The sequence below is a fragment of the Mya arenaria genome, chromosome 4 (assembly GCF_026914265.1).
Source record: "Mya arenaria isolate MELC-2E11 chromosome 4, ASM2691426v1".
In the NCBI taxonomy this organism is placed as follows: domain Eukaryota; kingdom Metazoa; phylum Mollusca; class Bivalvia; order Myida; family Myidae; genus Mya; species Mya arenaria.
This window is the reverse complement of record NC_069125.1, coordinates 82,052,830-82,197,008: the sequence shown is the minus strand read 5'-3', so window position 1 is coordinate 82,197,008 and position 144,179 is coordinate 82,052,830. Positions and strand designations below refer to the sequence as shown.

Sequence of the window (144,179 nt, the reverse complement as noted above, 5' to 3'; positions counted from 1 at the left end):
CGAGCCAAAGAACTATAGAGAAATAACTCTCATTGGTATTTTTCGAACTTTAATTCTCAAATATTTCTTAAAAGACTGATGTGGAGCAGTTTGAATAAAAATATTTAAAATCAATTTCAAAACGGCAAGTCTACGATTTATTGATATTTTACATTCAATTATGATTGTGATCGAAATAATAAGACAAAGAATAATTGACATATATGGAATGCAGATATTAATGAATCGAACAGTCTAGAAACATATCGCTGGTGTAAAAATGAACTCAAGCATGAAAATATCTAGACAGTATGCACATAAATAAATATAGAACGGTCGTTACAACATTTCCTCACATGACCTTTAAATCGAAACAGGAAGGCATCATCTCTTTCCAAGAAAATATAGAATATGTAGCTTTTGTAATATGAATGCAATCGAGATGAATATCATTTTGTATGTCAAAAACATCATAATCTACGAAATCATTTCTGTAAACCATATTTTTGCTTTTGGACAACAAAACAAAATGTATTACCCTTTTCCTCAGACAGCGGAAAAAACTATGCCAAGTTAGCATCTTTGTAACGATCGAGAACATTATCAAGTTAAGAATTTGATACTATGATGTATAGTATATTTCTCTATTGATAGAAAAAATCAGAACAGAAAGTTTATTTTTGACTTAAACATAAAAAGCTCATCGTCATTTTATATGAATACAAAACAGAAATATAGAAAGCACCTATAAACAATCAAACTATATATAGTTTCATGTATAACACGTTTTAACTGATTTTTTTATCATTGACAGAATTTTTAGAAATTACTCAGAAATCGAAAGAATAAAAGAGTAAAAGAATATATCAACCAAGTTACACACAATTCAGTGTGCATGATGGTTGAAATGATATCACGATGATTTGTTTCATATGTTTTTGCATTTTGTCTTTGAACGTTTTATCATTGAACAGAACAGAACATTTATTGTTAACTTTAACATTTACAGTTTACCGTTGTTACAATAACATAACACATGGCATGGCAATAGTTGATAAATGCGAGAGTGTATTAGACATATATACATATATAAACTATCAATGATTTCAACATGTTAAAAGTTAAGCATTATCATTCAAAGCAGTATATCGTAGCTTAAAAGTATGTTTGCAATACAAAGCTAGTTTTCGTATAGACATGCAGCATTTTCCGAGTTTAGTAATTGAATGAATTTAAACATGCTTGGTCTTGCATAGTAAAATTTAGTTATGTATTTTTTCCTATTGTCATTACATTTCGGACAAATCAAAACAAAGTGATATTCATCTTCGATATCATTATGAACACATAAAACACATTTACGTTGATTTCTTTCAATATTAACATTTCTGCCTCTTTCAGCATTTAACACTATTGAACTTAATGAGTTTATATCATTTTTCCAATGTCCAATAAATGAGTCGATTAATCTTCTTCTAAAAAAGGAATAAAATAATCAATATTAATCGACTCCGGATATAACCATACTTTGAATCCTGCATTTTGTAATACAGTGCGTACATTAGAACACCAATTGTTTGAATTTGCGTTATTTTCCGCATCGTATCGAAGGCTTTACAATGTATTGTATAAAATGCAATTGTCTGTTTTAAATTGATATAGTTTAAGAACATATTTTACAATTCGTACAGGTCTAGTAACATACAGAGGGTGCCGTTCTAGTTCACCATATATTGCTACTGGTGCTTATTTTTACACTATTTAATGCTGAATAAATGTTATGTAAAAAAAAGGAACACAGGACAATTGAAAGAAAGATCAATACCCAGAAGTTATTCACACGAGTTTCGGGCCGGGGATCATTTGTCACTAAAAGAAGGTTTGAAATAGGTCTTGAGACATTACAATGATATTAAATAACACATACTTGTTTTGTAGCGTTCATTAAATGAATGCCTCATTGTAATGTTTTATGATTAAATCAAATGTTTAATACCTACATTAACGGAAACCTTATCAATTTTCAGAATCAAAAACAAAAACGTGTGCAGAAATGACATTAACATCGTTTAAGGGTTTTATTTTAAATTATGTATATATTTATAAAAATACCATATGCCCTAAGTATGTAAAATATAACATCAAATTCACTTTAGCAATTGCAAAAAAAATCATACTAATAACTTGCTTATAATTCCTCTTCAAACGTATACGCAAATGCATTTGTAGTATGTGGTTGTGTATTTGTTTATCAGATAAGACCATTAATCCCCGTGGGTGTTTACAGAGGCCACGCGTCCAGTACATTTTTCGATACTGGGTGCTTATCTCTGTAGCGGATTCGCATCGTTGATTGGTCGGTCTTGTTAGTTCGACTCCGCCTACCGTCTTGTGATGGGTATTTTAAGTCAGCTTGGTTTAGGCGTTTATTACTCAAATCCCTCGCATTGTTTATATTTAAAGACGTTATAATGACACAAATTAATGGCTAGGTTCGTTAAAATCAAATAATGGAAGGTTTGCAGTTTTTTCAAGTCTGAGAGTGTTTTGATGTTTTCGTTAATAAAAAATGACTCTTATTGTTTTCTGACCGGAAACGTTTAGAAGTATAATTCAAATTATTAATTGAAAAACGCACTGCAATGCATATGATTAAAACGAACAACATACAATCAGTCTTATTTTCCATTTTTACATGTTTATCTGTTGCTGTTTTATCACAAACGGTGTATCTCCAACCTATATGTATCAGGTGCCTTTATATACGGAAATATTGCTTCTGTTTTCTTATTTCATTTTATTTATTTCTGTAATATTCAAGATTCATGTGTTAAATGATATATATCAAACATTCTAACTTTCATTGCAAACATCCTGCACAATGATTTGTGTGTAACGTGGTTGATGTTTTTCATTTTCTTTTCATTTTTGAGAAATATCTAAAAAAATCAGTTGTTGATACAAAAATCATTCAAAACGATGTCTAATGTAAATATATAAGTTTTGATTGCTTGTGTTGTGTGGCGGGGGTGTGCGCGCGTTTGTGCGTTCGTGCGTGATTGTGTGTGTGTGCGAGCGCGCGTGCGTGCTTGTTCTTGTGTGCGTGCGTACGTGCATGCGTGCGTGTTTTTTTATATTTTTGTTTTATATTTGTGTAATGTGACGATGACCCGTTATGCTTAATTCACAAAAATATGTTCTGTTCATAAGTGTTCCAACAGCCAAAACATCTAGCTCTAAGACAGAAAATCACACAAACTTTCAAAACGTTTGACTGTCTCGTTTGTTGTTGTTTTTTTTAAACTTTACACCGGCACCAAAGTACTATTGATGTAAACTGAATCTTATAGTCTGTATTCATTAAATCTTTATTTTGCATGTACTTTAAAGGTACTTTTGTTATAATCTGTTCTTCATAATCTTGTACTTCTTTCGCCATGGCTGTTTTCAAACTCTATTGTTTTAATATTTGTATATAATTTAAATTATATTGATTTGCATATTAAATTTACCTGATATTTGTTTTCAGAAAAACATTCACATCAAAGAAATCATAAATTGAAGAAAAATATAGACAAACTGCGGAAAACTGGAATTACTGTTAGCTGTCACACTAGGCATTATATAAAGTTGTAAGAATTCATCATTAAATATGTGATACGTGCATTTGGTTTAAACACTCAGTATTTAGTTCAAAATAACATTTTAATGATCTACACATTTGTAGCATATACAATATAAAATGTTTGTCGGAGATAGTGATACATGGAAGCATTTGATCTGATCATTTTAGAGTATGTTTTCGAGAAATGATGATGAATGGTTCGAGCTTAACAAATACCAGGTTTAGTGTTGGAAACAAAACTAGAAGTTGAATTTCTGAAAGTGAAAAGTATTAAAGTTCACTGTAATTCTTTTAAAATATCAGTGTTTGCAGGATCAATACGTTTTGATGATTGACAATGCAGTTTTCTGATATCCATCGATTATGAATGAACAGTTCCAATGTTCACAGACTTTTCATTAGCACAATACTTGACTTGCTCGTACTGCTGTTCTTGTTTATTTAATGTGTCGATTGAAATCGTATTTCAGATATTCAAGATATGTGCACAACAACCTTATCTCAGTATTAAAATACGTAATAAGATTTACAACTATTTTTCACTTAATCCATCTTCTTTTAAATTTATTGTTAGTGTTGTCTTAAAACAACTTCATTTTAATGTGATTTAAATTTCTCGTTTAACCAAAAAATATATTGGTTTAGTCTTCGATATTTCTATAATTACTCATTTTTGAAAACTAAGTTTATAATCATGATACTTATAAGATCATCAGCAGTATCATTAAAGACCATGTTATTTTATTTAAATGTCCATCACAGACCACCGCTAAGAAAAACTTTTGGAAAATTGGAGATCAGGTGTAAATGCGAAGAACTGGATATGTTAGAATTGAATGGGTATAGTGTTCATACAAAAATGCTAGAATTTTAATTTAAGCAATTAAAATTCGCGCATAAAATATGTTTACGATTCTAAGAACGCTCGCGAAAAAGTATGTTACTATGCGTTCTGGATAAGCATTTTTTAAAAAAAACAAAACTCTTAATTTCGGGATAATATCAGAATCAGAACTTAAGAATTATATATCTTCTATAGCGAAAAAGCCCCGAAAAGCGAAAAGGGTTTGAATAGTGTTGAATACATGTATAAGAACAAATTTGACATAAATATCTCATTGATAAAAACGTGCACGATGATTAACAAATCGCCCACTGTATTAGTTTAATAGAATGAGACTTTTTAGTGTCTAAATGTTGGTTTGAATTCTGGTTGTTATTTATATATTGATGGATTAAGTGTAAAACTTGTTGTTCTAGTTCAATTGTAGATAAAAATAACGTGTACATATTTACATCTTAATTACTAGTATTACGTTGGTCACATGCAAGATATACACAGTTTGCAAGTTAATTTAGCGTACATACTTGATAACAATTCATTAAATATTTAAATTCATGTAAAATTGTAATGTTGGCCAAGAACAAAAATATCTTGGTAAACATGAAGATCTCAGATATCTATTATATGGACACACTAGTAGAACATGATATTCTGTTTTGACAGTACATATATATTTTACGTTGTACCCAGTCTTTCTGCTCTATCGATGCCTCTCTTACTACCTTAATCAAGTTTATGTTAAGAACACCTGAATCGTGAAAATGCTATTCTATGTTTGATTATATGAATATAGTTAAGATTGGGTTTACAACACTTATTTTCATAAGTACATACGTTTCTAGCTTTTTACTATTATTAACATCTTGAAACCAACAAAGTACCATTGATCATAAACCCGTTGGATTAACATCTCCAATTCAACTTTCGTAACATTTTAATTATGTTACATGTATGTATGTCCAAACTCATCTAATGTGCGTTTTTATGGTAATGTCAGTAGAGGTATCAATCTGATTGTGTTTTGATCAGGCGTCTTCAGATAAAATTATTGCGCTGAAGTTTTCTCCAAATGGAATAATTAATACAACTGTCAAATGGTGGGCAATCTTGAGAGGGCTCGGTTCAAACCAAGCTATTCGCACGTATTCCTACTAATTTAGCATAAAGATTAGTTGTTTATGTTTTCTGTGGATGGGTTTATATAATTTTATTGAGTAAATACATTTCAAAAATAATCAAATTATTTTATATTATCAAATTTGTCATATTGTGAACTGTACGATATGCACACGGTAATAATTACTCTTGAGGAGATAACGTAGCAAACAACAAACGAGGTTAACAAGTCTTTCTTTAACGTATAAATATACACATACAATACGCAAAACCGCTTGGCTCAATATTCGCGAGGCTCGAAGTATTATGGCCAGTCCCTGATATATCGAGCCAACGGGTTTCGATTGTATAGATAATTGAAAACGTCTTATTTGGTACGCGTCAAAGATATTTAACTTGAAGTACCATGTAATTCATATTTGTTTGTTACAATAAACGATGCCTTATTTTACAGTCTTAAGTAAAGAATTAATAAGGTGTGATGTCAAAGAAATTAAAAAAGCAAAAATCAATTTCCGTCCGAACAAAAACGCGTGTAGCCACTTGATCAGAACGTTGGTTAAAAAAACACACTCAAATATACTTATCAAATAACAACTGGGGTAATAAAACATGTTACATAAAAAAAACGTTAGCAGTAATATATTATTATTATTATTAAACGCGCATTGACTATTAGCGAGAAGAAGAAATGACCTTCTGGTGAAAATTTTCAATGTCTCCCAAAGGTCGCAACGATGTTACCCAAAGGTTGTATTTGTCAAAATACTTTTGAAATTATTTACAAGCATTTTTTGAGTATATCCTTAATGTTGTTCTACATTTGTTAATGAAAATGTCATGCCAACGGTCTTCGACTGTATAGATAATTAAAAACGTCTTATTTGGTACGCGGCTAAAAAATAATTCGAAGTTCATGTAAACCACACTATAAATTTGGACATAGGAAATGTTCCCAATGTGTATTTATGTGGTACTAAAAATACAAGAAAAGATCGTTATAGTGGATGTATCTCCATTTCTTTTAAGGATAGGGTTTAAGATAATATTACGATCACTGAAAGGTAAAACTAAACAGGAAATCGAAATATATAGCACTGATTATATACTTGCATTAAATTGCGATTAAACGGCCACATGGCGGATGAAATTGGCTTCTTAAGTTTGCATAATAATATAGACAACGAGCAATTCGAACACATGTTGACAAATGTTCCTAACATAATAAGTAAAGATAAATGTTTAGACAACCACGGAAAACATAACTAGTAAGGATAGTAAAATAAGCGACTTTACTTGCCATAATACTAACGGAAATAACCCGGTAGATTATTTTATCATTAACTATCGATATTTCTGTCTTTTGAGAAACTTTGAAATACTTCCTTCCACACAATTCTATGACCACTCGGCAATAACAATATGTTTATAAGGTATTTGTTTACAAACAGGAATTCAATTACTTGAGCAATTGGATATCCGCAGTAAACACATTGCGTGGGAGAACGTAATCCATTCTTAAATTTACTACAGTCGCACAGTAACGATTAACCGCGTTGTGTGACAATATTTATAATACAAACATATTGACTCATTTAATTTAATTACTGAAATATTGCAAATTGTGCTAAAACACAATGAATAAAGATAGAAATCCGGTAAATGATTGTAATAATAATAATTATTATTATAACATTGAATGAGGGTATAGAATTGCTAGCATGGCAATAAAACAACAAAACAGTTTGGGAAAAATTGAAAACTCAGTACAAGAAAAGTATACCCAGCTCAGAAGGCTTATCTATAGATGAGTTGTATAAGCATTTTAAAAACCTTTTGGTGTTGCGAATAATGAAAAAGAATTAAATGTGCCTTTTAAGGCATATGAGTCGCTAGATGGGATACTATCGGAATCAGAACTTAAGACTTATATATCTTCTATAGCGAAAAAGCCTCGGCAACAATATTTTAATGGCGTTTTTTAAGAATTCATTTGCAATGAGTTCCGCCAAATTTGCTCTAATTGTAAAACATAATGTTAAATAACACAGAATACCCGGAGTCATTGAAAGAGGGTAATAATAGCACCAATATATAACTGAACGCGTGGTGACGCGAGTAATATATAAAAAATATAGAGGCATAGCGTTAAGCAATATATTAGATAAGGTGTAAAAATTGCTACCCAAACTTAAGTACAATCGGAAGTGACAAAATGATAAATATGATAGGTTTTCATGTCGGCAGATCGGCCACTGATGCCAATGAATTAATATTCGATTACAGTCGAAACTCGGTGTCTCGGTATCGCAAGGTTCGATATCCTCGTTGGCTCGAACAAGATTTAAAGTTTTTGTTTTTTCAATATGTTCATATAAAATTCGATCGGTTAGCTTGGTATTTTGAGGTTAACTATTTCTCAACGCTTGATGTCATATTGCCGTCTTTAGTAAAGATTTAGCCTTTTGATTTGTTTGTTTCACTCGATGTCAATTTTCGCACCTTGATTTGTTTGCTTTGCTAAGGACTGTATATATACTTTTAATTTTTTTTAATTCGCTTGATTGGTATTATAATCATTATCAGATTCAAATGGTTTAACAGTTTGACAAACATGCTTTCACTTTAATTGGCACGAATACAGACGACAAAAGTATGTCAAAGTCAAGTTTCAGTTTTATTATCATAAACATAAAAAATGTCATTGCTATTATTCATAATATAATTTAAAGACGGTGAACAAGTCATTTCTATACACACACAAATGTACCTATTAATAACGAGAAAACTATGTTGTTAAATATTTAAAAAGCGAACTAAAATAATCTTATTTATCCCTAACTTCCCCATTTACACAATAATAATTTATGTCTGTAAATAACATACCTGACGAAATTATATGCATATGATTAAAACGAACAACATACAATCAGTCCTTTTTTCCATTTTTACATGTTTATCTGTTGCTGTTTTATCACAAACGGTGTATCTCCAACCTATATGTATCAGGTGCCTTTATATACTGACATATTGCTTCTGTTTTCTTATTTCATTTTATTTATTTCTGTAATATTCAAGATTCATCTGTTAAATGATATATATCAAACATTCTAACTTTCATAGCAACCATCCTGCACACTGATTTGTGTGTAACGTGGTTGATGTTTTTCATTTTCTTTCCATTTTTGAGAAATTTCTAAAAAAACCGGTGGTGATACAAAAATCATTCAAAACGATGTCTAATGTAAATATATAAGTTTTGAGTGCTTGTGTTGTGTGGCGGGGTGTGCGCGCGTTCGTGCGTGAGTGCGTGTGTGTGCGAGCGCGGGTGCGTGCTTGTTATTGTGTGCGTGCGTACGTGCATGCGTGCGTGTTTTTTTATATTTTTGTTTTATATTTGTGTAATGTGACGATGACCCGTTATGCTTAAGTCACAAAAATATGTTCTGTTCATAACTGTTCCAACAGCCAAAACATCTAGCTCTAAGACAGTAAATCACACAAACTTTCAAAACGTTTGATTGTGTCGTTTTTTGTTGTTTTTTTTTCAAAATTTTACATCGGCACCAAAGTACTATTGATGTAAATTGAATCTTATAGTCTGTATTCATTAAATCTTTATTTTGCATGTACTTTTGTTATAATCTGTTCTGCATAATCTTGTTCTTCTTTCGCCATGGCTGTTTTCAAACTCTATTGTTTTAATATTTGTATATAATTTAAATTATATTGATTTGCATATTAAATTTACGTGATATTTGTTTTCAGAAAAACATTCACATGAAAGAAATCATAAATTGAAGAAAAATAGAGACAAACTGCGGAAAACTGGAATTACTGTTAGCTGTCACACTAGGCATTATATAAAGTTGTAAGAATTCATCATTAAATATGTGATACGTGCATTTGGTTTAAACACTCAGTATTTATTTCAAAATAACATTTTAATGATCTACACATTTGTAGCATATACAATATAAAATGTTTGTCGGAGATAGTGATACATGGAAGCATTTGATCTGATCATTTTAGAGTATGTTTTCGAGAAATGATGATGAATGGTTCGAGCTTAACAAATACCAGGTTTAGTGTTGGAAACAAAACTAGAAGTTGAATTTCTGAAAGTGAAAAGTATTAAAGTTCACTGTAATTCTTTTAAAATATCAGTGTTTGCAGGATCAATACGTTTTGATGATTGACAATGCAGTTTTCTGATATCCATCGATTATGAATGAACAGTTTCAATGTTCACAGACTTTTCATTAGCACAATACTTGACTTGCTCGTACTGCTGTTCTTGTTTATTTAATATGTCGATTGAAATCGTATTTCAGACAGTCAAGATATGTGCTCAACAACCTTATCTCAGTATTAAAATACGTAATAAGATTTACAACTATTTTTCACTTAATCCATCTTCTTTTAAATTTATTGTTAGTGTTGTCTTAAAACAACTTCATTTTAATGTGATTTGAATTTCTAGTTTAACCAAAAAATATATTGGTTTAGTCTTCGATATTTCTATAATTACTCATTTTTGAAAACTAAGTTTATAATCATGATACTTGTAAGATCATCAGCAGTATCTTTAAAGACCATGTTATTTTATTTAAATGTCCATCACAGACCACCGCTAAGAAAAACTTTTGGAAAATTGGAGATCAGGTGTAAATGCGAAGAACTGGATATGTTAGAATTGAATGGGTATAGTGTTCATACAAAAATGCTAGAATTTTAATTTAAGCAATTAAAATTTGCGCATAAAATATGTTTACGATTCTAAGAACGCTCGCGAAAAAGTATGTTACTATGCGTTCTGGATAAGCATTTTTTTAAAAAAAAAATAAACTCTTAATTTCGGGATAATATCAGAATCAGAACATAAGAATTATATATCTTCTATAGCGAAAAAGCCCCGAAAAGCGAAAAGGGTTTGAATAGTGTTGAATACATGTATAAGAACAAATTTGACATAAATATCTCATTGATAAAAACGTGCACGATGATTAACAAATCGCCCACTGTATTAGTTTAATAGAATGAGACTTTTTAGTGTCTAAATGTTGGTTTGAATTCTGGTTTTTATTTATATATTGATGGATTATCTTTTTAAAGTGTAAAACTTGTTGTTCTAGTTCATTTGTAGATAACAATAACGTGTACATATTTACATCTTAATTACTAGTATTACGTTGGTCACATGCAAGATATACACAGTTTGCAAGTTAATTTAGCGTACATACTTGATAACAATTCATTAAATATTTAAATTCATGTAAAATTGTAAAAATATCTTGGTAAACATGAAGATTTCAGATATCTATTATATGGACACACTAGTAGAACATGATATTCTGTTTCGACAGTACATATATATTTTACGTTGTACACAGTCTTTCTGCTCTATCGATGCCTCTCCTACTACCTTAATCAAGTTTATGTTAAGAACACCTGAATCGTGAAAATGCTATTCTATGTTTGATTATATGAATATAGTTAAGATTGGGTTTACAACACCTATTTTCATAAGTACATACGTTTCTAGCTTTTTACTATTATTAACATCTTGAAACCAACAAAGTACCATTGATCATAAACCCGTTGGATTAACATCTCCAATTCAACTTTCGTAACATTTTAATTATGTTACATGTATGTATGTCCAAACTCATCTAATGTGCGTTTTTATGGTAATGTCAGTAGAGGTATCAATCTGATTGTGTTTTGATCAGGCGTCTTCAGATAAAATTATTGCGCTGAAGTTTTCTCCAAATGGAATAATTAATACAACTGTCAAATGGTGGGCAATCTTGAGAGGGCTCGGTTCAAACCAAGCTATTCGCACGTATTCCTACTAATTTAGCATCAAGATTAGTTGTTTATGTTTTCTATGGATGGGATTATATAATTTTATTGAGTAAATACATTTCAAAAATAATCAAATCATTTTATATTATCAAATTTGTCATATTGTGAACTGTACGATATGCACACGGTAATAATTACTCTTGAGGAGATAACGTAGCAAACAACAAACGAGGTTAACAAGTCTTTCTTTAACGTATAAATATACACATACAATACGCAAAACCGCTTGGCTCAATATTCGCGAGGCTCGAAGTATTATGGCCAGTCCCTGATATATCGAGCCAACGGGTTTCGATTGTATAGATAATTGAAAACGTCTTATTTGGTACGCGTCAAAGATATTTAACTTAAAGTACCATGTAATTCATATTTGTTTGTTACAATAAACGATGCCTTATTTTACAGTCTTAAGTAAAGAATTAATAAGGTGTGATGTCTAGGAAATGAAAAAAGCTAAAATCAATTTCCGTCCGAATAAAAACGCGTGTAGCCACTTAATCAGAACGTTGGTTAAAAAAACCTCAAATATACTGATCAAATAACAACTGGGGTAATAAAACATGTTACATAAAAAAACGTTAGCAGTAATATATTATTATTATTATTAAACGCGCATTGACTATTAGCGAGAAGAAGAAATGACCTTCTGGTGAAAATTTTCAATATCTCCCAAAGGTCGCAAAGATGTTACCCAAAGGTTGCATTTGTCAAAATACTTTTGAAATTATTTACAAGCATTTTTGAGTATATCCTTAATGTTGTTCTACATTTGTTAATGAAAATGTCATGCCAACGGTCTTCGACTGTATAGATAATTAAAAACGTCTTATTTGGTACGCGGCTAAAAAAATAATTCGAAGTTCATGTAAACCACACTATAAATTTGGACATAGGAAATGTTCCCATTGAGTATTTATGTGGTACTAAAAATACAAGAAAAGATCGTTATAGTGGATGTATCTCCATTTCTTTTAAGGATAGGGTTTAAGATAATATTACGATCACTGAAAGGTAAAACTAAACAGGAAATCGAAATATATAGCACTGATTATATACTTGCATTAAATTGCGATTTAAACGGCCACATGGCGGATGAAATTGGCTTCTTAAGTTTTCATAATAATATAGACAACGAGCAATTCGAACACATGTTGACAAATGTTCCTAACATAATAAGTAAAGATAAATGTTTAGATAGCAACGGAAAAAGTAACTAGTAAGGATAGTAAAATAAGCAACTTTACTTGCCATAATACTAACGGAAATAACCCGGTAGATTATTTTGTCATTAACTATCGATATTTCTGTCTTTTGAGCAACTTTGAAATACTTCCTTCCACACAATTCTATGACCACTCGGCAATAACAATATGTTTATAAGGTATTTGTTTACAAACAGGAATTCAATTATTTGAGCAATTGGATATCCGCAGTATACACATTGCGTGGGAGAACGTAATCCATTCTTAAATTTACTACAGTCGCACAGTAACGATTAACCGCGTTGTGTGACAATATTTAAAATACAAGCATTGATCATTCAGTTAATTTATTTACTGAAATATTGCAAATTGTGCTAAAACACAATGAATAAAGATAGAAATACGGTAAATGATTGTAATAATAATAATAATAATAATAATAATAATAATAATAATAACATAGAATGAGGGTGTAGAATTGCTAACATGGCAATAAAACAACAAAACAGTTTGGAAAAAATTGAAAACTCAGTGCAAGAAAAGTATACCCAGCTCAGAAGGCTTATCTATAGATGAGTTGTATAAGCATTTTAAAAACCTTTTGGTGCTGCGAATAATAAAAAAGAATTTTCAATATGCCTTTTAAGGCGTATGAGTCGCTAGATGGGATAATATTGGAATCAGAACTTAAGAATTATATATCTTCTATAGCGAAAAAGCCCCGGCAACAATATTTTAATGGCGTTTTTTAAGAATTCATTTGCAATGAGTTCCGCTAAATTTGCTCAAATTGTAAAACATAATGTTAAATAACACAGAATACCCGGAGTCATTGAGAGAGGGTAATAATAACACCAATATATAACTGAACGCGTGGTTACGCGAGTATATATTAAAATAATAGCGGCATAGCGTTAAGCAATATATTAGATAAGGTGTAAAAATTGCGACCCAAACTTAAGTGCAATCGGAAGTGACAAAATGATGAATATGATAGGTATTCATGTCGGCAGATCGGCCACTGATGCCAATTAATAAATATTCGATTACAGTCGAAACTCGGTGTCTCGGTATCGCAAGGTTTGATAACCTTGTTGGCTCGAACAAGATTTAAAGCTTTTGTTTGTTCAATATGTTCATATAAAATTCGATCGATTAGTTGGTATTTTGAGGTTAAATATTTCTCAACGCTCAATGTCATTTTGCGGTCTCTAGTAAACATTTAACATTTTGATTTGTTTGTATTACTCGATGTCAGTTTTCACACCTTGATTTATTTGCTTAGCTAAGCCGAGGCGCTGATCGATTATATTTGCTTGATTGGTATTATAATCATTATCAGATTCAAATGGTTTAACAGTTTGAGAAAACATGCTTTTACTTTAATTTCGGTCTTTAGCTGGCACGAATACAGACGTTCAAAGTATGTCAGAGTCAAGTTTTAGTTTTATTAGCATAAACATAAAAATGCCATTGGTATTATACATAATACAATTTAAAGACGGTGAACATGTAATTTATATACAAACACAAATGTCAGATTTATGATGTATCATTATGTTTTTATAATAATATAGACAACAAGCAGTTCGAACACATGTTGACAAATGTTCCTAACATAATAAGTAAAGATAAATGTTTAGACAACCACGGAAAAAAATACTAGTAAGGATAGTAAAATAAGCGACTTTACTTGCCATACTATTAACGGAAATAAACCGGTAGATTATTTTATTATTAACTATCGATATTTCTCTCTTTTGAGCAACTTTAAAATACTTCCTTCCACACAATTCTATGACCATTCGGTAATAACAATATGTTTATAAGGTATTTGTTTACAAACAGGAGTTCAATTACTTGATCAATTGGATATCCGCAGTAAACACATTGCCTGGGAGAACGTAATCCATTCTTAAATTTACTACAGTCGCACAGTAACGATTAACCGCGTTGTGTGACAATATTTATAATACAAACATATTGACTCATTTAATTTAATTACTGAAATATTGCAAATTGTGCTAAAACACAATGAATAAAGATAGAAATCCGGTAAATGATTGTAATAATAATTATTATTATTATAACATAGAATGGGGGTATAGAATTGCTAGCATGGCAATAAAACAACAAAACAGTTTGGGAAAAATTGAAAACTCAGTACAAGAAAAGTATACCCAGCTCAGAAGGCTTATCTATAGATGAGTTGTATAAGCATTTTAAAAACCTTTTGGTGTTGCGAATAATGAAAAAGAATTAAATGTGCCTTTTAAGGCATATGAGTCGCTAGATGGGATACTATCGGAATCAGAACTTAAGACTTATATATCTTCTATAGCGAAAAAGCCCCGGCAACAATATTTTAATGGCGTTTTTTAAGAATTCATTTGCAATGAGTTCCGCCAAATTTGCTCTAATTGTAAAACATAATGTTAAATAACACAGAATACCCGGAGTCATTGAGAGAGGGTAATAATAACACCAATATATAACTGAACGCGTGGTGACGCGAGTAAATATAAAAAAAAATATAGAGGCATAGCGTTAAGCAATATATTAGATAAGGTGTAAAAATTGCTACCCAAACTTAAGTACAATCGGAAGTGACAAAATGATAAATATGATAGGTTTTCATGTCGGCAGATCGGCCACTGATGCCAATATATTTTTATTCGATTACAGTCGAAACTCGGTGTCTCGGTATCGCAAGGTTCGATATCCTCGTTGGCTCGAACAAGATTTAAAGTTTTTGTTTTTTCAATATGTTCATATAAAATTCGATCGGTTAGCTTGGTATTTTGAGGTTAACTATTTCTCAACGCTTGATGTCATATTGCCGTCTTTAGTAAAGATTTAGCCTTTTGTTTTGTTTGTTTCACTCGATGTCAATTTTCACACCTTGATTTGTTTGCTTTGCTAAGCACTGTATATATACTTTTAATTTTTTTAATTCGCTTGATTGGTATTATAATCATTATCAGATTCAAATGGTTTAACAGTTTGAGCAAACATGCTTTCACTTTAATTGGCACGAATACAGACCACAAAAGTATGTCAAAGTCAAGTTTCAGTTTTATTATCATAAACATAAGAATGTCATTGCTATTATTCATAATATAATTTAAAGACGGTGAACAAGTCATTTCTATACACACACAAATGTACCTATTAATAATGAGAAAACTATATTGTTAAATATTTAAAAAGCGAACTAGAATAATCTTATTTATCCCTAACTTCCCCATTTACACAATAATAATTTATGTCTGTAAATAACATGCCTGACGAAATTATATGCATATGATTAAAACGAACAACATACAATCAGTCTTATTTTCCATTTTACATGTTTATCTGTTGCTGTTTTATCACAAACGGTGTATCTCCAACCTATATGTATCAGGTGCCTTTATATACGGAAATATTGCTTCTGTTTTCTTATTTCATTTTATTTATTTCTGTAATATTCAAGATTCATGTGTTAAATGATATATATCAAACATTCTAACTTTCATAGCAACCATCCTGCACACTGATTTGTGTGTAACGTGGTTGATGTTTTTCATTTTCTTTCCATTTTTGAGAAATTTATAAAAAATCAGTTGTTGATACAAAAATCATTCAAAACGATGTCTAATGTAAATATATAAGTTTTGATTGCTTGTGTTGTGTGGCGGGGGTGTGCGCGCGTTTGTGCGTTCGTGCGTGAGTGCGTGTGTGTGCGAGCGCGGGTGGGTGCTTGTTCTTGTGTGCGTGCGTACGTGCATGCGTGCGTGTTTTTTTTATATTTTTGTTTTATATTTGTGTAATGTGACGATGACCCGTTATGCTTAAGTCACAAAAATATGTTCTGTTCATAACTGTTCCAACAGCCAAAACATCTAGCTCTAAGACAGTAAATCACACAAACTTTCAAAACGTTTGACTGTGTCGTTTTTTGTTGTTTTTTTTCAAAATTTTACATCGGCACCAAAGTACTATTGATGTAAATTGAATCTTATAGTCTGTATTCATTAAATCTTTATTTTGCATGTACTTTTGTTATAATCTGTTCTGCATAATCTTGTTCTTCTTTCGCCATGGCTGTTTTCAAACTCTATTGTTTTAATATTTGTATATAATTTAAATTATATTGATTTGCATATTAAATTTACGTGATATTTGTTTTCAGAAAAACATTCACATCAAAGAAATCATAAATTGAAGAAAAATAGAGACAAACTGCGGAAAACTGGAATTACTGTTAGCTGTCACACTAGGCATTATATAAAGTTGTAAGAATTCATCATTAAATATGTGATACGTGCATTTGGTTTAAACACTCAGTATTTATTTCAAAATAACATTATAATGATCTACACATTGGTAGCATATACAATATAAAATGTTTGTCGGAGATAGTGATACATGGAAGCATTTGATCTGATCATTTTAGAGTATGTTTTCGAGAAATGATGATGAATGGTTCGAGCTTAACAAATACCAGGTTTAGTGTTGGAAACAAAACTAGAAGTTGAATTTCTGAAAGTGAAAAGTATTAAAGTTCACTGTAATTCTTTTAAAATATCAGTGTTTGCAGGATCAATACGTTTTGATGATTGACAATGCAGTTTTCTGATATCCATCGATTATGAATGAACAGTTCCAATGTTCACAGACTTTTCATTAGCACAATACTTGCCTTGCTCGTACTGCTGTTCTTGTTTATTTAATGTGTCGATTGAAATCGTATTTCAGATATACTCGTACATGTTTTGTTCAAGACTGAAATGTCCCTTTTATGATCCCAAACTTTTGACAACTAGTTGGCTGAGGTCTTCTGGTCTTCTATTCAGGGATAAAATGTCGCTATTATGTTCCTACTCGGGCGAGAAATGGTATGGTGCGGTTTAAGACATATGCCATCTGGGGTATCAACCAGTTGATGGAGGTCATTTTGTGTTCAGCTGAGGCTGATGTCTATATGATTTTTTATAATGTCTAAAATATATATAAACCAATCTGATCTTTTGGTAACATTGTTGCAAGCTTTGAAAGACATGAAATGATGTTACCAGATGGTCAAATCTTCTGCTTTCCGAAAGTAAGTTTTGTGTTTAAAAAGAATATAGTTTTGCATACGAGTTTTTACAATTAATGTTATCGCATTTCTTTCTTTTTTTTGTATTTTATTGTTTTGTTGTTGTAAATCCATGGTTCTAATGTTGTGTAAACGCATTTTTATATAACTGCACATAAAGGTATATCTGATTTTTAACTTCCTAGACATGACATGAATATTTAACCTCTGCCTAAAAGCATTGTTTAGGTCTCAGAAAATATGTGGTCAGTAACAGTAGTACGTGCCATGCTATACTAAACCAAAGAAGTTATGTTGAAATGTTTTATGCAGAAATTTGTGTGCAGCTCGTATATCGTTTTTAGTGCTTACTAGTGCAACGAAATGTAGGCAAAAGTAACTATGTCCAGTTCGGTTCAGGGCGTGTATGTCACTCTTTTGTGCCTTCAAGTGTGGCAGCCAATAGACAGAGATTGCTTTATGTTAAGTTCAGCTCCGATATGTCCCTGTTTTGTTTGTCCTAGGGAAATAACAAGTTGGCAAATGTCACTGTGTGTTTAATTCAAACCAATAATGTCCCTTAAATATCCCTTCTATGGCAAGAGCGATAACCAGTAGCAGGAGGTCACTCTTGTTCCGCTTAGCCCTTTTAGGTGATTATTAGTGCAAGAACCACAAGCAGGTCATAATGAACATTTCACGTCTATGATGTTTCTATAATTTGCCTTATAGACTAGAAATAGTCCGTCCCTATTATTTGCGTTCTATTGAAAAACAGTAGGGGCGATCACTATCATGTCTATTCGGTCGCTATTTTGCGTCTACGAAGACGAAAACCGGTTGGCGAAAGTCTCAGCTTTTTGCTTTCTTTAATCGAAGTATTTTCCTATTTTGCGCCAGTTAGTGCAACAACCAGTAGGCGGAGGTCACTTATTTTAGTCAGGACTAGTATGTCGTTTTCTTTCGCCTACTATGGCGACAAGCAGTAGGCGCAGTTCACTATATGATTACAGTATGTCTAGTTTGTCCCTACAATGCAGCTGTTAGGATTACAACTAGTTGGCGGAGGTCACCATGTGTTCCGATATGGCCCAGTAAGTCCCTATTATGTTCCGACAAGGTAGATAATAGTAGGCGATGTCAATAGGCTGGTATCACTCTGGTTTTGGCTCATACTTAGTATGTCGCTATCATGAGCCTACCAGGGCCAAAATCAATAGCAAATGGATATCATGTGTTTAATAGGAAAAAAAACCAGTACGTTGAGGTCATAACTTGTTCACTTCATGACTGTTATATCCTTATATGTGTTATATGTGTTAACTTGGACGACAGCCAGTAGGTTCATGACAATGCCAATTTATGTTCATTTAAGGACTAACCATTCACTAGCATGTGTTTATCAGGGCGACAACCAGTAGCCGGAGGTCAATACAATTTAGTTCATGTACGGTAGGTCTTATTATGTGCTTACTATGATGACAACCAGTTGACAGATGTCAATATATGTTACCGTTTGAATCAATTATGTGCATAATAGTGCGACGAGGAATGGCGGACGTCACAATAAACCCATTTTGAAACAAATTTGTCTCTATCAGGTGTCTGCCCATCAACCAGTACCTGGATGTCAATGTATGTCCGGCCTTAGACCAGTTCGTTCATATTAATTCTTATTGCATTTAACGCTAGCATGTGCGTAACAGGGTGATGCCAAGTAGGCGGAGGTCAATAAACAATCAGTTCACGCATTTCATGTTCATATTTTGTGCGTACTAGGATGACAATTTGTATGCGGATGGCACTATATGAACAGCTGAATTTGCTCTGTTTTGTTCCTTTTATGAACCCACTAGGGCATAAAGTCATGGTGGATGTCACATTATGTTCTATTCAGGACAAGTACGTCTCATGCGTCTACTAGGGCATCGGCCAGTGGGTGCTAGTACTATTTTGTGAATACGCGGACCACAATTAGTAGGTGGAGGTCACTATTTTGTAAGTTCAGGCAACAGTAAAAGGAAACTAGAGTGTCGACCCCCCCCCATCAACTTTCAACATGGTATATGTGAAATTGCCATGTGTAGAGCAGTAGAGCAACCGTGACCTTTCTAGAAAAAGATTGTAAATCGTCTACGGAATATTTAAACAAATCCGACCTTTGGGTGACATGGTTGCAACCTTTGGGAAACTTGTACTTGTTATCAGATGGTTAAATAGCATGTTGCCCAAAAGGTATTGTGTTTAATAAAACATAATTTGGCATATGGTTCATTACATTTTGTGTAATCCAATGTATATAAATTATAATATAATATATTTTATGTAGATGCAATGTTCTGATGAGATGTTGACACACTTATGGTATTAAAGGATGGAGAAGATAATCATTTTTTACTGCCTAAAAATTAAATGAATATTAACCTCAACCTTATAGGTTAGTAAAAGTAGTATTTGCCATGCTAGAATATATATCAAATAATTAATGGTAATTAAAATTTTATCATAAGTTATGGTGCTACAAGAAATACATATTTATTTGGATAATTTGGAACGATTCCAAACGTATCACTCTTTTTTGAGGCGTATTGTAATAATTATTAAGATTTCTTTTTTGCTCATATAGGCATACTTTACAAGTCGGTGGCAAGATATCACTGTTTTTGCAGAATGTGGTATCAACTTGCTGAGATCTTCAGACATATAATGCTAGTTTCCAACTGACGCGTTTCTTTTGACCCAAATCGCATAGCAGTTAGATTTTTACACTTTTTCATAATCATTGACTTGTTTCCTCCTCGCCAGTATACTCCAAAGTTTTAATAACTTTATGACAATATATTTCCAATATTTTTATTTTCCACATGTACTATATATCCCCATTATCCTCATATTCTTGTATTTTTTCCAAACACAGTTCTTAAAGCTCGAATGATATAGATCGCCTACAACACTTAATGTTTAGTGGATGTTTACTATGTCCGTTTTATGAGAATTCTTTGCAGCCAGTCATGGCGTATATCCATTTATGTTCAGTTCAGTTCTGATTTGTACTAGCATGTCTCGGGTTTGTTTCTACTAGGGCAATAATCGGTAAGCCGTTGTCAATATACTCATTTATACACCGTTAATCCTAAGTCGGGATAAGGATTAACGGTATGTCGAACAAACAATTTATAGACAAAACAGCATGCTCGATTTATTAGTGACATAAAACATAAAATCGTGAAAATGTGCAACACCTTAACACCGTTATGAATGTTAGTTGAGTGAAAGTTCAGTATATAATTATGTCGAAACAGTGTTTAATTAATAACAAATAACTTGTGATTATGCTTGTTTTATTTGAAATTTATGTAAATCAAAATTAAAGCTCATGCATGCATTCATAATGTAAATCAAGTCCCAGTAAACAGAGTAACAGTTTGTCCCCATATTTTGACTACTTTGCCACGTTGTCATGGCAAAGTACATTAAATGATCTGTTCGGGACATTATTTTTTTTCTATTAGGTGTATATTATGGCATCAACCAGAAACCGGAGTGACTTAATGCACAACTTAGGACTTAATTTGACCTGTTAGGTGCCAACTTGGACCACAAACTGTAGAATGAGGTCACATTCTTGTTACATAACATTATAAATAATATCGACTGTACGCTTTAGGCTGTCGTGTATTGTTATGCACGGATATTTTTATCACTATTTAGTAAACATTCTAACAAAAAAAATGAATAAATTGCATGTTTGAAATTGAAGTAGTTGCCCTTTCCCCGCGTTGAACCTGACACTTGCGACATTTATTCCTCATAACATATGAAGAGCAACAGTGACCTTTCAAGAAAATGACTTTATATAGTGTCCGAAATGTTTAACACAATCCGACCTTTGGGTAACATCGCAACAACCTTTGGGAGACATGAAATTATTTTACCAGATGACAAAATTTTCTTTTGCCCGAAACTTTCTGTGTTTGAAAAGAATACAGTTCTGCATACGGGTTTTTATATTTACTGTTATCGCATTTGTTATTATTAAAGGACATAGAAGTAAATTGCCTACCCATGACATGGATATTTTACCTCTGCCTAAAAGTAAAGTGTTGTTTAGGATCAGAAAATGTATTGTCAGTAACAGTAGAATGTACCATGCTATAAATACCAATGAAGTTATGTTCATTAAACCTTTACCATCCGTTATAATGCTATTATATTTACATAATTAAGTGTATAACTAGAAGCGAATACAAATATCTCACTCGTCATTGAAGCGCAGTATTTATTTAAGAATACTAAAATTTATCGCTGAAATAAGCAAAACATATTAGTCGGTTGCATAATATCACGTTCATCGCAGAATCCCATCTCCGAGGGGATCTATCACAGGATAGAAAATAGAAAAATCAGGACAATACGAACATAGTATAACCTTATAACAACATTTAGAGTTTGAAGTTACCGGGCTTCTGCATTTAATGTATATTAATACCGTGAGATTACACAATGTAACATAATAACCCTGTTAATATTGCTACTTTTTGTCCAAGGATTAAAAAGTTATTTGATATTGATGATCGGTGAAAAGCGGATTTCATGAAACAACGTGTTTCTTTATGGTATAATCAGTTTATAAACATAGATTTTGTGACGTCACGACATCTTAGTGATATGCGATTTCTGTTCATTAATGCAGTTTGAACGATCGGAGGCGCAAATACAAACATACATACAGCATAAATGAACAACAATTTAAATCATTCTTTACACAACATTAAAACCGAAATAACGTTAATATCTTTTGTTTCAAGAAACAATCTTAAATATAAATGTGATTGAAGGCATCTCATGCCTGGTTAAAAAGGTATCTTCTGGAGTGACAACAAGAAGGAGGAGTCCACTATGTGAGGCTTAGGTCCGATTTGACCCTTATATGTGCTTATTTTGACGACAACCAGTCGGCAAATGTCACCTGATGCTCCTTACATGACTTATTTATCGTTTAAGTATGTATAACTGAGCGAACAAATGTAGGATGAAGTCAATATAGTTTCAGTTCATGTCTGGTATTTTCATATTGTGTGCTTACTAAGGTACAATTGAGTACCAGTGTAGCCCCCTTATGCCTACTAGCCCGCCATGGCATGCCAATAGACACTATATGTTTAATTCAGAACAAGCATGTCTATATCATGGTTCTTAATACCATAATGCGGATGTCACTTGATGTTCAGGACTAGTGTGTCCCTATTATGGGTACTTGTACCACAAACAGTTGGATAAGGTCACTCTGTTGTCACTTTAGATACAATCGAGTTACCGAGTTAGGCTATTATGTATTAGTATACAATGTGAATTCTATAAATGAATAATGAACATTCTAATTAGAAAGGAATACATTACATGTACAAAGTCACCCTTTTCTTCTCCCCCCACCCCAACAAGCACTTTGAGCATGACATACGCGACATTTTTGGTCAGTAATATGTGAAGAACAACAATAATCTTTCTAGAAAATGCTTTAAAAAAGTGTCCGAAATGGTTTGGCAATCCGACTTTTGGGTTACATCGTTGCAACATTTTGAAGACAAAAAAGTATGTCCAGACGGTTTAATCGGTTGTAATCCAAACGGTATTATATTTAATAATTATTTGTTTTTCCAAATGTTTGTTTTTGAATTTCATGTTATTCAATTTATTATTTTTGTAGATCCAGTGTTCTGATGAGTGTAAACGCAGTTTTGATATAAAAGGACATAGATGTATATTTACTTTTTAGTTGCATATAAATGATATAAACCTTTTTACCTGGGCGTTAAAGACAAGTATTCTTTAGGGTTTAGAAAAGTTATGGTCAATAAGAGTAGTATGTGCCACGCTAGAATATGGCATAAATGAATTATTTTCAGTAAAATGTTATTATCAATAATGGTGCCACAACGCATACTTATGTTTATAATTTTAAACGTTTCTAAATGTCTCTCTCGTCTTTTAAGCGCGCTGTAGACTTAAGATTAATGTTTCCGCCTTACAGGCAAAACATACCAGTCAGTTGCCTAATATCACGGTCATCGCCGAATCTCATATTTGGCGGGTTCGTCTGAGAGTTCAATAGTGATTTGATAATACCGATGATCGTAGAACAGCGGATTTGAAAAAAAATACTGTTGCTTTTGAATGGTCTAATTAATACAGATAGTTTTTAAGCAACAATTTCTTAGTGATAATGTATGTACCTTTTTTCTGTCGGTTTATGCAGTTTGAACGATCGGGGCGCGCGCCTACATACGAGCCTACATACCGTATGAACGCACAGTAATAGTTCTTTTTCCTTAAAGTGACACTCTCATTCAAAATCAATCCATACACATGTATAACAAAGATGAATATTGAGAGAATAATATTTAACAACTCACTAATTAATGCATTTACGAAAAATATTAATGACTGTTAACAGGATTGTAATCGTATATCGAAAGGCTTGAAACGCATACATATTGAATGACTGGTACCTCAGCGTTTGTGTTATGTTAAATAATGATATTGAAAAGATCGCTGAGTGGGTAAAAGTTTGTAAGTGCTTTCACCCGAACTGTATCTTAACCAAGTATAAAGCCATAAAGCCCTTAGAGCATAAACACAGATGTGTTCGTCAAATGTCTAGGACACACTTACAGGTTGAATATCAAAATGAACACTGTTGATAATACTGATTTAGACTGAGGCTAGTCCCGGATGAACAATGCATTCTATGAGTTTCAACAAAACGTGAGTACATTCATCCATCCTGACCGACCATTGTCCTGGCTGTATTTTGATAATTCATAATAAGATTTTCAAAACGGCTTTGCCATGAAGGTTCATCATTATGAGGCGACGTGGTGCACACATCAGCCAGGCCTTAAGGAAACACTCAGAGGTCAACAGTTAAATAGTACTGTTGATACATTCATTAACTAAGTACATAATAAATTAAGAGGTTCGATATTTTGGCTTTTCAAAGTTGATCGTAACCAAATGATATATTATTATAAACATAAAGGTTTTCGTCTAGGACTGGAACTTTCCTCTGATGTGCCTATTAGGGCGACAACCAGTGGACGGAAGCAGTAAATGTTCAGCTCGGACTGGAATTTCCCTCTCATGTGCCTATTAGGACAATAACCAGTAGGCGCAGATAGCTATAAATTCAGCTAAGGACTAGCAATTCTAGCTGATACGTTTACTAGGGCGACAAATTATGCATCATCCTTATCGGTTCACTTCGTGCATATTATGTCCCTAATATGTATTTATTAGGGCATCAACCAGAAACCGGGGTCACTTTGTGCACAATTCAGGACTTGTTTTGACCTGTTATAAGCCTACTCGGACCACAAACTGTAGGGTGAAGTCACATTCTTGTAACTTCATATAACATTACACAATGCAAATTGCATGTTTGAACCTGACACATGCGACATTTATTACCCGTAACATATGTCGACCAAGAAAATGATTTAATATAGTGTCTGAAACGTTTAACACAATCCGACCTTTGGGTAACATCGCAACAACCTTTGGGAGACATGAAATTATTTTACCAGATGACAAAATTTTCTTTTGCCCGAAATTTACTGTGTTTGAAAAGAATACAGTTCTGCATACGGGTTTTTATATTTACTGTTATCGCATTTGTTATTATTAAAGGTCATAGAAGTAAATTGCCTTTTTAATTGCCTACGCATTACATAAATATTTTACCTCTGCCTAAAAGTAAAGTTTTGTTCAGGATCAGAAAATTTTACCGAAAAGTCACTGTGTTAAAAAAAGAATATAGTTTTGCATATGGGTTTTTACATTTAATGTTATCGCATTTGTTTGTTTTTTTTTGCTTTTTATTTACTTTTGGTTGTTTTTGTTTTTGTTCATTATTCCTCTGAGGTGTAAACACATTTTAATATAAAAGGACATAGAAGTAAATTGCCTTTTTTATTGCCTACGCATGACATTTATATTTTATCTCTACTTAACAGTAAAGTTTAGGGATCAGAAAATATATTGTCAGTAAGAGTAGTATGTGTTAGAATATGGCATATATACATTATTTTCAGTAAAATGTTATCATCAGTAATGGTGCTATAACATATATATGTATATGATTATAATTTTAAACGTTTCTAAACGACTCTTTCATCTTTTAAGCACGCTGTAGATTTTAGATTACTGTTTTCGCTTAATAGGCAAAACATACCAGTCAGTTGCATACTATCACGGTCATCGCAGAATCTCATATTTGGCGGGATTTGTCCGAGGGTTCAATAGTGATTCGATAATTATTATTTACCATCCGTTATAATGCTATTATATTTAATAGTTGATGGTGAGACCGATATGTAAAATCATACTCATCCTTTCATGTAAAAACGAAATCAGAAAAGAAAAAGAAAAGTTTTGTCACCACAACGTGGATAATACATCATCAAAATAATTGTAATAGTAAGTGTTTGTTTACCGGGCTCGGTAGGGTTAAAAGTTGATTAATATATCGTTCTTTATGCCATGCATAAGTCTATAAAGTCCTTTTCGTTTTATTCCATAATTTCAAACAGTAAAATATATGTGAAACACTGAATATTCTATAAGTTGTTCGATTTAGAAAAAATGGCATCTAGTACACTATATGAATTTATTATAGACTTAAGGACAATATACCTGCCAATGAATGAAACGGTTGTGTCTTAAAAACAGAATCCTTCACGTTCTTACGTCAAGTTATGCGAAATCAAAGATTGATGTAAATACATAAAAGTTGATGATATGCTTGTCACAAGATTTTCAGGACATTCGTACTTAAAGACCTATGAAAATTTATATGTCCCAAAAGTGCATTTTTTTAAAATTTTCAATCGATAATCTCTGCTCAGTGTAAATTATAAATAAAATTCAAACAAATGTGAATATTCCGTAAAATTATGTTAGTGTTATTGTTCTGTTCTTCCCTCTATTGTTTTTGCAGGAAAAATGGCCTTTGTAAGCTTCATGTAAATAACGATATGATCTTAAGCGATCCTTCCTGAAGAATAAAAATCAATGTATATTGTATGTCGCTTAAACGTTTTTCATATGAATTCTCTTTCCCATGTAAATTTAATAAGGATTTTGTTTAAACCTTGATAATTATAAAACAAACGTTTTTATTTCCGACTCAGTTATTTATTCAACGTATTGATTCAGATATATCATTTGTGTATAATTGAGGTAAAAGTCATGTTAAGAAACACGAATAAACCTTACATAAACACAACTGTGCATTTACTGCTAGGATGTGTTTGCAAAGTGTTTGTTATGATTGTGTTAATTTGTCTTTAAAACATGCAGTAAATGCCTTTTAATAATATAACAGTGATACACCTCTTCGTCAGTCAAAATTAAACAAAATATTATGTCAAATAGTCAATAGGTTTTCTAAACTTGTGATAAATCTTTTTCCGTTATCGGGATTTCAATAAAAAACATAATCGAATCAATTTCAATTTAAGCCTCATTATCCCGTTTAGAATTCCGCTTCTGTGACCTCATTCCTTTTGGGGTTTTTATACTTCAACGGTTGTCTTGACTTCTATCGTGTAACCATCACCTGGGTTTAAGTGAAAACATCAACCCCCACTTTATAACAATATAATTCCACAGATAGTAAAAAGAGTTGAAACTAAACTAGGTGTCGTGCTACCAATGAACACATCCTCTGGGAGAGACATCGTAAAACGAATGAGTATGTCTGAAATACTGAAGTTCGATTTGTAATTGAAATACTTTTTATAAATTGATGGGAAAACTACTTTTAAATGAATTAAAATGTTCCTAGATTCATTTTGATACATATTTAAACGAATCTTTGAATCTCAAACGTAATGTTCAAAATATCTTATATTTGTTATACATCGTCTACCCCACATTTACATGTGTTATGCCAAAGTAAAAAAAATACAACAACACTGTTTTAAAACGGTTTGCTGTTAAATACGCCACGGTTTAATTTTTCGGACTCTACTTAATTAATATCTGGAGCCGTATAATAATCAAGTATGTAAACCCCTTTTAAGGGGCGTAGGTTAGAAATGGGAAAGAGGGGCAACCTAACTCCTTTATCAACCACAAAGAGATCGACACATGGAAGAAGTTGTTCAACCGCATACACGATGGAATCAAGAAAACAACGGCAATATCAATTTGCTATTCAATCTAGGGAAGGTTCGTGTGTCGCTTTGTTTATATGGGCTATAGATACGCGGAAAGATGATGTGTAGACAGTCTTGGGCTCGCGCCGGGTTGTTGTACCTTCTTATCGTTTATTGTGCATTTTCTCACATGCTGTTACCGCTTTTTTACAGTATCAAATATTCAATTATAATTGTCAAGTGCACCTTTAATTTTTTTTGGAGAGATTAACTGCACTACATTCATTAAAACAAATCATTTTTCTAAGTGTAATTTTAATGTATGGTTCCTGGTGGTTGTTTCTCAAGTGAAATAATACGTTACTGATTTGTTTTGCAGTCATTATTTTCTTAGAAAAAGCCTCATATAATTAATTCGAATGGTTTAACAATCAAACAGATACGAGTGAAACTTAATTATAATGAATATGTACATATTTTCATAGCATTTCAGCTTTTTAAATTAAAAACATAATAAGTTAACATTGTATTATATTTCACTCTTATTTCAGTTCTGAAATGATTTTGAAAAACGCACGTGCACTACGTGTGTCCCTTGTACTTTAAGGAATGCCATAACGGTAGATATTAGCAAAGAGTAGTTTCTATTTGTTATTGAAAGTACAGGAACAGTTGGTTTGTAACAACACGTCTGTTTAAGTTAAGAAGAAAACGTATGAAATCGCAGACGACATTACACCAGAGACATATATATATTTATATATAATCCAATCGCCAATTCTTCCTCCAAGTATGGGGTCGTCGATGTCTGCGCCTCGATCAGACAATTCGTTTTTGCATTGGCATAACAGGATTAAAGCATCATACACAACAATTTCAACTTTTCGTATTAAACTATTACTTAAATGAGTCATTCATGCTGCAATGTGCATATAGTCATAATAACTTGTATTTTTTATACCCATTTCATCATTATTGATGTTCTTCCAGCACACGAAAATGAAAAAGGCTAGCTGCTAACTACGCTTTTGGATACAGGGGACACGTTTTTGACATACATAATCCCGCCGGATGATGTATTCCGACAACCATATCATTGCTCACCGGTATCGGCATATATAGGGATAAAATACCGAAATACAAGGTTACTAGCTTGTCAACGTTTTCCGGGTGGTTCCGTGGTCTTGTGTCACACTAGTCAATCGAGGGACAGCAGTTTCGATTCCCAACCGCAACACTAATACACTAATCATCTTCCGGGATTGACGTTAATCGGGGTCCCGTGTGACAGTGCTATACTTTGCGGCACGTCAAAGAATTGGATTGGCTCAAACCAGGGCTGTATTGTGTCTGTGCACCATTCTCGAAATATTTTAAATAACTAACACTCTTACCAGAGCACTCGTCGAATGGGCAAGGCCCGAGTGTGAGTGTAAAGAAGCTTACACACCAACGGGTGGTTGAAGCAATTCAGCAACCCCGTCATAATTGCAAACAATGCTGCTTTTTACAAGAGTACAATGATGAAAACGGCAATAGAGTATGTCATTGGACAAGCAACATGTATGTGGTTTAATAATAATGACATAGATTATGTTGTTATTGTTTATTAAGGTTCATAAACATTCGTCCTAGTGTGAGGGTAAGATCACAACCTAGCCCGACTTTGAATTAAAATTAACTTCAAATATTATCATGAACACAGCAAACAAAATGCAAGGAATAATAATTTGACAATATATTGAAAGGATTGATGAGATGGCTACATAAATCATGGTTACCGAACTGGCATCTTAACGTTGTCAGTAGGACTAAAGTATTTTAACGTTGTCAGTAGGACTAAAGTATTAGGTTAACCGATATTTACCGCTTTAATCCGAACAGGGTCTGCCGCGAGACATTCAGACCTCTCTACCGACTGAGTTAAGTAGTTAAGTTACATTATATATTATTGAACCTTTTGCCGACATATACAGTACAACCTTTGGGGTACTTAACCCAAAGGTTGTACTTTTTCATGAACATCCGGCGCTTAACCTTTAGGCGACAGTCAAAAATTGTATATTCTCGATGGCTAGTATTTTTGAAAAAAAGCATCATTAATAATGCTTTACTACATTTATTTATGCATATTTTATGAAGGAAAATGCAAAGGATATATTTGTATAGGATATATAGCATTTAATGATAATGTCTTCCAAAGGTTGTTCAAATTGGCAAAATATCCCAAAGGTTGAATTTGTATATATATATATATATATATATATATATATATATATATATATATATATATATATATATATATATATATATATATATATTAATGTTCAAGTGTTGCATTTTTCATGCAGTTGGAGGCATGTACAATGTTAATAAATAGCATGTGCTGTGACAGGGTTTCACGAAATATTAAAAAAACTATACACATTCTAAACACTATCGACAACTTGTATTCCATGAATAAATTCTTTGCGTCACAAAAAGAAAAAGAAGCTGTATAAATTCCCCTCAATAATACAAATATACATTATTGCAGGTCAATCTCCGAGGAGCTCCAGGAGGCTCAACTACTGTTCTTCATTTCCCAGACAGAGAAGGTGCAACTACAGAAACAGCTCATAAAGGAAGAGATAGAAACTTCAAAAACCAAACGTCTGCTGATGAAAAAGCTCATCACATCCATAGATAATAAAGACAAAGACGAAATTGGAATGTTTCAGTTCCTCGTTGATGAAAAAGGTATTTATTAACACCAATTACAGCATTCAAATTATCCGTTCTCAGTCATGATAAGTAAACTAATGTAAAGACGTTTCCAGCAACATCACATGGCAAACTTAAAAAAAAAGTGTCCCACGTGTATATTAAAAGTAAACTTGAGCAAGGTGATCCCTGATCAAGAAGCCAGTCTCCCTGCCTGTATATGGTATTTGTGCGTCTGCCCCATCGTCATTTTCATCATCAGGCACATCTGGTTCTTGCACCATGATGGCTATATTGTGGAGAACAGCACACGCCACAATCACTTCTGATGCCTTGGCTGGTGTCTTTCTTAACTAAAACATTTCACAATGGTCATAGCTTTTTCGGCATTGACGTTTGGCATACATGTACCCCTCACCTTAATTTCATATTTAGACCGCTTTTGTCATGTCTAAAACGTTAATTTCTGAATAAATGTAACTTTATAAAAAATATACAATAGCACATTGCTTTGTTTACAGGTCACACAGAGTATCAGATGTTCATGTAAGGTGTCATCAAGTATCTTGAACACTCATACCTGCCAAAAGTACACAGTCTGCATTAAATAATATCATACCTTGTGTGTACAAAAACGTTTAATACCTTCAAATACAACATGTTTTATACTTCTTAAAACATCTTAAACACTAATTGTTATTGTGGTATTCAGTTAAGAGAAACAAAGGCCATTCGATCGTGACCTTTAAAAACACATTTGTAATCTAAATCAGATACAATCTCCTAAACTGTGCTGAAATCAGTAAACATAACATTTTTGTCATGGTCATAACTTTTAGTGATGTAAACGTTGTACGTTATTGCTTATTATAATAAGTTGATACTGGTATAAAATCTGGTCGAAATTCTTGATTATGTAGCTACATTGAATTGTATTTTACTTTAACATACCCGCTGTCTCCCATAATAATCCCATCTTCCAAACCCCTGTGGTTTCTCTCCATGTGGCATCCAAGTGTGGATGTTCGGAATATAAAGCTATCGTGAGCTGATCCATGCCACTGCGCATTGATAAATGTGAATTTTCACATTTTTAAAGGATAAAAACATGTAAAGGGGAGATAACATGACTGGTTATAAAGTTGTGAATGTTAACCGTTTCATTTTAAGGCGTTATAGCTAAAGTTTGTTGACCTTGACATTGAAAGGAAAGATTTTGCCTTGGTAAGTTCTTGTCAAATCTATATTATCAAAGAATTTCAAAGCACTTACTAATGGCAGTAACCAGCATTGTACTGAAGCAGTAATTTTATGTCTTAATAACAAATACCAAACGAAATGTGGCTGGATTTTGCTTAATTGAGTTCTTCAGCAACACCAGCAGTACAGTGATGGGTAAGTTTCAGTTTATTTCATGTTATATATAGAGCTGTATAATATTTACAGTATAATATTTTTTAAATATACTACCTTTTGCATCGCAAACTGCCATCACATTTATGGACGGGAATCCTTTTCTGTTGATAAAACCTCTCTCTTGGTCTGGTGAAGGCTTGATCAAACGGACGAGGCTACCATCAACACACCCTATAACACCTGGAAATCCAGCTATGTTGCTAAACTCAGACTTCACTCGTCTCATGGTAGCTTCATCAACTGGCCACTTAATGTACTGCTTATAACGCTTCACTATCTCTTTGGTAACCTTATCCACAACTCTACAAACAGTACTTTTATGTCTCCCATGTGTGTCCCCAACAACCTGCATAAATGAACCTGAAGCGTAGTACCTCAGCGCTATACAGACTTGTTCCTCGACTGACAGGCTACAACTTCTGTCTGTTTCCCTAGCTAGGTCCTCTCTCAGCAAATCGGCCAAATACACTATTCCTATTCTTCCAAACCTGAACCTTCTTCTCAATTCTTCATCATTTAGGCTTTCATTTAAGTTTATTACTCTAAATTCTCTATTTTTCCGTGGTATATTTACTAAACAGCCAATTACGGCAGCCAATTTAGTTTTCGTTAACTGATTCGTTAAAATGTAAAGTACCATTTGAGGTACTTTAAATTTTTCGTTAACTTAACGACTGATTTAACGGTTTCGTTATCGTTAAAATTTCCAACAACCGAAATTTAGCGAAATGAATTAAACGAAGGTATTTAACGAAAATTTAGCGATTTTTAGTCATTTTAACGATAAATTTCATCGTTATGTATTTAACGAATGTTTCAACAACCGGGCCACTATGTGTTAAACTCATGACTAGTATGGTCCCTGTCATGTGCTTACTAGTACTAGGTCGACAACTAGTAGACGGTGGCCTTCAAAGGTTCAGCTCAGTTTATATGCAAAAAGTTACAGAAACAAGCTCAGTAGCAAAAAGTTTAAACATAAACCCAGTTTGGTGGCACTCGGCAAACGCACGCCAAAGACATAGAAAACAAACAGACAAGAAACATAGAAGAACAGCACACAACTCCACAAACAGCACAGTGCATACATACTTTATATATATATAAAAATAAGTATGTTTATCAAGAATTGTTAGGTACCGCCTTGGAACGGTCAGTACAATATAAATTAATTGGGGGTTTAAACCAGTTTATGTGTAAATCATTAGGTCTATCTACCCAACTACCTGCTGGAAACATTTTAATTTACGAATTTTCTTTAAAACATCACCATAAACATCGGGATGAGCAATACTATTAGCAATCAGCGATTTAAGACTACTATTGTACTTTGATATGAGATTATAATGACCATTGACAAATTTTGAGAAAGTTTTTCTTAATTTATAATAACTGAAACACTGTTTTAGAAGTTTTTCCGTCATAAGTTTACTGCGAGAGCTGAAATTATTAACATCTGTACATATTCTAGCAAATCTTATCAACAGTGCAATAAAAACACCATATGATGGTGAACTAGGAACATCACCATCTAAAGAAGGGTAATTAATTATTTTAAAATTAAAATCATCACGTTTATCATAAAGATTGATACTCAATATATCTTCCTTTTCTTCGAGTTGCAGATCAATTGTCAATTGTTCTACGTTGTTTTAATGTTTCCATTAATTCTCTTGCCATGTGATCTTGTCTTACGCTTTCTATCTTTAAATAATGAAGAAAATAGCAATATTAATGCATTTTGAAATATTACCTACATTAAATATATTATCATTAAGTCCAAGCGGATATGGAGTTTGCAAGCGTTTAATCCAGTCAAATTCTGCGATGCATCTTGCTTTAAATTTATAAGAATTACTTTTCTTATTTGGAATATTAGATGTTCTACCGGATGACTGGTTAACTTTTCTAAACGATGTCTTGTAAAATGTTGATATAGAAAATTTAAGAAGTTATTATTCTTTTAGATTTTATACACATGTTAACGTAATCGGGCTTTCAATGGCCTCCTTGTCATGCCTACATACTGTATTCCACAAGTATCTACATTTCAAGTTAAAACATATATAATATCAGATGATTTTCAAGAGACGTTTTCCTTTATACCTATATTCTTTTTAAACAAAAAACTTACTTTCGGACAACAGAAGATTTGACCTTCTGGTAACATAACAGAGAAATTGATCTTGCAAAGTACTCCTAATAACGACCTATTAAATATGTTTCATCGGTGACTCTTCTGTAACATGAAACTAGGTGGTATCCATTAAATATCAAAGAAAGAACTTGAAAAACATGAAATTTGATTTTTCAATAAAATCGTTAAATATCCCAATATTCGATAGTATTGGTACATTTATGCAAACACATTTACCCTTAACCCAACCCTACTCCTAACCCAGCACACATTTGGTTACATTTTGATTTCACGCCCAGAGTATATTCTAAAACGTGATAAGCATGAAAGTGCTAGTTCGAATTAAACGAATCGCGAATACTTGATAAAATTGTTGTTGTTTTTGTAGTTATATCTAGATTACAATCACATATGATTGTATATAATTAACGTCAATGATAAATCATTAAACGTATAAATGGCTGTTACCCTAACCCTAACCCATCTGGACTGCATGAAAATACAATCAACGATAAACATATTGCAATTGGTAGCCTTGATTAAATTCTACACTGTTGGATCAAACTACCTAAAAATACCTAATTTTATCCAATCTAAGACTGAATAAAGAAAACGTTATTGCATTTATAAATAATAAATGACAGATATTCTTTCTAATAGACCTTGATCAAGACCTTGATCAGTGCCTGTTCTATCGAATTTCAGCTTTGTTCATTAAACTTACTAAATACGCATAAACTCTTAGTCTTTTGTCTTTGGAATCTTTTTGTAATATGTTAACACATTTTAGACGCGTCACTAAAGATATTTGTAGTCGACTCTTTAGATGTCACATTATATTTTCCTAAAACACGAGCAGAAACCCATTTTCTATGATTTCGCTACAATTGTTGTGATTATTTAAATAGATTTATATATAAGTTTCCTCAAGTTAATGCATAGCATGCTTTGATAAGATTTACCTTTACGTTTCTTTCTTTATTTAAAATTGTTGGGATACAAGTGAGGTTTGTGAACGTAAACTGGTTTAAACCCCCAGTAAATTTACATTTTACTGACCGTTCCAAGGCGGTACCTAACACTCCTTGATAAACATACCTAGGTTTTGTATATATAGTATGTATGCACTGTACTGTTTGTCGAGTTTTGTGCTATTCTTCCATGTTTCTTGTTTGTGAATTTTTGTGTTTGAGTTCTATGTCTTTGGCGTTTACCGAGTGCCATTAAACCGGGTTTATCTTTAAACGTTTTGCTACTGAACTTGTTTCTGCAGTTTTTTACAACAGTATTGGTTTTGATTAATGGTTTAAAGTGTTTGTGATAAGCATTTCGTCAAAAATTGTTCATATTCCACTGTAAACGTTTTCTCATATTACACTCAATCTATCTATACATTATTATTTTTTTCAAAAATAGGAACCAGTTAGTGTAAAGAAATATGCAATTTGATATCACTTGAAATTTAATACCATGTATACACGGGTCTTTGGATGATAGGAAATTTTAAATAAAAAAAATATTTTGAAAAGAATGTCTAAGGATATCTGGAGATCTCAAGGTAATACATGTGTTGCATGTTCCTTTGATAAAGGCAGTAAATGTTAACTCTGCGTTCAAGTGATGTTATTGGTTTTAACTCTTAAATATAATATTCACTTAATTTATAATTCAGTTTTAATATTGAATAAACATGCACACACTGTATATTTTTTTAGTATTTTATATACGTTAGTAAAGTATTGTCGAATTTTCCTTTTTTGTTCTAATGAACAAGTTATCTCTTTGCCAAACAAAACATATTTGTAATATTACTGTTGATAAAACTGATTTATCAATGCAATATATAATCGGATTCAAAAAAACGTGAAACTTCCTAAACCATGCCTGTACTCCCCTATAAAATTGAAAATGATATTGCATACATATATGTTATCACTATATGTTTAGCAAACTTATATCGTAGTTGTACAGAGAGTTAAAGCTGGCTGTGTTTATAATCTTACATAAGATTGGATCAAAACTTGCAAAATCACTTGACAAGAATGATTTACATTTCGAAGAAATACAACATATAATGTTCAATAGTCAATTTTAAGACAAATATTATCAATACAATGTTTTTCTAAAACAAAATATCATGTTTATCAGCTGAACCCATTTTCCGTGATCAGCGATTAGCAGATTAATATTAACATAAAACATTCACAACTATGTCAACTTTCATATTGTACATCTCATTGACTAGGAATAGTATCATTTCTACTACTTATCTTTTCAACAACTGTTTTCATATCTTTGTTTCTGTCATTGTTTCCAAAGTCATGCTTTAGTCTTACAAAATAATAATCCCATATATATGTCAATGGCATTTTAGTATGAACATTTTGTTTGTTTATCGTACTTTTTTTGTTCATTTCATGTTTAACATTTCATACCAATATTTCTGTGTTTTCGTATATACATTATCTTTTAAACAAGAACGTCAACAAGTTAGCAGAGCTACTGTGCAAGAAGTACCATGTGCGTATCACAACGATATTTCAGCATACACACGCAACTTAGTTAAATGTTAGCTAAAAATGACACTCTTATTAAAAACTTTACAAACACATGTTTAACAAACATCAATTTTGACTGATAAACCTTGAACTACTTACTAGATAATGCATTTATGGAAAATAATTATTACTGCTAACAAAATATTAAACGTGTATTAAAGAAGGAAGCGCACAAAAATATTAAATGATTGGTGAATGCCAAAATATTTACTGTGATCTTCTAAAGTCTCATAAGTTAGAAATACCGTGTTTAATGCTCATTTATTTCAAATTAAACTCGATATCCTTCATGAGAACCATTGTTTTCGACATTTGTTCATCCTTTTTGGAATATTTAAACAATATTTTTAATTATGGTAAAGCTTATCTCGGAGTAATCGTGCATCTTTAATAAGCGGTATGAAAACAAACATTTCACCGATATTCGTGATTGTAATTATATATTTTTATTTGAACTTTGCATTTGTTGTCTATTAGTTTTATAACTCAGGCAGTGGGTGCGTAAACTATTACATAAGAAAAGTTGATAGTTATCTGAAAATCACCGTCCAATAAAGCCACTTATTTACAGGGAAGGTTTTTACTAGCTTTTTTAATTTTGAAATGGTTGAAAGATATAATATGATATGCTAAAATTTGTTTAAAAGTTTTTTTCAGACCTCCAACTTACGAGGTAGAATATGTTTGTAAAAAAGTGCTTAACCGTATTTTTCTTTCAAAACTAGTTGTTTTCAAGAAATGAAACTGTCTCAAATATGAGAAAAATGAAATTTGTTATCGTAAATTAAACTTTTCTTGATAGCGCATTATATTTTTTATTGTACAAAAATGACGAGGAAAGATAAAACACCTTCAATTTTGTTGTACTTTTATGGTACCAATACAAACAACCGAGTGCGTTTGATGGATGTGATGTGTGTAAAAATCGGTATGTTTTTCGAGAATTAAACCTGATGCTTATTATCCAATTTTATTGCAAAAAGAGATGAATATTTGCGAAACAAAATGTTTTATAACCTATTGTAAGCGTTATATGAGTGATTAACAAGACTGTTTAAATATGTTAAGACTTATTTAGTGAGTGTAATTAAATTTATCTGTTTTTTGTAACGAATGTAATTTTTGTTCAGCTTTAGTTTAGTCAATTAATGCAATTGCTTATTAACTTAGGGCCACAACTAAGTAGCTCGTCACCACAACCTGGTAAATTTAGAAACTTAGTAACTTGAGGCCACAGGGTAGTAATCTGTGGCCGAAACATAGTAAATTGAGACTAAAACTTAGCAAATTGTGGCCACAACTTAGTAACTTCAGGCCACAACTTAGTGAATTGTGGCCACCACAAAAAAGGATCCACGACTTAGTAACGTGTGGCCACGACTTTGTTTAGCCAATCAAAACAGGTGTTTAATCTTTGTCGCTATATGGCTATAACGCAGTAATTACTCCTGATACTAAAACGCTATTTGTACTAAGCAATATTTAACAATATGGACGAAGACAGGGAAAGTCTTATATCAGATTACTTTCAGGAAGGCCTTTCTTATGCTAATATTTTAACTGTTTTGAGGAGAAGTCATATAAATCAAATATGTTTACAGCCTTTGCACAGAATACTGAACTCGTTGACGTTAAGACGAAGAGAGTACAGTGACGCTCGTTCTGTTTATGACTTTTTTGACAACGTGATCGAGCTTTCTGGACGTAATCATGGTTACAGAATTATGCGTCAATGGTGTTTGTCGAATGAATTTTGGTTTGATTTAAACGTTAGGTTCTGTAGCTTTTCGTATACATATTGAGTTTATCATCCATGTCGAAAACCATGACTCGGCACCATGGCAGTGGTTCATCCTCTTTATTTTTCCTTTAGCTTCTATTATGACTAAATAAGTTCGGTTTGTACAGGTCAAATATAATGAGAATCCTTAATACCTTACTATTACCGGTAAAAGCCATAAAGAGTCAAAAATGACACAACTGTTTTGAATGGCTTAACTAACTTGCGGCCAAAAGTTACTTAGTTGAAGCCACAATTTATTTAGTTGTGGCCACAATTTACTTAGTTGTGGCCACAACTGACAAAGTTGTAGCCTCAAGTTACTAAGTTGTTGCTTCAATGTTTATAAAGTGTTGCGGATGTCACCTCTGTGTCACCGTAATTATCATTTCCGTTGTTTTGTTTGACAGGTTTGCGAGCGATTGTTTCTATAAGCAGTGCAATTGCTATCAGCTATTATATATATTTAAACCATGTCATGGAATTCAGCGATCGGGTCAAGAAGGAAAATGGAGAGGAACATGTGGTGTTGAATAGAACAAATGTAACACATATAATTCTTTGGTGGAATCAGCCAATATGGGTTGCACCCTTTGAAAAGAAATGTGGTAACTGTATTACTTCAACGAACAGAGGCGATTTCAATAAAAGCTCTGCAGTGGTGTTTTCCTTAGCGGATGGTAACATGGGTACTAAACCACCAATAGAAAACATTAAGAGAAACCAAAATCAAATATGGGTAGCTTTTTCATTAGAGACAAATGTGCAAAACTCGTGGATCAGAGATTACAAAAATAAACATTGGAAATATGTGTTCAATTGGACATGGAACTATAGACCTTCTGCTGATATATTTATGCCGTATGGAAGGGTATCAGAAAGATTAAAGCCATTGTCAAAGAACTACTCCATGATATTTCAACGTAAGAACAAATTTGCAGCATGGGCCGTCAGTCACTGTAATGCACACAGTTTAAGAGACAAATTTGTGAAAAAAATGAATATGTGTTTGCAAAAACAAAGTATCGACATATTTGGAAAATGTGGACCTTTAAGGATTTCAAAGAGTAGACTCCCTACTTTATTAAACAATGATTATAAGTTTTATTTAGCGTTTGAAAATGCTTTTTGTGATGATTATGTTACAGAAAAGATATTTGCCAACTATAACAATGACATTATTATTGTGGTTCGCGGAAAAGCAAACTATACTAATATATTTCCAAAAGGCTCGTTCATCAACACAAAGGACTTCAGAACCATAAGCGATTTAGTTAGATTTTTGAATGAAGTGTCGGAAAATGAAACCTTGTATTCGAATTATTTAATACAGAAAGACAAATTTCAAGCATGGGGCAAACTAAAGGAGCAATATAAGCAGTCAATATGTGATATTTGCCGAAACTTGAATGATCCCTATCTTAAAAAGAAGACAATTTTTGACGCAGAAGAGGAACTTGGACAGTGCATCAAACCAAATGATATTTAGTATAACCGAGTATTTCATTCTGATCGAACAGACCACACTCCACTCAAATGCCCTTCTTCTTGATTTCACCATGAACATGTCAAACATTTCAATACACACAATTTTTATTTTGATCTTCTTTTTGTCATAAAACAATGCGGTATTGTACAATATGTGTGTTAGTTTATGTCTACACACAAGTTAAGTTATGTTCTCGAAGACGATGTGAAGAAACTATATAATATAGTAGTTGCTACTTTTTTCTTATTTTTGAATATTGTTTTAGTTGCTACTTTTTTATTATTTTTGAATATTTTTTTAGCTCCAATATTTACATAAAAAACAACAGGAACAAATACAGAGGTCGTAAGTTTAAACAAAAAAACCGTTTAATGGCACAGCGTAAATGCATAAGACATAGACTACAAAAACATTTAAAAACCAAATACATGAATCACAAGCACAAAAATCATCAAACAAAATCAAGGATATATGCACAAACTGTTCTCGTTTAGACATTCATCAGACCGAGTGGTATACATTTTAAACTACTTACTTGTTTTTTTGTGTTAAATATATGATTGTTTTTGATAAGACAAATAAAAAAATATCGTGATATTTGGCTACTTAATATTTTTCCATCATATTCGACATGCAAATGAGACCTTTTTGTGTGGACATCCAGTTCTGTGGTTTGACGCACCGTAGTTTCAAACATACTTCACACGTGTAAAATCTGGCCTTAATACAGATACATTAACATCTAAATTTATAATATTATATTAATTTTGTCTGAGTTTTTTGGATGTTTCCTTTTTCATTAAAGACCTTTTATGTTTTATTAGCAATTGTGTTTTCCGAAGTATGCGTGTCCATTTAACTTACGACACACGTGGATAGTTTTGACGTAAATACGAAATATGTACATATTTTGTGACAGTTGACAAATGTTCATTTTCGAGCTTCAATCAATTACATTCTTGATAAAACAAAACAAAAATAGTAGTTTTACACACCTTGTGTTTTTTTTATTAAACGTCCTAAATGGGTGTAAGTTTCTGGTTTTCAAGCAGATACGAAAAGTATTAAAAAAAAGTGTTTGTCCTTTTCTCACTTTTTATAAAAATTGGATTAGTCTTCGAACAGGTGTGCCTTTTAAACATTATATACACTTGTTAATTTTGATTGTGATTAAGATGCTAAAGATGTTTTATATTGGGATATGTTTTAAATGATTAAGACGCTTTCCCCACACATTTTAACCTCGAATTCTGACCTTTTTTCGACGTTTTTACACTTTATGTATTTATTCAAAACACAATTTATTATTGGTCTCAAAATATACGAAACATATATAATTCAAGTCAAATCATTACCTGCTTTAAATACATTTACTGTTTCATCACCGGAAACATTGTTTTCTCACAAATGGTGAGCCAATTTAACTTTATACACATATTGCTGTGAGTCTGGCTGAATAAGGCCGTAAGTTGTACTGTTGGAAATTGGTTACACCACGGTGATCTTGCAAGAACAGCACCACGCATGGTTCTAGGACGTCTTTGGCATCCCGCTGGGCCGTCAGATTTCGTTGCACTACTTTGGTGAATGCAATACAAAAAACAGTATAAATCGCGACAATATTTGAAAATATTATTAATTTAAGTACTCATTCATCATTCGCAAACAGTTTCTGCAAATGATTGAATTGTGCCCTGGAAACAAATTTAATTCATCCTCAACATCAGTGATAACGATAAAGTAAGCATGTATCAACAATATTGTTTGAAAATCTGACCCCATTTGCTATCGATAATCGAATCGAATCGAATCGGACTAAGTATTTTTATTTACTATCGGACAATAATCGAAAGTTCATAAAATCAGTAAGGAATTTATTCTTTATACATAATATCATCACAATCATTTAAATGGTTAACCTGGAATCAATACGATGCTATAGTCATGCTTTTTGCAACAGTAAGTAACTATCCATAATCATTTTCTGTCTTAATAAACGTAACGAAAAAAAAAACACAGCACAAACTCAATAATTGAACATCAATTGCAAAATGATGCACACCGCAACAAGTAAGTTATCTTAGCCTTTTATCCATGTAAAAGCATATTGAATATTTTTGCACCAGCTTAACATTCAATAACCTGTCATATTGAACATTTCATTTGAATATCTTAATTTTATAAAACTTTCACAAAAAAAGCTTAGTTACTTACAAACAATACCAATAAAGGTTTCAAAAACAGAATGCTTCTTGCCGGTGTCCCCGATTATTGCAGGTAAGACCGGATCCACTTCACCATAGAGACAGGTTACTAGAGGTTGTATGAATTATATAATCAATTAAAAACACCAAAGGATTGTACAAAAATAAATTGAAAAGGTACGAGGAAAAAGGGTATTTTAAAACATCCGAAACGGATTAAAACATGTCATAACATTGCATAGTTTTCGTAACATTGGTTAAATAAGTTTGTTGAGCAAGTATAACCTATGGTGCGGCATCATTTGGTAATAAAATAACGAGGTTTTTTTTGCAGCATTAAATATACACGCACTCATGCATATGCATACACATACGTTCGAGTGATGTTCGTATAATCGATGTGCCCTTTTCTAGATAATGTTTTCAAAAAATGGATTTCAAATATATTGATACAAATATGTTATTTTAGTCCTTCGATTTTTTATAAGGCTATTTGTGTTGTATTTTTATAAAGAAATATGTAATAATGAATTATCTATGTCGTAAGTGAAACTGCGGATGAAAAATAATAATATCATCAAGGATTGGCATGGTATACTTACTGCATCGACTAGAGCTGTATTTTTTATATGAATCATACCTCCAAATCTTGAATATTACAATGTTTCGGAAGTCAACGTCTAAATTACGACTATCCTCACACAGATTAAGCATTAAACAGGTAGATGGAATAGATCACTAGCAAAACCCTTAAACGAACGTATACATACCATTTGTATACTATTTGAATTATCATTTTATTTAAAGTACACATTGTATACTGAACCCTGAGTAAGATATTTACCTTAGTATTCTAGACAATGTCCCAATATTAATAAATATGTTGAACTCTTTCATATCGAAAATGAAGCTATTTTGAAAAATGTAAATGTGCATATTTTTAAAGCATTTGAATTAAGAAACATTACGTTATACTCCATGTAATTTGTTTTGTTTGTTGTGATTGTCATCTATTGTTTGTAAACAATTACAAAGTAACTGAATCAAGTGCACCTATGAAGACAAAGATAGTTATTAACTTTTGGGGTACCTCTCTATGTATATGTAGATGGTTCTATGACTTTCTTGAAAATAAATGTTCTGTGATGTTCTGTTTTGTTCTGTTGATCATAACATTCTTAGTATAAATTTTCAATTGATTCAATACCTGAATTACAGAATGAAAATAAGCTACAATCGAAAAGATTGAACTTAAAAAGCTGTTTGTTTGTTGATATTATTCTTAAAGAAATGTGTAGTCCTTAATGTAGTATCTATTGTAGATGTGTATATATAACAGTCTATTCTGTTCCATTTAAAATGTTCATCCAGTTTTCAGTCAAACTTAATGATGTTCCAACAGAAATATAAGTATCGGCAACCAAAACGTTTCTGATATCCTACATAAATCGAAACAAACATTTATCAACCATTGAACTGACCTGTCCACTCAAATCGTTTTCCCTTCCTCGTTCTCCGTATATTTTCAATATTTTCGCTTCCTCTACTGTACCAATTGTTGGCCTCATATCCCCAACTTTATTCTTCACATTTCATTCTATTAATATTCGATTAAACAAAACAACATTAAAAGCAGATTTACGGAATAATAGCTTTCAAGCTTTCTCCTCTATTATGTATATTTTTAGTGTTTTGTGCATATATCATGTCTTCATTTCATGTTATGTTATCCTTGCAAATAACTAATGATATATACTCAAGATGTAAACACAATCTGAATGAAATGTTTGAAAATTAATTTACCAAAATTATGAACTCTGTGTGAATTCAATAGGCAACACTCATCTTTTTGTAATACCCTTTGTAGTAAAACATAAGACAGCTGTTTTCATAATACATACTTTTTTATGAATATGTTGAAACTTATGGTTTCTAACGATGACTGCATCGTATCTTTGAAAAGTATTTGCATTAGGTGCTCTTAAATGTTTCCCTCCGTCTGCAGATAGAGTTGGGATCTCTAATCATTGAAGAACTTGGGGTTAACCTTTTCGTTTATTATTATTATTATTTGTTTTATTGATAAGTTTCCTCAAGTTAATGCATACGATAAGATTTGTCTTTTGCGTTTTATCTTTATTAAGAATTGTTGGGATAAGAGTAATGTTTGTGCACATATTTCTGTAGCTTTTTGCATATATATTGTACGAGTTTAAACAGAACTGACACTTCTTGTTATTTCTAAACATGCTATGTTAATTATCTGTTGTATTATTTTTAAAACATATTATTTAGTGACATATTCAATTCCAATTATCGATAATGTTCCTATTATAAATGATAATTTAGAATCATCAAACGAATAAACAATAATGCTATGGATATATTTGATGTCAATTTATTTCAAACATTTTGTTACAGATCCTACTAAATGGTAAAATTATTTTTAAATCTACAAGACAAGACAAGATGTAAGTTTGACTATCAATCTAATTTAATTAGACCAGAACTTTTGTCTTTGCTTTGGGTTAGAGGACATAGTTTTGAGTTCACTTTGAAATATCGTTCGGGTTAATTGACTCGTAGAGGCCAAAGAGCAGACGATCTAGTTGTGGAACTCATTTATGGCAATATTTCTTACAGGTTACCAACCATCATAGAATGTAAGGACATTCCAAACAACATAAATGATATACCGATCCAAAAGAAGCAGCTAACATTTCGCACACGCCATGCATTGCATCCAGCAATCCCGAGCTAGACCATTTTGCTGATATATCTTTGTTGATATGCAGAGATCTGTTGGAGGTAAATCATGTTCTTGACGAAAGGCTTTCGCCTTAACAATATTCTTATGCTCAGGCCTTGAATTTCGCCTCCATCTTTGATCATCCACAAAAGCCAGATCAGATTCCTGGGACTTTTATAGTTAGACAAAATTCCATGGTTTGTCTTTGAATGACGTCCTCATGACAGGATCCGATCTTAGAAATAGTTTGTTAGGTATCTTTTTGCGTTTCAGGAAAAAGGCTTAAGTAGTCAGAGGTCACATCGAGGGGATTTATTACTGTTTCACGAGTGATGAGAGTGAATATTCAAAGTAATTTTCCTATAAGGTTAATAGTCCTGTAAATGAGATGATTGAGATGATTGAATACAGGATATGGTTCCATGTGTTTGGCAATATGCCATCACCATCAGTAGGTCCCATGATGTTAAAAGTTTTGTCTCTGGCCATCTTATGTAGATGACAGACTGATGCCATTACCTACTCAAGCTGATGCCTTGGACCTTTTGTTCAGAACTAGAGATGACCCGATTAAAAATGGCAATCTCCGTCTTCACAAGATAGCTTCTAACAACGCAGAGGTCATGAATAAAATTCCCGTTGATGACTTAGCAGAGAACCAAAAAGCAGGTTGACATTCTAATATATCAATCCAATCAACTCATTGAGTAATTCGCCCAACTGGCTGCTGCATTAATTCTCTTACCATGTGATCTTTTCTTACGGTTTCTATCTTTAAATAATAAAAACATATCAATACCAATACATTTTAATATATATATTACCTACATTAAATATGTTATCATTGAGTCCAAGCGGATATGGTGTTTGCAAACGGTTAATCCAGTCAAGTGCTGCGATGCATGTTGCTTTGAATTTATAGGAATTACTTTTTTATCTGTAAATAATATATGTTCTACTAGATAAATGGTTAATTTTTCCAAACTATGTCTGGTCTTATAAAACAAGTCAATGGTTTATTTTTAAAAAAATTTTATAAACATGTTCTCGTTATCGGGCTTTGAAAGGTCTCCCTGTGTAAACCATTTTAATCGAACAATGTAAAAACGTTTTTGTTTTTTTTATGTCTAGGTTAAGACCTGAAATTAAAACGTGTGTTTAAGTTAAACTTAAGTTAAGTTACTGCGTTTGTTTCTGTATTTGTTCTATAAAAATCTGATACATAGTTTATTAACCTTTACATTACGAGTTATAAATATACGTAGGTCTTAATCGAAGAGGAAACACATCGATAAACATTAAAAATAAGATTTATAATAAAAAAAACTACAAACACAAGCTCAGTAGCCAAAAGTTTAAACATAAATTCCGTTTAATGGCACAGGGTAATCGCCAAAGACATGGAACACAAAAACAAAAACTCACAAACAAGAATCATGGAACAACAGCACAAAACACCACAATAAACACAGTGTCAATGTCGATATAAGTCGACACATGTCACAAATTCGGATATTTGCCTCATCTAGGTCTCTGCAAATGCTCGCACTGGTTTAATAACTTAAATTAGCAATCAAATTTTATAAAGCTCTTATATGTCGATTATCGATTAGTGATAAAGGATATAAGCTATGCAGTCACTTCATTTGGCACACATAGTATGTAAAACCGCAAAATATTGCAGGACGAAACGTATGAATTCTTTACAAGAATGTCACAAAATAGAATGACTTAAGTTACCCGGTGTGTACAAAGTGTGTTTGGCATACCATAGTGAATGTAAAAAAAACATTATCAAAATTGAAGAATAAAAAACATAAGAATATAATATAGTGAGAAATGCGTTGAAACTTTACAAATGCTAAAGACATAGGATAGTTTATTGGTAAATGCGATGTCCAACGTGATTTATTATTCAGTAAACTTATTAGGTACAAATAATCTGACAACTAACAAATAGTTTTTTTAAAATGTGTGAAGTAAATTAATTGGAGACACAATTTATACAATTGGAAACACTGGTATAAATCATTAAACTCGTTAAAAAAAAACTACGCATATTGAAAATGTTGAAAAATTTGTAAAGGTCAAAAAATATTTCTAGGCAAAAATGTAAGCTCTTTTAAAATATCACAAATCAAATAATGTCAGAAAGTAGCATATTGTTCGAATCAAAGTTAATATCCGACGAGATGAATAAGCACGTTTTGCTTGAAAAACCAGAATTTTACTAATTTATTACCTCAATGAAAAAAATGAAAACAATCACACGCAGTATATATATATATATATATATATATATATATATATATATATATATATATATATACAAATTCAACCTTTGGGACATTTTGCCTATTTGAACAACCTTTGGAAGACATTATCATTACATGCTATATATCCTATAATAATATATCCTTTGCATATTCCTTCATAAAATATGCATAATTAAATGTAGTAAAGCATAATTAATGATGTTTTTTTCCCAAAATACTAGCCATCGAGAATATACAATTTTTGACTGTCGCCTAAAGGTAAAGCGCCGGATGTTCATGAAAAAGTACAACCTTTGGGAGAAGTACCCCAAATGTTGTACTGTATATGTCGCCGAAAGGTTCAATATTATATATAATGTAATTTGACTACTAAACTCAGCCGGTAGAGTGGTCTGAATGTTTCGCGGCAGACCCCGTTCGAATGTTTTAGTCCTACTGACAACGTTAAGATGCCAGTTCGGTAACCATGATTTATGTAGCCATCTCCTCAATCCTTTCATTATATTGTCAAATTATTATTTCTTGCATTTTATTTGCTGTGTTCATAACAATATATGAAGCTAATTTTAATTTAAAGTCGGGCTAGGTTGTGATCTTACTCTCACACTAAGACGAAGATTGATGAATCTTAATAAACAATACAACACAATATATGCCATTATTAATAAACCACATACATGTTGTTTGTCCAATGACATGCTCTATTGCCGTTTTCATCATTGCATTACTCTTGTAAAAAAGCAGCATTGTTTGCACTTACGACTGGGTTGCTGAATTGCTTCAACCACCAGTTGGTGTGTAAGCTTCTTTAAACTCGCACTCGGGCCTTGCCCATTCGACGAGTGCTCTGGTAAGAGTGTTAGTTATCTAAAATAATTCAAGAATGGTGCACAGACAGAATAAAACCTTGGTTTGAGCCAATCCAATTCTTTGACGTGCCGCAAAATATAGAACTGTCACACGGGACCCCGATTAACGTCCATCCCGGAAGATGATTAGTATATAAGTGTTGCGGTTGGGAATAGAAACTGCTGTCCCTGGATTGACTAGTGTGACACAAGACCACGGTACCACCCGGAAAACGTTGACAATCTATTAACCGTGTATTTCGGTATTTTCTTCCTATATATGGCGATACCGATGAGCAATGCGATGGTTGTCGGAATAAATCCTCCGGCGGGATTATGTATGCCAAAAACGTGCCCTGGTATCCAAACGCGTAGTTAGCAGCTAACCTATTTCATTTTCGTGAGCTGGAAGAACATCAATACTTATGAAACGGGTATAAAAATTACAAGTTATTATGACTATATGCAAAATGCAGCATGAATGACTCATTTAATAATAGTTTAATACAAAAAGTTGAAATTGTTGTGTATGATGTCCACATCCTGTTATGCCAATGCCAAAACAATTGTCTGATTGAGGGTCAGACATCGACGGCCCTATACTTGGAGGAAGAATTGACGATTGGATTTTAAATATGTCTCTGGTGTAATGTTGTCTGCGATTGCATACGTTTTCTTCTCAGACTTAAACAGACGTGTCGTTGCAAACCCACTGTTCCTATATTTTAAACAACAAATAGAAACCACTCTTTGCTAATATCTACCGTTATGGCATTCCTTAAAACACCTAGTGCACGTGCGTTTTTCAAAATCATTTCAGAACTGAAAAAAGAGTGAAATCTATATACATTGTTAATTTATTATGTTTTCAATTTGAAAAAAAAACTGAAATGCTATGAATATATGTAAGTTTCACTTGTATATGTTTGATTGTTAAACCAATCGAAATAATTATGTGAGGCTTTTTTACCAAGAAAATAATGACTGCAAAACAAATCAGTAACGTATTATTTCACTTGAGAAACAACCACCAGAAACCATACAGTAAAATTACACTAAGAAAAATGATTTGTTTTAATGAATGTAGTGCAGTTAATCTCTAAAAAAATATTTAAAGGTGCACTTGACAATTATTCTTAAATATTTGATACGGTATAAAAGCGGTTACAGCAGGCGAGAAAATGCACAATATAAGATTATAAGTATCTCCCATGGCCGAGAGTGTAAAATAGGTTCATTCCGACCCGAGCGTAGAGTGTTTTGCGGAAACGAGGTTTACCGAGTTTCCGCAAAACACCCTGCGCGGGGGTCGGGATGAACCTATCTTACACGAGCGGCTATGGTAGATGCTTTTTCTCCCACCTCAGTTAATCAAAATTAAGTAACAATGTATTTTTTGCTGGAACTCTTTTGTGCTTAGTGAAAATAATTGCGTATGAATATGCGATAGCACGTGGTTGTCATGGATATGCGCGCAATGATCCAGTTAATGTAAATAGTCAAATCGGTCTTTTTAAATAGTTCTAAGGAGAATGAAGCATTTTTCTTGAATGGTGCTTGAAAACTGTTTTATGGTGACATTTGAAGCGAGAAATAATTAATTAGCGTTCTAAATATTACCATAAGACAAGATTTCCTTGATGCTACTGACGACAGTCTTCAACAAGGGAGGTAATTACAATGTTGTGACCATTAAAAAGGAGTTCTATACGGGCATTTTATCTTCGCCCGTGGGCAAGATAAGAATATCTAACATGGTTAAATTATTGGATCTACTTATCTGAGGTGGGAGAAAAGAAGGTACAACACTCGCCCCAGGCGGTAGGTCCTGACGCGAGGCCAAGACTGTCTGTACATCATCTTTCCGCGTATCTATACCCCATTTAAACACAGCGACACACGAACATTCCCTAGATTGAATATCAAATTGATATTGCCACTAACCGTTTTTTTGCTTGAATCCATCGTGTATGCGGTCGAACAACTTCTTCCTTGTGTCGATCACTTTGTGGTTAATAAAGGTGATATGGTGCCCCTCTTTCCCATTTCTAACCTACGCCCCTTAGAAGGGGTTTACATACTTTAATTAAGTATAATTGTATTTTAAACATTGGCATAACACATGTAAATGGGGGGTAGACGATGTATAACAAATATAAGATATTTTGAACGTTTGCGATTCAAAGATTCATTTAAATATGTATCAAAATGAATCTAGGAACAATTTAATTTATTCAAAAATGGTTCTTATATAGTTTTCCCATCAATTTATAGAAATTATTTCAATTACAAATCGAACTTCAGTTTTCCAGACATACTCATTCGTTTCACGATGTCCCTCCCAGAGGAGTCCGACTGCAAATATTAATTGTTCAGATATTAAGAATGTGTTCATTGGTTGCACAACACCTAGTTTAGTTTAAACTCTTTTTACTAATTTGTGGGATTATATTGTTCCTGAAACAATTCTTAGTCAGTAAAATCTTTAAAATTGGTTATTTTGTTTTGTATTCGAATAACAAGGGACCACATAAATCCGCTGGCGACTTTTGGACACCAAATAACTGGGGGTTGACGTTTTCACTTAAACCCAGGTTATGGTTACACCATAGAAGTCGAGACAACCGTTGAAGTATAAAAAAACACGAAAAGAATGAGGTCACAGGAGCGAAATTTTATACAGGATAATGAGGCCTAAATTGAAATTGATTCGACTTTTTTTTATTGAAATCCCTGTAACGGAAAAAGATTTATCACAAGTTTAGAAAAGTCCTCGGTACACACAGAACATAATGCTTGACAAACCTATTGACTATTTGACATACGATTTTGTTTTATTTTGACTGACGAAGAGGTGTATCACTGTTATATTATTGAAAGGCATTTACTGCATGTTTTAAAGACTAATTAACACATAACAAACACTTTGCAAACACGTCAGTAAATGTAAAGTTGTGTTTATGTAAGGTTTATTCGTGTTTCTTAACATGACTTTTACCTCAATTATACACCAATGATATATCTAAATCAATACGTTGAATAAATAACTGAGTCGGAAATAAAAACGTATGTTTTATAATCATCAAGGTTTAATCGAAATCCTTATTTAATTTACATGGAAAAGAGCTTTCATATGAAATACGTTTAAGCGACATACAATATACATGGATTTTTATTACGTCAGGAAGGATCGCTTAAGATCATATCGTTCTTTACATGAAGCTTACAAAGGCCATTTTTCCTGCAACAAAATAGAGGGAAGAACAGAACAATAACACTAACATAATTTTACGGAATATTTACATTTGTTTGAATTGTATTCATAATCTTTTTAAGTTCTTAACCAGACGACTTACACTGAGCAGAGATTATCGGTTGAAAATTCAAAACAATTTGTACTTTTGGGACATATAAATTTGCATAGGTCCTTAAGTACGAATGTCCTGAAAATCTTGTGACAAGCATATCATCAACTTTTATGTATTTACTTCAATCTTTGATTTCGCATAACTTGACGTAAGAACGTGAAGGATTCTGTATTTAAGACACAACCGTTTCATTCATTGGTAGGTATATTGTCCTTAAGTCTATAATAAATTCATATAGTGTACTAGATGCCATTTATTCTAAATCGAACAACTTATAAAATATTCAGTGGTTCACATATATTTTACTGTTTGAAATTATGAAATAAAACGAAAAGGACTTTATGGACTTATGCATGGCATAAAGAACGATATATTAATCAGCTTTTAACACTACCGAGCCCGGTAAACAAACACTTATTATTACAATTATTTTGATGATCTATTATCCACGTTGTGGTGACAAAAAATATTTTTCTTTTCTGTTTTCGTTTTTACATGAAAGGATGAGGTATTTCAGAGTATGATTTTACAAATCGGTCTAGCCATAAACAATTAAATACATGTCACCACAAAAACATAACGTCAAATGAACAAACGCATCAAGAAAAAAAAATATCGGAAAAAATGTATATATTATAAACAATTTTTCAATTCTTCTCATTTAAAGCTTGTACACAACCATTGTACTAATAGAAGTCCAGAATGATACATGGTATATGCTATGCAAGTTGATGGTAAGCTTCGGGTTCAAGTACATTGTAGGTTTTTGACCCACGCCTAATTCATTCAATAAAAACTATTCAAATATAGAAAATAAATTATATCCAGTGAAAAAGAGCATACATTGAACTAGGGGCGACATGTTTATGTCTAGATAGTCAAGTATGGGTGATAATTACCTCGTACTTGAATACTTAATTAGAAAACAATCGAACGCGGGCCGTTTGAAAAACAAAAACAAACAAAAAAAACAAACAAAAACAACATAAATATGTAGATAAACATTTGAAAAAACAACTAGAAAAATGAATTAATACAAAATGTCAACATATTCTTTGGTATTGAAGAAGTTTTAGAATTCAGATAGTAGTGAGGCAACTGGGAATTCAACAACAAAGAGGTCAGTTCACATTGTTATATATGTATGCACACTGGACGAAACGTCCTGATCTCAGAACACTCTCTTGCCAATGAACTGTCCGCGAGTCTTACTCATCCTTTAAAAATATCAAAGTTACCGTACTCTAGCTTTTACATTTTTAAGACACGCATGCTATCCAATTTCTAAATTACAACAAGTCAAGACCAATGAAAACAAACTCATTTGGCAAATTTCCCACAAACAAATGGGATTAACCCACCCCCTTGGCCTCAGAAATATGTTTCAGTCACACTTGGGGCTGTGACGGAGTCAAGCAATAACGCAGCCTCTATGGGGTGCGGGGAGACCTTTATAAACTCAACAACGGCAATAATACACGCCAAGTGGCGACATGTCAAGCCCGCTTAATAAGCTTCAGACAAAGTCAGAATATTTTCCATGTTATTGCAACACAGACATACATGGAGTTCAACAGTAAGACGAAAACTATTTATATTTAGTATGATCTATTATTTGGTAACGTTCAACTTGGAAAATTAAAAACAAAATCGAACATCTCAAATTATTGTGTACTTAATTAATTAATGTTTCAATAGTACTGTTTCAAATGTTGACCTCTCAGTGTTACCTTCAGGCCTGGCTGATGTGTGTGCTACGTCGCCTTATAATTGTGAAACTGTTTTGAAAATCGTACTATGTATGATCAATACAGCCAGGACAATGTTTTCTCAGGATCGATTGATGTACTTACGTTTTGTTGAAAATCCTTGTATACATGGTAAAGTTTCAACCCGGACTAAGTTCAGTCAAAGTAAGTTATATCAACAGTATTCATTTTGATATTTAACTTGTATTGTGTCCTTGACATTTGACGTACAAATCATTGCTGTGCGTTCATACCGCTTATAGGCTCGTACTTAGGCGGGATTCCGATCGTTCAATCCTCATAAACAGACAGAAAAAAGGTACATACATTATCACTACGAAATCGTGGCTTAATAAAATCAATCTTTATTAACAGAACAGAATAGACCATTCCGAAACAACAGTTTTTCTTAAAATCCGCTTTTCTACGATCATCATAATTATCAAATCACTATTGAACCCATGGACAAATCCCGCCAAATATGAGATACTGCGATGACCGTGATAGTATGCAACTGACTGGTATGTTTTGCCTATTAACCGAAAACAGTAATCTAATATCTACAGCGTGCTTAAAAAATAAAAGAGACATTTAGAAACGTTTAAAATTATAAACATATATATATGTTATAGCACCATTACTGATGATAACATTTTACTGAAAATAATTCAGCTATGCCATATTCTAACATGACACATACTGACAATATATTTTTCGATCCCTAAACTTTACTGTTAGGCAGAGATAAAATATAAATGTCATGCGTAGGCAATTAAAAAGGCAATTTACTTCTATGTCCTTTTATGTTAAAATGTGTTTACACCTCAGAGGAATAATGAACCCACAAAAACAAAAACAACCAAAAGTAAATAAAAAGCAAAAAAACAAAAACAAATGCGATAACATTAAATGTAAAAACCTGTATGCAAAACTATATTCTTTTTTTAACACAGTTACTTTTCGGTAAAATTTTCTGATCCTAAACAAAACTTTACTTTTAGGCAGAGGTAAAATATTCATGTCATGCGTAGGCAATTGAAAAGGCAATTTACTTATATGTCCTTTAATAATAACAAATGCGATAACAGTAAATATAAAAACCCGTATGCAGAACTGTATTCTTTTCAAACACAGTAAATTTTGTCATCTGGTAAAATAATTTCATGTCTCCCAAAGGTTGTTGCGATGTTACCCAAAGGTCGGATTGTGTTAAACGTTTCGAACACTATATTAAATCATTTTCTTGCTCGACATATGCTACGGGTAACCAATGTCGCATGTGTCAGGTTCAAACATGCAATTTGCATTTTTGTAATGTTATACGAAGTTACAAGAATATGACCTCACCCTACATTTTGTGGTCCAAGTAGGCTTATAACAGGTCAAAACAAGTCCTGAATTGTGCACAACGTGACCCCGGTTTCTGCTTGATGCCCTTATAAATACATATTAGGGACATAATATGCACGAAGTGAACAGATAAGGATGTTGCATAATTTGTCGCCCTAGTAAACGTATAAGCTAGAATTGCTAGTTCTTAGCTGAATATATAGTTATCTCCGCCTACTGGTTTTTGTCCTAATAGGCACATGAGAGGGAAATTCCAGTCCGAGCTGAACATTTACTGCTTCCGCCCACTGGTTGTCGCCCTAATAGGCACATCAGAGGAAATTTCCAGTCCTAGACGAAAACCTTTATGTTTATAATAATATATCATTTGATTACGAACAACTTTGAAAAGCAAACAAATCGAACCTCTTAATTTATTATGTACTTAGTTAATGAATGTATCAACAGTATTATTTAACTGTTGACCTCTGAGTGTTACCTTAGGACCTGGCTGATGTGTGCACCACGTCCCCTCATAATGATGAACCTTCATGGCAAAGCCGTTTTGAAAATCCTATTATGAAATATCAAAATACAGCCAGGACAATGGTCGGTCAGGATGGATGGATGTACTCACGTTTTGTTGAAACTCATAGAATGCATTGTTCATCCCGGACTAGCTTCAGTCTAAATAAGTTCTATCAACAGTGTTAGTTTTGATATTTAACCTGCAAGTGTGTCCTAGACATTTGACGAACACATCTGTGTTTATGCGCTAAGGGCTTTATGGTGATCCTTTATACTTGTTTAAGATACAGTTCGGGTGGAAGCACTTACAAACCTTTACCCACTCAGTGATCTTTTTCAATATCATTATTTAACATAACACAAACGCTGAGGTACCAGTCATTCAATATGTATGCGTTTCAAGCCTTTGGATATACGGTTACAATCCTGTTATCAGTCATTAATATTTTCCGTAAATGCATTAATTAGTGAGTTGTTAAATATTATTCTCTCAATATTCATCTTTGTTATACATGTGTATGGATTGAATTTGAATGAGAGTGTCACTTTTAGGAAAAAGAACTATTGCTGTGCGTTCATACGGTATGTAGGTTCGTATGTAGGCGCGCGCCCGATTTTTCAAACTGCATAAACCGACAGAAAAAAGGTACATACATTATCACTAAGAAATTGTTGCGTAATAAAACCTATCTGTATTAGTTAGACCATTCAAAAGCAACAGTTCTTCAAATCCGCTATTCTACGATCATCGTTATTATCAAATCACTATTGAACTCTCAGACGAACCCGCCAAATATGAGATTCGGCGATGACCGTGATATTATGCAACTGACTAGTATGTTTTGCCTCTACAGCGCGCTTAAAAGACGAGAGAGACATTTAGAAACGTTTAAAATTATAAGCATAAGTATGTGTTGTGGCACCATTACTGATAATAACATTTTACTGAAAATAGTTCATGTATGCCATATTCTAGCATGACACATACTACTCTTACTGACCATAACTTTTCTAAACCCTAAATAATACTTGTCCTTGAGGCCTAGGTAAAATGTTTATGTCATTGCTATGCAGCAAAAAAATAAATGTGCATCTTTGTCCTTTTATATAAAAATTGTGTTTACACTCATCAGAACATTGGATCTACAAAAATAATAAATTGGATAACATGAAATTCAAAATCAAATTATTATTAAATCTAATACCGTTTGGATTACAATCGATTAAATCGTCTGGTAACATACTTTTTGTCTTCAAAATGTTGCAACGATGTAACCCAAAGGTCGGATTGCCAAACCATTTCGGACACTTTTTTAAAAGCATTTTCTAGAAAGATTATTGTTGTTCTTCACATATTACTGACCAAAAATGTCGCGTATATCATGCTCAAAGTGCTTGTTGGGGTGGGAGTAGAAGGGAAGGGCGATTTTGTACATGTGATATATGCCTTTCTTGTTAGAATGTTCATTATTCAGTTATAGAATTCACATTGTATACTAATACATCATAGCCTTACTCGGTAACTCGATTTTATCTAAAGTGACAACAGAGTGACGTCATCCAACTGTTTGTGGTACAAGTACCCAGAATAGGGACACACTAGTCCTGAACTTCAAGTGACATCCGCATTATGGTATTAAAAATCATGATATAGACATGCTTGTTCTGAATTAAACATATAGTGTCTATCGGCATGCCATGGTGGGCTAGTAGGCATAAGGGGGCTACACTGATACGCAATTGTACATTACGTGTCATCGCCTTAGTAAGCACACAATATGAACATACCAGGCATGAACTGAAACTATATTGACCTCATCCTACATTTGGTCGCTCTGATATACATACTTAAGCGATAAATAAGTCATGTAAGGAGCATCATGTGACATTTGCCGACTGGTTGTCGTCAAAATAAGCACATATAAGGGTCAAATCGGACCTAAGCCTCACACAGTGGCCTCTTCCTTCTTGTTGTCACTCCAGAAGATACCCTTTTAACCAGGCATGATATGCCTTTAATCACATTTATATTTAAGATTGTTTCTTGAAACAAAATATATAAACGTTATTTCGGTTTTAATGTTGTTTAAAGAATGATTTAAATTGTTGTTCATTTATGCTGTATGTATGTATGTATTCGCGCCACCGATCGTTCAAACTGCATTAATGAACAGAAATCGCATATCACTAAGATGTCGTGACGTCACAAAATCTATGTTTATAAACTTATTATACCATAAAGAAACACATTGTCTCATGAAATCCGCTCATCATTATCAAATAACTTGTTAATCCTTGGACAAAAAGTAGCATTATTGTCAGGGTTATTGTGTTACAGCTGTAATCTCACGGTATTAACTTACATTAAATGCAGAAGCCCGGTAACCTCAAACTCTAAATGTTGTTATAAGGTTATGTTCGTATTGTCCTGATTTTTCTATCCTGTGATAGATCCCCTCGGAGATGGGATTCTGCGATGAACGTGATATTATGCAACCGACTAGTATTTTTTGCTTATTTCAGCGATACAATTTAGTAATCAATACTGCGCTTCAATGACGAGTGAGATATTTGAATTCGCTTCTAGTTATACACTTAATTATGTAAATATAATAGCATTATAACGGATGGTAGAGGTTTAATGAACATAACTTCATTGGCATATTATAGCATGGTACATTCTACTGTTACTGACAATGCATTTTCTGATCCTAAACAATACTTTACTTTTAGGCAGAGGTAAAATATTCATGTCATGGGTAGGCAATTAAAAAGGCAATTTAATTCTATGTCCTTTAATAATAACAAATGCGATAACAGTAAATATAAAAACCCGTATGCAGAACTGTATTCTTTTCAAACACAGTAAATTTCGGGCAAAAGAAAATTTTGTTATCTGGTAAAATAATTACATGTCTCCCAAAGGTCGCAGCGATGTTACCCAAAGGTCGGATTGTGTTAAACATTTCGGACACTATATAAAGTCATTTTCTTGAAAGGTCACTGTTGCTCTTCATATGTTATGAGGAATAAATGTCGCAAGTGTCAGGTTCAACGCGGGGAAAGGGCAACTACTTCAATTTCAAACATGCAATTTATTCATTTTTTTGTTAGAATGTTTATTATAAAGTGATAAAAATACCCGTGTATAACAATACATGACAGCCTAAAGCGTACAGTCGATATTATTTATAATGTTATGTGACAAGAATGCGACCTCATCCTACAGTTTGTGGTCCAGTTGGCACCTAACAGGTCAAATCAAGTCCTAAGTTGTGCATTAAGTCACTCCGGTTTCTGGTTGATGCCATAATATATACCTAATAGGGAAAATAATGTCCCGAACAGTACATTTAATGTACTTTGCCATGACAACGCGGCAAAGTAGTCAAAATATGGGGACAAACTGGTACTCAGCTGCACACAAAGTGTCATTGCCCAATAGGCACATACTAGGAACATACGAGATATGACTTTAGGCTATTTATGTGATGTTCAAAGTTGGGGAGCGGTAAATATTTATTTTTATGTATGCAAAATATTCCTCTTTCGTTAGAATGTTCATTAAACAATAATGCCTACTTGTGCGACAACCAGTAGGCGAAGGCCACTATTTCCTGTTCAGGACTTCAGTGTCGCGTTTAAGTGCATTCTAGGACGGTAACAAGAAAGCAAAGATCGCTTTATGTTCATTTCAGGATTTATATGTCTTTGTTATATTTTTACAGGGACTTGATTTACATTATGAATGCATGCATGTGCTTTAATTTTTATTTACATAAATTTTAAATAAAACAAGTATAATCACAAGTTATTTGTTATTAATTAAACACTGTTTTGACATAATTATATACTGAACTATCATTCAACTAACATTCATAACGGTGTTAAGGTGTTGCACATTTTCACGACTTTATGTTTTATGTCACCAATAAATCGCGCATGCTGTTTTGACTATAAATTGTTTGTTCGACATACCGTTAATCCTTATCCCGACTTAGGATTAACGGTGTTTAATGTGTATAGTATATTGACATCGGCTTACGGATTATTGCCCTAGTAGAAACAAACCCGAGACATGCTAGTACAAATCTGAATTGAACTGAACATAAATGGATATACGCCATGACTGGCAGCAAAGAATTCTCATAACACGGACATAGTAAACATCCATTAAACATTAAGTGTTGTAGGCGATCTATATCATTCGAGTTTTAAGAACTATGTTTGGGAAAAATACAAGAATATGAGGATAATGGGGATATATAGTACATGTGGAAAATAAAAATATTGGAAATATATTGTCATAAAGTTATTAAAAACTATCGAGTATACTGGCGAGGAGGAAACAAGTCAATGATTATGAAAAAGTGTAGAAATCTAACTGCTATGCGATTTTGGTCAAAAGAAACGCGTCAGTTAGAAACTAGCAATATATGTCTGAAGATCTCAGCAAGTTGATACCAAATTCTGCAAAAACAGTGATATCTTGCCACCGACTTGTAAAGTATGCCTATATGAGCAAACAAGTAATCTTAATAATTATTACAATACGCTTCAAAAAAGTGATACGTTTGGAATCGTTCCAAATTATCCAAATAAATATGTATTTCTTGTAGCACCATAACTTATGACAAAATTCTAATTACCATTACTTATTTGATATATATTCTAGCATGGCAAATACTACTTTTACTAACCTATTAGGCTGAGGTTAATATTCATTTAATTTTTAGGTGATTATCATCTCCATCCTTTAATACCATTAGTGTATCCACATTTCATCAGAGCATTGCTTCTACATAAAATATATTATATTAGAATTTATATATATTGGATTACACAAAATGTAATGAACCATATGCCAAATTATGTTTTATCAAACACCATACTTTTTGGGCAACATGCTATTTAACCATCTAATAACAAGTACAAGTTTCCCAAAGGTTGCACCCATGTAACCCAAAGGTCGGATTTGTTTAAATATTCCGTAGACGATTTACAATCTTTTTCTAGAAAGGTCACGGTTGCTCTACTGCTCTACACACGACAATTTCACATATACCATGTTGAAAGTTGATGGGGGGTCGACACTCTAGTTTCCTTTTACAGTTGCCTGAACTTACAAAATAGTGACCTCCACCTACTAATTGTGGTCCGCGTATCCACAAAATAGTACTAGCACCCACTGGCCGATGCCCTAGTAGACGCATGAGACGTACCTGTCCTGAATTGAACATAATGTGACATCCACGATGACTTTATGCCCTAGTGGGTTCATAAAAGGAACAAACAGAGCAAATTCAGCTGTTCATATAGTGCCATCCGCATACAAATTGTCACCCTAGTACGCACAAAATATGAACATGATATTCGTGAACTGATTGTTTATGACCTCCGCCTACTGGGCATCACCCTGTTACGCACATGCTAGCGTTAAATGCAATAAGAATTAATATGAACCAACTGGTCTAAGGCCGGACATACATTGACATCCAGGTACTGGTTGATGGGCAGACAACTGATAGAGACAAATTTGTTTCAAAATGGGTTTATTGTGACGTCCGCCATTCCTCGTCGCACTATTATGCACATAATTGAGTCAAACGGTAACATATATTGACAATCTGTCAACTGGTTGTCATCAAAGTAAGCACATAATAAGAACCTACCGTACATGAACTTAATTTTATTGACCTCCGGCTGTTGTCCAAGTTAACACATATAACACATATAAGGATATAACAGTCATGAATTCAAGTTATGACCTCCACGTACTGGTTTTTGTCCTATTAAACAAATGATATCCATTTGCTATTGGTTTTGGCCCTGGTAGTCTCATGATACCGACATACTAAGTATGAGCCAAAAACAGAGTGATATCAGCCTACTGACATCGCCTACTATTTATCTGCCTTGTCGGCACATAATAGGGATCTACTGAGCCATATCGGAACACATGGTGACCTCCACCAACTGGTTGTAATCCTACCAGCTGCATTGTAGGGACAAACTAGACATACTGTAATCATATAGTGAACTGCGCCTACTGCTTGTCGCCATAGTAGGCGAAAGAAAACGACATACTAGTCCTGTCTAAAATAAGTGACCTCCGCCTACTGGTTGTTGCACTAACTGGCACAAAATAGGAAAATACTTCGATTAAAGAAACCAAAAAGCTGAGACTTTCGCCAACCGGTTTTCATCTTCGTAGACGCAAAATAGCGACCGAATAGACATGATAGTGATCGCCCCTACTGTTTTTTCAATAGAAAGCAAATAATAGGGACGGACTATTTCGAGACTATAAGGCAAATTATAGAAAGATCATAGACGTGAAACCGAACCGAACTGGACATAGTTAGTTTTGCCTACATTTCGTTGCACTTGTAAGCACTAAAAACGATATACGAGCTGCACACATACTTCTGCATAAAACATTTCAACATAACTTTTTTGGTTTAGTATAGCATGACACGTACTACTGTTACTGACCACAGATTTTCTGAGACCTTAACAATATTTTTAGGCTAAATATTTATGTCATGTCTAGGAAGTTAAATATCAGATATACCTTTATGTCCAGTTATATAAAAATGCATTTACACAGCATTAGAACAATGAATTTACAACGACAAAAATATAAAACACAATAAAAATAAGAAATGCGATAACATTACATGTAAAAACTCGTATGCAAAACTATATTCTTTTTGAACACAAAACTTACTTTCGGAAAACAGAAGATTTGACCATCTGGTAACATCATTTCATGTCTTTCAAAAGTTGCAACAATATTACCAAAAGATCGGATTTGTTTATAATATATTTTAGACATTATACAAAAATCACATAAATAACCAGCCTATGCTGAACACAAAATGATCTCCCTACTGGTTGATACCCGAGATGGCATATATCTTAAACCGCAGCATACTACTTGTCGCCCGAGTAGGAACATAATAGCGGCATTCTATCCCTGAATAGAAGACCAGAAGACCTCAGCCAACTAGTTGTCGAAATTTTGGGATCATAAAAGGGACATTTCAGTCTTGGGACAAAACATGTAGGAGTCTTTACCTGAAAAAACATTCCCTGAGCCTGAGGAGAGTATATAATGACCTCATACTTCTGATTGTTGCGATAGTTTACTCATTATAGAGAGTTACTAGACGTGAACTGGGCATAAAGTGACATCAAACTACTGGTTATCGCACTAATAGACACATAATTGTGACGTACTTGACCTAAAGTGAATATGCAGTAACCTCCGCATGTCCTAGTGCCCTAGTGGGCATAAATAAGGTCATCATTCAAGCTCAAACATTAGCAGGCCATACTGCTTAATACGCAAGTATCTTTATCATTGGAATATACTGGGCCTGAGTAAACGTATAATAGCTTGCACGTACCGATTGTCGCCCTCATGTGCACATTTAGTGAATCAGCCTACTGGTAGTCTCTCTGTTCGGCACAAATAAAGACATACCAGACCTGATTTGATCGCATAAATATTGACCGCCGCCTACTGGTTGTCGCCCAGGTAGGGATTCAATAAGGACATATTATGAGTCCTGAACTGAACAAAGAATGATATCCGCCTAATTTTACCGTTCTAGAAGACACAGTATATGGATATACTTGGCTTGAACTAAACAAATTGTTGAGAAGAAATATAGTTGGAACATACTAGGTTGAACTGATCATACAGTGTCATCCTGGTTATGCCTGACGCCCTTGCATATGCATAAAAGAGACTTACTAGTCCTAAACTGAATGTATAGTGACTTCCGGCATGACCTTGGACCATAGCTTATACTCATTCGGAGCTCCTCGGCCATTTTTTATCCTAATTTACACATATAAGGGAAATACTAGACATGAACTGACAAATACAACCTTTGGGTAACATCGTTGCGACCTTTGGGAGACATTGAAAATTTTCACCAGAAGGTCATTTCTTCTTCTCGCTAATAGTCAATGCGCGTTTAATAATAATAATATATTATTGTTAACGTATTTTTATGTAACATGTTTTATTATCCTAGTTGTTATTTGATAAATATATTTGAGTTTTGTTTTGTTTTTGAACCAACGTTCTGATGAAGTGGCTACACGCGTTTTGATTCGGACGGAGAATTGATTTTTGCTTTTTTTAATTTGCTAGATATCACACCTTATTAATTCTTTACTTAGGACTTTTAAATAAGGCATCGTTTATTGTTACAAACAAATATGAATAGCATGGTACTTCAAATTAAATTTCTTTGACGCGTACCAAATAAGACGTTTTCAAATACATATACAATCGAAATCCATTGTCTCGATATATCAGGGACTGGCCATAATACTTCAAACCTCCCGAATATTGAGCCAAGCGATATTGCGTATTGTATGTGTATATTTATACGTTAAAGAAAGACTTGTTAACCTCGTTTGTTGTTTGCTACGTTATCTTCTAAAGACTAATTATTACCGTGTGCATATCGTACAGTTCACAATATGACAAATTTGATCATATGAAATAATTTGATTTTTTTTTAAATTTATTTACGCAATAAAATTATATAAACCCATCCATAGAAAACATAAACAACTAATCTTGATACTAAGTTAGTAGGAATACGTGTGAATAGCTTAGGTTGTACCGAGTCCTCTCAAGATTGCTCAACATTTGACAGTTGTATTAATTCTTCCATTTGGAGAAACCTTCAGCGCAATAATTTTATCTGAAGACGCCTGATTAAAACACAATCAGATTTATACCTGTACTGACATTACTATTAAAACGCACATTAGATGAGTTTGGACATACATAAATGTGACATAATGCAAATGTTACGAAAGTTGAATTGGAGATGTTAATCCAACGTGTTTATGATCAATGCGTACTTTGTTGGTTTCAAAATGTTAATAATAGTAAAAAGCTAGAAACGTATGTACTTATGAAAATAAGTGTTGTATGTGAGCCCAATCTTAACTATATTAATATAATCAAACATAGAATAGCATGTATCAATCTATTAAACTAACACAGTGGGCGATTTGTTAAACACGAAATCCTCGTGCACGTTCTTATCAATGAGATATTTATGTCAAATTTGTTCTTATACATGTATTCAACAATATTCAAACCCTATATTTTCATCAGGCATGTTATTTACAAACTTAGATAATTGTGTAAATGGAAAAGTTAATGATAACTTAGATTTATCTGGTTCATTTTTTAGATATTTAACAACATAATTTTCTTATGATTAATATTTACATTTGTGTTTGTATATACATTACTTGTTCACCGTCTTTAAATTGTATTATGTATAATAGCAATGACATTTTTATGTTTATGCTAATAAAACTTAAACTTGACTCTGACATACTTTTAACGTCTGTATTCGTACCAGCTAAAGACAGAAATTAAAGTGAAAGCATGTTTGCTCAAACTGTTAAACCATTTAAATATGATAATGATTATAATACCAATCAAGCAAAATTAATCGATCAGCGCCTCGGCTTAGCCAAGCGAACAAATCAAGGTGTGAAAACTGACATCGAGTAATACAAACAAAACAAATTGTTTACTGTTTACTAGAGACCGCAAAATGACATCGAGCGTTGAGAAATATTTAACCTCAAAATACCAAGCTAACCGATCGAATTTAATATGAACATATTGAAAAAAACAAACACTTTAAACCTTGTTCGAGCCAACGAGGATATCGAACCTTGCGATACCGAGACACCGAGTTTCGACTGTAATCGAATATGAATTCATTGGCATCAGTGGCCAATCTGCCGAGATGAAAACCTATCATATTTATCATTTCGTCACTTCAAATTGCACTTAAGTTTGGGTCGCAATTTTTACACCTTACTTAATATATTGTTTAACGCTATGCGTCTAGAATTTTTATATTCACTCGCGTTACCACGCGCCAAGAAGGCAAGTATCTTAAACCATAGTATATTGGTTGTCGCCAGAGTAGGAACATAATAGCGACATTCTATGCCTGAATAGAAGACAGGGAGACCTCAGCCAACTGGTTGTCGAAATTTTGGAATCATAAAAAGACATTTTCAGTCTTGAACAAAACTTGTACGAGTCTTTACCTTAAAAAACCTTGATAAACAGTGGTCTTCACCATGTCACGGCGCCGTATTAAAACACCCTGAGTCTGAGCAGAGAATATAATGACCTCATACTTCTGAGTATTGCCATAGTTTACTCATTATAGGTAGTAACTAGACGTGAACTGGGCATAAAGTGACCTCAGACTACTTGTTTTCGCACTAGTAGAAACATAATTGAGACGTCCTTGACCTAAAGTGATTATGCAGTGACCTCCGCATGCCCTAGCGGGCATTAATAAGGTCATCAACCAGGCTCAAATGTCGCAGGCCATCTTTATTATTGGAACATACTGGGCCTGAGTAAACGTATAATAGCTTGCACGTACCGATTAACGCCCTCATGTGCACATTTAGTGAATCAGCCTACTGGTAGTCTCTCTGTTTGGCACAAATAAAGACATACCAGACCTGATTTGATCGCATAAATATTGACCGCCGCCTACTGGTTGTCGCCCAGGTAGGGATTCAATAAGGACATATTATGAGTCCTGAACTGAACAAAGAATGATATCCGCCTAATTTTACCGTTCTAGAAGACACAGTATATGGATATACTTGGCTTGAACTAAACAAATTGTTGAGAAGAAATATAGTTGGAACATACTAGGTTGAACTGATTATACAGTGTCATCCTGGTTATGCCTGACGCCCTTGCATATGCATAAAAGAGACTTACTAGTCCTAAACTGAATGTATAGTGACTTTATGACTTTACTCTTGGAAATCTTAATTATGTTTGCAATTATATACTTCAATGACAATCAGTTTAAACTTAGATCAGTAAACACAATTCTAAAACACTACATTTCTAAAATGATTTAATTAAAAAAATACGAACTACTTTAACTGATGTACCGACAAACATCCGAGGTTGTTTTCAATAAAAATGGCCGAGGAGTTCCGAATGAGCTTATACTAAGCTTAATCTGAACAAATGGTGACCGCCGCCTACTGGCTGTTGTCCTAATTTACACATATAAGGGAAATACTAGACATGAACTGACAAATACAACCTTTGGGTAACATCGTTGCGACCTTAGGGAGACATTGAAAATTTTCACCAGAAGGTCATTTCTTCTTCTCGCTAATAGTCAATGCGCGTTTAATAATAATATATTATTGTTAACGTATTTTTATGTAACATGTTTTATTATCCCAGTTGTTATTTGATAAATGTATTTGAGTTTTGTTTTGTTTTTGAACCAGCGTTCTGATGAAGTGGCTACACGCGTTTTGATTCGGACGGAGAATTGATTTTTGCTTTTTTTAATTTGCTAGATATCACACCTTATTAATTCTTTACTTAGGACTTTTATATAAGGCATCGTTTATTGTTACAAACAAATATGAATAGCATGGTACTTCAAATTAAATTTCTTTGACGCGTACCAAATAAGACGTTTTCAAATACATATACAATCGAAATCCGTTGTCTCGATATATCAGGGACTGGCCATAATACTTCGAGCCTCGCGAATACCAAGCTAACCGATCGAATTTTATATGAACATATTGAAAAAAACAAACACTTTAAACCTTGGTCGAGCCAACGAGGATATCGAACCTTGCGATACCGAGACACCGAGTTTCGACTGTAATCGAATATGAATTCATTGGCATCAGTGGCCAATCTGCCGAGATGAAAACCTATCATATTTATCATTTTGTCACTTCCGATTGCACTTAAGTTTGGGTCGCAATTTTTACACCTTACTTAATATATTACTTAACGCTATGCGTCTAGAATTTTTATATTCACTCGCGTTACCACGCGCCAAGAAGGCAAGTATCTTAAACCATAGCATATTGGTTGTCGCCAGAGTAGGAACATAATAGCGACATTCTATGCCTGAATAGAAGACAGGGAGACCTCAGCCAACTGGTTGTCGAAATTTTGGAATCATAAAAAGACATTTTCAGTCTTGAACAAAACTTGTACGAGTCTTTACCTTAAAAAACCTTGATAAACAGTGGTCTTCACCATGTCACGGCGCCGTATTAAAACACCCTGAGTCTGAGCAGAGAATATAATGACCTCATACTTCTGAGTATTGCCATAGTTTACTCATTATAGGGAGTAACTAGACGTGAACTGGGCATAAAGTGACCTCAGACTACTTGTTTTCGCACTAGTAGAAACATAATTGAGACGTCCTTGACCTAAAGTGATTATGCAGTGACCTCCGCATGACCTAGTGCCCTAGCGGGCATTAATAAGGTCATCAACCAGGCTCAAATGTCGCAGGTCATCTTATTATTGGAACATACTGGGCCTGAGTAAACGTATAATAGCTTGCACGTACCGATTAACGCCCTCATGTGCACATTTAGTGAATCAGCCTACTGGTAGTCTCTCTGTTTGGCACAAATAAAGACATACCAGACCTGATTTGATCGCATAAATATTGACCGCCGCCTACTGGTTGTCGCACAGGTAGGGATTCAATAAGGACATATTATGAGTCCTGAACTGAACAAAGAATGATATCCGCCTAATTTTACCGTTCTAGAAGACACAGTATATGGATATACTTGGCTTGAACTAAACAAATTGTTGAGAAGAAATATAGTTGGAACATACTAGGTTGAACTTATCATACAGTGTCATCCTGGTTATGCCTGACGCCCTTGCATATGCATAAAAGAGACTTACTAGTCCTAAACTGAATGTAAAGTGACTTCCGGCATGACCTTGGACCATAGCTTATGCTCATTCGGAGCTCCTCGGCCATTTTTTTCAAAAACAACCTCGGATGTATTTGGACGGTTTACATACTAAAAAAGAGGTACGTTTACGTACGCTGCAAGTAGATCGCGTAGTGATTTTATTTAGAAGTTAATTTTATGACTTTACTCTTGGAAATCTTAATTATGTTTGCAATAATATACTTCAATGACAATCAGTTTAAACTTAGATCAGTAAACACAATTCTAAAACACTACATTTCTAAAATGATTTAATTAAAAAAAACGAACTACTTTAACTGATGTACCGACAAACATCCGAGGTTGTTTTCAATAAAAATGGCCGAGGAGTTCCGAATGAGCTTATACTAAGCTTAATCTGAACAAATGGTGACCGCCGCCTACTGGCTGTTGTCCTAGTTTACACATATAAGGGAAATACTAGACATGAACTGTCAAATACAACCTTTGGGTAACATCGTTGCGACCTTTGGGAGACATTGAAAATTTTCACCAGAAGGTCATTTCTTCTTCTCGCTAATAGTCAATGCGCGTTTAATGATAATAATATATTATTGTTAACGTATTTTTATGTAACATGTTTTATTATCCCAGTTGTTATTTGATAAATATATTTGAGTTTTGTTTTGTTTTTGAACCAACGTTCTGATGAAGTGGCTACACGCGTTTTGATTCGGACGGAGAATTGATTTTTGCTTTTTTTAATTTGCTAGATATCACACCTTATTAATTCTTTACTTAGGACTTTTATATAAGGCATCGTTTATTGTTACAAGCAAATATGAATAGCATGGTACTTCAAATTAAATTTCTTTGACGCGTACCAAATAAGACGTTTTCAAATACATATACAATCGAAATCCGTTGTCTCGATATATCAGGGACTGGCCATAATACATCGAGCCTCGCGAATATTGAGCCAAGCGATATTGCGTATTGTATGTGTATATTTATACGTTAAAGAAAGACTTGTTAACCTCGTTTGTTGTTTGCTACGTTATCTCCTAAAGACTAATTATTACCGTGTGCATATCGTACAGTTCACAATATGACAAATTTGATCATATGAAATAATTTGATTTTTTTTTAAATTTATTTACGCAATAAAATTATATAAACCCATCCATAGAAAACATAAACAACTAATCTTGATACTAAGTTAGTAGGAATACGTGTGAATAGCTTAGGTTGTACCGAGTCCTCTCAAGATTGCTCAACATTTGACAGTTGTATTAATTCTTCCATTTGGAGAAACCTTCAGCGCAATAATTTTATCTGAAGACGCCTGATTAAAACACAATCAGATTTATACCTGTACTGACATTACTGTTAAAACGCATATAATATGAGTTTGGACATACATAAATGTGACATAATGCAAATGTTACGAAAGTTGAATTGGAGATGTTAATCCAACGTGTTTATGATCAATGCGTACTTTGTTGGTTTCAAAATGTTAATAATAGTAAAAAGCTAGAAACGTATGTACTTATGAAAATAAGTGTTGTATGTGAGCCCAATCTTAACTATATTAATATAATCAAACATAGAATAGCATGTATCAATCTATTAAACTAACACAGTGGGCGATTTGTTAAACACGAAATCCCCGTGCACGTTCTTATTAATGAGATATTTATGTCAAATTTGTTCTTATACATGTATTCAACAATATTCAAACCCTATATTTTCAGCAGGCATGTTATTTACAAACTTAGATAATTGTGTAAATGGAAAAGTTCATGATAACTTAGATTTATCTGGTTCATTTTTTAGATATTTAAAAACATAATTTTCTTATGATTAATATTTACATTTGTGTTTGTATATACATTACTTGTTCACCGTCTTTAGATTGTATTATGTATAATAGCAATGACATTTTTATGTTTATGCTAATAAAACTTAAACTTGACTCTGACATACTTTTAACGTCTGTATTCGTACCAGCTAAAGACAGAAATTAAAGTGAAAGCATGTTTGCTCAAACTGTTAAACCATTTAAATATGATAATGATTATAATACCAATCAAGCAAAATTAATCGATCAGCGCCTCGGCTTAGCCAAGCGAACAAATCAAGGTGTGAAAACTGACATCGAGTAATAAAAACAAAACAAAATGTTTACTGTTTACTAGAGACCGCAAAATGACATCGAGCGTTGAGAAATATTTAACCTCAAAATACCAAGCTAACCGATCGAATTCTATATGAACATATTGAAAAAAACAAACACTTTAAACCTTGTTCGAGCCAACGAGGATATCGAACCTTGCGATACCGAGACACCGAGTTTCGACTGTAATCGAATATGAATTCATTGGCATCAGTGGCCGATCTGCCGAGATGAAAACCTATCATATTTATCATTTTGTCACTTCCGATTGCACTTAAGTTTGGGTCGCAATTTTTACACCTTACTTAATATATTGTTTAACGCTATGCGTCTAGAATTTTTATATTCACTCGCGTTACCACGCGCCAAGAAGGCAAGTATCTTAAACCATAGCATATTGGTTGTCGCCAGAGTAGGAACATAATAGCGACATTCTATGCCTGAATAGAAGACAGGGAGACCTCAGCCAACTGGTTGTCGAAATTTTGGAATCATAAAAAGACATTTTCAGTCTTGAACAAAACTTGTACGAGTCTTTACCTTAAAAAACCTTGATAAACAGTGGTCTTCACCATGTCACGGCGCCGTATTAAAACACCCTGAGTCTGAGCAGAGAATATAATGACCTCATACTTCTGAGTATTGCCATAGTTTACTCATTATAGGGAGTAACTAGACGTGAACTGGGCATAAAGTGACCTCAGACTACTTGTTTTCGCACTAGTAGAAACATAATTGAGACGTCCTTGACCTAAAGTGATTATGCAGTGACCTCCGCATGACCTAGTGCCCTAGCGGGCATTAATAAGGTCATCAACCAGGCTCAAATGTCGCAGGCCATCTTTATCATTGGAACAAACTGGGCCTAAGTAAACGTATAATAGCTTGCACGTACCGATTAACGCCCTCATGTGCACATTTAGTGAATCAGCCTACTGGTAGTCTCTCTGTTTGGCACAAATAAAGACATACCAGACCTGATTTGATCGCATAAATATTGACCGCCGCCTACTGGTTGTCGCCCAGGTAGGGATTCAATAAGGACATATTATGAGTCCTGAACTGAACAAAGAATGATATCCGCCTAATTTTACCGTTCTAGAAGACACAGTATATGGATATACTTGGCTTGAACTAAACAAGTTGTTGAGAAGAAATATAGTTGGAACATACTAGGTTGAACTGATTATACAGTGTCATCCTGGTTATGCCTGACGCCCTTGCATATGCATAAAAGAGACTTACTAGTCCTAAACTGAATGTATAGTGACTTTATGACTTTACTCTTGGAAATCTTAAATATGTTTGCAATTATATACTTCAATGACAATCAGTTTAAACTTAGATCAGTAAACACAATTCTAAAACACTACATTTCTAAAATGATTTAATTAAAAAAAATACGAACTACTTGAACTGATGTACCGACAAACATCCGAGGTTGTTTTCAATAAAAATGGCCGAGGAGTTCCGAATGAGCTTATACTAAGCTTAATCTGAACAAATGGTGACCGCCGCCTACTGGCTGTTGTCCTAATTTACACATATAAGGGAAATACTAGACATGAACTGACAAATACAACCTTTGGGTAACATCGTTGCGACCTTAGGGAGACATTGAAAATTTTCACCAGAAGGTCATTTCTTCTTCTCGCTAATAGTCAATGCGCGTTTAATAATAATATATTATTGTTAACGTATTTTTATGTAACATGTTTTATTATCCCAGTTGTTATTTGATAAATGTATTTGAGTTTTGTTTTGTTTTTGAACCAGCGTTCTGATGAAGTGGCTACACGCGTTTTGATTCGGACGGAGAATTGATTTTTGCTTTTTTTAATTTGCTAGATATCACACCTTATTAATTCTTTACTTAGGACTTTTATATAAGGCATCGTTTATTGTTACAAACAAATATGAATAGCATGGTACTTCAAATTAAATTTCTTTGACGCGTACCAAATAAGACGTTTTCAAATACATATACAATCGAAATCCGTTGTCTCGATATATCAGGGACTGGCCATAATACTTCGAGCCTCGCGAATACCAAGCTAACCGATCGAATTTTATATGAACATATTGAAAAAAACAAACACTTTAAACCTTGGTCGAGCCAACGAGGATATCGAACCTTGCGATACCGAGACACCGAGTTTCGACTGTAATCGAATATGAATTCATTGGCATCAGTGGCCAATCTGCCGAGATGAAAACCTATCATATTTATCATTTTGTCACTTCCGATTGCACTTAAGTTTGGGTCGCAATTTTTACACCTTACTTAATATATTGTTTAACGCTATGCGTCTAGAATTTTTATATTCACTCGCGTTACCACGCGCCAAGAAGGCAAGTATCTTAAACCATAGCATATTGGTTGTCGCCAGAGTAGGAACATAATAGCGACATTCTATGCCTGAATAGAAGACAGGGAGACCTCAGCCAACTGGTTGTCGAAATTTTGGAATCATAAAAAGACATTTTCAGTCTTGAACAAAACTTGTACTAGTCTTTACTTTAAAAAACCTTGATAAACAGTGGTCTTCACCATGTCACGGCGCCGTATTAAAACACCCTGAGTCTGAGCAGAGAATATAATGACCTCATACTTCTGAGTATTGCCATAGTTTACTCATTATAGGGAGTAACTAGACGTGAACTGGGCATAAAGTGACCTCAGACTACTTGTTTTCGCACTAGTAGAAAGATAATTGAGACGTCCTTGACCTAAAGTGATTATGCAGTGACCTCCGCATGACCTAGTGCCCTAGTGGGCATTAATAAGGTCATCAACCAGGCTCAAATGTCGCAGGTCATCTTTATTATTGGAACATACTGGGCCTGAGTAAACGTATAATAGCTTGCACGTACCGATTAACGCCCTCATGTGCACATTTAGTGAATCAGCCTACTGGTAGTCTCTCTGTTTGGCACAAATAAAGACATACCAGACCTGATTTGATCGCATAAATATTGACCACCGCCTACTGGTTGTCGCCCAGGTAGGGATTCAATAAGGACATATTATGAGTCCTGAACTGAACAAAGAATGATATCCGCCTAATTTTACCGTTCTAGAAGACACAGTATATGGATATACTTGGCTTGAACTAAACAAATTGTTGAGAAGAAATATAGTTGGAACATACTAGGTTGAACTGATCATACAGTGTCATCCTGGTTATGCCTGACGCCCTTGCATATGCATAAAAGAGACTTACTAGTCCTAAACTGAATGTATAGTGACTTCCGGCATGACCTTGGACCATAGCTTATACTCATTCGGAGCTCCTCGGCCATTTTTTTCAAAAACAACCTCGGATGTATTTGGACGGTTTACATACTAAAAAAGAGGTACGTTTACGTCCGCTGCAAGTAGATCGCGTAGTGATTTTATTTAGTAGTTAAACTTTATGACTTTACTCATGGAAATCTTAATTACGTTTGCAATAATATACTTCAATGACAATCAGTTTAAACTTAGATCAGTAAACACAATTCTAAAACACTACATTTCTAAAATGATTTAATTAAAAAAATACGAACTACTTTAACTGATGTACCGACAAACATCCGAGGTTGTTTTCAATAAAAATGGCCGAGGAGTTCCGAATGAGCTTATACTAAGCTTAATCTGAACAAATGGCGACCGCCGCCTACTGGCTGTTATCCTAATTTTCACATATAAGGGAAATACTAGACATGAACTGACAAATACAACCTTTGGGTAACATCGTTGCGACCTTAGGGAGACATTGAAAATTTTCACCAGAAGGTCATTTCTTCTTCTCGCTAATAGTCAATGCGCGTTTAATAATAATATATTATTGTTAACGTATTTTTATGTAACATGTTTTATTATCCCAGTTGTTATTTGATAAATATATTTGAGTTTTGTTTTGTTTTTGAATCAACGTTCTGATGAAGTGGCTACACGCGTTTTGATTCGGACGGAGAATTGATTTTTGCTTTTTTTAATTTGCTAGATATCACACCTTATTAATTCTTTACTTAGGACTTTTATATAAGGCATCGTTTATTGTTACAAGCAAATATGAATAGCATGGTACTTCAAATTAAATTTCTTTGACGCGTACCAAATAAGACGTTTTCAAATACATATACAATCGAAATCCGTTGTCTCGATATATCAGGGACTGGCCATAATACATCGAGCCTCGCGAATATTGAGCCAAGCGATATTGCGTATTGTATGTGTATATTCATACGTTAAAGAAAGACTTGTTAACCTCGTTTGTTGTTTGCTACGTTATCTCCTAAAGACTAATTATTACCGTGTGCATATCGTACAGTTCACAATATGACAAATTTGATCATATGAAATAATTTGATTTTTTTAAATTTATTTACGCAATAAAATTATATAAACTCATCCATAGAAAACATAAACAACTAATCTTGATACTAAGTTAGTAGGAATACGTGTGAATAGCTTAGGTTGTACCGAGTCCTCTCAAGATTGCTCAACATTTGACAGTTGTATTAATTCTTCCATTTGGAGAAACCTTCAGCGCAATAATTTTATCTGAAGACGCCTGATCAAAACACAATCAGATTTATACCTGTACTGGCATTTCCATTAAAACGCACAATAGATGAGTTTGGACATACATAAATGTGACATAATGCAAATGTTACGAAAGTTGAATTGGTGATGTTAATCCAACGTGTTTATGATCAATGCATACTTGGTTGATTTCAAGATGTTAACAATAGTAAAAAGCTAGAAACGTATGTACTTATGAAAATAAGTGTTGTATGTGAGCCCAATCTTAACTATATTTATATAATCAAACATAAAATAGCATGTATCAATCTATTAAACTAACACAGTGGGCGATTTGTTAAACACGAAATCCTCGTGCACGTTCTTATCAATGAGATATTTATGTCAAATTTGTTCTTATACATGTATTCAACAATATTCAACCCCTATATTTTCATCAGGCATGTTATTTACAAACTTAAATTATTATTGTGTAAATGGAAAAGTTAATGATAACTTGTATTATATATAATAGCAATATTCAAATATTCAAAGTTTGTTGGCAAAGATCGGCATACAAATGCCTATTGCCATTAAACACATAGTCATGGTGATAATATACACAAATAGAAACACACAAAGATTCATTAATACAGTACATATAATACAAAAAAAAGACACAAAAACATAAAGCAAAAAAAAACAAAACATAATAATAAGCCAATTGGTTTATACTTAATTATTTCATTAAATTTTAGAAACAGTTAAGGTTCCAAGGTAGATTTTCTTAACTCCATTGAAAATTTGATAAATCTTACAATATTAAGTAACTTACAAGTTGATTTGTTTAGTAAAACAGATTTTAACATATTTATAGAAGGCCAGGAGGTGTTGCCTAAGTAAGTTTGTCTCAATCTCTTGTATAATTTAGAACATAACATAAAATGATACTCGTCTTCTATCATATTTGAAGAACAACATTTACATTTTCTGTCAACTCTGGCAGTACCAATATATCTACCAGTTTCAATTTCAAGATTATGTGCTGATAACCTAAAACAAGTCATATATTTTCCTAGCCTATCATGTTGAATTTGTACAAGATAATTTCCAAAATAATTTTTTTCGTTAAGTTTACAATTTAATGAAAGTTTTGGCATACTATTTATAGAAGCATTCCATTCTTGAATAAACTGATCACGAATTCTACATTTAAGTAAAGGAAGATAATTTATGTTTACATCGAAGTTTAGTCTTATATCCATAAAACCAAGATGATCAATAATGGAATTTATTCTCTTTGCCCAAGAATTAATTATTTATATTAGCATTCAAATCATTATATACCATATGTATTGGTGAATTTGCATTTTTTTAACCAAAATTTAACCGATCGTTCCTTGCATAAAATGGATAAAGGAAATCTGCCAAGCTCACCATATACAGCAGCGTTAGGGGTTTGTTGCTTTACACCTAAAATATACTTAAGAAATGTAATGGGTAGCTTGTCAACTTCCTTAAAGTTATATACCCCCCATACCTCTGAACCGTACAGTAAAATAGAAACAACCATAGCGTCAAACAAAGACAATTTGGTTTTAACATCGAGATGAACTTTGTCAAACAATGACAAGAGACTATGGCAGGCCTTTAGAGCTTGATCATTTAGCATTTTTATTGCATGTGACATATTGCCTGTATAATGAAAGTTAACACCTAAATAAGTAAAGTTATCTACTATATTTACCAATTCATTGTTAATATAGAATTGTACATTTCTAGCTTGCTTCCGTTTTTCAAAAAACACAAGTTTTAGAGTTATTTACATTGATTTTTTAACCCCATTTAACAGAATAATGATAAATAGCATCCATCTGGGCTTGTAAACTTGCTGGATCTGTGGTAGATAATACAATATCATCAGCGAATAAAATCATATACATTGATAAAAGTTCTAAATCCTTAGTAATAAATGCTTGAAAATTTAAATTCTCAAAGATATCATTTATAAACAATATAAATAAAAGAGGAGAAAGAGGTTCTCCTTGTTTCAGACCGACTGTTACGTCGAAAAATTGGGAAAATTCCAACTCGCCAGCAGAGCATAGTCTAACACATGACTGTAAGTCAATGACATTTCTATGTTTATGCTAATAAAACTTAAACTTGACTCTGACAAACATTAAACGTCTGTATTCGTACAAGCTAAAGACAGAAATTAAAGTGAAAGCATGTTTGCTCAAACTGTTAAACCATTTAAATATGATAATGATTATAATACCAATCAAGCAAATTTAATCGATCAGCGCCTCGGCTTAGCCAAGCAAACAAATCAAGGTGTGAAAACTGACATCGAGTAATACAAACAAAACAAAATGTTAAATGTTAACTAGAGACCGCAAAATGACATCGAGCGTTGAAAAATATTTAACCTCAAAATATCAAGCTCGATCGAATTTCGTATGAACATATTGAAAAAAACAAACACTTTAAATCGTGTTCGAGCCAACGAGGATATCGAGCCTTGCGATACCGAGACACCGAGTTTCGACTGTAATCGAATATGAATTCATTGGCATCAGTGGCCGATCTGCCGAGATGAAAACCTATCATATTTATCATTTTGTCACTTCCGATTGCACTTAAGTTTGGGTCGCAATTTTTACACCTTACTTAATATATTGCTTAACGCTATGCGTCTATAATTTTTATATGCACTCGCGTTACCACGCGTTCTGTTATGTTATATATTGGTGTTATTATTACCCTCTCCTAATGACTCCGGGTATTCTGCGTTATCTAACACTATGTTTTACAATTTGAGCAAATTTGGCTGAACTAATTTCAAATGAATTCTTAAAATAAAACGCCATTAACATATTGATGCCGGGGCTCTTTCGATATAGAAGATATAAAATTCTTAAGTTCTGTTTCCGAGATTATTCCATCTAGCGACTCATACGCCTTAAAAGGCACTTTTTGTTTTAATTTTTCGCAGCACCAAAAGGTTTCTAAAATGCTTATACAACTCATCTATAGATAAGCCTTCTGAGCTGAGTATACTTTTCTTGTACTGAGTTTTCATTTTTTCCCAAACTGTTTTGTTTTTGTTATTGCCATGTTAGCAATTCTACACCCTCAATTTATGTTATTATTATTATTATTATTATTATTATTATTATTATTATTATTATTATTATTATTATTATTAAACGCGGTTAATCGTTACTTTGCGACTGAAGTAAATTTAAGAATGAATTACGTTTATCGTTGTCACACGCAATGTGTATACTGGGGATATCCAATTGATTAAGTACTTGAATTCCTGTTTGTAAACAAATACCTTATAAACATATTGTTATTGCCGAGTGGTCATAGAATTGTGTGGAAGGAAGTATTTCAAAGTTGCTCAAAAGAGAGAAATATCGATAGTTAATGAAAAAATAATCTACCGGGTTATTTGCTTTAGTTTTATTGAAAATAAAGTCGCTTATTTTACTATCCTTACTAGTAACGTTTTTACGTGGTTGTCTGAACATTTATCTTTATGTAGGAACATTTGTTAACATTTGTTCGAATTGCTCGTTGTCTATATTATTATCAGTTTCAGTTTCAGTTTATTGGCAATATCAGCAAATACATGCTTTTGGCCAAAATTAACATCAAATATCACATAGATGGCCACAAAAAAAAGAAATGAGAAAATTATCAACATACAAACATATGAGTATTTGATAACTATAATTTTAGGCTACACATGGTTACTCACACATGCTCACATTCACACATATAAAATACATACATATATTAATACAATCAAAAATCAAAAATGCTACTGTATGTAATCAAAACTTATGAAGCCAATTTCATCCGCCATGCGGCCGTTTAAATTGCAATTTAATGCAAGTATATAATCAGTGCTATATATTTCGATTCCCTGTTAAGTTTTACAATTTGTATGCCTTTCAATAATCGTAATATTATCTTTAACACTATCCTTAAAATAAATGGAGAAACATCCACTATAACGATTTTTGTTTGTATTTTTATTGGAGGTACACCATTTGTGATAAAATAGCAACAGATAAACATGTAAAAATGGAATATAAGACTGATTGTATGTTGTTTGTTTTAATCATATAACTTGCAGTGCGTTTTTCAATTAATTATTTGAATAAGACTTCTAAGCTTGTTCGGTCAGAAAACAATCAGAGTCAATTATTGATTAACAAAGACATCAACACAATCTTGAAGAACTGCAAACTTTCCATTAGTTTTTTTTAACGAAGCCGGGCATTAATTTGTGTCATTATAACTTCTTTAATTGTAAACAATGCGAGAGATTTGAGTAATAAACGCTTAAACCAAGCTGACTTAAAATAGACCGCTTGTGAAAATACCCATCACAAGACGATAGGCGGATTCGAAATAACAAGACCGACCAATCAACGATCCGAATCCGCTACAGAGATAAGCACCCTCTATTGAAAAATGTACTGGACGCGTGGCTTCTGTAAACACCAACGGGGTTTAATGGTCTTATCCGATAAATCAATACTCAACCATATGCTACAAATGCATTTGCGTTTACGTTTGGAGAGGAATTATAAGCAAGATATTAGTATGATTTTTTTTCAATTGCTAAAGTGAATTTGATGTTATATTTAAGATATTTAGGACATTTGGTATATTTACAAATATAGACATAATTCAAAATAAAATCCTTAAACGTTGTTAATGTCATTTCTGCACACGTTTTTGTTTTGTGATTCTAAAAATTGATATGGTTTCCGTTAATGTAGGTCTAATACATTTGACTTAAACATAAAATATTACAATGTGGCATTCATTTAGATAACGCTTCAAAACAATTATGTTTTATTTAATATCATTGTAATGTCCCAAGGCCTATGTCAAGCCTTCTGTAAGTGACAATTGATCCCCGACCCGAAACTCGTGTGAATAACTTCTCGGTATTGATCTTTATTTCAATTGTCTTGTGTTCCCTATTTTTACATAACATTTATTCAGCATCAAATGGTGTAAAAATAAGCACTAGTAACTCTGCAATATATGGTGAACTAGGACGGTACCCTCTGTATTTTACTAGACATGTAAGAATTGTAAAGTATTTTCTTAAACGGATTAATTTAAAACAGACAGTTCCTTTTTATACAAAACATTGCAAAGCCTTCGATACGATGCGGAAAATAACGCAAATTCAAACAAGTGGTGTTCTAATGTACGCACACATATCCGGAGTCGATTTACATTGATTATTTTATTCCTTTTTTAGAAGAAGATTAATCGACTCATTTATTGGACATTGGAAAACTTATATAAACTCATTAAGTTCATTAGTGTTATACAGAGAACTACAATTCACTATTCATATGTCATCGTATATAGATAAATTGTATAGCTATAGACTTAGGAATATTATTGCTAGATTTAGATTGTCTTCTCATATGTTAAATATTGAAAAAGGCAGATATGTTAATATTGAAAGAAATCAACGTAAATGTATTTTATGTGTTCATAATGATATCGAAGATGAATATCACTTTGTTTTGATTTGTCCGAAATATAATGGCATAAGGAAAAACAAATATAACTAAATTTTACTATGCAAGACCAAGCATGTTTAAATTCATTCAATTATTAAACTCGGAAAACGCTGCATGTCTACGAAAACTAGCTTTGTATTCCAAACATACTTTTAAGCTACGATATACTGCTTTGAATAATAATGCTTAATTTTTAACATGTTGAAATCATTGATAGTTTATATATGTATAATGCACTCTCACATCTATCAACTATTGCCATGCAATGTGTTATATTATTGTAACAACGATGAATTGTAAATGTTAAAGTTTACAATAAATGTTCTGTTCTGGTCAATGATATATAACGTTCAAAGACAAAATGCAAAAGCATATGAAACAAATCATCGTGATATCATTATAACCATCATGCACGCTGAATTGTGTGATTAACTTGGTTGATATTTTCCTTTTACTCTTTTATTCTTTCGATTTTTGAGTAATTTCTAAAAATTCTGTCAATGATAAAAAATCATTTAAAACGTGTTATACATTAAACTATATATAGTTTGATTGTTTATGTGTGTGTATTCTATATTTCTGTTTTGTATTCATATAATATAACGATGAGCTTTTTATGTTTAAGTAAAAAATAAACTTTCTGTTCTGATCTTTTTTATCAATAGAGAAGTATACTATACATCATAGTATCAAATTCTTAACATAATAATGTTCTCGATCGTAACAAAGATGCATACTATAAATATTTACTAACTTGGCATATTTTTTTCCGCTGTCTGAGGAAAAAGGGTAATACATTTTGTTTTGTTGGCCAAAAGCAAAAATATGGTTTACAGCAATGATTTCGTAGATTATGATGTTTTTGACATACAAAATGATATTCATCTCGATGACATTCATATTACAAAAGCTACATATTCTATATTTTCTTGGAAAGTGATGCTGTCTTCCTGTTTCGATTAAAAGGTCATGTGAGGAAATGTTGTAACGACCGTTCTATATTTATTCATGTGCATACTATTTAGATATTTTCATGCTTGAGTTCATTTTTATACCAGCGATATGTTTCTAGTCTGTTCGATTCATTAATATCTGCATTCCATATATGTCAATTATTCTTTGTCGTATTATTTCGATCAAAATCATAATTGAATGTAAAATATAGGGATGGCAACGAGTAGTAAAGTTAATACTCGAGTACTCGGACGATCGTTCGATCTAGTACCCAGGTACTCGATTACTCGGAAAAATTGAATATGTGTTCGCAAAGACAAGATTGTGTATACATGTATCGTTAATGACGTATATTGCGCGTTGGTCGTATTATTGGTCATTTTCACCTTTAAAGTAAACTTTCATTACGTATTTTAACAAAAAATGATATAAAAAGAAAACAAATGTTGTTTCAGGCTTTTAATTTGTCTTATTCGTTTCATTTTATACAAGTATGCACCGCAGAAATGAACAACAATCAGAATTACAATGAACGAAAATTAATAGCATACATAAAAATAGTGAACGAAATTTAATACGAAGTTCAGTTGTTTAGTTGTTCACTCTACAATTTTTTTTAAATGATAGTTTTTTGTACTGTGTAATTGTTGTTTACCTCATTAATATTCATAATTCTTGATTTAAAATATCAACCAATCAATTGTGATAATCATTGCAAAAATAGTTAAAATACGCCCATTAAGAAATCAATTCTCGTAACATTCGATACTCTTTCGCTCGTTAGCGTCCAATTGTTTGGTGAAAGGTCTCTAATTGGTATACAATAGAATTGTGTAGGTGAAAGTACCTCTATCAAAACGCTAATTGACATCAGTGCTAATTTGAAATAGAGGTCCTTTGTTGACAGTTTAAAACTATCACAACAATTGTCAAATAATTGACTGAGGTCAATTGTGTACACAGCGGGGATTAGAGGGACCGTAAATTGTCCTCTTGGCAAATAACCAGATCTGATATTTTGTCTGTAAATCGTGAATTTGGTGATTTTTATAGATTTGTTCCCGAGTACTCGAGTAGTGATTTGGTACTCGAGTACTCGGACGTTCGATCGAGTACTCAAGTCCTCGGATACTCGTTGCCATCCCTAGTAAAATATCAACAAATCGTAGACTTGCCTTTTTGAAATTGATTTTAAATAGTTTTATTAAGACTGCTCCAAGTCAATCTTTTAAGAAATATTTGAGAATTAAAGTTCGAAAAATAACAATGAGGGTTATTTCTCTATAGTTCTTTGGGTCGTCTTCATTGCTCCCTTTAAATGCAGGTACTAATAATCTTCCCTAAATGGATCTGGGATATTCTCCTGTGGTAAAGATGCGGTTTAATAGTTTCAATAGAAACGATGATATATCTGTAAATATGGTTTTATAGATTTCAGCATTACAGCTTCCTTAATCTGCCAAAATGACCTTTTTATCAAGATTGTCATCGCAAATGTTTGCTCTTAATTTTGAGTTGTTAGTATAATCTTAAGTACTATATAGTGTTTTGAAATTATCCTATAAATCCGACGCATTTTGATTCTCAGATTTTGGTTGACTTTTTTATATTCGTTTTTATTTTATTTCTAAAATTCGTTAAGGTTTATTTTGCTCAGGCTCTCACGGCTTCTTTTGAAAGCGATTTTCTAGAAGTTGTATCATTTTGTTTTTTGGCAAACCGACACAAAGACGAATTTGAATTATCTGTATGAACGAATTTGTTGAACCCTCAATGTTTAATTAGAATCTAATTGTTCTACAAATCAAGACAATTGGTTACATTTGAATGACAAACTACTTTTAAGTTCTTCAATTTTGAATGGATTCCATTAAATTGTATTATCTTTATTGATATTATTACTCTTACTATTATTTTTGGCATTATTTTTCCCCAGCTGCTTATTACAAGCGAAAACGATCCATGATTGATTCGAAAATTCGGTTGGATCTTGTATTTGAAAGTCTGAAACAGAAAATATATTTTGAAGCTGAAGTATTTAATAATCCAATACGCCCGATTGATTTCCTTTTGAATAAAATGTATATTTGCCCATACCTGATCGGTGTGCAGTCGACATATAACAAAAATATCAAATTTGGAATGACATTACTCGATGAAGCGTTTACCTTGTGTAACTAGCACATAATCTTTTGAATCACGTGGTGGAATATAAGCACAATCTGACAGCTGATTACCCGTCGAATGTTAGGTAATCTATGATTTAGAGCTACTGCCATCCCCTGTAACCAAACATTTATTAAGTTGGTAATCCTTTTCAAAACCGAAAACAATCAAATTGATCATATCGTAATAGTTTACAGTTACTTTATCGGTTTTTTTTCTCAGCAATTTCAAAATATTTGCTAAATGATTTGTGATGATAATATTCATTTCACGCGTTTCGTTAGTATAGCGTGAAATATTTGTCTTGGCAAAATGATAGTATTTGAATACAGTAGTGGACAGTCTTGCACGAGGATTTCGTGCTATATTGGTATATTAGCGTGAAGAGTCATTCTACCAGTCGACTTCATTCAGTTCACTTCGTAACCTAAATTTTCACTTCAATATTTTTAGTGATTTTGTTTCACTGTTTTATATCCATATTTGTAACCAGACAAATGAATGAGGTTCGACATTCATACGTTGTGGATGGACACTTGGCAAACGAACACAGGTTTCCAGAGTTAACCGTCTCTGGTTTTGCCTGGCCGGTCGGTTGTACTGCATAGGACTTTGCCAGTGAATTTCATTGTGTTGTGCTCTACATAAATACATGTGCTCGTTTTATACTTACTTAACCTGGCTTCACGTCATCTAATCGTAAATCGTAAATGATTCTCAAATTGACAAAATGTGGTCTACAATACAATGTTTACGTTTTCTAAAATAAAGACGGGAACCAAGATTAGCAGAGCGTATTCATAAGACGTCAAAATTACGCGGTGTACTTAAGTTATAATATAATATAACGTACTTTTCTTTATTTTTCATCATAATAGTGGCCATCAATATTAAGTGTTAGAGGCTTTTATACATGTTAGCATATGCACAAACCCTAAAATCTCTGACTGGTAAATACCAGCTAACGTTTTACGGGCGTCAACATCACCTTTATCTAGTAGTTTAAGCTCCCAACAAAATTCCCCACACTGGTATAGAAACATCTGCGGTACAAGACCATTTATGTATTTTTATTCAAATAAAGCGCCTTCATTGGTTGGGATCAGGTTTGAGCACTAGATTTCCGCTACGTGGCTTTGTCCGGTCTTCGGGTGCCACATCGCGTCTTTATAATAGCATGAAACCCATCCAGAGTCAACAAACTGGCTTATAATAGAAAAATACGTGGTTCTCTAAGCTGACCCTTGTTTGCTGATATAAGATGGTAGTTCAAGTTGTCCCCTTCGTACCAGTATCCGGTCTTAAAAAGTCAAATCACATCGTTCTAGTATTATGAACCATATTATTCATAACATATACTATTATATTATATTAATAACGAATGTTAAGTAATTCACCATTCACCAGCCTTCATGAAATATTTCCTAATTTGCTGTTACGGTAATATTATTTATTAATACCTTGGATATATGTTATATTTCGACGTAACCCGCATAGTTATTTGTTTTAAGCTGCGTTATTTATTGTTTTCATTTTTATCCGTTATCCTTCGTTGGTTAAAATAGGGCCTATATAAGGTTCATGTCGCTCACACATGGAGTGAACCTCAGTTACAGTGATTTATAAGTTGACTGCATTTTTAAAAGTTTCTGTAGATGCTCACTGTCATGCGATACACATTAGTCATAACTGATATCGAATAATGAATTTGAATATAGCAACTTAGCACTCAAGTTGATGGAAAGAAGATATTAATTATAACTGTTTTTTAAGTATAGTCGACTCAGGTTATTGCAGATGTACGTGTATTACGTATTAAGTATGAGTAACTACGTTTATTGTCTTCGAATGAACATTTACATGTTAAAATATTATTTTGGGATACAATATTTGATCTTGAGGATTTGGGGAAAACTAGTTAGATATGCCGCTTGTAAACCATACACCATCAGATTAAAATGTTTGTTTTTGGTGAGGAGGTTTAACCCTGAACTGATTTTGGTTTATCAGTACATGATAACACATTTCGACGTATTTTATGATTTTTGCCGTCCATTTGAAAAATAGATTATATTTGCTTAACAGATTTCCGCTTTTATGTCGGAATAATTGATTACAAGACGTTTGTTCGGGTTATGTTTTATTTAAAGTGTTTCGTCTGTAACCCAGAGCATTTTTATCTAGACATGAAGAAAACGTCTTGTTGTTATCGAAAACATGTACCTTACTTTAATATATAAACTCATAGTGGATTCTTCATTTTCATGTTATTCTAAAATGTAATCAATACATCAATATAAATGTTAATCAATACAAATAAAACATTAAAACAATTCTATATCATTATCTGATATTCACTATCAACTAATGATAGATGACTTCTCTTAAATTCTTAATGTTGGTCAGTTATAAATAGGCAGGAAACTTGAAGCAGGAAACGACATGTTATATGTAAACCTATTTGTACCAGCATCTAAGGATTGAGGAGATATGGCGAAGTTACTGTTTACACTGCCTATATAGATAGCAGATATTTGTTTATCTACTTTGCAGAACATGTGTATCCCCTTGAGAACGAATTATTCTTAATAAGCTTAAAACAACCTTATCTATAAGAACAGAGTGATGGTTTTATGCGTTAGATTTTAATTGTTAAACCTTTGATGGATGAGAATAAATGCAACCCAAATTTCTAATTACATGACCAAAACAAATCCGATAATCCATTTAAATTATCGCAGAAAAAATATCATACGCCAAGAAATTGATTTTGTTGATCACTGAATACATGTATATATGTACTGTTATCACATAATTGCTTAATAAATCAATATACTTTTGTGTCTTAGCCATCATTAGATAGTTTGTAAATGGTCAAAGGCAAACATGCCGATTCGCCAATAAACTCTTGAAACTCTTAATCACGAAACTCTTAAACATCAATTAAAATTATGGAATTTTTGCTATAATCCCTTTAAACATTGATTTTGTTTTTGAACGACATTCATCAAATTGATATTTCATATTCAGGAAAATTTATAAACTCTTTAGTTGACCAAGGGTCCATATACATCATAGGCATTCCCTTTGAAATACAAAATCTGATTGTCTTGTATATGGATTGTGTCTTACCTTATCATAATAATTACGTAAATGCTCAAAAAATAAATGTACGTAGAAACTATTCTTGCACAGCATATCAGAGTGGTGCGTATCGGAAATAAAAGCTATCACGTGTGAAGAAAATAACTAGAATTTAACTAACAGGTCCAAACAAGTATATTGCTTAGCAGCACAGATTTAACGTTTTTTTACAACCTTTTTTATTTTTTGTACAGAAATGAGCAGAATTTTTCGTAGTACTAAATATCTGCAAACCAGCGATAAAAGACTGCTGATAAAAGACCGCAGATTTTCATAGTTCCGTTCTTAAATTTATATTTAAAGCTAAAAGTGTTACTAACTGTTTACAACAAATGCATAAAACATCATATTTCGAACTTAAATAAAAATAATATCTGGGACCAATTTCTGTCTGAATTCTTATATGCCTTGTTTACATGCATTTTCACATACTTTGGCTCGTTCTAAAACAGTTGTCACAACGTTCAATCTGTGAAATAACAGCTTTAAAACGCGAATAAGAATTATTTGAAAAAATAAAACGGATTCAATATATAAACCATTGGTAGTATCAAACAGCTGCATTTGAATATTAATCCTTACTAAATCGTCACACTAGCTATTTTTGAGAAATCATTACTATATCTTATACTGCAGCATAGGACATCGTCTCTAAACGAAGAAGATATCGCTCATTTTAGGCATACAAAACGATAGAAGAAACACATGCTTGTAGAATAAACGTTTAGAACTTTTACGAATAGATAAACATAAATCTAAAAAACATGTAAGAATTGCTTTACAACATCAGATGCAAATAAAAAAATGGATTTTTGTGTAAATTCTGTTAGATACATATTAACAGATAACCTTTAATTGTATTTACGATATTATAGTTGTTTTAATTGATCGATATACTGTCTTAAATACATTGTATGTGTTCTTTAATTTACTGTAAATAGTTTATAAACATTTTATGTGATAACATGATGGTATCGATGGATCGATACAAAATGGTGTAATCTGTGAGTGTGCATGTGCGCGTGTGCGAGCGTGTGATACACGCGGGCATTCATATTTCTTATAAATGATTGATTTGTTTAATTGAAGTAGCCGGGAAAGCTGCGTTATTGACCGATAGTTTTGATAATTCTGATTTTGCGGTCACAATGGACTGCATATGCAACAAAATCAAGTATCAGTGTGACGTTATATCTATTTTTTAGAACTGCACAAGTTGAGCTCGCTATGGCAGAACCAATTTTATATATACTACTCGTATCAGATGATGCTTAAAATTAAATATAAGTTAATTAAAATGTTCCTCATACAAAACGTATTGTCATTCAGGAACGGATGTTGTATATTGAGCAGAAATAATAGCCTAAAATCATAGTAAAACTTCAAAAAATCAATCTTTAAAAATGTATATTGATTGAGATAATGAAAAACGAATAATAAAACACTGTGTGCAACTGTTTGCAGTCTTTTTGCAATGGAAAACTAAAGTATATTTTGTCAAACTATCTTTAATTGGTGCAATATTTAGGATATATTCAAGGAGCTTGAAATACCAAAACATATAGTCCTCGACGTTTTGCTGAACCAGTGTTGAATGGTCCATTGTGAAGAAATTAAAGTTTACTGATAAGTAAATTAACAGTTTTCGCAATCATTGTAAAATAAGTAAGACTCATGTCTTAAACAGTGAAGGCGTGTCACGTTGGAACTGAAATATACGGATTTCAAAACAATGTTTTAAGAAACGCAACATTTTGTGTTGTTTACCATTATTTTGATTCCTTTGATGATAAAATTTCAGCCAACTTATATACAAATCAAGAACACTACCAGGCGGTCGGTCTTAAAGCTAGTTCTGCATTAGCTAGACTTAGCTAACTTAATTTGTAGCCTAATTGTTTGTTTTGATATTTTGTGTATATGTATTGTAAAACACATTTGAACATATATTGCCATATGACAAGAGTGCTATATAAATCAGGTATAATAATAATAATAATAATAATAATAATAATAATAATAATAATAATAATAATAATAATAATAGTTGACTATCAATCAACTAGTGATTGATGAAATCCGATCAGGCGTTAACGTTCAATGCTGCTCATCTCTTTAACACAAAAGTATGTTTGGTACCATTGTCGATAAAACATATATTAAGTAATTTAGTTTCATCCTAGATTTCTTACAGGTAACCAATGGTTTCTACAAAACTTTGAAATGATGTACTGACTACTGAATGTAATATAATTATGTGCTTACTATCATGATACGAAATTATGTTAAATAAAACCAGTATCTCTATACGATGTTGATCTTAATGTGCGATTGCCTGTAATTATACATTTGGCCTCATTTAGTAAGAAACCATAGGCATAAGTATTCGTATATATTTTTAAGATTAATGCCGTTTGACTTCACGAAACTGTATTCATTTTATTGCATGTAATATTTTGTTTATTCCATGTTATACACGATTGGTGTAAGAATAATATTTGTCAACATTTGTTCAAATTGCTCGTTGTTTATATAATTAACAAAATTTAAGAAGTCAATTTCATACGCCATGCGGGCGTTAAAATAGCCATTTAATGCAACTATGCCAGCAGTGCTATATATTTCGATTCCCTGTTCAATAAGATCGAATAAATATATTTAAAATTGTTTTAAAATAGTGGAATAACTTGGTGGTAAATATAGACTGCATATATATAAATCTTCGAATGCTGAAAGGACACCAAAACATATTTTAGTCTACAAAACAACATTTTTATGTATTTCAATAATTGTAATATGTTCTCTAAAACTATCCTTAAAATAATTGGAGATACCTCCCATTATAACGATATTTTCTTGTATTTTTATATTTAGTACCAAAGAAAGGCTCATAATGAAAATTTCCTATGTCTAAATTTATAGTATGTTTTTCTGATAGGCATGTCTCTGTTAAAATTACTATATCATATTCACATATAATGTTCACAAATTTAGTATCGCCAAGTTTTCTACGAAGTCCATTTATATTTCACAATCGACTGCAAATTACAAGTACTACTAGATTGGGAGCTATGTTTTGTTATATTAACAATTACGGATAATCATTAAGTCGTAATTATATAAAAAAAATAACTTTTGAAATTATCACTTGACCTTTGAAACTGTGCAGATAATAAATGTTTTGCAAATCAATAATTAACTTACGACGTAAAGTAATCTTGAATAAGCATACACATAACGCACAATGACTATTGGTCGAAAGAAGATATGACCTTCTGGTGAAAATTTTCAATGTCTCCCAAAGGTCGCAAAGATGTTACCCAAAGGTCGGATTTGACCAAATACTTTGGACACTATTTACAAGCATTTTTAGTATTTTCTTACTGTGGCTCTACATCTGTTATTGAAAGTGTCATGTGGGTGATATTTCGTTTCTCATACATGCAAAATATTCACGTAATAAAAATATAAACCCATCCAGATGAAAACAATAAACAAGCAATCTTGATACTAATTTAGTACGAATATCTTAGGTTGTACCGAGTACTCTCGAGATTGCTCACCATTTGACATTTGTATTAATTCTTTTATTTGGAGAAACATTCAGCGCATTATTTTTATGTGATCATCAATACGCCTTATCAAAATACCTCCAGATTTATACCTGTCCATACAAGTAAAACGCTTATTAGATGAGTTTGACATACATATATGTAGCATAATGCAAATGTTACGAAAGCTGAATTGGAGATGTTAATCCAACGTGCTCATGATCAATGCGTATTATGTTGGTTTGAAGATGCTAATAATAGCAGAAAGTTAAAATCGTATGCAGTTATGAGGAAAAGTTATATATATGAACCCAATCTTAACTATATTAATATTATGAAGTATAGAATAGCATTACCACGATTCAGGTGTTCTAAACATAAACTTATCATTAAAGAAGGTATATACAGAGGCATCGATTGAGCAGAAAGACTGTGCACAAAGTGTAATATGCGTACTTTATGAAATATGTGCTGAAATATTTGTATTTAAATGTGCTATGTAAACTTTTTATACGCAATAAGGCCAGAGTTTTTTTTATTTTTTTCAAAATTTTCAAAGAAAGTTTTCAAAGTTAAGCGCCATGAGGAGGGAATAAAATTAAGAAAAAGATGTCGAAAAATGAGCGTCGAGAAAAAATAAATAAAAAAAAGATTGATTTTTCGTATTTTTTTTCTTTTTTTCGGAAACATTTAAAGAATGTATGTTTTGAAGTTGTGCACTCTTGTTTCGCACTCCATACTGCCTGTTGTATAATAGATCTGTATAATAATGTCAAAACAAGAAGTCGTTTTCACAAGTAGCCTCAATCATGCACCATTGAATTGTAACCAGCCCCTCCCACAACCCAGGTCTTGAGAATTGCGGAGAGTTTGACCTTCAGTACAGCTAATCCTTGGTAAAACCCTGTCCTGCGTAGAGACAGGCGACAATCTACTGGTCAAATCCACGCCAAATCCCCTGCACCCTGAGGTAAGGCCCATTCCCCCACTATATTCGGCGCAAAATCAAAACCACCGCATTCTCTCAGCACTGCGGGGCCACCTGGAAGGTAAATAACCGCCCATTTCTCTCGTTATCCCCTTTATACTCCCGGACCTAGGGGCCGTGGTTACAATTGACTGGTGCATAACCTGGTTCATAATGCACGTTTAAGGAACTTATTTCAACATTAATTTTGGATATTCATTTTACTTCCTAAACGCCACAAGTCAACTGATTCACACCACATGTAAATATATTCTTCAACTGTAACTCCACAGTATTTAACACTGCACTTTTAAATAAAAATTAGTAAAATTACACAAATTATTATATATGCATGATTTTAATATGAGCATATATACTTTTGTCGTGCTTTTTATAGTCACTGAAACTGCACCGGCAAAACATAAGGCATCTGGCATATTGTTTGTGTCTAAAATGTTGATAAATATCATTGTGGGTACATATATTGAGATAAACAACACATCTGAACAAATTTAATGTCTTTGATATACAAGAAAAGAAACAAGGTATGTAACTCAAACTTACCAGATTTCACAGTAGAGTCCATTTATTTCAGTTTCTTAATCAACATACAAACAATCCATTTTAAAATGAGTAACATGAAAAGAGGAGCCAATGCCCATTAAAATGGTATGCGATATGTTGGTATAACTTAATTGTCTTTAGACAAACAAGCCAAATCCAATGTCACATTCTCGTCTTTTTCTGTAGTCGGAACATGTACAGCAAATTACAATTCTCAATGTTTCCCCGTGTAAACAGGTCTACACACAGAAATATTTTAGAGATCTTATGCTTTGGTATAAATATCACAAAATGACAAACGCACTGATTTTTATAAACAACAGTCTTCAAACTAAATCCACTTTAAAATTTCGTAAAGGCGGCCACTTTCCTTGCAATCGCTTAGATGATGATAATAAGCAAGTTTCAAGTTTTATTTTCATCATCACATATAATATGCATGTGATATCACAAAACAATGAAACACATTTCAGTTAACATCATAAGCAAGAAGCGCCGGCTTCCGCCATCTTGGAAATTGTGCGCGATAATTTGTTGTTGTTGTGAAATTAGCAATAAGTTAAAAAAAACACTAAATTTTATTTTCTATCGGAGATCAAAAAAACGGGCGGCGGAAAAAATAAAAATTAAGTTTAAGTAATATTTTTCTTATTTGGGTTTTGCAATATTTAGGTACGGCGCTCCCGTAAAACGAAAAATCAAAAAAAAATCTGGCCTAAGATATGAGTAAACCAAACAGGCGGGTCCGTGTAGATGCGTACGTGCGTGGGTGCGTCAGTGTTTGCGTAAGTGCGTCCGTTCGGCTTATTAACACTATAAGTTGAACATGTAAGGAGGATAACGAGTGTCAAGATTATAGTCTTAGCTTTATAATAATGAACATTTCTAGAAATAGCGAAGACTGATAATTATTTTGGTTTAACAAGAAATATATATCTCATCACATTAACATAATTATAAGACAAAAAGAAAATAGTAGCTCGATTAGATAAAAGGTCTTCATTATTTATCACGTACATAAGTGCTGAAATAAGTTTATTTATGCAAAGATCTTGAATAGCTTAAACACCATAGTCATATGATTCTTTTAAAAATGATAAATTACACTTTAATCAACAAGTTATTTATTACAGCAGTACAAGTAAGTCCAGTATAAATGCGTACAAAAAAACGCTATGGCGTATAAAAAAGGATAATTTCGAACAAAATATTACAAAAATGCTATTCAAAGTACATGCAAAATACAGATATAATTTGTTTAGTCTGTATAAGATTAAAACAACATCAATCTTATTTTGGTTACGATGTATGTGTAGTCTTAGGTGTCAATATATTTCCACCTTTTTTGTGGCGTCTCTTCTTGTGTTCTGGCTTTTAGTGACGTTAAAGCTTTACGATCACTTCTGATTTATCTCTTGCTAAAATCATTTTTCATATAACATTTAAGAAACATAGCAATAAGTCTTATAAAGAAATATGCAAAACATGTTTTGTGGCATACTTCTCACTAACTACATTCCCTGCTTTGGGAGGGTTTCTGCATGTTGCCTAAAAATACATCAAGGCAAAATCTGCATGTTTAGTAACGTAATAATACTGCCCTGTATCACAAATAAGTCTTATTTATTTCATTATATTTCATTATATTACTGACAATTTCTTATTTCAATATGAGATATTCATGAAAACACACACCTTCCCCACCATTATTTTGTTTTTGCTGCCCGACATTTTTTAAGGAACATTTTATGTGACTGCGCAAAACAACTTGAGCCAGCCAATTCTTTGAAGGTTTGTGTAATTTTCCGTCATAGACTTATGCTTTATGGCTGGTTGTTGGTACATTCATGTTTTCTGTTCTTTTTGATAATAGTCAGTGTTCTCTGTGACATCTTGTTAGGAAGAGGCAGTGCATTTTTTCTTTAAATCATATAAATTTGACTTCCCAAACCTTTTCGGTCAGAAACGATCACAATCAATAATGAATTAACCAATATAAAATACTGCCATCTAACTGTTATGCTTTCATCAAACTTCAAATTATAAACAATGTGGAATATTTGAGTTATAAACGATTAAACCCAGCTGATTGTGAAAATGCCGATCACCAGACGGTAGGTGGAGTCGAGATAACAGGACTGACTAATCAACAACCGTATCCGCTAATGCGGTATGCATCTTCTTATAAAGAAATCTATGTAAACACCGTGAGAGGTATAAAGTCTTAACCGATAAATCAATATACAACCCCATAAAAATGCACTGAAGATAAGTATGAAAGTTATATTATGCAAGTTCACTTTTTATGCTTTATGGCATTCGAAATCATTTTTTTCTTTTGCTAATAAAAGTGAATTTGCTGTTATATGTATCTTTATAAATGTATATGTATTTTGAAATATAACTTGAACTTATTTGTTTTGCTTTTTCTTGTGAATAAAATATATGGTTTCCCTATTCTTTGTCTAATACATTTGACTTAATCATTAACCTAATAATAATAATTTCAATGTATGAACGCTTCAAATATATGCTTATTTATTTGTATTGAAATGTTTCAAGCTTATTTAGATTGAACCCACTATAGGTGCTATAAAATGCTGTTTAAATAAAATAAAATTATATCGTCCGCATAACAATGTTTACATTTTCTAAAACGAAGTGGGTAACCAAATATAGCAGAGCGTACTCATAAGGGGTCGCTGTTTAATAATAACTTCCTATACGGACGTCAAAATCACACCAGGTTATAATATACTACTATTATGGCGTTTCCTCCATATTTTATCATACTAATAACAACCATCTTCTAACTAGTTTAAGAGGCATTTCTAGTTCTTCACATTTGCACAAATGCGATTGTTTCAACTGGTAAATGTTTAACCAATGCTTTGAGCGAATAAGCCAGGACACGGTGCCTTTGGGTGCCATTATTCGCTTATACCAAGTATTAGCCCTAGATGTCCCATACGTACCGGTACCCAGTCTTTAGGCGTCACACCACCCCATCTAGTAGTATTTACCCCCAACAAAAATCCACACCCTGGCTTATAAAGGAACACTCTGTGGTCCTTGACACTTAAAGTCATTTTGAGTAGACCTACCCGATCCTCCCTTATTGGTTCGGGTCCGGATGGTAAACTAAATGTCACCTACCTGCCTGTATCCAGTTTCCGGAAGTCACATTGCGCACTTATTATCCTCCCAGCCCAGAGTCCACATACTCGCGTATAATAGCAAATTCCGCGGTTCCTGACATTAAGACTCATTACTAGTCAACTTGACTCAAAGCTGGCCCTTATTGGCTTGTATCAGATGGTAGCCCTATATGGTCTTTGTGCGTCACATCACCTCCATCTAGTAGTTTCAATCTTAAAATTTGCATATATACCTTTTTCGCTTAATTATGTAAAGGATAAATTTACACCGTTGCCCATATCGCTATTTCTGAAAAAGGGTATAGGCGTAGACAAGTTTCGTATATTTATCTAATATTCACATGTTATTTAGCAATTCACCATTAATCAGTCTAAGTCATTTTTGTCTAACTGGCTCCTACGATGATATTATATGCTAATAACTTGGTTATACTTTTTATTTCGGCTTATCCAATCTAGTGATTGGCTTCTGGTTGTAGTTATTCTCTTTTTCATTTGTATCAGTTATCATCACTTGATCAAAATGGGGCCTATTGTTTCATGTGGCGCTTGTACCCCCTAAATCTTCAGCTCAGTTTGAGGTTTAAAGGTTTTTTCCTGAAATAATTAAGTTAAATCAATACAAAATGATAAATTCAGACGGTTGGCTTCCTTTTAGACAAAAAATTATGCTTGGGAAATAAAAGGTGCAGGGGCTGCTGCCCAATTAAACTGCATGTTTAATTTAATTTAAAACAAAAAACAGAAACTTATTAAGTTATAAAATGTAATCGAATCAATTGCATGATTATTTAATTTCTGATACAAAAGTCAGCTTTAAAATTAAGCTATGCATGTAATTTTGAAAATCTTGTTGTTCAACTGTACGACTTGTTAGGGGGCATTTCTACATCTTAAATCAAGAAAAATCATTATAAATGAACTATATATGTATGTAAAAAATAAAATATAATATGCATGCAAAACTTGATTTTGAACACATTGATTTTACGATTCGATTTGTGAACAAAGATCTGTGCACTTAATTAAAACAATACCCGATTAGTTTTAGCAATATTCTAATGCATTCAATTAGACCACTTTTTTTCTAATATAATAGTTATTCAATATAAATACAACATAATATTCTCGATTGTTATATCTAATATGCAATAACACCCTAATGATGGCTGACTTCACTTTAATTTGTAACGCTTACGTGTAAAACAGCTAGGCTGGAAACTCGAAGCAGGAAACTAACTGCTAAATGTATCAACTTATCTGTATTAGCATCTTAAGGAATGGGGGAAAATGGCGAAGTGTATGTTTATACAGTAGATATCAATAACAGTGTTTGTTTATCTACCTTTGAGAACGTGTCAAACCATTTGAGAACGAACCATACTTAATCAGCTTAAACAACCTAATCTCTTTACCCAAGTGATGATGCTATGCGTTAGAAATACCGTTATCAAACCTCTGATGAATGAGAATGAATACTAATCCAATGTCTAAATACATGACCAAAACAACTCCAAAAATCCTTTCGAATGCAGACAATTGATTTCCCCATCCGGATGAAAATATCATAGTATTTGAATAGGTTAATCACGAAATTCTTAAACATCAATTAAAATATAGAATTTTTAGCTATAAGTCCTTAAAACATTTAATTTTGTATTTGAACGATAGACATCAAATTATTAAGCTTGAAATGAATATTCACGAAGATTAATAAACTATGTAGTTCTCCATTCTAGGACTCATCATGTTTCTTATGCATGAATGTAAATAGCATTTCCTTTGAAATACAAAATATGATTATCCTGTATGGTATAACAAGCAAGAATTTGAATGTTTGCAGAAAATAAACTTAAACAGATTGTCGGAGTGGAGCGATTGGGAAAAACAGTAACATGTGAATAAAATAAGGCTGCAAAACAGGTACAGACAATTATATCTATGAAAACACGACTCATTTAAAAATAGAATGGATTAATATAAATAAATAAATAAATAAATAAATAAATAAATAAATAAATAAATAAATAAATAAATAAATAAATAAATAAATAAATAAATAAATAAATAAATAAATAAATAAATAAATAAAATAAATAAATAAATATACTTATTTACTTTTAAGCTGGGAAATATGAGGTCATATTGACCCAAAATAAATTATTGAACGAGACGATAGAATAGAGAATACTGATTTTGAGGTTAACAACAACTGTATATTATTTCACAAAAATAAGTTAATAGCTGTTTATCTACATGATAACGCATGACGTAGCATCACGTCATGAGAACAGTATAGTCAATTGAGAATTCAACTGATATTAAACGCATTGTCAATCAGGTACGACAGTTGTATATTGATCAGAAAGAATAGCCTTTAATCATAGGTCAAATTAATCAATCTTAATACATGAATATTTATTGAGAAATGAAATACAAACTATAAGATCTTAGTGTGCAAATGTTTGCTGTCTTTTTGCAATGGTAACTAAAATATATTTTGTCAAACTATCTTATATGTATTGCTATGTTCATTATTCGGGAACTAAGGGACACATTCAGAACAGCCGCTCGCACTAACACTCCAACCACATTCCCGCAAGGGACACTGAAGTAACTTTAGTGGTACAAGGGGGATGCCACTCAAGAGATATGTTCGTAATCACACGCCTCACTAACACTCCACTTCATCAAGTCACCAATACAATAACAAATACATGTACTTGTTCATGATCATTTCGGATTATGGTGGTGTTTTCAGTAAACATAAAAAATATGTTTATATAAGATTTGGGTACCTTATTGTTAGAAATGGTGTCAAATAAAAGACAATTACTATTATAATTTGAAATTAATATTTTAAAACAATCGCTTGAATAAACATTTTGGAAATAAACAAAATGATGCAAAACGCATTGAAATGCACGTGTGTGTGTGTTTTAATATGCAGCCGTTATGCAATGTATCACGTTAATTAATGTGTTTTCGTGTATAAATTTATTTTTTGTTTGTTTGCAAAAACTGTTTTTTAGCGTTTAAAAATACTAAATGTTAAGTCGAAAACACATGGAAAGAATAAGCAAATGAATCGGCTTCGGGTGTGAAAATAATACATTATAGTGAATAACAACTCAAGCGATGTAGGATATTTTTTATAATAATAAAAATGATAATAATAATAAGAAGAAGAAGAAGAAGAAGAAGAAGAAGAAGAAGAAGAAGAAGAAGAAGAAGAAGAAAAAGAAGAAGAAGAAGAAGAAGAAGAAAAAGAGCGATATTAATAATAATAATAATAATAACAATACTACTACTACTACTACTAATACTAATACTACTAATAATAATCCAACTGACTGGTTTTTGGGAAAGACATATTAATGCCCTGACCACGCTCTGTAATAAAAATCTTGCGTAAAACCTCAAAGCTGCAATGTACGTGATGTTAGCGGCCTATCGGCATGTCGGCCAAGTGGCGTGAAGTAAGCGGCCACCTAAAATTGCTTCCTAATTCAAAACATTATATATGCGCTTTCTTCTAACACAATAATTAATCTTATGTTCCTATTCACAAATCAATATCCTTAAGCGAATACCGGCATTTTCCCTAAATGGATTGGTGATCAAATTTGTTTTATACTCGCTTTAGAGTGTTGATTGTTCCGTAAACAAGTATTGTTTAAGAAGCAAACACATATAAATATGATTTGTGTTAATCTATGAATACATATGCTTTGATTAATCATTGTTTTCATAAAATGAAACGAATGTTCAATTGCATTGAAGTAGAGAAGTAGGACGCTAGGCCACCAACTTCACTCCGCAAGGCCGCTCGTTCCCAGATAATATTCAAGAGACCGGGATAATCCATTGAAGTACATTTTACTTCAATAACGTGTACTTCAAAAAAATTCAATTTTTCAAAAGGATGCAAAAATCACATATTTGTTTTTTTTTGTGCTGATCTCAAACGCTCAGCAAACTTGATGGATGCAATTCATCGATGGCTGCAATAAAAGGCAGCTTCATGTACGTGAATTAAGCGGCATAGTGGCGTGAGGTAAGCGGCCAAGCGACGTAAATTAGCGGCCTTGCGTCCTAGCGGCGTGAAGTTGGCATCCTAAAGTCCTAAATTTGTTCTCTATCTCAAAGAAATTCTGCATGTGTTTAATTGGAAACTAATGATAAATCAATGTTTTATTCACAATTATAGTATAATTGCGGCCTTATATCATTTCTTATTCAAAACATTTTTATATTAGTTTTTTTCTAAAACAATGCTGAAACCATTGGTTTTTTATGCGAAATGCAATACTCTGGAGCGATTATTAACATTTGTTTCAAAAACTTGATCGAGCAATCCAGCGCCATAGCAGCGTAAATCTTGGGGCCTAACGGCCTGATGGCCTAGCGGTCTAAAATTCCGATACCACTCAATCCAGCAGCCTAAAAAATAAGGAAAAATGCTTATATGTTCGTAAGAACATTGACCTTTGAATAGAAACATCTAATTTATCATTGTTGAAAAGAACGCATATTAAAAGTTTTGAAATACGTCATGCTGTTAGGCCGCTAACTTCGCGTACATGGTTTTACGCAACATGTTCATTTCAGACCTTGGTCAGAGAAATAATATGTATTTTCCAGCCTACATTCAGTTGGATTTAATCTATTATTATTATTATCATCATATAATGATATTATTATTATTATTATTATTATTATTATTATTATTATTATTATTATTGTTGTTGTTGTTACCGTCATCATCATCCGATCATAGGCTCCCTACATTTCTTGATTTGCTTTCAGTCCGAGATGTAATTTTCTTTAAAAAGTAGATTCATTCGTTTACTATTTCCATATAATGTGCTTTTTTATAAAGTCTTAATTTATTTTCAAACTCTAAGACCTATTTAAAAAAAAAAACAACAACAACAGAAAACGAATTTTAACGAATTTTGGAACTGTTATTTTAAATACTCACAATCCAAAACATATGTTAACATTAAACACTGTAAACACCACCATAGTGAAACAGATAATCCGATATGATCATGAAAACATACATGTATTTGTACTGAATTGGTCATTTGATGAGATGGAGTGTAAGCGAGGCGTTTGAAAACAGAAAGATCTTTTGAGTGTCACTCCATTCATTCAACTCAAGTGATCACTTGAGTGTCCCTAACGGGATAGTGGTTGGAGTGTGAGTGAGAGTGCATGTTCATTCGGCCCTAATTTTAAAGAAGATTTTTAAAATAAGACTAAAAAAGAACATGGAAACCACACAGGGCCAGTCTAGAGAGCAAAAAACCTTAATTTGAACAAACTGTGTAAAGCACCATTACACCATGCTCAAAAACTTTATTTCAAGGGTCTGCGACTTGCGGTTTCAGGAAATTTTCTTTATTTTCTTTTTTTACTTCAGACGCTATTTACTAAGGCCAAGGCATGCTTTGGCCAAAGGAATATTATTTGATTTTTGTTAGTTAACAGCAAAAATATGAGGCTACATACAACTTATCAAAATTCTTGTCCTTGTGATTGAGAGACATCTTGGGCAGGCCAATTTTTGGCAACAAAGCAATCATTTTATGTTGTTGTTAAATTGGCATTGAAAAAAAAAATTGACGCACGGAAGAGTGAACACCGCCTCCCGCACTCATCCACCAATACTTGCACGTGTCTTCTAGGGGAAGGCCTTGATCTTAGGTAAAACCAAACACACGTTCAAAAGCATGTCAATACGAATATCTTAGTGTTTGGTTTACAGCCATAGTCAGGCGCGTAGCTAGCCCTCTATTGATGAATGTGCTTGCACCCCCTTCGGAACATTTGTAAACCACGGTGCAATCTGGTTCATTCTGGTCGTTCTGAGGTGCTTTATTAAGTATTTTGAAATAAACATCAGGTAGTCAAGTATGCGTATTGCAACGTTGTCTGTTTTGTGTCAATATCATATGGATTCAGCCGAGTACTCGTATATCTATATTTACGCGCCTGATAGTCCATTTAACTCTGAATTTTACTAACCTGTGACGGATATCGACCGACACTTGTATCCGAGAACAAGGTGCTGGAAGACAAATATATGTGTATAACGGCCCAAATAGACCTGCAGTACTACTGTGAACATTGCAGTGTAATGGGGATTTGAACGTATGTACAAGGTAATATTATGATGCACACCAATTGCTTGGTCCGGGGTTGTAAGAATCCAATTCAAGCAGATAATAAGTGTCATCTTCAATGTTTCGATATACACTTTTGCAAAGAATGGTTGTTATTGGGTTGATTGTCAAAACAAGAAGTGCAAAATGCATTGTTTGCACAATATCACAGACGGCGAATTTTTTCACCACATTTTCACAGCCCATTCCTGAACGTAGTAGTCTGGGTCTGTTTCAGCATTGATTCAAACCCGCCACTACTAAATAAAGTTGAAACATGCGAGAAATTTGAATTAGCTCGTGAGACAAAGACATTCTGCAGGTCACAACTATAATGGGTTGTACCTGCTATAACCCCGTTATTGCACTTTCGACACTTATTCATCAGAATTTATGAGGATGTGTGTACTGTTGCATTAAAAATCATAATTTGTTTATACTTTAAATGTTATATCTAATGTGCATGCCCTACTAAAACGGGCCAGTGTTTTTTAAGTGCCTATTTGACATGAACAATGATGACCTTAACCCTAAACTAAAAAAAAAACTTGAAAGTTATTTATACGGCCGCTTTTTAGAGTCATGATCGCGCCATGGATTTAATAAAAATAAATACCCTGTTAAATACATCTGATAAGTTCAATTCAAATTGACGAAAGTTGTGCATTGATATATTAACGCAATTGCATGTATTCAGAAAGTCTCTGACGTGTGGCTGAACCAGTGTTAAAATGACCATAGTGAAGAAAGTGAAATTTACTGATTAGTTAATTAAGATATTTCGCGCTAATTGTACAATATGTAAACAGTGAAGGCGTGTCACATTGGAACTGAAATATATGGATTTCAATACAACTTTTGAAGAAGCGCAACATTTGGATTTTTTTACTATTATTTTGGTCTTTGAAGATATTATTTTAGCAAACTTTTATACAATTATCTAAACGAAAAATAGCTCATTGTGATAAGCATACAGATAATTCCCTTTCGAATTCCCAAAACGCTTAAAAGGGTAAAATGGCACAAATTAAACCAAACAAAAAAATCGGCTGAACTTAATACTGTTTTAAGGGACTTAAGATGTATCGAGCAATTGGGGCCGGAGGTCTGTAAATGGTACATGATAAAGCTGACGTCACAGTAATCTTGGACCCTTTTTTATTATCGAAGATTTAATCGGCTGGCAACGCGATCTGATTATTTTTGAAACTTATATATCGCCCATGTGGATTTTAGTCTTAGCAACAATAACTGTTTATTCGTCGTATTGTTTAAAATTCGAAAATCATATCACGAATAACGTTTGAAAAGTGAATTCTTCGACAGTGTATACTTTTGAAATTCTTTTTCGGGCGGATTCATCTTTCATAAAAACGTGGTTTGAAATATTCATTTCAATTTGAACATCATAACTATTGCATTGAAATTGTAAAAAATAAAATAAAAAAGTTCATTCAATAAGTTTTCATAGAAAACATTACCGATAAAAATAGGAAGATCAACCATAATTTATGTCCACTGCCTCATGGGTTTTAGACCTATTTGCGTCGAAATGAGAAATCCTGAGATGAATTGTGCGGCTTCTGCAGTCTGCTCAAAACTACATGTAATCATAACGAATGAGATTTCGGCGCATCACCTTCTGCTCTTAAGAAATGTTTTGATCAGTCCCATTGAAGTACCACAAAGGTTTAAAACAAGCTTTACACTGAAGAGCTGGCCGGAAGGATAAGTATTGAAAATGTATCTGTTCACAAACTTTGACATTGACTCATAGATGTGAGTGCGAGGTTGTTGCCACACACTTGAAAGTGACGATAATACAAATGGGGGCAATTACCATAAAAATATAAAAATGAGTCATTATCACCATGCGGTTGTGCGGCATAGTTGTTTCGCAAGAGACCCTGCTTCGAATCCTAATCCCGAGTGGAACTATTGCTTATCTAGGAAACATAGTATACTGGATATTTAATATTGGCATCGTTTAGGGGCCATTTTGAGTTTTCGGTTTCTGACTTATATTGTCTGAAGGTTGCAACTAAGTTAATCTTATCACTTTCAGCTGTTAAATAAAGCTTAAAAAGGTCATTGCTTGGGTTCGCGTCTAAGTCCTCACACTAAGTGACCGATATTCTATAATGTAATAATTAAGAAAACCCAAATTATTTTTCTTATAAAGATTACAGATAGCTGAGAACCTAAATGTTGAGAAAATGCATATATCAAGGTTATGAAAAAAATATCATTATATCGGTATAGAAGCTAGAAGCACATACTTGTGCAATGCACAAACCCCCCTTGACCTGCAATCACGCCCACTGCTTTATTTTAAGAGATTCTATCGACATTTCAAGATATTTATGGTGTTTTTCACATTTCAATTTAAAAGTTAACTACTGTGTATTCCAAAGTAATAAAACATGACTTGCATGCACATATATCCTTATATACTCGGTTTTAAAGTCATGCTACAACACATTTAATTGTCAACATTTAAAAACAAGTATCTCTAAGACACAAGTATTATGCTATTCTTGAAAATGTTAACTCTTACTTACGCTTATATAAAGGCAATTAAGTATCCATGAGTTATTTACAGCGACTAAAACATACATGATATGAGTAAAGGGTCTGGCATTTACAGACTATTCATTTGCATATGGTAGACATATTTCATGCATTACTTGTGAAGTGGTAATGCAAACAACACAATGGAACAACTCAATGAAGTCCGAATTCCTCGGTTTAAGTGTCAGCGGCCAGTCATTGTCAGACGGGATACTAGTGTTGTCTCTACGTCGTTCAGTTCAGGATTCAAGCGATTGACTGTTGAATGTTCGCAAAAATCATATTTTAGTATTCTTAGAATTGGACTTTCTTTGGACATTAAGCAAGAGAGGACTTCTGTGACATTTCATGTGTTTCAAATTTAGTTGAAGAGTTACTGGTCAAAAGATCTCGTTTAAAGATTCACTCTCACGCCCAAATTAGAGTAACCTCAATTGAAAGAAGTGTTTCAATTTATCAAAATTAAGAAATATAATTAAAATATATAATGAAGGACACCGTTTTAATATGAAACAAAGGAACATAAAACGGTATTTCTTTTATGAGACAATACTTGATGACTATTATTATCTTAGGACCCACCAGTCATTTATGTTTTGTACGGTTTTAGCTACTGAATACATGTTTATAATCTTGTTATAAGTAAGAAATATTTTCAATAAATGCATAATTTCGCAGTTCGTTTCGCCGATAATAGTTAACACATATAATTACACGGAAACAGCCAGTCATCTAATCATTCAATATTTACGCATCATTACGCGTTAAACATTAAAGTAACAGAATTAAACTTGTGTTTTACTTTTTTAAACCGTTTTTTTCTAAAGTAATATGCATATATGAACTGAACCTGTAAACCAATAAACAAGAAGTATAAATTGAAAATAAATAACCTATTACACTTGTTTTATTTCTAATGATTTCGGCAACATTTGTTGACAACGGAAATAGAAAAGGCTATTAATGGCCTTTATGATTTGAACACAATTTATGGAATGAATATCAGCAGCATGCACTCCTTACGCATTCCATAAAGAAAATATTTTACCTTTGATTAATGTTTATGTAGATCCAGACCAGTTAAGTAGCATTAAAATATGACAGCTTTTGTATATATAAAATCACAGATTTCGTTGGCTTCAAGACAAACATATCAGTTTGCATGATAAAATAATACGTGCAGGTACATAAGTGTATAGTTTTACTCTCAAATACAGATATTGTTAAATTAACCACCAAAACCTGTTTTAATATACTTGAATTCCGATTCAATGCTTTGTACAAGTAGTTAAGTGATAATCCTTTTAGATGTATCATAGTTTCTTAGCTTAAAAGAGTCATGTAAATAAGAGTAATTATCTTTTTTAGAATAGACTTAATTGTTTTTTATCCTTTATTAACAATGTCAAGATATGTTGTTGTATTTTTAGTCTCCTGTAATTCAATTTTATGAATGGATGTGCACTGAACTCTTAAATATTTGTAGTTTATGTTTTGTCATGTTGTGTACATATGATACATGAATAAACTATAAAACTGCAGTGAAAATCATTTATTATAGCACATTATAAAAAAATATCAGATAACTGTTGTGAGTCACAATTGTTCAATTACTAACTAAGATATAATATATACTTTATTTAGCTTGCAACTCCGAGCATATTCATTTTATCTGAAGTATTATATCCGAACGTATTTGTAAGTATATGTACCTTAAATGGTTTTGAAATGAACTGTTCCCATTTATATAAGTATATAAATATAGAACACGGTTTTCTGTAATATAGAGACGAAGCACATGCGACCATATTTGCCATTCGTTATTCGCAAATAGTTGCATCAGGTCCGTCACCCTTGGTAGTGACTGTAGGCCAAATTGAAACTTCCTCGACGTTTGGTTCGAATGTCCAATTAAGCATTTTAAAATACAACTATTATAAATTATATATTAGCACTTTTGTCATTTGTGTTTATTAAATTTTCAATAAAATAACTAATACAACTAAAAAGAACATGCCGTTCTTATAGTCTGCAAAGCATTGAATATACATCAACCTTTGGGCGACACGAAAACACGGAACGTACGCTTATTGCGAAAATATTTTTTTGAGGGAATTTCGGAATCTTTAAAATTGAACACAATTTACTTTTCTGTTAAAAAATATTATGTTCTTTACATTTATGAATTCTTATCTCAAACATATACCTATGACAAGAAAATTATTGATAAAAATTTAAATGTATCCCAAAGGTTGTTTTCAAAATATACACACTTTTTAAAAATTCATGATTTTTCCTTAAATGGTATTCCTGCTGATTAGTGCTTAATGACTGAACCTTTTTTAAAGCGTTCAAAATCGTTTGCAAAATTGTTTTATTATTTTAAAAAATAAATTGATAGAAAAAAACACAATTACTTTTGGGCGACACAACATATATCCTATGGGCGACACGAGTCTCCCAAAGGTTGCATCAAAGTTACCCAAAGGTTGGATTGGTCTAAATATATATATATATATATATATATATATATCACAATAATATTTTGCAAACGTGGAAGTATAAAATTTAGCAATATTTAAAAGTTACCAATTTAAGTACTCGTTAAGCAGTCACATACGTTTTCTGCAAATAAATGAATTGAGCCCGAGCAACAGACATATTTATCCAAATTACCCTCATATGGTTCATCGGTGACACTTCTGTAACTTTAAACTATATGGCGTACATTCAGTATCAAGGAAATAATTATTTCTAATGATAACGATCATTTAACTATCTTTCATCGATGACCCTTCTGTAACTTGAAATTATATAGCGTACTTTCCATATCGAGGAAAGATCTTAAATTACGTGAAATGTAATACCTTAAGAAAATGTTTATACGAAATGATCTAACACCAACGGTGTAGAATATCATAAATGTTACAAAAAGTTTACATATTGCAATATGTGTTTCGTGACTATCTATCTGTACGTAGTATGTGCGTCCGTGAGTCCGTGTGTCTGTGCGTCCGTGTAAACAATTCCTTGTTAACACGATACAGCCTGCAGTTTTGATTGCATCTCGATGAAACTTTGACAGTATTTAGATATCCATTAGAGCTCGGTTCTTCTTGTAAACCAGCTAGATCTGTCTATGCATGCCTAGATTATGGGCCTTGAAATCATTAGATAATGGGCCTTGATAGTATAAAAAAATGCTATTGTGTTAAAAATGCTTGCGAACATGATACAGTCTTCAGTGTTGATTGTATCTTGATGAAACTTGTACAGTATTCAGATTTTCATAAGAGGTTGGTTCTGTTCGAAAACCAGCCAGACACGCCCATGCATGCCTAGCTTATGGGCCTTGAAAGTATCCTGAAATCAGTGCATCTGTGACAATTGCTTTTGAACATGCTACATTTTTCAGTTTCTATTGTATCTTGATAAAACTTGTACGGTATTTAGATATCAATGAAAGCTTGGTTTCTTTAAAAAAATAGCCAGATCCGCCTATGCATGCCTAGATAATGGGTATTTAAAAGTTTAAAAATTGCTATTTTTTAGCTTAATCTAGGTAGCAAGGTGCATATTTCAGTATTTTATCAGTTTGTGTGTTTGGTATGGTTATATATCGTATATTGTCTTGTATTGTTTGTGTATCGTTGTGTTTAGTGTTGTGCTACGTGGTTATTGTCCCCTTTGCGTTACTGCCTTTACATATACACATATATCATTCCGTTCTGAATCATCATCGACGCAAGTCAAGAATGTAATTGTAACCGTTGTTACTATTTATTTTATATTCGCTCTTATCATTGAGCTGAAATATTTAACTAATTTATTTAATATTTGCACTCATCTTTGAGCTGAAATATTCTTTCATATATAATTATTATTTAGACGTGCCTGGTAAGTTTATTACTTATATTTCCTAGAATGTGTTATGTATTTAACCGCGAAGTCTCCCTTGATATTTACCGATCACTGTCCATTGTCTTTGTATTTTGTGTTATTAATAATATGATAAGCATATACTTTTATATGTTTTATTATATGTTTAAGGTTTCATTCGACAACGTAAATAAATATTCGAACTCCGAAGTTAAGTGGTTTCGTATTTGTTAACCCACACTACATCTATTTTTAGTTAAGTCTACATGAGCAAAGTATATTTTTAGCTTAGTTTACTTTTAAAGTCACAATTGCTTGTGAATGTTTGTTCAAATAATGCCCCTGGGGTCATAACTGGCCATGCCCCTGGGTTGACAGATATGCTTAAATTGGGAAATGTTAATAACCTTTTTGTCTGAAACAGCTATGCAGATCCTTGCTATTTTGAACAAGGCTTAATTTAGTGGTCTACTACCATAGTCGTTCAACTTATGCACCTTGGGTCAAAATTGGCACTGCCCTGGGAGTCACAAGTTGCATTACACATTTATGCAAACTTACGTATATATTAAACAGTTAAAAAATTGCAAGTATTTTTCATCTTCATTTCTAAACATAACATTACAATGATGATCTCGCACACTTCATAAGTGATGTTAACCACACAAACCCAGCCAGTAAGGATAGGCCCTTTTGGGCCTCTTGTTCCTTTAAAGCATGTGTCATTGCAATTTTTCAGGTATAAAAACATACTATTAGATAAGTTTCGGTAATTTAGGACTATGGTTGAATAGTTTCCTCTGTAAATATGTTTTCTTAATATTTAAAATCTTAAGTGATGATATGATCATAATTATTGTAGCAGTATTGAAAGCTGAAACAGTCGCAGGATGTGGTGTATTTACAGATGTGACGTTATCTTAAACGACTTTATGTATATTATTGAAATGAGAATTGGCATTTTATATCTATTACATAGAAGATGCATTCTCTTAACTAGACCTTAAAAAGTTGTTGTATACAATTGCAGTCGAAATATATCTCTAAACACGTGTATAATCAGGTAATTGGGGAAAGTAAAGACCAGATTGTAGAACGAAATATGTAGAAAACCCCCAGAAAAAGTCGAAAAATGTTGCAACATTGAACATTTACCGTATCTAGTTCAATACCAAAGATAACACATCTGAAATTAGAAGTATAGTATGGTAAGAATGAAACTAATTTTGGCAAAAGTTACAAAGTTAAAGTTTCAAGTTACGTTTGGGTTACTTCTGCGTTATTTATGAGTAACTCCGTCATATTTACAGACCTGCAACATTACTACGAATACGTTTCACACTATATAAACTTTTTTTACACCCATTTCGTAAGTATGCACGCTTGTGCGCATTCATGTTTTCAGTATTTTATTTTGTTTGATTTAACTAAGTTTTAAAACAAGATTAGCATTGGTTTCTAGTTTCTTTCTTTTGTATATATCGATTTTAGATGTTAAATAAGTAATATGTAGTTTTATGGGGTTTTTTTGTGTATGCTATAGTCTGTTATAACTCATATACTGAGTGGCAATGCATATTTTAATGTATATTTAATAGGTGATGTATATATGGTGTATTGATGAGACTTTAATAAACTATCAAATATACTTTTTAAAGTGTGCTGGGAAAAGAAATATATTTTATAGACAATCGAATATTTATAGAAGCGATAAGTCGGATGAACATAGGATTTTACTTAATGCTGCCAGGTCAGAATATAAAACATGTATAAGAAAAAAAAGGCTTAACTATGATAAGTTACAGACTAAAAAGCTTGAGCAAGCTAGATTTAAAAATGCTAAATTATCTTGGAATATGCTGAAGCAATCTGCTGGTATTCAGAATGCAAATGTCACATTGGGTCCTTTTGAGCAGTATTTTAAAAGTGTTAACAACCCAAATAGTATGTTTTTTTACGCCAGGTGATGATGTAGTTTATTTTTTGGAACGATATGGAAAAAAAATGAATTTAGTGTAATGTTCGAAGAATTAAATAAACCGATCAATGTTGAAAGTATTTCTAAAGCTATTAAGGAATTAAATACTAATAAAAGTGGCGGTCCAGATATGCACTTAAATGATTTTTTTATTCACGGTAAATCTGTACTATTACCATATGCAAAAGTTTATCCAATTAATTACATCTGATAAAGAAGACATATTAAGAAATCTTAGTATATATGTTTACAATGCATTTTTAGTTAGATCAGTTGACATGTATGCGTCCTAATTATTGCATGTGTATTGTGATCTATCCGTTTATCATGTAACGTTTTGTAATGTGTAGTTAGTTATAAATATTTACTAGTTTAACAAACATGTATGATATACTTTTACATAGAAGTACTTTTACATAAGTGAGTGTTCAGCTTTATTATTTAGTAAAACAAATTCGAAAGTGATAGTTGCATAAATGATGTATGCAAATACTTCTGGTGAAGTATCTCTACCTGAAACAAAATAAGTACGCTTTTAAAAGTACGCATGATTGCTTAAATACGTATTAATATTTATTAAATATAACTTTTAACTTCGACACACACTTTCTGTCTGTATTGTTACTAGACTGAATATTTGCACACAGTGTTCATGTACAATGATTCTCTAAATTTTGTTACATTTACAGTCATTCTCTAATCTTACCTGATTCAGGTATGACTATTACAAAAGTGAATTTTAAAGTTTAAGTGATTTCCCTTAGGCTTCTTATAGTTTCGTTTTGTATATGTTGTCCGCGAATGTGTTTTAAATGATATTACAAACGTGAAAATGCAGTTGTTGATAGCTGTATCTAGTTTTAAAACCAAACATATGTGTATACGATAAAGTTAATGATGAATCATTATGGCCCTAACCCTAACAATAACGTGAAAGTACAACCAATAAAAAATACAACCAGGAAAACCGTTTTGCAATAAGTAACCTTCATTAACTTATACACTGTAGGTTCAAAATACAGAAAAATGATACCAAATTTCATCCACTCTTTAACTGAAAGAAAAATACTAACTGCAGTTATAAATAATAATGACAAATTGTACGTCTACTAAACCTTGAACGAACTTTGAAATGCAATCTGATGAAATTTAAAACCATTCTGGTATGATAAGTTCGTATTGGTGTTTAATAATATTAAATCATCTTTGCACAAGAATATAAAATATTAATGCTAACAAAAACAGTACGTTTATTGAAATGTATAGGATTCACTTGTAATACTATCTAGAAACTTTTTGTTTTATAAATAAAGATGTTGAAAAAAACAGATATCATTTTTCATGATCATTTGACTACGGTATATAAGTATACTTTCCCTATACACTTATTTAACAAATATTTACTTTCGGTTTCGACAAACATACAACAACTGTTTTATGCGACAGATTTCGATATGTCACTGCTGCTTTAAAAGTACTTACTCGAAATATGCGCTGACTTTTCCCTTTTTTGTTCAAACATTTCTTAAAATTTAAGATTTTGCAAAATCGCCTTTGATGATTTCTGTGCTGCATATATAACTTAACTCGACTTGTTTGTGATTGCGCTCCACAATATTAAAGTAACACTTAGGACCTCCGTTGTTTCCTTTTATGATATTATTTTTGTACCAACGATAAATTATTTCATTACAAACGGGTCAACGTTAGGTCTTCCTATAGACGCGAACATTACACTATGTGTGTCAAACAGACCTACTTTACACGAGTAGCTCTTATATATGCTGTTCTTGGATACCTTTTATTGGTATGTTTACACATTAAAGGCACTATGAGATATTTGTGATTGGCTCCATTGACCCTTTTTTCTACAATTGTTTTGATAATAATTTTCGTGTTAGGTTGTTATCAAGTCTTGTGGTTTTACGCAATGCCTTCCGAACAAACTTACTTCACATGCGATCAATTTTCGATCTGACCTAGATACATAAAATAAATATTGCGTAGATATTAAAAACGTAGTTAACACTAAGATCCCTAACAATGACTCCAGACTCATATATTTCAAAAGGCTGGGAAAAAAGGAAATCTATATATAAACTGAAGTTCAAGAGTCTATGCAACTTTTATAAAAACATTTTTTACAAATAACATCTGTTTTTGGACTGCCCGAAAGTTCAACCAATATGAAATTGCCTAAATTGATTCGAAACAATGGTTATGTTGATGCTAACCGAATGTTATTATATATACAGTCACGAAAAACCGATAAGATACTTTGTTGTTTCATTGATAATATTCTACAGCGTTTATTCAAAGTACAGAAGAAAAAACAAATTCCATGTTTTGTAAAAATTATCAGACACAATTTATTTACGAACAGATTCAACTGCACAAACTCTACCCAAAATAATGTCCCTCTTCAAACTAACTGCACTATCATTCATGTTATTGACTGAAAGAATCACATGACTTTCCTTGTTTCTAATCAACGACCTTACAATGAACAAACCATCTTCAACATGACTATGTTTTGGTTCAAGTATACCTATTGTGCTTCACAATTGCCATTAACAGATGCAGTGATGTACAAGTCTGATTTTGCAGGGATTTTAACTAATTCTGCAGCATAAATTCTTGAATAAAATTAAAGATTGATCAATATGCAACTTTACTTTGTCTATTTTGGTCTTAAGTATTTTAACAGATTGCTCTGGTATTTTTTCAAGGTTTAAATTCCCAACTTTGTTAACTTTTGGTCCTAACTTAGGTACGATATATATTGAATGTTGTGTCATTTTTCGACCACTTAGTGATGTTTAGTGCTGGAAAGGTTTTCGACCCTTTTTCCTTTTTCAAAAAGGAAAGTCAATTTTTATTATTTTTCATTTAGTTGTGTGATTTTACCCACAAACTTAACACTTTTCGAATAACAATTTGATAGTTGAGAGATTTTGTGTTCCCAATTCATTATATACACAAGCGTTTACGCATTAGCGTTTCCTTGAGCGGTAAACTATCAATTTCTTTTTAAATGTCCTTCTTTATTATTCATATATTTTTATATAGTCGGAAATGATGCTCTTTTTTGATGAAATTTTCAAAAACTTGTAACCGCATAACTCTTATAAGAACTCGACCTGAAAACTCGATTTTTGATGTTGAGTATCCATAATGAAAGGTGGATGTGCCTGTCTGTTTGTTTTTAGAGATATAAGAAGTGATACAGTTATTGCTGTGTTTCTTGATACACCTCTCTGCCCACAAATGGATATTTTGCATGTCACCATTTAGTTGCTGGGCCGCAAACAAGGGATGACGGACAATGATATACATGGTAATACCATCTGCAAAAATACGCATTGGTGAGTTTAGTACACGAACGATATCATTTATATAGACATAAAAGAGTAAGGGACTAAGGATTGAACCTTGCGAAACTCCGGCAGTTTGAAAAGGAGAGCTTCATGCCATATGCGATCAATTGATTTTGAAATGTCGCAGAATACTGCTCTTACTTCTTTACCCTCATCTAGAGAGAGGCAGAATGATTGTACGATAGATACAAGCTGATTAACGGTGGAGTCCTTTGGAACAAAGCTTGAATGAAATGGTGTTAGGAAGTCGTTATTACAGCAGAAGTTGAACATGTATTTTCTTATAACAATTAACATGGATTTTGGACGTTAATTACGAACATCTAGGAGATCTGTATTTTTAAAAATGTGTGAACTTGTGCCAGTTTCCACTCGCTATGAACTTTAACAGAACAAAACTAGTTATTAAAAAGGTATCGAAGGGGCTGTGCAATTTCGGTTGTTATCTACCTTAGAACATGTCTGTTTACAAAATAATGTTCTGTTGCATTGCTAGTCTTTATAACCTTTATGGAGTCAAGAACATCCTGACTGAAAATATTAGAATTCTACATTTAAAAGACATCAGAGACAACGGGAAGAGGTCTATTAGGTATAGTAAGAAGGCGCTGTGATTGAAAAGAGTTACTCAGAGGATTTGTTGTGTCAATGTTTGGTTCGTTGATACCGTGCCAACATGGATGAGAGGGGGAATGTTCTTGGATATGGATGTAGGCCTTTGAAATAGTTTTCCAAAAGTCTCTTGAGGAAAAGGTATCTTCCTGAAGTATCGAAGCAAGTTTGTCGTTACGTATTTGCATGGCAGTTCTTACGATATGGTTGGCATGATGGCGTTTCGTCCTATAAGCTCGCATGTGGATTTCATTTTTCGAGAGTCTGGCTCTTTCATAAGCTCTTTGTTTGACGAATTATCGTACGAATTTCATTATGAAACTGAAGAGGGAGGGGTCCTGAGTGCGAATCGTTATAGACTTTGACGGTTTACATGATGAGTGAAACTATTAGCGTACATATCGATATTTGTGTGAAAACATGAACTTCAGTCGAAGAATGACACAAACGATCGGACTTTTACACAGTACCCTCGTCATTTCCAGACCTTTTGTTTAAATATTGATCCAAATGTTTTGTTGAATTTCAATATGTAATTAATAGGTCAGTTATAACGAACTAACTAATCTAGAAATGTTTCCTTTACACCACATTTTAAACCATATCTGATGTTGAAACTAAGAATAAGTAAAGAGGAGATTATGAGGCTTCGATAAAATGAGTAACGTCACGGATGACTTGTAAGAGGTTAAATTATTAAATGGACTGTTGATCTGTTGTCCAGATATTAATTTATTCAAATTGAGGTTAAAATCTCCTGTAATGACTATTTCATTTATATCAGTATCAACCGCCAGTGATATGGATTGGTAATTGATTCGATTACATATGAAATGGGTTTTTTTTTTCGTAGACTGTGGCCTGCAACAAAGATTTGTTTTTATAATCGATTGTCACCGATTAAGACACATATTGAGCAATTTCAAATGAGTGTAAACATAATAAATACTGTATAATGTAGATAGCTAAATTATCCCAATCAGTTTACATTTTGATTCTTTTCGCGATTTTTTAAAAGTATTACTAACTTAAAAAATCCTTTTGTAATCGAGTTTGCGGTTTTACAGATTATTATAGCATATACAACACACTTGTTAAAATTCTGTCCTTTGTTTAAATGAGGAATGTCGAGTTTTCTCACTTTTTGAATATTAATATGAAAAACTACAGAAACAAGCTCAGTAGCCGAAAGTTAAACATAAACCCCGTTTAATGGCACAGGGTAAACGCCAATGACATATAACACAAAAAGAAACAATCACAAACCAAAAATATAACAACAGCTCAAAACTTTTGAAGCCTTTTGGAGCTAAAAAGGAACGTTTCTAGAACTGCCATGGAATGTGGTCGTTTACTCACTGTACTCAAGTAAGAATTCGAAATTGATGCAAACACGAACAATATTCAATTATCTGATATATTTTAATTTATAACGTTGTTTCTCTACATGATATGACATGCAAAAAAGATGTTTTTATCTATTATTTTAGGATCACACTCACGTGTCCATATAGCAAGTTTGGTAAAACTCTCTTTTTTATGATTTTTTTCCCAGAGGACGAAACTGTGGTTTTGCCATTGAACAGCGTGTCTCAACACCTCTTGCCCAATTGAGATGCCGAAACACCTTTAAAATATTTGTTATAACCACACAATTGGTTAACAGGACAATAATTGTTTTATTATATGGCGAAAAATCCCAAAGATATAAAAAAAAGATAGAAATTGGATATTTCTCGTATTAATATCAAGTAAACAATTTAACAAGATTGTAGTCAGCTTTATGTGCATTCATAGTCTTTTAAACCCATGAAAATGTTTTAATTGTAGGTGAAAAATAGTTTTCTAATTTAACACATTACAAAGATTGAATATGTTTGTCGTATATAATAAAACAAAACAATCAAACTTATGTGATGAAAGTATAGTGTTTTAAATCTTAAGGTAATACATACTTATATCAGAAAGATATTTCATCCAGTTTAATAAATATGGAAAAGTCACAAACATATGGGAAAAAAATTGTTGTATATTTGTCGTATCTTAATTAAGACCAAAACTAAACAAAAGGTAGGAAATGTATTGGACACGCATGTTATATAAAACTACAAAAGTTTATGACTACAGAATTAAAGTATTTATTGCAATATTTATGCAAAAGGCTACAGAAACATGCTCAGTAGCAGAAAGTTTAAACATAAACCCGGTTTAGTGGCAATGGACAAACGCCAAAGACATAGAACACAAAATCACAAACAAGAAACATAGAACAGCACAAAACTCTACAAAAAGCACAGTGCATAAATACTGTATATATATAAAAATAAAATAATTGGTATGTTTATCAAGAATTGTTAGGTACCGCCTTGGAACGATCAGTAAAATGTAAATTTACTGGGGGTTTAAACCAGTTTGTGTGCACAACCTCACTCTTGTCCCAACAATCCCGAATAAAGTAAAAATGTAAATGGTAATCTTATCAAAGTATTCATTAACGCCTAAGACCTAGAATACAAAAACATACAATCACAAACCGGACACATTGAACTACACAAAACTCTACAAACTCAGTACACATATACTATTTAACATAAAATAACAAACAAGGGGTGTTTATCAAAGATTGTTAGGTACCGCCTTGGAACGGTCAGTAAACGTAAATTTACTTGGGGCTTAAACCAGTTTATGTGCACAAACATCACTCTTATCCCAACAACCCTTAATGAAGATAAAACGCAAAAGGTAAATCTTATCAAAGTATGCATTAACTTGAAGAAACTTATCAATTAAACAAATAATAATAAACGAAAAGGTTAACCCCAAGTACTTCTATGATTAGAGATCCCAACTGTATCTGCAGACGGAGGGAAACAATTCAGAGCACCTAATGCAATTACTTTTCAAAGATACGATGCAGTCATCGTTAGAAACTAAAGAAATCACAAACAGTCTGCCTTATAAAATAAACGGTTTTAAACTGTGTGATCAAGTTGAAAAATGAGTAATATTTACCATGTCTACATCAGAGATAATGTCTACATTTACAAATTATGTTGTCAAAAAGATGGATCTTTGATGCAGCTTAATTAAAGCTAAAGAAGTTTCAAAACTTTCGAAATTTGATATTTTAACTATCAACATCAGGTTAAAAATATATTTTAGTATGAACTAGATATGGACACATGTGCAAAACAGGAAATATCTTAAAACTACACTCTCACAGATTTACCATTTTTACACCTTTTTTATGTACAAGGTCCGAAGTTTGATAAAACACTTCTCGGGGTTCTGGTTTATTTATTGTGGTTATTTAAACCTATAAACATAACATTTATTATAGAAAACTAGAAACATAATATATTTAAATAACAGTATCATTTACCAATTGGTTAAAAAGTAAACATATTGAAAACTTATCTTAATATTATATTGTATAATTATTAAAAAAATCGTTTAGAAATTTTTTTCAAGTGAGGTTAATATTTTTTTTAAATCATTATGTAAAGGGTACAAAATTTGATTGGTTGGATCTCCTTTCACAAATAAAACAGGTCTTATAAATGCAATAGGCAATCTGGCTTAAAACAATGTTTACAAGATATTACTCTCCAAAGCTGATCATGGATATCAAATCTCTACATAAAAAAAACTTGTATTTGTACCAGCTGGTAAAGCAGCTAATAATGTAATCACAGTTTGACGTTTAAATTATGTTAATACTATTATTGAAGAGTTACGATCTTCTAGAACCTACATTCCTAGTGTCACGTAACAGAGTTACTATAGAATGTGACGTAATACGTTATATTTAAGATATAATTAAGATTTAATTAAATGGATATGTGTCTACATACTGTATGTTTAGTAATGTAGGGCATATTTGATTGTCATTTGAATATGAAGATGGTTGACAGCCGACCTGGTACAAATGTACAAAATGGTCATGTTAATTACAAAAACGTGTATTCCTGTGGTTGTAAAGCTGTCATAGGTAGACAACAAATTAGTATAAAAGAGATGATTTGGGATGTGAAAACAGAGTTGGGATAGGCAAGGCAAGGAGAGCGGCCTTGGGTCCTTAATGGACGGCAGTTAGGATGTGGGATTACCTTAAATGTCATGCTGTATTATATACTGATTATTATACTTAGAAAGAACGTTGAACAATAAAGACTTAGAACACTTGAACAGTTGTTGGTTGGTTACTGAACGAACTATCACGAAAGTTAAGTGAGCGTTGGCATTACGTGACACTAGCAAACTCGATGAAGAAAGTGTTATTAAAAATCATATTGATTCTTATGCTAAATTTCAAGTTCTGTTGAATGATGGTCATGAAAACATTCCTACAATACACTGGTTGCTTAAAATGCATAAAAATCCGTATATATCACGATTTATTGTTAATTCCATTTCATGTTCTTCTAAACAAGTTTCAATTTTACTAACATCCTGCTTAACTACTGTTAAGTTTCATGTGAAAAAACACTTAAGCAAAGTTTATGAGAATTCTGGAATAATCTCTTTTGGCCTATCAATAATTCTTTAGATTTAGTTAATGATTTTGAAAATAGACGGTATAAGGTCTCAGCGCTTAATACTTATGACTTTTCAACGCTCTATACATCTATCTCACAATCTTAAGTTACAAAGTAATTGACTCCTCTTATTGAGAAAAAACTTTTGCGAGCGAGACAACTACTTACATATGGAAGGGAATATTCGCCAGGACATGCATGCTGCTAAATGACAATTGCATATTGCCATGTGTTATTTGATGTATGTGAATCACATATTCTTGCGTGTAAATGGCAAATGCATCCATTCTGTGCCATCTTAAAATGTTTATGCGAACAAGTTCTTATTGCTTTGTACGTTTTACTTTGTGAAATTGATTAAATCGTTCCTCCATTATTTAATACTGACACATGCATATTAACATTTAGTTGTTGCCCGTTGTTGTTGTTTTGTATATAGGTCCCTGTTGTAGGTTTCATTCATAAATCTGACAAATTGATTCTTACTTTTGCTATCTGTACTTGCGTAGCTGTGCTCTTTGATATGCTGGATGTTAATATACGTATATATTTATTAAATATCAAGTAATAGTAGTTTAGGCATTAAATGATTGAAAGTTATGCAAGGCGAAAACAATACTAAGTAAGCACTAAGCAACATGTAGTTAATTAAATGGGCCTTTACCATTTGTAATTGTTATTCATTTAACGCTGGGAACCAGAATTTCCGACAGTTTCCGTAAAATCGATGAACCATGCACGGTGTCTTAGAAAAAAAATACCAGACGGATTCGACCACAACCAAACAACAAACCGAAAACAATCAAGAAACAGTATTAAGTTAAGCTCATTTGGCAAAAAGCATGCAATTTAATTGTGACTATAATGTTAAAACCTAGTCAGTAAGAGAAATATGTTCACTACCAATAACACTATCATAAAAAACTATAAACATTTCGGAATAGGACCCCAACTCGGACAGTTGAGAGTTTTCGTAAAAAAACTAGATTAAGTGTGGATTTAAGTAAACGACAGTGTGTATTTTGACAGGTGCTTGTTTACATAATTACGTCAAAGATATCTGTGTACTACATATGGGATGAGGGTAGAAAATACAGGAGTTAGAAATTCAAGACATTGTTCGGTTTGTGACCGAGTACCAAGAACTTAGGTAGAACGGTATCACATATTTTCGTAATTATATTTATTATTAATATTACCAAATTAAGCCACTGATGCAAATAATCTGTCTGTTCATAGCCATACATGATACACTGACAGGTTATGCACCAGTCAATTGTAGTCATTCTAAAATGCCGTCCAGGCTCTTTATTTAATGATGGTCCAGGCTAACCATCATTAAAAAAAGCCTGGACGGCATTTTAGAATGACTACAGTCAATTGCAACCATGGTTCCCCATGTCCGGGGGTATACCAGGGAAATTTGCTTTGTTTTTACCTTTCGGGTGGCACGGCAGTGCCGGGTGAATGCGGTGGATTTGTCTTCGCTTTAAATATAGCTGGAAATGGGCCATACCTAGGGTCCCTGGGGTGCTGGGGCATTTGTCAGGGAATTTACCATCTGTTCGTACCCGCAGGGCAGGGATTTTAGCCGGGATTTACTGGACCGAAAGTCAAAGTCCCCGCTATTCCCCGCTATTCCCCGGACCTGGAGGGCCGCGGTTACAAATGACTGGTGCATTGATAAAAGCACTGCAGTGACACTGTATGACAATTGTTTTGTTTGTAAAACTAGTTCAAAAGCACTGTAATTTAACATTGAATATACATGTATATCTTTTAACGAAAGACCATGGCTGTCCCACACATTCTTAACTAAAGCACTATAGTTGGACTTTAAATGGCAATCTATCTTTAAGTAATTATCATAACTGATCAGATTCAAACCAAAACTGGTATAGTCAAACAAATGACCATTTATCTTTATATTGTTGACTGGAGCTGCCCGCAATGTTCTAAAGCACCATAGTTTACCAATTGTAAATATATTTTCATACTGATGATCATAGCTTAAAGACCCGTTCTAAAACATTGTAGTTTGACAGTTGATCGTTTATCTCTATACTTATGACCATAGTTGAGGGACACATTCTAAAGCACTGTAGTTTGACTGTATACCTCTATACTGGTGATCATAGCTGGGGGACACGTTTTAAAGCACTGTAGTTGGTGAAGGCTGTCCATGTATAAATCTATACTGTTGGTCATAGTTTAGGGACACTTTCTAAAGCACTTTAGTTTGACAGTTGACCGTATATCTCTATACTGGTGATCATAGCTGGGGGACACATTCTAAAGCAATGTAGTTTGATATTAGTGATGGGAATCGGACACAAAACTTACTATCGATAATCAGTTTATGAAACCGATCAATGATCGATTATTAATCGATTTATTTATTATTTTATTATCTTTTGCCATCACATTAAAGATACAGTACATGAACCAGTTTTAAGCACCAATGTTCCCTTAACCAATATTGTTTGTACATTTATTTGTTTAAATACCATAATTTATTCAGAATGCAACTTTCCTTTAGTGTTTACAAGTTACTATGACAGAACATGAGGCCACAGGCTCTAAGTGTAGTCTTACATTTAGCATTGTAAACTAACTTTTCTAAAAAAAAAATTAATTCTTAAAATATTCTTTTTATTATTCACTCAGTAACAAGAATAACAACAAGCAGTTGAATATTCTATATGATTTGCAAGGAATTTTCTTTCAAAAAACTGAGAAAACTAAATTGTTTCAATAGTAACATGGTATGAAGTAAACTGTAACATGTTTTATAGAAGTTGAGAACCAATCCTTTCGTTGTTTAATTACAAAGAAAATTTGAAATAAGGTCTGTAGTGACTTACTGCCTTGTTTAGAATCTGACTAAATAAATTAGAATATAGTAACACCTTTACATTTCAACATTAACTAGAATTAACAAGAAAAAGAAAATAAGTCAGTAGCGACTTCGTCCCTTGTTTCCATAATCGATTGTTCTAATTTCACTATCGATTGTCGCCGACATAGGTCTTTCTGATCATTTATCGATTATAATCAATCATCGACACAACACTAATCTCTATACTGGTGATCATAGCTGGGGGGGGGGCACGTTTTAAAGCACTGTAGATGACATATGACCATTTTACTGATGTTCATTACACATTTTAAGGTGCTGCTGTTAGACAACTGACCGTCCATTTCTATACAGGTGACCATTGCTAGGGGATATGTTTTAAAGTGACCTGCTCATGATTTGTTAAATGCACTTTTTTTAAAATTAATTCCGAAATAAAGGGTGGAAAATCATAAGGAGTGTTAAAACAAAAATACCAAATGCTGGAACCCTTCAGCAAATGTTGCTATTTGCTCAAATATCGTTTTGATGAACACAATTTTAAACGCGTTAGTCATGTTAGCACATGATATTATGAATGTTTCCTTAACAGGTCAACATATTCACCATTTTTGTTAAAGTTCCGGTGGCTGTGTGAACTACCCGGCTGTTTTCTACTGTTTTCTTGGTTTCGAACCCCACTTAAACCGAAATCTTTGAAGAGTTGGTCATGACTACCTGGGGTATCTAAGAAGAGTTGATCATGACTACCTGGGGTATCTATGAAGAGTTGATCATGACTATCTGGGGTTTCTATGAAAAGGTTATCATGACTACCTGGGGTATCTATAAAGAGATGATCGTGACTATCTGGGGTTTCTATGAAAAGTTGATCATGACTATCTGTGATATCTTTAAAGATTATAGGGTGTAGTGTGATGGTCCTGGACAACTGTGTAACAGGTATTGGAGTTTTAAGTGAAAAATGCCAACTTGCCCCAAACCTTGAACTGGACACCAACAGCCTCCTTATTCTTCAAATGGTCAGCATTGTTAAAATTTTACATGTTCATAAAAAACATGTGTTTTTGGGAAATTAAGAAAACAAATACACACTACAGCAAAAAAAATAGTGATCAGTCAAGTTTGTGGAAAAAAAACACAAAAAAAACCATTTCACCTTAGCTGTACACTGGGCTTTTTTGAAGGTCAGTCAAATATGACTGCATTTTAACCTTTTATTGTTCATTTAACTAATTAAGACAAGTATCTGTCAGTAAATGCAACGATCTTACATAAATTTATTAAAATAATTTGGTTAAAAAGCAATGATTGTACATAATATTGACTTTTGACCATAAAGAATGTTTTACTATTAATAGCATTATCAGTGATTTCCTGGTATTAAATACAAGCAGGAATTGATATAAGAGGGGGTGAATAAGGGCACAACCTTTTGACACATACCTCTCCCTCAGAGATGAAAATTATACAGTTTTAAATGTTTGCAGTGAGGCTCAGGGTGATTTTAAACAATTTATGTGCATGGTGCATATTTAGCCTATTTTATAACCTTTTTACAATATTGACATAATAAGCAAGTTGAATAAATTGCACAGATTTAATAACATGTAAATGCAAAACTTTTTATATAAGTATACAAAAACATTGGCTCTGAAACATAACATATCAAATAGTCTTTGTTTAAAGCTGCTCTCTCACAGCCGGATCGACTGATTTGACATCTTTATTGTCTTGAAATGAGATATTTTTTGCTAAATGTCTAGAAAACAGTGATATATATGACTGCTGTCAAAAGATCAGTTTTTCCAATAAGATGGGTGAATGAAAAAAGGTTCTAAGTGACATTAAATATAGAAGCAGATAGAACCTTTCTGCTTTCACCCCCTTGAATTGATAATCGATGTTTTATGGCTACAAAAGTTACTTATAGACGCTTTGAGAAAATTAAAATTTTCAGCAGTTTTTCACACAATTGAGATCTGTTCTATTGTTTAATCTTAAATGAAGGGTGCTTTCGAGACAAAACATGCAAAATAATGAAACAATATAAGATCAACAATGACCCTAATTTGTGATGGTCAAGTGTCTGACACAAAGCGTAATAGTATTTACAGATCACATGCACAAATAATGATTTGCAATGCTAATAAGTTATTGCTGAATTTTAGCAGGACCCTGTTACATATGTGTTGGACTGATATATCAATCACTAAATATTAATGGTATAAGGTCAAAGAATTAAAGAGTCATTATGCAGAATAACCACTGTTGGTCATGACCATCACCTTTGACCAACAAACTTCAAAAACAATACTGGTCATGTTCTGGTCAAAGATAACCTACCATTAATCTTTCATGGTCTGAGGTCAACCTACAAAATGTATTTTCAAGTTATTTACAAAAATAAAATGTGTCTGTTTGCAAACATATGCTAGTGCATATGCCCACTGTTTTTTTACAATAGTGGCAAAATACATATAAAATACATTTAAGGTCAATAAATCAATAACACAATGCAGCCCAGCTTTTTACATAACAGATTCTCTGCAAGCCAAGCTAAGGTAATTCCATCCAAAGAGCATACAAACTGTCAACAGCCGGTTGAAGAGATTTTCCTTAGGAACAATCCTGGGGATTCATTCACTTCCTTCAGTCAGAGTAGAGACGTTTCAATCTGACAGCCTGTAATTTTAATGTATTCATTTGAAAACTGTTCATATTCACAATGACTTTTTTTTAAAAAATCCATTAAGTGATGTTACATCAAATGTTACCCATATACAATTAAATGATCAAACAGACTATCATTAAACAGTAATTTTACAGGTATGAAGCTATGGCGTTTACAGCATTTAAAAAACAACAACACATTTATAAAACAAATGAATTTACTTGGTCTGTATATAATTATTTATAAACTAATATGTTTTTAACAGGTTATTATTTTTAGTTTTAGATACAGAAATGTTGATGCTGAGGTCTTGGAAAGTTTATTCTTACAAAAGGAAGAGGTGCAAAATGTATGCATCCATAGGCAGATGTCATTCTGTTGATATTGTCATGGCTGCTACTGTTATCCTGGACTCAACGGCGTGGTCAAGTGTTGATCCAAGCAGCAAGATATCTGCCATCGCTGTGGAAGGCTCTGGGTGAAGGACGGCAAAGGTCAATGACCAGCTCCTAATAGCAAATTCAATTATAATTAATAGTATGAGATGCATTGTTTATTTAACATGTACATGGGTATATAATTTAACACTACATAATAATGCACCAGTCAATTGTAACCACGCACCCCCCCCCCCCCCCCCAGGCCCGTGGGTATACCGGGGATAGCCGGGGAAATGGGCCGTGTTTTTACCTTCCAGGTGGCCCCACAGTGCCGGGTGACTGCGGTGGTTTTGTCTTCCCGCCAAATATAGCGGGTAATGGGCATTACCTAGAGCCCCTGGGGTGCTGGGGCATTTGGCGGGGGTTTCACGAGCAGTTTGTCCCTGCAGGGTGAGGACTTTGCCCGAGCTTTGTGCTGGACCGAAAGTCAAAGTCCCCGCTATTCCCCGGACTTTGGGGGGGGGCGTGGTTACAATTGACTGGTGCATTATCAACACACATATCCGCCAACTTTCAAGAACCAGTTGACCAAACAGCATATGAGATGACTAGGGTACGAACTGACTTAGTCTAAGGTAAGAGTAGTTTTACTCATAAAACGTCACACATTGATTTCTATCATTTGTTTTTTTTCTATACTGTGTTCCGTGTGCAAACAGAAAATGTCAATAAGAAATATCCATCGAAAAGGCTTTTAAAGCTTGTAAAATTACCTTTGCCTACAGGATATATCCCTGTACATTAGTCAGTCAGTAGTGTATGTTCTGTAATTTCAATCGAACGATCTATTCGTTTGTTGATAATAACTCATTTGAAGACAAAACTTCCCGTATCATCATTTCCAACGAAAACAACACAAGTTCGGAAGTAGACGGGTAAGTTTGGACTCTCTCACCGTTTAACCCACGGAAACTGCCGAACACCTGAATTTGCTGTCGAGAGTGGTCTCCCGTATATAGTAATTTGCGCTAGAATTTGACAATTTTATTGGTTCCCTGTAATGTTATAATGCACTTACCAGAATTAAATTTTTCGTTGTACTGCAAATTTACATATGTATTACTGCCGTGTGTGTTGGTTTATTATTTTTGCAGGGAAATTGTTCTATAAAAATGAACTAAGTGGCTGCAAATATGAATAATATTAAATCCAAAAGGCAGTAACAATCAAGTTAAGAAATACGAAAGATCCACAAGGTAGTTAATTGCTCGTTACATTCAGTAGGCGCAAAGGAAAACATAGAATGCAGTTATGAATAGTATAAATAAACATGTAAATATTGCAGTAAGCAAAAAAAAGGTTGAACGCACTTGTCAATCACATGCAAGAATGAATGATATTAATGAAAGGATTGTTTCCTTAACAATAAGAAGCAAGAAAGATGAATTGCTTGTACATCAAATGTAAGAAACTAAAGTGCAGTTGCCATGTTGCAGAACGCATATGCAAGTTAATAACATCACAATGTCATTTAGCAGTATGAATGTCCTGGCGGATATTCCCTTCCATACTTACATGGCAGTTAATGTTAAAAAGCTTTTTTTACTAATGATCGCTTAGATAAATATATATATTGTACATGCACAGATGTCATTGAAGTTTTAAATTTTGTACTCAATACTTCTTTTCTAGAACTCGGTAAATGTTTATATTAGCAAACAATTGGAATTCCAATGGGTGCCAATTATGCACCTTTACTTACTGAGCTCTTTTTATACTGCTATGAAAGTGAATATATGTTGAAATTATCTAAGTCTGGAGATCTCACTCATGTTAATAAATTCAATAGCACTTTTAGATATATTGATGCTATCTAGTTTAGATAATCCTGTGTTTACAGATAATATTCAATCAATATACCCTTCGCAATTGCAAGTTAATAAATCTAATACATCCGTTTTAAAAGCATCCTATTTAGATCTGCAACTCGAAGTAAAGGAAGATATATTGAGTATCAATCTTTATGATAAACGTGATGATTTTTTTTTAAATAATTAATTACCCTTCTTTAGATGGTGATGTTCCTAGTTCATCATCATATGGTGTTTTTATTGCATAGTTGATAAGATTTGCTAGAATATGTAGAGATGTAAAAAAAATCAGCTATCGCAGTAAACCTATGACGGAAAAACTTCTAAAACAGGATTTCAGATATTATAAATTAAGGAAAACTTTCTCAAAAGGTGTTAATGGTCATTATAATCTCATATCAAAGTACAATAGTAGTCTTAAATCGCTGATTGCTAATAGTATTGCTCATCCCGATTTTTATGTTGATGTTTAAAGAAAATTCGTAAAATTAAAATGTTTCAAGCAGGTAGTTGGGCAGATAGACTCAATGAATTACTTGGATTTTATTTAAACCGTGGATATAAAGGCAATATTATGAAGAGCACTTGCCTTCTAGTTTTTGAAGATGAATCTATGATCACACAGTTTTAAACCTTTTATTTTATAAGGCACACTGTGTGTGATGTTTATAGTTTCAAATAATGACTGCATCGTATCCTTGAAGTGTTTTTGCATTAGGTGCTTTGAATTGTATTCCTCCGTCTGCATATAGAGTTGGGATCTCTAATCATAGAAGTACTTGGGGTTTACCTATACGTTTATTATTATTTGTTTTATTGTTAAGTTTCCTTAAGTTAATGCATACGATAAGATTTATCTTTTGCGTTTTATCTTTATATAGGTTTGTTAGGAAAAGAGTGATGTTTGTGCACTTAATCTGGTTTACCCCCCCCCCCCCCCCCCCCCCAGTAAATTTACATTTTACTGACCGTTCAAATGCGGTACCTAACAATCCTTGATAAACATACCTAGTTTTTTGTATATAGTATGTATGCACTATTCTGCTTGCTGAGTTTTATGCTGTTTGTCAATGTGTCTTGTTTGTGATTTTATGTTTTATGTCTGTGGCGTCTATCCAATGCCATTAAACCGGGTTAATGTTTAAACGTTTTGCTAATAAGCTTTTTATTTAGCTTTTCGCATCAATATTGAGTTAAAGTAACACTTACTTGCATACCTATACTGTTACTGTCGATGGTACGGCGGATTGAACGTCGACGTTGTTATTAAGTGATCTCGTTTGTATGGTGATGCCCCTAATATTTGCCAGTCGTATACCTTTATTCCGGTTCTCTTTTCTTCATTTTATGTGTATTGTGAGTGGCTGCAGTTCATTTTGAGCAAGGGTGAACAGTTGGCTTCATGCAAGTTAAATTGGTAAATAAGAAACAATCGATATGACTGCAGTTTTCTTAGGCCGTGACTAGCTGAACCGTATACATCATCATAATTTAAATGGTCAAAAATTGGCTCGGGGATATCAAAATTAAATAAGTACAAAGAGAGCTGGATTTTATACCTTTTGTACCATTTAATTATGTCCTTTTCAAAAGGATTCAGCTGATTTAGAGAGGCCTTGAACTTGTTATGATATAACACATGAGAAGTATTGCCTTTGTATAAAGGAAAATTCGTTGTATCAACGCTGGTGTTCCGATCAAATCAAAGGAGATACCAATCTCTGGGAAAGCCTGAGACGGGTATCAAAATGACTTTCCGGTTGGTCATAAGGAAAAGCAATCTTAACCTCTGGAAGAAAATAAATAAGTTAACAGCCTCTCTACAGTTTTTATCTTTAATTAAATGCATACCTGTTTTATCTACTACTACTTCTACTACTACGTTTACTACTATTACTACTACTACTACTACTACTTCTACTACTACTACTACTACTACCACCACCACCACCACCACCACCACCACCACCACCACCACTACTACTACTACCAAGATGCCAAAATGCCAATTCCATAACCAGCACAATTTAATATAACAAAACCTAACTTTGATATGTTAAAGATAGTAATATTGAAAACAAGACACAGGTTATAAAGGTTTCAGAGTAAAAAAAGAAGAAAGAAAGTTGTATTTAATATACTCGATACATAGTAGCTTGACTTTGGATAAGTTTATTGCGGGCGTTTTCACTTGACGTTTATCTATTTGCGAACAGCTCTTTGTGGATGGCATGGACACAGCAATATATATCAATGAAATAACATAGTGCAGTGAATTTCGCAAGAAACCAATTGAAGATAATCTACCTGGATTTATGTATAAGGTAAGATTTAAATTTTGTTTTTTGTAAGACTTTTATGTTTATAAGTGATTTTCTCAGACACAAATCAATGTATTAAACAATGGTGGACGCACTCTCATTCGTATCTACGCATACATCAGTTGATAAGTTCGGTTTGTCTAGAATATCATTATTTTAGTCCCTATGCCATTCGTAGACTTTATCACTTATAATGAGAAATACATATACCAAGTTTGTTGAATAATTATCTTCTAAAATAATTTAGTCGATGAAAATAAACTAAAGCATTTATTTTATATTAAAGAAAAAGGTATCCCTTTTAAAAAGTAGTTTAACGATTCATGAAGAGTCTTGAAACAGGAATGCCTACAAAAGCTTAATCTATAAAACAACAACTGTTTTTTGGTAAAATAAATTGTTGTTAAGGGCTGGCAGCGATGCAAATGTGGGTGGGGAAGGTCAAAAACTAAAACGTTTAAAATACCTTTTTAATCCTCCGCAACGGAGTGGGGAGGGGATTATAGGAATGCACTTCGTCCTTCTGTCAGTATGTCCGTCCGTCTGGCAGTCCGTCTTACTTATGCATGGATGGATTACCATATTACTTGGTACAAATGTTGTCCTCATTGAGACGATATGACCATTACCCGGGTCCATACCTCAAAGGTCAAGGTCACAGGAGACATTTAAAGGTCAGAGTACACATGCCCGTGTCCGCACTATAACTTAGTTATACATTGATTGATTACCATATTACTTGGTACAAATTGTCCTCATTGAGTCGATGTGCAGTGACCTTGACCCGGGTCGAAACCTCAAAGGTCAAGGTCACACAAGAAATTTAAAGATAAGAGTACACATGCTCGTGTCCGCGCTATAACTTAATTATGCATTGATGCAATACCATATTACTTGGTACAAATGCTATCCTTATTGAGACGATGTGCAGTGACCTTGACCCGGGTCCATACCTCAATGGTCAAGGTCACATAAGACGTTTAAAGGTCATAGTACACATGCTTGTGTCCGGGCATTTTACATTTAGCAGTGTAGGCATGTTAATTTCTATTGGATTTATTGACCTTATACATTTCATGTACTTTTAGCAACAAAAAACTGAATTGATCCGAGAACTCAAACCAATTGCAATTTGTGCCAGTAATCAATCATTGAGTTTTGGGTCCATATTATGACAATGCTAAATAGAGGATTAGATATCAATGCTAATGGAAAGTGTTAAACAAGTTAAGTTGCACAGATTGATACTTAGCGCAATCTACCAAGCATTATTTGTATGTGCAACAAGTTTGATATCAAGAAAACAATGGACACAAAAGTGATAACATAATAATAACATGTGTTTTCTCTTCGAAAACAGTAAAACAATGTTATGACTTCACCACAATATATATATATATATATATATCACTTTATCGAAAATACTTAAGGCTTGCTATTTCACCGATGTTATAAATCAAGGACTTATTTTCCTTCCTATTTTTAGCCAAAATAACCTTGACATTTATCTTACCTACACTACACACAATATGAAAAACTTAAACAAATATCCTTTTATAATATGTTCAAATATCCAACAATATTTAGGTTACCAATCAAACAACTTGTATTTCCTATATTCCCAGACTCGTCAATAAAAATGTTATCTAAAAACAGGACAATTCAACATTTAGTAGATGCCTTTAAAGATGACATAAAAGACGTTATTGACAATCGTCATGAGACTGGAAATACAATTTTGGTCAGATTCAACGTACCAGTCAGGTTGCGAGAAAAACAAAATATTTTACTTAAAACAACGGCGGGGGATATAGCCGTCCTTTTGACTGCCTTGTTTTTTTTGTTTAGAGGAGCGATATTTTTTGGGAGTAAAACATGTATTATTGGCGACATGCTTTTAACAGATTTAATATATCAAAAAGCATTCAAATTTTTGGTTTACGGAAAGGTTTGTCGACATTGGTATTTAGTTTTTATGTCAAAATGCATCAGCCTACTCTTTCAACAATATCTTGAGAGATCATGATGATATCTTGTCAAATAAGAAAGTTATTTAGAAAAATAATGAATTTTCGCGGATGAAACTCATTTCGGGTTACGAAAATACACATATCAGTTTTTACAAATAGCTGTAGTCAATACAAAGACACAAGACATTGTTGATTGAGCAGCTCCGATAAATTTAACTCACAAACATGTATGTATGGGTAAAAGGCAACAGACATATAGTTTATGTTTTGTGTTTGGGTTACCTGAAAACGTAGCACGTTCAACATCTGAGCCCAGAAAGTATTGTAAGCAGATTAGTTGCATGAACTATTTTAATATGTGCCAAGTAAAAGTCATGTGACAAAAAAAATGCTTTCAAAACTGTACTCGTAGTAAAAATTTCTGTAGTTTTAAAAGTTAAAAAAAGTTGGTCAAAAAGTCAAAGTCAAGGGCATCCTAGGACAACATTGATCAATTTGAATAAACATTCACAATCAATTGTGCTGAGATGGATGTGCACAACACACAAACAGATTTTCAAACCTTTCCAGATTTATGTTTACCAAACCTGTGAACCCTGGGTGTGGCCAGTAATGACACCAGGTGCATAACTTAAACATTCACAACCAATTTTGTTAAGATGAATGAACTACAGAACTTAAAGCTAAAAAATGGCCTTTGGGCTTTCAACAAGAACAAGGCAGAGTAACTGCAGAAGCAAAAAGCAAATTGTCTCTCAAAATCCTAGACTTGCAAATTGTCTCCCTTAACTCTAGATTTGAATTTACATGTACATGTAAACTTGGCTAAAAATAGAATTCGCTCATGCAGACCAGGCTAAAAATAGAAAGCATTTCTTTAAAACTTTCATGGCCCATAATCTAGGCATTCATGGGCAGATATGGCTGGTTTTCGAAAGGAACCAAGCTCTAATTGATATCGAGATACTGTACAAGTTTCATTGAGATACAATCAAAACTAAAGACTGTATCGTGTTCACAACCAATTGTTTACACAATAGCATTTTTTATACTATCAAGGGCCATAATATAGGCATGCATGGGTGGATCCGGCTGATTTTCGAAAGGAACCTAGCTCTAATGGATATCTAGATACTGTACAAGTTTCATCGAGATACAATCAAAACAATGAAGACTGTATCGTGTTCACAAGCAATTGTTTACAGACGCACGAACGCACGACCGCACGGACGCACGGATGCACATACTACGTACACATTACCATCGCATAAGCTCTTCTGGCCTTTGGCCAGTAGAGCTAAAAATGAGTCGATATGTCAACGTAATCTCCTACAAGGCGTGTAGTCTGGGACGCTACTCATTTTACCGAAACGTCCAAATCCCTTCTCGCCTTATTTTTTGGTCCATCATCAGATCATACTCAAAATATGGTGTTGAGCAACCATTCCTATTCAGTTTGTTGCCCTATTTATTGAAATTTGAAACCATATGGCATTCATACACATGTTAAGTGAGTTCATTTGCTACGCATAGTTTGTAAAATCCGTAATATCCATAGTTGATAAATTAAGGCACTATTGGAGGAAGAAATGTGTTTTAATAAAAAAATATATCAAATAAATTTATAAAGTTAGGCTAATCACGTTTGTAAGTCACATTGGCTTACCATTCTCAATGAGCAAAACCACCAACTTCGATAACTAAAAGAATATATTACGGTAAGATATATGTGGAAAAAATAAAAAAAATAATAATAGAAGGAATGGTTATTCGACAGGTTTAGGTGAATTCAATGCGTTTGAATTCGTTTATAAAATGAATTCGGCTCACATCAACTTTCAACTAACAAACTTTCGTTAGAACATGTGACGTTAGTTAATTGGAGAAAAACAACAACACATACGTGGCGATTAAATTGAGCAAAATCACAGTACCGATGAAAAACAACATTTATTTACAAATGTGTAAAAATGATAGAAAATAAGTAGAGGACAAAAATACTTTTAAAGCATCACAAACAGGTCGAATACCACAAATCCGCATGAGTAACTACCAACGGTTCACGTTGGTAAAACAATTGGCATGCACACTATTTGCTTAAACAAACAACAACAGGCGATGACAAAACAGCACGGGCTTTCATTGCAGCGATGAAAAGGGCCAATACAATCCAAACAGAATAAATAAGTCCCAAAATTCATCTTGAGGAAACATAAGAGTGTAACACTTTTTAAACATTATAGTCATTTGTAAGCACTTATCAATCAGTAGTACACATCTTGAGTCCGAGCAACTTATCTAACTCATCCAAAAAACACTTGATCAAATTAGATTTAATATGAGTTTCTTTCACTCGGTTTATATTAATGCATTTGTTACTACATACATAATTACTATTTATAAGCAATTATCAGTTTTGCGGACCTGGCCGATTGTCGAATATATGTTTTTGATAAGACAGCGGTCAGCAAAATCATGGGGTGCTGTATAAACTACATAATCACGATGTATTGATGCATTTAAACTGAATGATTATTACAAATGTAAACGAGGGCAGACACTTACGACATCAAGAATATCAGGATTTTGTTTATTTAAGAACATAACGTGTTTTTCCACGTGTTACGAGCTGATTTTTATTTAAATGCAATGTAAAATTAAAAGCTGCGCTCTAACAGATTGAACGTTTTGACACTTATCTTATTTTTTGTCTTGGAACGAGCAGTGTTTTACGTAAATATCTGAAAACCAGTAATAAAAGACTGATGACAGAAGATCAGATCGCAGATTTTCATATTTACTCTCCAAAATTGATGTTTTATGCATTTTCCTTAAACCGTTAGCCATAAAGCATTAAATTTGGAATGGAAATATGAAAATCTTCGATTTGATCTTTTGTCAGCAGTCTTTCATCACTGGTTTGCAGATATTAATGCAAAAATTTGCAAATTCAAAGACAAAAAAAATAAAAAAAAAGTTTGAAGAACGGTAAATCTGTGAGAGTGCAGCTTTAAGACATGAAAAGAGATTAGTACAGATTACTTTCGGATGGACTTGTTGGGGAATATTAGCGCAAATTTCTTAAAACATCAAGGCTAAAGTTAGTTATTTGGAGAAACATTTAATACAAACATTAAAACACAAGTGAGAACAATCACAAAACTCGATAAATATTATGCTGTGCAACAAACGTGATTAAAATTAAAATGTGTTGAAAAATATAACAATAGTTGATGAAACACCTTTATTAAAGCACGAGCAATGTGATAAAAATCACAATCATTGAAAACATGTCGCAACTTTTCTTTGTCTAAGTTGACCAGAAGATGATAAGCACATACTAAGTCAATTTATCATTTTTCCCCGTCAGTGTTAAGCCTCGTAGTTACCACATGTGTATTAAGCATGTAAGGGAGATGTAGTATGCAATAGCACACAATTTGGAATCTATACTTTTGCAAAATTATCAATTACCTAGTGCCTCTTAATGGATATATATTTGTTGTTTTGACGTCTGATATTGTCACTGTAGTTGTCATTGTTTTTATTTAACTTCATCTTATGTTTTTAGAATAGTGCTACGTTCAGAACTCTTTTTTTGAAATAATGCTAGAAATTAACTAAAGCCTACTTAAAAATCATTGGTTTGCCTGTAGGTTGTGTTTTTACTTTGCAAAATATAGTCTGTGTTTAACCGCCTCATTACACATTACACTTGTCGTTCTACACACACTGCGTGCCGTTATATTATTATTAAGACTTGTGCAGCTTTTGTCTTGATGGAAATACTTTCTCGAATAATTTGAGGTTTTAACATTTTCAACCAGTAACAGAAAAATATTTTGTTTGGTCATCGGATGTTGTTGTTTTACACACTATGCGTGCAAGTTTAACATACTACAACTTTCGTATACCTCATGTTAAGAGTTCTTTCTTGCAATCTATACTACCATCATGAAATGCACTTATGGAAGGAATTACGGAAGCATCCTTGCACTGCTTCAAGAATAATCTTAACATGAATTCCAAATCAGTTCACTATATCAACGATGTGAACTGAGTGTCACTCATGCATATTTGAAATGATAATGGACATTTGTTCTCTAGAAATACTGCTAACAACCCCAATATCCAATGTGAAAACAATAAGATTCCTATCTACACATGTGTCCTAGAGCATGGTCAAAGACATATTGCATCCACTATACCATCGAGACGATATTTACACACGTATACTACTTCATTGGTTCAACTGCTTATGATCTTCTCATGACTTAGATAAAGCTTTATTTTATCACCGATTTGACCTGTACAGCCCCCCCCCCCCCCTCCTCCTTTTTATTTGTTATTTCTTCCTTTTAATGTATTTTCTTCCACCGATCTCAGCAAAATGACCCTAACTACTATAAACATTTATTAATACATCTTTCAACCTATGTTGAAAAGGTGAGAATTAAAAGTCTCACAATATTGAACAGATTTCATATTTTACATCATAACAACAATTTAAAACGAATAAATTTGTAGCCGGGGTATATAAGTACGACGGGTGTGAGTCCGTTTATAAACAGAGAAAACGCCTGGAAAACATAATACAAGGTCTATAGATATATTCCAGCCTCGATACTAAAATCCATTAAAATTATTACTTTCACCAAGTAATGTAAATGCACAGTACCTGGTCAATACAAATAAAATTGAATACAGCAAAGTAAATGCATGAAACAAACAAGCGTTGTGATAAAAAGTATTATTTTGCAACAATGCAAAATAGTAGATATGTAAAAGTTGCCTAGTTGTGACCCAAGGACAGGACAGCAATCCCCGAGAGATAGAATAGCGGGAATGTTACGGGTGATTATGTGCATAAATTAATTCTAATATTAACCAATTCAAAGTTGTCTGACCACTACAATGCGTACACACTGACCACTCTCACACACACTCTATAACAATGTAAGCGCAATCTAATTCAAGCAGGCAATGATAAATGAACATGAATGGATTAAAATAAAAGCCTGTTACAACTGCATTAGGTTTTGTAGGTTAAGAATAGTGTGCAAAATAAAATTAAAAGATAACCTTAACCGGACCTCAATTCTTCGTATACCATGACAACAAACAGTCAAAACAAAATTTAATTTCAAATTGTTTCGTTGCCTAGTCACAATCATAAGGTAAACATGTGCGTTATAAGTTAGATTTTCAAACCTACACAAGGCGATGGCATATCAACAAAGATTAAAGCTCGCACTATTCGGTAAACATAAAAACAAGTAGAAATATGACACATAATCGGATATTTTGCCCTATATAGGTCAAAGTGAATGTTTTTGTTCATAGGTCAGGAATTCAAATCGTAAAACTAGTGTAGTGAGTACATTTGCGAATGTCTAGCAAAAGTTTAATAATTTGTTAGCTGAGATCATGATTTCCCAATTCATTTTATACACAACCGTTTACGCAAATCAGTAACTTTGAGCTGTAAACTATCCATTTCTTTAAGGAAATGTATTTAATTTAGAAATGTCTTTCTCTAATATTCATATATCTTATGTAATCGAAATTGATGGTTTATATATTCAGTAAGATATTCAAATTAAATTTATTGAACACGTGATGACTTTGGTTCCTGACCAAGAAACATAATGATTGCAATAGTGTCTTTTATATCTGCAATGGAATTAAGCATAGTGAGAATAACACACATCATATGTTATAAACATTTGCTAGGAACGTAAGTTCTAGAAGATTGTAACTCTTCCTTGATTTAAACATATTTTATGCAACATATATAAACAAACTACACAGAATATGCACACATACACAAGTTGTATATAATATTGAAACGGATTAGAACGAAAGCATATCTTATAGAGTTCTTCTCCGAGGAATTATTTCACTCATTTACCTAACCATTGCGTATGATTGACGATTAGACGGTATATACTTTATATGCGAGTAAATGTTACTAATGCTAAAAATAGGACCAGAGAGTGTGTGTTTAGATATAGGTTTGATAGTTCAAACACAATATATAATAGATAAAATATAAGCACAGGTGATTATATAAAGATATATAAATAGGGTGTGGACAGATATGTAGGAAGAATAGAAGTTTGGTACATACCAGATTGGGGAATCTTTGCCAGTCAGGTAATGATCTGAAACGTTTCGAGTAGTAATTTATGTTACATTAATTTTTGCAGAATGGTTTATTATCTGAGTCATTCTTGTGTTGTTAACATAATTATGGCATCTAATTCATTAACTGGTTGTCCACTATCCAATGGATTACCTGGTATTCAGTACATCGGAGTGTGTATACTTTTTGTGGGAAGGAATGATAACATCGTCCAATGAATGTCTATTTTACATCTTTATTATTACATTTATGAGTTCATTCATCATTCATTCTAATCAAACTTAGTTTAAGTTATCCACAAAGAGCATATGAAGACTTATCCATCGATCTATTTTGTTTGTAAATACACGCTTAGGATTCAATGATTGAATAACCTTTTTTCTCTTTGATGCAATTTTCTTCATTATATATTTTCAAAATATTTTGTAACGTTTTTGCTGTTCATCAAGCGGTTATTACCCACAACTTTAGTTATTCATCTTTAATTCAATTTTCCTTGTTAATTATATGTGGCACATCCACCTTTAATCATTTTAGAATTCTTTTTACCTCTTTTCCGTGGTTCAATCTAAGAGAGTTGTGTAAGCCTTTTAAACAAGTCGTTGTATTCTTTTTAAGAAAACATTCTAGCGCCTTTTTTAATTAAATGTTATGTTATCAATTACCAAATTCTTTATTTTTTTGCTGCAGATCTTTGTTTGTTTTGTAGTAATTCTTTCCTTTTCAGTAATGACATTATAGCTTGTATTACAAAATATAATAATGAAATACTAACAATATCGATATGTATGATTGTATGATTACACTATCCTTAGTGTTAATTGTCATTATTTAACAATTATTAACACATATTTACGTTATTGTCCATTGATAGTGAATTCAATATCTATTTTTTTTTGTACATATTACGCTTATGACGGCATTCTTTGGATGGGTTTATTGCTTTGAATTCTTTGTAGAGTATGTCATAGTAAGAATAACCTCGATGTAGCTTCTTAAAAAATGAACAAAAGTAGCCGCAAAGTACTCACGTCCTTCCGTATCATTTAATAGGCTGTATTTGAGGGGAAGTATGTACTTTGTTAGATGGTGGTAACCCAAATGTATCAAAATAAAGTGAGCAATTATGCAGCACCACGGAAGTTTGGAGCAAACTTTGCTACCATTGGAAGCATCCCATCTTCAAGTATCCCAAAGTTACAGTTTCTTTTGTTTTGTAGATGTTATTCATTTGGTGCCGTTAACGTAAGTGGAAAGTTTCAGGCCAACTTAATCTAAGAGTTATTGGATTGTTTGTGTTATATTCTTTCGTCATAGATTGCTTTTGGTCATCTGTTAAATGTCTTTAGTTAGTTTTTAGTTATTATCTTATCTTTTTTTAAATGACAGGTTCGTTTTTAACTGTATCATTGCTAAACTTTTCTTCGTATAGGAATAGTGCCAGTACATTGTAGTTGATAACTTAACATCACTAGATTATATTATAGTAAGAAATATCTGAAAAATATATATCCTAAAATAATTGGATATTTTACAGCTCTAGTCGACGGTAATGCGTGAACGCTTGTGTATGAAATGAACTGGGAACACATACTATATCAACTATCAAATTGGAATTTGAAAAGTGTTCAGTATGTGAGTAAAATCACAAAACTCAATGAACAACGGAACATCAGTAGCCTTTATTGGAGAATAAAAAAGCTTAAAACAACCACCGACAAAATAAAAATGTCAACATTACTATTTTTAAAACATTAGGTATGAAGTCTAAAAAGCTGTAAAAGTTATAATCAACTGTACAAACGAAATAATCAGCCTTACAAATCTTCCTAAATGAATGATTTGAGCCTGAGAATCTGTTCGTACTCATCCAAAACACACTTGATAACCAGAAATGAGATATGGTTCACCGGCAACCTTTCTGTAACATGAAACTATAATGAGTATATTAACTATCAAATAATGTGATCTTGCAAAGTACTCTTGATAATGATAAATTTAATTATTCATCGGTTACCCTTCTGTAACATGAAACTTTATAAGGTACATTCATTAACAAAGAAAGATATCTTGCAAATTACTCCTAATAACGACCTATTAAATATGTTATATCGGTGATTCTTCCGTAACGTAAAACTAAGTTGTTTATATTAAATATCAGAGAAAGAGCTTGAAATACCGGAAATTTGATTCAGTAAATAAAATTGTAAAATGTCCCAATATCTGATAGTTTTGGTATGATTATGCATAAACATTTACCCTAAACGTAACCCTAGTCCTAACCTAGCACAAAAATGGTTTTATTTTGATTTTACGTCCAGAATAAATTCTTAAATCTGTTTAGCATATAAATGCTAGTTCAAATCAAACGAATCGCGAATACTTGATAAAATTATGTTTTTTTTCTAGATTACAATCACACATGATTTTATATACCAACGATAAACATATTGCAATACGTGTCCATGATTCAATTCTACACTGCTGGATCAAACTACCCAAACATGATACCAAATTTCATCCAATGTAAGACTAAAAAGAGTAAACGTTATTGCAGGTATAGATTGTTTATGACAAATATTCTTTCTGATAGACCTTGATCAGTCCTTGTACTATCGAATCAAAGCTTTGTTCAATTTATACAGTTATTACTTTCTATCTCTTACATTTGAATCATACTCCATACTTATGCCTATCAGAACAGATGAGGACAGAACAGAATATAACAGAACATTTATTGTTAACCTGAAGGTTTACAGTTCATCGTTGTTATCAAGTGTGTTTTGAATAATTCAAACCAGAATTCAGTCATATTCAGAAGATGAATTTAACAGGTCGTTTATTCTTAGTTAGTTTAAACGTTTATAAGAGTATTTTTTATTCTTTAAGGTTTTAAGTAGACTTTGTTACAATTTCATTGTTTTTGTTATTGTTTTTTTACATTACTAGTTGCTGCAATAAAAGCCCTTGCTGTTTTGTCACGGAATATTGTCGTTAAACTTCCACAATAAACTTATTTAACAAATATTGACATTTTCTTTGAACATTCATACGACATCTGAGTTGTAGGCAAAATTCGGCCTGTTTCTGATGTTCTAAAATACCTATTTACCGCAAAATATGTGTTGATATTTCCCTTTTTGTAGAAATTATTTGCAAACTATAAGACTCTTCAAAAATGCCTTTTTTGTTTTTTATTGAAAATTGTGGTAGTGCATACGATATATCATGAATCAACTTAGCTCGACTTGTTTGTGATTGCGTTTCACAATGTTCGAGCTACAATAAAGACCTCTTTGTTGGTTTTTACACACGATGATTAAACTAAGTAAACCTGGGTCAACTAGAGCTCTTCCCTGAAACGTGAACACAAACAAATCAAAAGGACATTGGCCATTTGTCATCGCATGATGTGATGTTACACACTATGTGTGTTAAATTAAACTTACTACGTACGTTTTAACTCTTAATATCTTAAGTCTTTTTTTGTTACAACCTTTATGTAATATGTTAACACATTTCACACGCTTCATTAATGATTTTTGTACTTGGCTCTTTAGATGCTACATTATATATTCCTAAAACACGAACAGAAACTTATTTTCTATGATTTCTACAATTCTTGTGATTATTTTAAATATGTTCGCACTAAAATACTGACTGTGTTAAGTTGTTACGTGTGTAATTTTACGCGCTGTCAGCCGAATTAACTTACTTCACGTGTGAACAACTTTCGCTCATATCCAGATACGATAAAAATCAAATATTGTGTATTATCTTATTTTTCTTGTGATGTTTCCACCTTTTCCGCGTTAGAATAAAATGCTTCTTTTAATCGAAATTATTTGTATAAGGCCATGCATTTCAAATATCGTTTTTAAAACTGAAATGTTTCTATGTACTTGTTGTCTATAAATCTGAAGAAACCGTGTTATATTCATAAAGCAAATATAATAGATATTTCGTTTTCGTTTCCAGAAAGGCATGCAATGTTGATATTGTCTTCAAGTACTAGTATGTGTATGTAGTATTTATCTTTATTTTTTCTGTTTGTGTACTTATGTAGTTAGATAAGTATTGATGAAGCAATATTTAGTAGAGACAGTTCATTTACCAAGCGTGTAATTCCAATATGTATACTCGTAATTTAATTATATAAGTATAAATGTTGTGTAATTGCAAACTTTCATAATGTGAACTTGTTTGTTATATATTTATTAACTGCTATATTTGCTCTACATAAACTCATGGAAGAAATTAAAGTGTAAATATGGTCTGTGCAGTTCTGACAGACGATACACATATCGATTGGTAGCAGGTTTCAATCCCAGAACATGTATGATATTTAATTCTAGAACGCCCAAGGTCGTAGAAAAAAGGCGCAAGCCAGCTCCAAATATAGTAGTATATAGACTCTGTGCATAATTTGAGTAATATATATATTAAGACGTATATAATATTATTGTTCATGTTAGTGTTTATAAAATATATAATGCAGCAGAAAAGCTTTTTAATTCAGATAAGGTAAAAAACTTCCAAGTTGCATAACGACAACTATTGCCTCTCACTCCTTGTAGGTCGCCCTTGATCTTATTAATTAACTTTAACTAAATATCCGCAAAAGATCCTTCAATATTTATATGAAAACTACAGAAACAAGCTCAGTAGCCAAAAGTTTAAACATAAACCCCTTTTAATGTCACAGGGTAAACGCCATAGAACACAAAATGAATAAATCACAAACAAGAAAGGCAGCGCTTTCGTTATTTCTTTATAGGTATGTTTATTAGTCATCGGGGAATGCCAAAAGGTACAAACATTATGGAATGAACTAAAACAATTCCTAAAAATGGACATATTGTCACATACGATACAAAACTATTTTTCACTTTTTGAACAGACAGTCGCGAAAAAAAACTCATTTTAATTAGTTACCTTTTTGTTGTATTGATGAAATTCTACAACGTTGGCTCAAAGTACAGAAGAACAATACTCTTAGATGCACTCTTACTCCAGATAAGATTTACCACAATTAATAACATTGTTTTAATATTCCAAAAACGATGACAATGCCGAAAAAAGTTGTTCTTATGAAGGATGCCGAGAAAAACTGAAAGAAATGAGCATAAATCATGATATTTCTACTATTTTCACTTTAATACCTTATGAAAAAACATAGGGCAGTAATAAATAATAAATGACCACTATACTTTCTAATCAAACCTGATTATACCTGCCCATACGACTTTAAGCTTCGTTCATTTCATCGAGGCCTATTACTCTCTATTCTTATAGAATTGAATTATTCCCATTTATAAAATCATTTATTTAAAATAAATTCTTGGGATGTGCAAATGTATTTGCACCATTTACAAAACATGTCATATCGTCTAGTGCCATTGTGGCTTGGTGTGTAATTATTTGTGGTATTTATTTTATTACGAATTCAATATATAACAAATATTTGAATAATGAGAACCTAAAAAGCCCGAACTTTATGCAAATTAATGATTCCATCATCATACATGTTCAAGGAGCATTTAAACATCATGGGTGAATCAAGCTGATTATATTTTATAAACATTTGCTAACAGTTTCAAATTATACGTTATTCAAGCTCTTTCATTTATATTGAATGTATGCCATTTAGATTCAAGTTACAGAAGTATCACCGATGAAATTGATTTAATTTATTGTTATCAAGAGTACAAGACCCCTTTCTTCCATAATAAGTGAACGCCATGTAGTTTCAAGTTACAATAGGGTTGGCGGTGAAACAAAATTAATTTCTTGTTATAAAGTGTGTTTTGGATAGAAAAGTTACTCGGGCTCAATTCATTAATATTCAGAATATGTATAAAATCCTGCTATCTCAGTGGGCTTAAAGGGACTGTGTCACAGATTTGCACCAAAAAAGATATTTTTCTGTAACGAATCTCAGGACATTTATCTAATAGAATGTGTTTCGCTTGATGTCATAATTGTAGAAAAGTACCAAACTGTAAAACAAAATGTGTCGGAGACCGGGTTCGAACTCGCGTCCCCAAAATTGAAGTCAAGCGTCTTCCTTACAGAGCTTTCAAGGCTTACACTAAACGGGTGGCATACTAAAGCTATAAACCTACCTCGGTAATATCACGTGATAACACCGACTAGCCAATCACGCAAAAGGAATGAATTCTACCTGGTAGACATACAGAGTAATCTTTTTTAATGGAAAAATACGAAATAACTGCTAAACTTAAATAAAATGTAAACTATGTGGGACTTCAATTAGTAAGTTTCAATTCATTGTACACATCGATGCCACGTTTTTGTCATTATTCGACAATTTTATTTTATTTTTCGCTATTTTATCATCTGTGAGACAGCACCTTTAACAAAGAACTGGTATATTTACTTTCAATGTTAATTCATGTAATATACACAAAAATACTACTAGCTCGACTGTCTTAGCAGCTAATGCTCGCTCGTATGTTCCCTCAACGCTCTATACGTCAAAGCTCAGGGTCTGTCAATATATACCCTGAGACGTCCTAATGCCATTCTCACATGCATAACATACACTATTATATAACTTAGTTAAAACTATAAAACACAATTATTCCTATACACAATAATCAAAAACGGTTCGCTCATTCTTACTAATAGATATACTAGAAACATAACCATTACAGAGTAGTCTACTGGAAATACCATAAAATATTAGGTTCTGTACTTACATGGGAAAAAAATGTCCTAAACCCTTTATTTCCACTCAAGTCTCCCTTTCCACACACTACTAAGTGCATGCCGTGTTGTTGTTAAAAATGAATGCATTGCTAAAACATTGTGCAAAGTAAAGATAAATAAAATATCAGTCCGTAAATATTTGAAGAAGAAATAGTTCGAGGAATAGCGATTCCGATAGAAACAATTCAAACAACCCGAATAATACGAAAGCGAACACCAACCTGCAAACAGTATTTGTTTAAAGTTATAATATTAATCAAGTTTAACTATATTTTGAATCTTGAGAAGGCTTAAGGTGATCTTGCCACGTCGATTGCAGTTATGCAAGTCATCAAGATTTGTTTCGAGATCTGAGTGCAGAATCAAAATAACTACCATATGAAATAATAAAGATAAAACGTCTTTTTCAAATCTGTCAATTCACATCGGGTCACATACTCCCACTCCTAAAAATTGACGTTTCGACATTTTCTGAAAATATCAAACAAACCAAATATACAAAATAACCCAAACTGAAAAAATGTCTATACAAATTACAAGTAATCTTGTAAATAAAATAATATGAATATAAATCTCTAAATATCCTACACGCAATACAATACTTTTACTATTAGTATCACACATGTTTCTGGCACATCCTGCTAAAGAAATGATTATTTCTCTATGCATAATAAATATCTGCCAATATTTCAAAACATAAATATAAAATTATCTCCCGTAATATGACACACTGTCCTCTAAGTATGCAATTTCTAAAATACTAAGGTATAATAACACGACCTACATATGTGTATGAATCAAATTATAACATAACATAATATTGTCATCTACACATATATAATACTTTGAGACAAAAATAAATAAAATGGTTAAATCATATGTATTGACTATACATCCATTTTCATCAAATCGATATAAACTACTTTCTCCAGTCGTTAGACGAGTAAAAATCTGTATGTTTTCTCTCTCTTTGTGATCGTCTTAACTCCTGTAACTAATCCTCTTAACTAATGTATTCCTGTCTGTCTGGCGATTCTCTTGGTTCCACTTTCACATTTTCTCTTTCTGTTGAATGATCTGTTTCTTCCACATCAATGGTCTCTCTGACCTCTCTACCTTCGATAATTTGATTACGATCATTATCATCTTCTGCTTCATCTTTACAGTTTTCATTAATATCTTCATTGTCTTCTTTATCTTCATCCTCTTATTGTTCCTGATGTTTCCTTGAGTCTTCACCCCCAGAACTCTGTCAGTGGCGTGGGCGTCCATATTATCACCATTCAAAAACATTATTTCATTGTTTTCATCCAAGGATTCGCTATCAGTCCCTGTGAAGTCACTTCTTTTTTCACTGTAACTCTTTTCTTCATTATTACTTCTCTTTCTTTTCCATGCCGACTTTTTCTTCTTGTCGAATATTGGTAAAAGATGATTGACAGGGATCCATGTTGACATTGAATTATTGATGAAAAAAATGATAGCTGTACATAAGTTTCGCGTTTTATTGTTATAATTGTAGATCTCTTTATAATTTCTTTAATGACCTTTGACTTTTTATTTCTTATTTCTATATTTGTTTTC

General features: G+C 32.8%; 2 protein-coding genes across 5 annotated transcripts; one reads left to right on the top strand and one right to left on the bottom strand.

Annotated features, from left to right (window-relative positions):
• Window positions 1-30,717: 30,717 nt before the first annotated feature.
• On the bottom strand, window positions 30,718-32,612 carry LOC128231125 (putative nuclease HARBI1). Its single transcript, XM_052943544.1, has 2 exons — window positions 32,043-32,612; window positions 30,718-30,909 (listed from the first exon to the last, which is right to left on the bottom strand). Exons 1-2 carry the CDS (start codon window positions 32,610-32,612, stop codon window positions 30,718-30,720), a joined length of 762 nt encoding a protein of 253 aa, XP_052799504.1.
• A 2,930-nt stretch (window positions 32,613-35,542) lies between these two features.
• LOC128232474 (alpha-(1,3)-fucosyltransferase C-like) lies at window positions 35,543-114,755 on the top strand. 4 transcript variants are annotated; one of them, XM_052946045.1, is made up of 4 exons: window positions 35,570-35,667; window positions 44,784-44,948; window positions 45,388-45,558; window positions 114,663-114,755. In XM_052946045.1, the coding sequence occupies exons 2-4, from the start codon at window positions 44,930-44,932 to the stop codon at window positions 114,719-114,721; spliced, it is 249 nt and encodes an 82-aa protein (XP_052802005.1). In that variant the 5' UTR covers window positions 35,570-35,667; window positions 44,784-44,929; the 3' UTR covers window positions 114,722-114,755. The 4 variants fall into 4 exon arrangements, 2 of the variants coding, with proteins under 2 accessions (XP_052802004.1, XP_052802005.1); XR_008260537.1 differs by lacking the exon at window positions 114,663-114,755 and adding an exon at window positions 44,562-44,611 and having other exon boundaries at window positions 35,589-35,667; window positions 45,163-47,146; XR_008260536.1 differs by lacking the exon at window positions 114,663-114,755 and adding an exon at window positions 44,562-44,611 and having other exon boundaries at window positions 35,589-35,667; window positions 44,784-47,146.
• The last annotated feature ends 29,424 nt before the right edge of the window (window positions 114,756-144,179 follow it).

Excerpts from the sequence above, each read along its gene's own strand:
- LOC128231125 (XM_052943544.1), bottom strand. The coding sequence starts at position 32,612 with ATGGTACTTTACATTTTAACGAATCAGTTAACGAAAACTAAATTGGCT. Across the intron at positions 30,910-32,042 it reads CGTCCATAAATGTGATGGCA|TTAAGAAAGACACCAGCCAA; the intron begins GTTTGCGATGCA and ends GAAATGTTTTAG.
- LOC128232474 (XM_052946044.1), top strand. The coding sequence starts at position 35,640 with ATGTCTAAGGATATCTGGAGATCTCAAG. Across the intron at positions 35,668-38,857 it reads GGATATCTGGAGATCTCAAG|GTTTGCGAGCGATTGTTTCT; the intron begins GTAATACATGTG and ends TTTGTTTGACAG.